The 125,820-nt window shown below is 41.1% G+C and overlaps 1 protein-coding gene and 1 pseudogene across 3 annotated transcripts; one reads left to right on the top strand and one right to left on the bottom strand.

Annotated features, from left to right (window-relative positions):
- The first annotated feature begins 5,418 nt into the window (after positions 1 to 5,418).
- Positions 5,419 to 100,045, top strand: Snx13 (sorting nexin 13). 3 transcript variants are annotated; one of them, XM_075948400.1, is made up of 26 exons: positions 5,419 to 5,876; positions 38,392 to 38,504; positions 42,381 to 42,483; positions 45,418 to 45,507; positions 46,439 to 46,560; positions 51,400 to 51,521; positions 51,604 to 51,705; positions 52,849 to 52,937; positions 59,490 to 59,573; positions 62,463 to 62,601; positions 62,950 to 63,038; positions 64,780 to 64,879; positions 66,997 to 67,190; positions 68,349 to 68,453; positions 69,017 to 69,149; positions 72,354 to 72,391; positions 76,937 to 77,006; positions 81,515 to 81,687; positions 85,255 to 85,362; positions 86,916 to 87,026; positions 89,190 to 89,351; positions 90,183 to 90,254; positions 93,134 to 93,279; positions 93,485 to 93,553; positions 95,098 to 95,210; positions 96,691 to 100,045. In XM_075948400.1, the coding sequence occupies exons 1-26, from the start codon at positions 5,457 to 5,459 to the stop codon at positions 96,936 to 96,938; spliced, it is 3,315 nt and encodes a 1,104-aa protein (XP_075804515.1). In that variant the 5' UTR covers positions 5,419 to 5,456; the 3' UTR covers positions 96,939 to 100,045. The 3 variants fall into 3 exon arrangements, with proteins under 3 accessions (XP_075804515.1, XP_075804516.1, XP_075804517.1); XM_075948401.1 differs by having other exon boundaries at positions 5,420 to 5,876; positions 81,548 to 81,687; XM_075948402.1 differs by having other exon boundaries at positions 5,738 to 5,876; positions 45,425 to 45,507.
- Positions 49,418 to 50,224, bottom strand: LOC142835202 (small ribosomal subunit protein eS26 pseudogene; annotated as a pseudogene).
- Positions 100,046 to 125,820: the final 25,775 nt, after the last annotated feature.

Raw genomic sequence — 125,820 nt, 5'->3', positions numbered from 1 at the left:
CAAAACAAACAAAAAACCAAAGAACCACAAAAACACCTCTTCCCACACTGATAGGAACATACACGCAAAGGGACAAAAGGCAACCAGATGCATTCCACTGGATAAAAAGCAGAGGATGAGAACAATAAACTAGTATTGGATTATAAGTAGCAGTATAAAAGAAGTATCTATGTACCCGAACCCATGTAAGTAATGTCGTGCTCCCTTTGCTCCTATAGGCGACGTCCCACCCATGATTGGGCAAGATGGATGCAAAGGCAGACATGGAGGTGAGTGAGGGTGAACTGCTGGAAGAGGGCTCTCAGCGGGAGAGGAGAGAGGACGAAAAGAAGGACTCAAGTGACTAAAACTCATGTGTGAGACTGTCGAACAAGCTAGTTTTTCCAAATAGAGAAGTGGCAAATCTCTCACAGGAAAGAATTCCACGCAATCTGTTATTGCGCTGTCCCCAGAGACGAGCAGTGGTCCACGTTGCCGTCTTCTAGGAATGGACTGCGCATTGTGACTTCCTCCTCAGGGGCAGAGCATGGAGGTGCAAGCCCCTCACCAACACACACATCCACTCCAGTGAGGTCTGTGTGCTCTTGGTAAGCGCCCCTGAAACCTGGATCTGCTAGGCCTCGTTCAGAAGCTCCGTGCCCGCTATAATGCCTGCACTAAAAGGCACCAAAGAAAAGTTTCTGTAAATAAGAACAAAATGTTGAAAAGTTGTCTCCATCTAACTTTTGTGGTTTTAATTCACAAAGCAAAATCTTGTGTTTGCATAATGTGTGTGGGGGCGGCATGCATGTGCTAGGGCACACGTGTGGGCAGAGGACCACATAATGTTTGCATAATGTGTGGGGGCGGCATGCATGTGCTAGGGCACACGTGTGGGCAGAGGACCACATAATGTTTGCATAATGTGTGGGGGCGGCATGCATGTGCTAGGGCACACGTGTGGGCAGAGGACCACATAATGTTTGCATAATGTGTGGGGGCGGCATGCATGTGCTAGGGCACACGTGTGGGCAGAGGACCACATAATGTTTGCATAATGTGTGTGGGGGCGGCATGCATGTGCTAGGGCACACGTGTGGGCAGAGGACCACATAATGTTTGCATAATGTGTGTGGGGCGGCATGCATGTGCTAGGGCACACGTGTGGGCAGAGGACCACATAATGTTTGCATAATGTGTGTGGGGCGGCATGCATGTGCTAGGGCACACGTGTGGGCAGAGGACCACATAATGTTTGCATAATGTGTGTGGGGCGGCATGCATGTGCTAGGGCACACGTGTGGGCAGAGGACCACATAATGTTTGCATAATGTGTGGGGGCGGCATGCATGTGCTAGGGCACACGTGTGGGCAGAGGACCACATAATGTTTGCATAATGTGTGTGGGGCGGCATGCATGTGCTAGGGCACACGTGTGGGCAGAGGACCACATAATGTTTGCATAATGTGTGTGGGGCGGCATGCATGTGCTAGGGCACACGTGTGGGCAGAGGACCACAGCTGGCAATCCTTGCCTTCTACTTTATTGGAGGCAGTCTCTGGTACTTTTCTGTTGCAGAGACCAGACAAGCTGGCCTTCAAACTTCTTCTCCCTGGAGGAGAGACAGGGTTATGGTGTTCTTGGTGGTCAGAACTCAGGGCCTAGGGGTCACATGACAAGCTTTTTATCCACTGAGACAACGCTCGGCCAAAGTATTTGTTTATAAAACTATCGATTGGAACACCATTATTATACTACTAAGGTATCAGCTTTTACATATTCAAAGTATGTGCTTCTATAAAGATCTTAGTGTAATTTTATTTTACAGCTATTATTGCAGAGATAAATGAATATTATCATTTTGGGGTTCTGTGTGCTGGTAGCAGAAGCCCCCATATTATTTCTGTCTTAATGAGCCGGGTCAGTATATCCTCAACAAGGAAAGGATATCCTGGGCTTTTCAAAGCTTGCCTGATTTGAATTATCCTCCTAACATCGAGCAGAATGCGGATGCCCTGTTGTCTGTTCTTAGAATGTGGCTGTGGCCAGTATGTTACTCCAGTTCTGCTTTCCTGGTTTTGTTTCTGGATTTTGTTAAAGTTTAAGACTCAGTGATCAGGACAGGACCATGTACACCATTAGTGTATAACTTGTTTCAAATTTGTTAAAAGTGAGGATATTGAAGGTTTCAACATGAAGATAATACAAGATACAATTTTGCTAATTTTATTTTTAAGTGAATACATGTATCATAGCACTACATTGTATACTGTGAGTCTGTATCATTGTGAGTTAGAAATAGAACTAAAATTGGCCTATGCTGCTAAAATGTAAATATGAAAATTGCTGGAGAGATGCAATTCATTTGGGAAGTAAATGACATATGCTTTTTCAGTTTCTCAAAATGAAATTAGATCCAATTTGTGGGGAGCTCAATATGTAGAGATAGTTTTTGTTTGAAAACCAAAGAAATTGGCAATGGACATTCAGTCTCTGAAGGCTTTGACATCAAGGTCGGGGGCCTGTTTTAAGTATCTAGGGCTTAACTCCCTTAGCCCCTCTTCTGTGATATCCTCTCCAAGGTTCACCAGGCAGATCCACACAGCTGTGGGACCAGCCTTTTCACAGGGTCATGTGCTTCTTAAGAAAGCTTGTTTTGTTTTAAATTTCTTATCACCAGTCCAGCATCCTCCAGCCTCAGGTTTCCTCCAAGCAGCTGATAGGAATAGGAATAGGATGTCCTTGAGGCCACGCGGAAAGAAGTTGTGACCCTTTCTAAACCGGGGCTTACTTTGTTTAGATTTTTAAGTTACTTGCTTCTGTAAGCATTTTCTTTTCCAGCTACATAACTCAATTTCCGTAACTTTCTGCAATAATGTATTTTATTTGATTGCTTTCCTTGCTAGTAAATTGACGCACATCCAACATATGTGTAAGACAGTCAAGAGAAACCAGGCTTTGTTGGACAGGCTAGTAATCCTGGCTGCTCAGGAGCTGAGGCAGGACTGAAAATTCAAGGTCATTCTGGCTAAGAGTGAGTTCATGGCCAGCTAGAGGAACACACTGAGACTCTATCAAAAAGTAACAAGACATCTAGAGATATAGTTCAGAATTGCAAAATAAGAATGTGCAACCTTACTTTTTAAGTAGTTTAATTTTCAACACAAAGGGATTGTTTCTGGTTTTCACTAGGGTGTTTTCCTGAGGTCTCTTGGGCAATGTCTCACTGTTCATTTAAGAATCATTGAGCATCTTCTCTGTGCCACATACTAACCCGTCCAGCACTTGGCCCACTAAGGAGAGATCACAGAACATAGGAGAAATTCCTGATTCCTCGAAGCTTGCATTCTACTAGGAGACAGAAAATAAGAAGAAACTCGCAAGCACAGCTACCATGAAAAAGAGACCAGAGCAAAGAGGAGAAGATGGTAGGGAAGGGGCAACATTTTAGATGGGAGGCAAACGTGTCTCTGCTGGTATTTGGTAAGATTCTTCCGGATAGAGTTCATTGTGCCAGGGTTTTGGGCACTAGGATGCCCAGTTATTATAGGAGCAGGGAATCGGCCTGTGTAGCTAGAACAAAGTGCCTAATAGAAACAGTTGTGTGGAAGGTGTTGGGGGGTAGGGGGTAGGTGGAGGCCGGGATGCCAATCAGCGTAGGAATTTTTAGGTCTTATTAAAAGATTCTGGCTGGGAAATTAGATTGGAAGGGCTGGGAATTGTGATTTGTTCCCAGACTTACAAAGTTCTGAATGCTAATGGCATGCCCACACTCAAATTTCCACTCCTCTCTTGTCACATGGGCTCTCATTTATCCTGGGATGGCCTTGAACTTGCTTTATTTGTTTTTAAATTAACATTAACCCTGAATTTCCAACTCTCCAGGCTCTACAGCCCAAGAGCTGGGATCACAGACAACTATTAAGACACCTGATTTCTGTGCTGCTGGGGAGTTAACCCCCGGCTTTGCGTGTGCTCATTGAGGGCTCCTAATTTACTACTTTTAAAAAAAGTGAATATATCCTGGCGATGGTGGAGCACACCTTTAATTCTAGCACTCAGGAGGCAGTGGCAGAGGCAGAGAGGTCTCTGTGTCCAAGGTCAACCTGGTCTTCAGAGCAAGTTCAAGCACAGCCAGGGTCCAGGGCTACACAGAGAACCTGTTTCAAACCAAACAAAAAAAAAAAAAGAAAAAGAAATGCTCCTTCCTACCAAGTGAAAGAATCTTGCTTCTAGGAAGGGAAAACGATGGAAAAACAGAACACACTACTCAGGCTAGACACCTGAATTAAAGTTTTAATTCACTAGTTGCTATTTTAAACATTAATGAACCTTCTGCATTCTTATTTACAGGTTGGAACAGTATCTTCTTCCAGGTTCCTTGTCGTCTCTTCTCTTGGTTTCTCTTAATATCAATGCAGTTTGTAGTTTTCAATCTTGCTTCCTATTTATAGATTAATCTGTCACCACCGGAAATATATTTTATTGTATTGCAGAAGTTAGAATGCCCTTGTTCCGGCAAAGGAGAAATTAGATATAAGTTGCGGAGTAAAACAAAAACTTCTTTGCTACTACTTTAAATGGAGCAGTTTTTTTTTAAGTACATGATTGCTTAAATCAATTTTTCTTCGGGTGGACACAAGCGAAGGGAGATAATACAGGGTTTGTAATGCAGTTGCTTTCCTCGCTGTTAGAATTTACGAGCACATCCTTAAATTACATTTAGCACAATAGTACCATTGTTAAGGGCAAAGATTCCAGTACACAGGAAGTAAGTGCTGGCTTTAGTTTTCCACAATCCCTTTTATAATAAACCTTTTGTGAGAACGCGATGCGTTCCCAAGTCCAAACACTTCTCAGTTTCCTTGCAAATTCGTTGGTAATGGCCGAGGTTCTTCAGGAAAACTCCTTCATGGCCAGTCAGGAAGAAGTGGGCGCTGTTTTACTAGAATTCACCTAACAGGTGGACTGAGAGAGGTGCCCTGGTCTCAGCAGCTCTCATTCACTTCGGGACTACTGACGGAGACATCTATTGACACCAGTTTCTTTGGGCAGATAAACACATTATATAAATTATATACAACTTTAAAAATAAACCCCAATAATGCTATGGAGACTGCAGCTGCCGGGCAAAAGCCGCTTGGTTTTTAAGAGTCTCCATGGGAGAAACCCTAAGCCTTCGAGCTTCGGCAGCTTCTGGCCAATCAGCGAGGCAGCAGCCCTAACTGTGCCAGGATCGGGGTGAAGAAGACGATCCGCCCGGGATCACACCGACAACCTGTCGCTCGCCCAGCGGACGACTCGATCCGGAGCGCTGGGGAGGTAGGGCGACAAGTTTCTGCCCAAGTTTCGGGGAGCAGCGCGGCGCGGGCGGGCGGGGGCGGCTGCAGTTTCAGGTCCCCGCGCCCGGAGGCGCCGTCCCGAGCGTGCCCCGAGCGCCCTCGGCTCTCCTCGGCGGCGTCGCGGGACATGCGCGATGGACGTCCCTCCGCCGCGACCCCCGCCGGCGTCCCTGCCTCCCCTGGGATCCCCGACCCCGCCGGCCGTCCAGCACTCCGGTCGCGTGCGGCCCAGCGCCCGCCGCCTCCGCCCCTGCGCGCGCCGGCGCCATGGAGACGGTCACAAGACGCCCGCGCCCGGCGCGCCGGCCAATAGGAGCGCACGTCGCGGGGAGACGCGGACGTCGCTCTTCCAAGATGGCGGCGCGTCCGTCGCGAGCGGCCCGTCCGGGGGGAAGCCAGCGGAGCCGAGTCCAGCCGCCGCCCGGGACGGGACTGAAGCAGCAGTTGCCGCCGTTGGCGGCTACCCGGGTCGTTTCCGCTGCTGCGACGGCTGCTGCCATGCGGCGAGGTTAGGGAGGACCTCACTCCCCCGGGGTGGAATGATGTTAACAGAGGTAAGCGGCGCCCCACTGTTTACCTGAGAGGCGGGCGGGCGGGCGGGCGGGCGGGCGAGCGGCACCGACGCCGGCCCTGGGCCCGACCCGCTCGGCGGCTCCACCGGACCCGGCTCGACCCGGCCCTCCTGGGCGGCCGCGGGCTCCCACAAGTGCCCCCGAGTGGGCGCGGTGCTGACTCGGCAGAGTTCCACCTCCTCCGGCCGCCGCTGCCTCCCGGCGTCCGCGCCCCGCTGCCCCGAGGCGGCCGCCGCTGTGTCCCCCCACGCCGCGTCCCGGTGCCCGAGGCCGGCCTCCGCCCGGTCCGCGTCCCCGGGCTACCGGGCCCGCTCGGCCTCCCCGGGCTGGGCCAGCATCCTGCCGGGGGCAGCCGGCCCGAGCCGCTCTGCCTGCCGCCGCCTCGACTCGCCGGCCTCGCGCCCTCCGCCTCGGCCCCCGCTTCCCGTCGCGTTCCCGCAGTCGGTGCCCCGGTCTCAAAGTTCAGTTGGCCGTGCGTCCACCTTCATGACCCCCTCGGAACAGTTTTTCTCCAGTGTCCCGAAATGGAAGTAGGGCAGCGGCGATGGACCAATCGGTTTCCCTTTTCTCAGTGCCCACTTTGAAGAAGTAGAGTTTGCCTGCACTGGCAAAACCTTACGGGGTAGGACTTACTCGGGGCTGCTCGGTTAGTGGCCGGAGGTGACATGGCTGTGCGAATGGTCCGTGCAGGTGTGGATGGCTGACGCTGTGGGTTTAGGGAAACCCTAGCACCGTGCGCACTTGATGTTCTGTGAGGATCCCGATGTCAGGGACAGGTGTGGGCATTCTTGTGAGCTGCTGTGAGGGTCATAAGCAGCATTAGTGATCATTGGGAAGCAGTCCTACACTGGCCTGAAAGGGAAATAAAATATTTGAGACAAGTGGCTTTTACTGTGCTCTGAGCGACGGTACAGTAAGACACACTTGAACTTTCCAAGCCTTTGGAACTTGGCTAACTAAGAAGCAGCAGCGTCGTTTGTCGTCTGTGTCCTGAGCCTGGCATATATGTCGCACCTGAGAAATCCTTACCGGTTGACTGTTAACTAAGGAACCACGCGTTTCTAGTTGTTAGAAGTTCACCTCACGTTTCCCAGTTCTACATTTTATTTTTAGTTTTCTGGCTACCTTCATTGTCACAGAATGTGGTCTACTGTAACTTTTCATTAGTTGTATATTTAAAAAAGCAAATAGCAGTTCAGTTTCTTTTATTCTCATATTTCGGCGAGAAGCTGCCTTATATTAGTGTTAGTAACTTTTCAGAGTTGCCTGTGTTTGTGTAGTATGGCATGTCCTTTTGATAGGACTTTTTAGAGTTTTCTTTTCACGATGAAAATAGTGAGCTAATGCCAGCGTAACTGTCTTGGTTTGGATAGGCCGAGCATTCATTCTAAGCTTCTGTATTTTTATACGGCTTAGTTTCAGTAAAGTGTTTTAAACAGGTCACAGTAGTAAACCTTCCCTTGTTGCAGCATGTGTCTGTGTGTGTACCTGTGTGTGGACAGCACATTGGCTTGGTAGTGTTCCACTGTTGGTAGTTCCTATGGAATTATTTTATCAAGCACTACTTTGGGCTGCCTCTCTAAAGTAAAACTCAGATTAAATTGTCCTTTGATCTCATCTGTGATTTTCCGTAGACATTTTGTAGACAAACTGACTGAAGTCCAGAGACATGTCCAAGGTCAGACAGTTGTTAGCTGACTCTGTTCAGGACCTACCACTTTGCTCAGCTGTCCTCAGTAGTGCTCAGCTTTCTCGACCAGTTTGAAAACATCTTACTTCCTTTTCTCAATAAGGTCAGCGTTTGAACAGAAGAGAATTCATTACTTGAAGCTTTTTTGCTGAGCTTTCTTCTCTGGCTTTTCTTTTTAAAGCCCAGTAAATAGTCCAATTTTGAAGTGTTTTAGATACAAATGACTTCGTGTGTGTGTGTGTGTGTGCGAACGCATAGGTATGTCTGTCTGCAAGTGGAAACACCAGTCACCAGGTCTTCGGGTTTAGGGGATGATTTAGTTAATGTTAGATCTCCGAATCTACAGGGATGCACTGCCTCCTGAAGGGTTTTCCTAATCTTTTTATTGGTCACGCTTAGCAGGTGTTTCCCTGGACAGAAACCAGACAGAGAGTTAAGGTCAGTGAGGCTGTCACTTTTGGCTTCCTGACAAAGCAGGTTGAGAGTTAAAAACGAGAGCAAGAGTCACACTTGAATGCTCTCATTCAAGTTCTGTGCTGTGTCTCTTCACAGTGTAGAGTCCTCCCTCTTCCCGTCTTCCTTTCCCTCCTTCCCTCCATTCCTGTCCTTTCACGTCCTTTCCATTTCTGATGTTGTCACTATGCTGGTCTTAATTAAAAACAGAAACAACGAAGTGGGCATACATAGATATGTGATCGTAATATCAATAATCAGCATTTACACGAAACTATCCAGTTCTGCATGTATCAAATTATAGATTTAATTGAAACGGCGGAAATGAGATAATGCATGAGTTATTCATTAAGAGCTGTTTTAAGTAAGGCAAAAGGGAACATTACTCAATTAAGCAAACTAATACGTACATCAAACTTTGAAGCCTGTGAAAAGACATTTGTGTGAATTGAAAGTGTAGGCCTAGTTAGGCAGCCCTTGTTTTTAACTTTTGGCTTCAGTTTTTGCTTTAAAAATTTTTAAATAAGCAGTTGACTTATTTGGAAGACTGTTCATTTTGTGTATTCGTGTGTCTTCATGTTTTCCAGCAGGAGTGAGGAAACTACTTTTTAATATGCAGTTAAGATTTCTTCCTCTGCTTTGGTCCCTATTAGGACTTAGTATTTTCAATGTTTCTCCCATAAGATTTGCAAAAATTTATCATGATATGGTTGAAAATTATTTGCTTAATAGGTTCTGGCCTTTTGCTTATTAATAGTTAACTTTACATCTCAATATTGGGACTTTTTAAACTTCAGAATGTGTTTTAATTAGTGTGAATTTTCTCAGTATTAAGATATTGTTAAATATCACTGAATTTCATTAGTAAACTTTTAAGGTTTTCTTTATTTTAGAAGCTGTTCTAGGGCTATGAGTCTGGGAGTTTGACAGCAAAGTAAAGGTATAGGCGGTGGAGGAAATGTGCCAGGTTGATTCTGGGAATAATGGCATACCATTGGTTTGTGTGATCAGTTGTCAGGTAGTTGTCATTTCTGTGAGTGCACAAATAGTGACTGGGCTGGATGGTTCAGACCTGCAGTTCCAGCACTTGAGAAGTGTAAACTTGAGGAGCAAGGCCGACATTTGGTTCTAAAGCCAGTCTGGGCTACGGGAGTCCCTTCCTCAAAAACAGACAACCCACAACCAGAAGAGAGAGACAGTGAGAGACAGAAGTGCCTGGGTTTGTGAGTGTGTGGCACTAAGTGAGTTTATGACAGTGTTTTCGATTTTTAGATATGAATACTGGTGTTTTACTTCAAGGTTAGCAGACACAAAACAGATGGAAAAGGCCTTAAGCAGGACTCCTAGAAGTCCCAGCTTGTTAAGGAATGAAAAGGCCTTGTGGTTCAGATAAATTAGGATGATACTTGCACAGAGAAAATGAAATCAGTTTCCTCTCTGGAGGACTGCTCATTGCTTTCCATGGGTGATTGACTCAGAAGGAAAGTGATACAGTTATGGCCTGTTGCAAAGTTATGTGGCCATGGAGACTTCCAGAAATGCTTGTGGATGATTGGGTATCAAGGAAAAAAGGTCTGAGCTGCTAGGGACCCTTTACGTACATGACTGACTATACACACACACTTGCCTGTAGTACTATGTAAAATACTATGGCTGGATTTATTGATTAGTATATTTATGGTGGAAATACTCTTGGGATCGATTAATCCTTAAACTATATGAGCTGCTTCTTTAATTATTAATTAATGGCATTGTAAAGGCTGCTAACCAGAGCAAGAACTCTGGAGGCTTATCAGTATTTGCGGCATGTGAAGAGGTGTGGAAAGGACTTTGCAAAGGGCGTAGAAGGTTTTCACTGGAATGACCCTGGTTGGTAGTGTACACTTTCCTTCTTTGGTGTGTTTAGAAGAGCTAAGCTGAATATTATTTTGTTTTGTTGAGACAGGGTCTCACTAAACCCTGGCTGTCCTGGAACTCACTATGTAGACCAGGCTGATCATGACCTCAAGAGATCTGTCTGCTTGCCTCTCCCTCTGGAGAGCTGGGATTAAGCCACTCACCTTGAAATATCTCCCTATTAGAAACTTTGTAGCCTTAGGCCAACCGGACATCTCTTCCCTGTGTGAGACTGAAGCACTTCTTCCCTGGCTTGGTGGACTGGGTTTCCTGTGCCTGCTTGCATGCCCACCCACCTTGGAGAAAACCCTCTCCTGTGCATTCATCCTGATGGACACTGAAGGTGATCACCTCTCTGGATGCTACGAGAAGTGTCATGAGCACAGTGCACATACCCCTTTGACATAGAGTTCTTTGTATTGCAGGAGCGAATAGTAGTTCTGCCTCAGTTTTTGAAGAATGGCCATGTATCCTATTCCTTGACAGCTATGCTAGTTTCCATGGGACTGTTGGTATCTTTGATCTTTTCGATAGTAGCTATTCTAACAAGCAGATATGAAGTAATATTTCATTGTAGCTTTAATTTGCATTTTCCTGATGGTGAACAGTTTTTCATCTTCATGTTGACCATAGTAGGTCTTTCATATCCTTTGCTTACTATTGGAATAGGTTGTTTTCTTAAATGGTTGGAATCCCTTGTGTTTTAAATTGTAACCCCTTATCAGAACTGTGTTTGCCAATATTTTCTATTGTTACATGAGTTTTCTGTCTTTAAAATTTATTTATCTTGTGTTTGTATGTGTGCATGCATGCATGAGCATTTGCACATACGTGTGTGCTCTTGCCTGTGCTTTGTGGAACCCAAGGGTTTTGGAAGGGTGTCATTTTCTGCTGCTCTCTGCCTTACATGTGAAACAGAATCTCTCTGAACCTGGACCCCACTTACTCTGCTAGCCTAGCTGGCCAGTGAGCCGCTTGTATCTCCTGTGCCCATTGCCCCAGCAGAGAAGTAACAGACTCCAGGTATGTGCTGCTAGAATCATCTATGGTGCAGGGGATCTGAAGTCCCCATCCCTGAACTTTCATATGGGGTCCTGTGAGATGGCTCAGCACATAAAAGCATTTGTCGTACAAGCTTGTCGACCTGAGTTGAATCTGCAGACCTCATGTGAAGGTGGATAAAGAGAACTGATTTTACAGCCTGTTCCTTGATCTCAGACTGTGGCAGGCATGTTTCCCTCCTCATGTGAAGGTGGATAAAGAGAACTGATTTTACAGCCTGTTCCTTGGATCTCCAGACTGAAAGGCATGTTTCCCTCCTCATGTGAAGGTGGATAAAGAGAACTGATTTTACAGCCTGTTCCTTGGATCTCCAGACTGAAAGGCATGTTTCCCTCCTCATGTGAAGGTGGATAAAGAGAACTGATTTTACAGCCTGTTCCTTGGATCTCAGACTGTGGCAGGCATGTTTCCCTCCTCATGTGAAGGTGGATAAAGAGAACTGATTTTACAGCCTGTTCCTTGGATCTCAGACTGTGGCAGGCATGTTTCCTCCATGTGAAGGATAAAGAGAACTGATTTTACAGCCTGTTCCTTGGATCTCAGACTGTGGCAGGCATGTTTCCCTCCTCATGTGAAGGTGGATAAAGAGAACTGATTTTACAGCCTGTTCCTTGGATCTCAGACTGTGGCAGGCATGTTTCCTCCATGTGAAGGATAAAGAGAACTGATTTTACAGCCTGTTCCTTGGATCTCAGACTGTGGCAGGCATGTTTCCCTCCTCATGTGAAGGTGGATAAAGAGAACTGATTTTACAGCCTGTTCCTTGGATCTCCAGACTGGCAGGCATGTTTCCTCCATGTGAAGGATAAAGAGAACTGATTTTACAGCCTGTTTCTTGGATCTCAGACTGTGGCAGGCATGTTTCCCTCCTCATGTGAAGGTGGATAAAGAGAACTGATTTTACAGCCTGTTCCTTGGATCTCAGACTGTGGCAGGCATGTTTCCCTCCATCATGTGCATGCTCCGCCCCCAACTTAAGATTTACTTTTACTTGGAAAATAATTACGGTATACCTATTTTCAAGAATTTTAAAGGACTTAACTTTTGCATTTTTTCCAAATTTTCAGAGATTGGATACTTAACATAAAGTGTTTATTTTTATTATTTTTAATTTGTCATGCCTATAGTCTCTCATTTTTAATTCCTCTGTTTTGCAGTGGGGCCTTAGCATGTAGCACCAGTTGGCCATAGATTTTTAGATCTTCCAGTCTTTTGAGCTGGGGTTCTGGGTATGTGTCACCATGACTCTTGTATATTCAGAGGTGATATGATTGCAAACAAAGCAAAACGAGGTGATATTTTAGTTAACACCACAACCAGAAACCTAAGGGCCTTTTGTGTGTTAGGTAAATCTCCATCTAGTTTGATGATCAATTCCCTCAGAAATTGATAAAGGGTTGTATAATTGGTATATTATTAGATTATGATGAGAAGCACTATGGCACTAATTGTTATGTATTTACAAACTTTTCTATAGTTTATCTGGGGAAATCAATGTCAGGAGGGAGCAGGAAATAAGCTTTAAGAGTTTTCAGACCTTGATACATCATATGATCATTGTAGAATGTTTTGCTGTACAACTCTGAATGTAAACACGACCTGCATGTCCATGCCCACTTGCAGATGATAAAGGTGCTGTGTTCTGATTTAATATTCCTGCTGTGTGTAGTCCTCATGCTTCCTGATGATTCTGTCAATTCTAGTTTACAGTAAAAGGCTTGAGGGCATATTGAGGTAGACTGTGATAGCGGGATCAACAGAGCGACTCAGCTAAGCAGCAGTGAACACTAGGGAACATGAGCTAGGAAGGGAAAACTAGGTCTGCCCTGCATTTCCCTGGGCTGCTCGCTGATGAGCCATTTGATGGGAAAGATGAAGGATTTCACAGATTTCTTTTCTTGAGCAAGTTTCTCAGGTTACAGCTTAAACAAACTGTGTCTTGAAATTCTGTGGTTTCACAAACTGGTATGTTTCGTCACTTGACACAACTCTAGAATTCAGTTTCAGAGTCAGGTTTTATTATGCAAATATTTTCTTAAATATTCAGGAAAGGGAACTTTGAATTGAAGCAAATGATAGCTTTTAAATCATTTTAAACTTTGAAAGGTGGTTATAGTTAAGCAAACACACATGTTGGAATAGTGGTGATGTGTCCTTAAGTCTGTACCAATCTCATTAGGGAGACAACATGCAAATAACCCGTATGCTGAGTGTTCAGAGGCTCGAGTTGCCGATCCCTGTGTAAGGTGGATCCTGAAGTAGTCCTGTGGACTTTGTAAGCATTGGTTTCCTTCTCAGTAAAACGGAGATAATAATAGCTTGGTAAATTCATAAAAAGAAAATTGAAACTTGTTGTAGATACTATTGCCAAGGCCTTAGTTAAAATTGTGTTAAAGGTAGACCTGTTTACCAAGTGAGAGTATGGCTACTTTGTGTTAGAAGACTTGGAAGACGATCTGGTAATGTGGGTCACACTGGAAACCTGTGCTCAGAAACCTCACTGTCATGGCTAAATTTAGTTCTGGGCCACTTCGGCTGTCAGAACTGAGGCCTTTCAGATTCTGTCGTCAGAGTGAAACAAGGCATTTTATTAAAGAGTGAAATTAAGAGGGAAAGAAGGTTGGAGACTGTGGTTTAGAGTTGAGTATCACTTGCCTTCACCCTCCAAGGCCAGGTGCAGCTGCTCGTGCATTGGGATGATGACTGGCAGCTCTGATTCAGCATCCCACAATTCCCGACAGGTGCTCTGAAGAGCAGTCAGGAGCTGGAGGAGGAGCCCTGTGAGCCCTGGTTTGTTCTTTCTCTATTCTGTGGTGTTGGGAGTCTGCTGTCTGCCACTAAACTAAGCCCGTAAGGCCTTTGAGTCTGTTTCTTCTTTTTCTAAAGACTCTTATGTATCCTTAGAGTGGTTTTATCACATTTTACAGACAGATGCCAAATCCCATTACCCTAGTGAAAATAGTGCATGTACTCTGGTCTGATCTCTGTTTATTTACTTTCCTGTAAGTGTGAGTACTTGAGACTGATCATTAAAGTTGTGTCCCCAAAGTCTAAATAGCACTTTAAATTGGGTACTTTACACTGAAGTATGTGTTGACAGAATAAATATTAAACATCTCCTCAAGAAAAATTAATACAGGTGGAAAATAACTTAGATAAGATTGTCTACAATGAATTTAAGGTATCACAATAATTATTTTTATATTTATGTTTTAGAAATTTTATATAGTTAAGTACATGGGCTGACCATTTTATTTCTAGATAGTTGAATTACTTCCACCTCCCCCTCCGTAAAAAATAGTGAGGAAAAGAAAAGAGGCAGTTGAGCAGGGAGGGCCTGAGTTAGGAATGTAAGTGTCTTTGTTTCTTCATCAGGGGAAAAATATAACAGGTTGTAATTTATCTGTAATGAACTATGAATTTGATGAAGTAAATTTTTATCTTGTTTCTCTGATTACATGGTATTCTGATTTCATGAGTCCCTAAAATTTTTATTCATCTACACATCTGTGAGTGTCCGGAGACAGTTTGTCTGTGCAACAGCCCTAGCTGTCCAGGGACTAGCTCTTATAGACCAGGTTTGCCTCAAAATCACGGAGATCCATCTGTCTCTGCTTCCTGAGTGCTGGGCTTAAAGACGTGCACCACCCCTGCCTGGGACATCTATACATCTTTAGACATGCACCTAAATTATCTCTAATGATTTTCATGGTGCTTTGTAGAATGTTTCAGCTTGATGGTTTTTAATGTTGCTGTTAATGTTTACAAATATATGTGTGTGAATAAAAATGTAGTCATTGATTTCAGAGATAGAAATTTGAGGGCAGGCACACTTCTAAAATGTGCAGGTGCTATCAGATTCTCTGGATTAATGTTGCAGGAGGCTGCTTGTTGGTTTCCAGCCCCCCCCCCCCCAGCTTAGACCCGAAATAATCACACAGAAACTGTATTAATTAAATCATTGCTTGGCCTATTAGCTCTAGCTTCTTATTGGCTAACTCATATTAATTTAACCCATTTCTTTTAATCTGTGTATCGCCATGTGACAGTGGCTTACTGGCAAAGTTTCGGCATGTCTGACTCTGGCAGCTCCATGGCTTCTCTCCAACTCTGCCTTCCTCCTCCCATGCTATAGGCCAAGCCAGTTTCTTTATTCATTAATCAATAAAAGCAACACAGACAGAAAGACCTCCCACACCATTTCCCCTTTTCTGTTTAAACAAAAAGGAAAGCTTTAACTTCAAAATAGTAAACTTACATATAACAAAACAGGTACCAAGCAAGAATTACAGTTACAGTATTTATATCTACTTTATCTTTTATCATAACTAAGGAAAACTGTAACTATAGCTATAAATTCTTCAACTCCATCAAAGACTCCAGAAGGATATAATATTATCCAACACTGTGACCCATTTAGAGGTCTTTTTTATCTGGATTTTTCTTTATTGCATATCTGTAATTATTTTCTGATCAGAAGGGTTTCTTAAAATGCTAAGCAGCTTGGTCTCAGTGGCCCTGGGTGCTGGGTCCGCTTCTCTCAGGTTTTAAATATGGTGGATGTAGTTCACCTCTCCCTCTAGGACTGCGGAGTGGGAGTCATCCTCACTACCTAAACTCTGGGTAGCACCATGCAGCATATAACTCCCCCCCCCCTTTTTTTTGAGTAAAAGCTATATTTGCCATACAGTGCACTGATCTATTCCCAAGTGAATGTTGAGCACCAAATACACTCAACTCAGAGTTTGTTTTCTTCTTGGCATGATTGACCTTTGGGCAAGGAACTGCCCATGCCTAAACCACTGACAAGGTACATGGTATCTGGAAATGGATAAGCAAGACACAAAGAAAAAGACTGTCAAATCTTGCCAAGACAGTGTAAAACGCTTCTAAAAAATTTCCTGCCTCTGAAAATGGTCTGTCAGTTACTCTAGGCCTTAGGCAAAGATTGTTGCTTCAAAGTTGCAAATGAGACTTTGGTGTGATTGTCCAGGTAGCCAGTTGTCTCTGTCATTTGTTGTACATTTTGGAAGTTGCTTGATGGCACTTCCTGCCTATTCAAATAATATTATCTCCCTTCTTAGGTCTTCGATGGGGTTGAAGACTAGATAGTTGTAGTTACTTTCCTCTCATGACTTGGCCAGGTTATTTATTATACAAGACTTAAACTCATTAGGATAGGATAATTATTGAATATATTTGTTCTTATTGTATATAATTTTGTATTAGGCTTAGAACTCTCTTATTTAAACAAAGGGGAGAGTGTTGGAATTCCTACTGCCAGTGGCCTTTCAATTACCTGCCCACTTACTTGTGCTCTCTTATACTATGCCGATGTAAAGCGCTCGTCCAGCCTCTTTTGCTGCGGGATTCGGTTGCTGTTCTCCATGCCAGCGGAGGATTGTGACTTGTGAGTCTACCCCTAAATAAATAACCGTCTGAGCTAGTGTGGGATTTCTTTTAAGCATCCTTCTTCAGATTAAAATGCTTCTTAGTTACACAGAGCACTGAGTGTCATTTTGTACATGTATTCACCCATTGTTTACAGAATAATATGTACCAGGAGAGTTGACTGTTAATAATCCATTTCTACTCTGTTCAGCTGTTGAAGCTGTGATGATCTGCATAGCATATTCAGTAGCATGAGAAGCTAGTGTGTGTCAACTGAGATAGTTCATCATTGTTGACTCTATAACACCATTTTCTCCAGTTTACTGACATAGTTAAGTCTCATGCACTTCTGAAAAACACAAAGGTGAATTATGACTCTTTGACCTTAACCTGGTATTCTGAAAAGTCCTTGGATGTTGCTTTGTATAATCTAGGATGGCTTTTGTTCCTGAAACATTGAGACTATTTTTAGCCTGCTTGTGGTTTGGAACAAAATAGATATGTAGTCCCTTGCATTGTGTGTTTTTAAGTTTTCTCATTGTTGTTTAACAATGAACATATGCAAAAAATGGCCTTTCAGGTCATCATCTCTTGAGGCTTGGAGGTTGTAAAATAGACTTCAATGGAAGAGCTAATTGTGAAACAAAATTTCAGGGTGTTTCAGTTATTACACAAATTTATCAGGTAATGATGTGACTTCAAGATATGATGATGTATGTTACCTAGTGTTTCTACAAGCCATAAGGTACTTTGTAGTTGGTTTCTGATTTCTGTTTCTGAACTTGAGATATACTTTAGAAAAAGAATTTATTTATTATGTATACAGTATTCTGCCAGCCTGTATGTCTGTAGACCAGAAAAGGGCGTGAGATCTTATTACAGATGGTTGTGAGCCACCATGTAGTTGCTGGGAATTGAACTCATGCCTGGAAGAGCAGCCAGTGCTCTTAACCACTGAGCCATCTCTCCAGCACCCTGCTTTTTTCTTACAACAAACAACACTGATGCTTAATCAGACTACAATAAGTGTAATGTGTTGCCCTTCCTTCCTTCCTTCCTTTCTTTCTTTCTTTCTTTCTTTCTTTCTTTCTTTCTTTCTTTCTTTCTTTCTTCACAAAATATGGCAGTGGCTTGATCCTAGGCTTTCACAATATTTCATGGTTTGTTAAATTTCACTTTACAGTCAAGAACCCTTGAATGAATGTCTAGTAACTTAAAAAGTTAAATAATTAACACTCATGTAAAACATGAATGTTTGTGAACTTAGATTGTGTTTGTATAGGTCCTCTAATGTTTTGTGGTGGTTTGAATGAGAATGGCTTGAAACAGTTTGGGAAGGACTAGGAAGTGTGGCCTTGTTGGAGGAGGTGTGTCACTGGGTGTGGGCTCCAGGGTTGTGCTCTCTGCCTCCCGCCCCCATTTGTTCCAGATACAAGCCTTGCCTTTGCTCTGCCATCATGGGCTCCAGCCCCCTGACACCATAGACACTGTGCTCTCTGAGCTGCTGTGGCCAGGGGTTTGGTCACAGCAGTAGAAGAGTAGCTGAGAGGCACTCTGCAGGTCACAGACCTTCTTAAGAGCTGGGTGCTTTTGGTTAGCAGAGGTGACTGGCCCCAGAGTACTTGAGTTTGAATGCAACTTTTGTCATTCTAAGCATCTTTTGACCTTGGTGAAGTGCCTAGCCTTTCTGAACTGCAGTTTTCTCCACTACTTGGTGTGCTTGCCCCGCAGGTTTTGGTGAGTACTAAGTGGTCCATGCTGAGTCCTGTTTAGAACTGACACTGAGTGAGTCCTTTGCTGCATGGTTATTTCTTTGGCTGTAAATAGCAAGAAGTTTCTTTTTCAGACTTAGAATTTATTGAGTTGTCTTCTGTTGTTTTTGTTTCATTGAAGAGGCTTTAAAATGCTAAACAGAATCATTCTCTTTGAGCCATATAATTTAATGTTTTCCTTTGAAAGTTTTTAGTAACTTTTTAATGTAGGCATTATATTTCTAGTGTAAATCTTAAGAATTAGATTCATACCTACTTTCAAGAGGAAAACAAGAAGGATGACACCCGTATAATGTAAATTGGTCATAATCAGAAAATTTGGTTAACAATTATGTGTCTTTGGCCCACAAAACCTTTAATATAGATGAAAGGAAAGAGGAAATTGTAGACTACTCATACTATATGTCTCCAGTGTCATTGTCATGCAGTGTTCTGATATGCAAAGCCTGGGACTCTTGTCAGCTTGATGAAGTTTCATGTAAAGTCATTCCCAGTAATTGAAATAAAAGTCTTAGAAAGTCAAGTCGATGTGTGTTTTATAATTCATTAAATCTTATTAACATTTGTTATAGGGAACCAGAAAGTGAGGAGCAGTAAAATTAATCCCTCCAATATGCACAGTATAAAGGGCCATGTTATTGCAAATAAAATTTTTGTTTACATAAATGAAAACTGAATATTTAGGCAGATAGATAATGTTCATCTCTTTATACAGCAGTCTTGCAGGCAGGCTCATGTAACAGTGAAGTGTTTTGTTCTCAGGGAGCCACTGTTTCTGTTACAGTAACTTTCTCCGCTGCCACAAGGCCCTTTGTGGTGAAGCCCGTCTTACTCCTTCCTTTCTGTACTTGACTTTCCCTTTCTTGTCTGTTACTGTGTGTGTTGTTGGCCCCTCCCCAACTCTCCTTTTCTGTCCATGATTTAAGGCCTACACTTTTACCTTTTAGGAATTTTCTCCCTAACCTTCATCCCTTTTATTACCTTCAGTAAATTAGGCTCCACAGAATATTTAACATTTATAATATTTATGTTTTGTGTTATATTTATTTGAGTATAAAGATATTTTTCATGTTTATTTGCAAGTTAAAAAAATAAAATAATTTATACATTTTTTCTTAAAGTTGCAGTTCAATGTAATTGCATGACTCTTCCCTAAATTTATCTTGATTAAAAAGGCTCATCTTTGAGTTATATGAAGCTCCTTGTACTTTCAGAGTTAGTTATTGACTTGATATCTTTCGCCTTGCCACCATACAGACCTTAGCCTTCTAAAGGAAGCTTATGTTGAACTCCGACAGCGCCAGAACACTGAAAGTTCCCTTAATACCTGCAGATTCCCAGTAACATTCGTAAAGAGTGGCCAGGAGTTTAAGGTGCTGGCTTATTTACTCCTGTTTTTTTCCTATAATTAATTGAAGTTTTCAGTCTTGCAAAATTACTTTGATTATGCAGATTTACTGTACAGAAATACCTGTCCCCTATTAAACAAACGAACTGCTTCGCAGTCTACAAAATAATAGTCTACATTGTACCTTGATTTTAAAATCAAGCTTAGTTCATTCTCTCATTCTATGGCTTTACCATTTCTGTGACCTTTTGTTTTGTTTTTATCTTTCTCTGTATCTTTAGAGTATAGTTGTTAATATAACTTACTCATGAAAGGGTTCTTAGAGTTAGCTGTATTAAAAGCTAGCAAAGGTCCTGAGCTAATACTGATAACTTAGTGAGTGGTAGCTCATATTGCTGTGTTAAACATACGCTACCTGTTATGTAGGAAAAGAATTAGGGTTACCAGTATTAGGTTTGCACAGTGCGAATCTTACTTTGTCCGCTTACCATTAAAGAAATGATTTCCATTTGAATAGGTATTACAGAAAAAAAACCCAAAACCAACAAACAAACAAACCCCAGAAACTAAGAATTGGAAATAACAGAAATATTCAGTATTTTTTGATTTTTCTAAAATTATTTTTAATTGTGTGTAAATATGTGCTGTCTAGTTTTATGGCAACATGACACAGTCTAGAATCAACAGAGAGAGGGAGCCTCAGATGAGAAAATGCCTCCATAAGATCGCGCTTTAGGCATGCCTGGAGGGCCTTTTCTTAATTGTTGGCAGTGCCATCCCAGGGCTGGTGGTTCTGGGTTCTATAATAAAGCAGGCTTAGCAAGCCATGGAGAGTAAGCCCATACATAAGCTGCGCTCCTCCATGACTTCAGCATCAGCTCTTGCCTCCAGGTTCTTGTTCTGCTTGAAACTTCCTTCAGGACAGTGATGAACAGTGATATACAGGAATAAACCAAATACACCCCTTTCTTCCCAAGTTGTGTTTTTGGTCATGGTGTTTAATCACAGTAACAGTAACCCCAACTAAGGCCATGCATGCATATGTGGGTATGTGCTGTGAGTATAGGGGCCTGTGAAGGCCAGAGTTGTCTGATTTCCCTGAAGGCTGGAGTTACAGGTATTTAAGCTGTCCAGAACAGTGCTGGGAACTGAACTAGAGTCCTCTGCAATAGCAATTCTTGCTGTTAACCACTGAGCCATCTCTGCAGCCCAGTGTTCTGCAGCACTATAGTCTATATGGATGAAGGAAAAACATAGGCCCTTTATGAATATGTTTGGTTTTGCTTTGTGCCCCCAAACTGCTGCTGTTATACAAGTTTTGTGTCCTTAGAGAGGAACCCTGGTGTCTTAGGGGTTTTAAAAAGGAAAACATTTAATTGGGGCTGTTTGACAGGTTCAGAGGTTTAGTTCATTATCATCATGGTAGGGAGCATGGTGGCATGCAGGCAGACACCGTGCAGGAGAAGGAGCTGAGAGTTCTACATCTGGATCCACAGGAAGAGAATGAGACTCTAGGCCTGGCTTGAGCTTCCACCCCCCAGTGACTTACTTCCTCCAGTAAAGCTACACCTACTCCAACAAGGCCGCATCTCTTAATAGTGCCATGCCCTGGTGACCAAGCATTCAAATCTATGTATGAATATATGGGGGCATTCTTATTCAAACCACCACAACTGGTGGATGAAGCTTTGTTGTTGTGTAAACTGAGTTTAGTCATGCTAAAGTGTGTGAGCTTAGTTCCCTAGGACTGGAGCTATTAGAGTCAGATGAGGGCAGAGGGTGACTGACTTCCAGTGTCTTTAGCTGCTGCAGTGTGGCCCCAGGTGAGCAGACCAGGCGACACGCTAACTAGGCATGCCAGACATAGTGCTGGGTCATGTCTGTTATGTATCTATTGTAGTTTCTGAACTACTCAGAAAAATCTGAAGAGAACAGTGTTAGAGAATAGGAACTGATTGAGAAACATGGCTTTCCAAGATTTTAACTTCGTTTTTGATGTTTCCTTTTTTGCTATGAAAAATAAAGTTGAACAGTCCTTTTCTCTATGAAACAATTTCTTGTTATGTCAAGGACATAAAGACTCAAAACCCTGCCTGTTGCTCAGAAGTAGTCTCTGGAGAAGACTGGGTGTAGTTCAAGCTGCTGCTGCTAGGTGTTTGTTTGTCCGAAGCGCATTTCAGTGTGCTGGGTCAATTTGTAGGGATGTATTTAAAATATGATATTTAACATTTTAATTTTTAAAAAGGTTTATTTTGTATCTGTGTTTTGCTTGCATGTATGTATGTGTGTGACATGTGTGCACACCTAGTACCCACAGAATCCAGAGGAGGGTTGTTAGACCCCCTGGAACAAATTATAGAGAATTATGATTTGCCCCATAGGTTCAGGGAATGGAACCCAGGTTTCTCTGTAAGAGTACATGAGCTTTTAACCTTTGAGCCACCTCTCCAAGCCCTATCCACATTTTAAAAATCTCACATAATATTCACGAAAATCCAGCTGTTTTTCCTTCTCTTTTTGACTTTAGGTGAGGAAGCATCATAACTTGCAGATTACATCATTTTAATTCCGCAACTTGCTTCTATTTAAAGTTCAAGTGTTACATAGAGGTTTCGTTTCTTCAGGCAGTCACAAATAATTATGTTTTATGATATGTTTATATTCTAAAAAGGGATTATACATATGCAAATTTATAACATCTTTTCACTTAATGTATCTAATATATCTCAGGTTTAGAGATTACTGCAACATTCATGTGGAATTACAAGTGAAATTGTTCTGATCTGACCTTAAAGGAAATCTACTCTGTACAATTAAATAGAATTCATTGAAGATATGAAAAAAAATGTCTAAGTACTGGATAGTAAACTCATACTTATAATTGTCTAGTAGAAAAAAATAGAATATTATAATAAATGTCCAGAAGACATTTGATAGAAACTTTTTTGTTCCAGATTAAGTATGTTTAATAGAAAAAAGGCATAGATAAATATTTAAAACAACTTATGTCTAAACAGATGTTGGCATGATATTTTAGAGTCATTTTAAAAAACAATTTCAATTTGAAAATTTTCATTTTTATCCTAGAAGTGAAGAAATTATATTCCTGCTCTAAAGTTTTGGGTTTCTTTGCATGCTAAAGGTTGGTAGTTAATTGAAGACACAGAACATGAGTTAAGAAGATGAAGTTTTTGTGGGAAAAGTGGCCTACCCCACTGTAAAACAATACAATGCTGATTACAGTATCTTGCTTTTTCAAAATTCCATGCTACTCAATGAATAAAGGTGGAAGAAATTTCATGTTTCTTGAATAAAGAGGTATTGAAAGTGTTTTTCTGGGATGTGCATGAGTATGTGTGTGTACGCTAGTGAGTGAACAACAGAGAGAGCACACGTGAGTGATGAATGCATGTGTGTGTGTGTGTGTGTGTGTGAGTGTGCACATCCACGCCAGAGTTCTGGCATATCAGATTGGCGTACATTGGATATTTTCCTCAATTATTCTCCACCTTAATTTTCATTGTTGTGGTGCTGGGGTTTCAGGTTCAGCTGAGGACTAATGCATGTAAGACGAGCACTCCACCACTGAACTGCCCCTTCTGCTTAGGTTTTGAGACCGTATCTCTCACTGCGTCCAGAGCACATCATGTGGCTGGGCTGGCTGGACTGATGGCCAGCAAGTCCCAAACATCTGCCTCCCTGATTTCTGTTACTGGGATCAGATTCATCCTGCCATGCCCAGCCTTTTCTCTGGGTACTGGGGATCTGAGTTCATCTCCATAGCCCCTAGTTTTCTATTTTATACATCACCTTTTTTTTTATTACTTTCTTGTATATATGCATATGAGAGAATTTTCATTAAATTTAGAAAAATGACTCAATATAATGCTCTGAATTGTCTTCTTTGATAATCTTCATCTACTTTCTTAGGTAGTTTTTATTTATTATTATACTCCTGCTCAGTAAAAAGTAGTTTCTTACGAAATTGATTTAACACAGAATTCAAGGACGAGTACCCAGATGTTAGTAAATTCTCAGGAAGGGAAGTAAGGTGATGAGGGTGTATCTTTGGGAGTTGGAGGAAGTGTCTTGATTTCAGCAGATCTGCCCTTGCTTATGCTTGTACTTACACAGCACGTAGTTTTAGGAGTCTTGTATGTGCCACATCAAGTATACAGCAGTGTACAGAGCAGACTCAGTTTTAGGTCTTTATAAATAAAACTCATTACAATGTGGTAACCATGGGAAAGTTATAGTTCCAGCTGCGGTGATAAATGACGACACTGGCAGGAGAGTCTTTGAAGTGGTGGGCCTTGGAGGCCAGCCGTGAAGCAGATGCTAAGTGGGCCAGAGAGGAAAAGTAGGATAATCAGCTATGGGAAACTCTTATGACGGTGGATGGTAGATGCAGTCGGCACAAGTAACCTTTAGCGCTAGAGGGCTTAGAGAATAAAATAGGAAGTGTTTGCATTTCCTCTTCAGAAGACAGTGTGAAAGGGGTGGCTAGTCTTACATGCTTAAAGTAGAGTTGCAGAGAGTGTTGGCTAATGTAGAAGCACTTATTAAAGACAGAGAATGAGGTGGGTTCTCCTGTGTATTTTGAGATGACTCAGGTTATCTAGTATATGGGGTAAAGGTGTGTTGGATTCCATGTATCCATGTGCAGTGAAAGGCGAGCTGTGCTTTGGGAACCAGTAGTTTGTATGTGACTGCAGATTGCAGTCACCTGGAGAATTTTCTAAACTGTCCTTAACTGTGCTGCACATTGGAAATTGTGAAACCGCGGTTCCCATTCTCTGTTCTTCTGGTGTAATTTGTAGGCAGCATAGCCTGGTAGTAGAATGTTAAAATTCCTCTTTACTTTCCTTTTCCTTAAGTATTTCCTAATGAACAAGAATTATCTGGGAGCAGAGGTATTACTAGTGTGTGTGTGTGTGTGTGTGTGTTTGTAGGAAACTTCTCATGTTCTCATGACCTGTGAATTAAAGTTGAGACGATAATGATAAATGCAAAATATGGTAATAATGATGAATGAAAGAATAGGCAGTCTTGGAGAAGATTTCAGAGGAAGCAGTTTTTCCTTATGGAAGTGTATGTTTGTACTGTCAAGCAGAGTGAGCCTAAAGGGAAGTGGGAAATTGGATGAAGAGCAAGGATGTGTTTAGTGTAGAGGGCAGGATTGACAACAGTAAACTTATCATCATGGTAACAGGTCTCCAGGTTCAGAAATAGTCTACAAACTATGTGTACCCGTGCTGTGGTGGATTATAATTGGATATTGGATGAATAGTCCTCAGGTGCCAGTGGAAACCTTTGAAGATCTTAGGAAGTTCCAACCTTGTGTCCTCTGGAAAGAGTGGATTGATTCTGTGGGATCCAAAGAGAGACCCACGGTCTGGACTATTGCCACACAGCTTCCCTAGTGAGTGTCATGGTTAGCGGCTGCTTCTTCTGACAAAGACTCAGCCTTTCCAAGCTTGAGTTTGGCCTAGCACACCAGTCTTCATCCATGATGCTGCCCTGGGTCTGCTCTGTCTGTGCCTGGCAATGAATGGCGAAGCCTAGAGTGTGGTTTGCTTTTGTATTTGCTGCTTTCCTGGACTCATTTAAGATTTTACTTTTTCTAATGTATAATAGTATAGATTTAAGACAGAGTGAGAAAAAAATCATATCTCGGCAAACTACTCTTATTTCTGCATTAGGATTTTCTGCATGGCGATTTGAAATAAGTTTTATAAAGAACCTTAGAGTAAAGGAAAAGCTATATGGGACTGGAAATTTGTGATTGATACTGATTCATATTGGTAAAAGAAAAGCAGCTATATGATGACTGAGAATTTGCTTTTCAATCAGGACTTTAGTCACAATATTTTCATACAGTTTCAGTATTTTTAGTCAGAATAAGATAAACTGTAAAACAGTAAATTTGGTAATAGCTTATAGGAGAAATAAGAAAATAGTACTCTGTGAAAACACAACTTGCACGTAATTAGAGTATCTCTGTGCTAACTAGTAATTAAAACCCATTTCCTAAGCAAAATGCTTGTCATGATTAAACATTTTATACTTAAGAACATTTAGTACATTTATTTTGTGTGTGTGCACATGCTATATAATGTGTTGGAGGAAAGAGGAACTTGATCGTCGGTTTTTCTTTTTCCACAGCGTGGGTCCAGGGAGTAAGCTCCAATTGGAGAATTTGGTGGCAAGTTCTTTAACTTGCCAAAACATTTCACTGGCCCTATTTTGTTTAACCAGATGATCTTGTATATAGTTAATTAATGTCAATTATGTATTTAAGTTACGAAACTCAGAATAGCTTGTTGAGGCTGTGATGCCAAGTAGATGAGGCTGTGATGGGTTATGGGCTGTGATGTTTTTATATGTAAGTTTTGTAGTCATAGTTTTAGATATGCTCACTTGCAAGATGAAAACCAAGCAGCAATATGTGGTTTTCTTTTAATTCTTGATTCCGTTCTTTTATCTGATGCTCAGGTGGATGTGGATTCTTCTCCCCTTCTGCAAACCCCATGGTTATTTGTTGGAGAGCTCTGTGGGGCGCACTGTGCAGGCTTAGCTGTAAAGCTCGGGTTCAGGGTTCTGCCGTGGCTGTGACGGGTGACATCGTTAGGTTACACTACGTGATGTGACTTGCTGGTGACATGTCTCCATCCATAGGAAGGCAGAGTGGTCAGGGCCTTAGTTCTTCAGGCTAGCTGAGCCTCGGTGCAGGTGTATCAGTGCTAATCAGACGAGTACTAAGTGTCGTACCACGTGTGGCTGTCAGTCATCAGAGTCCACACCTTCAGAGCCGGGGAAAGGTTGGTACTGGGTAAAGACCTGTGAGTATTTTAATCCAGCCATCTTCAATTCTCTGTTTTAAAATTACTTTGCATTTATTTTTAGTCATGGTTGTATTCTCTAATTTCTTTCTTTGTCCGTAGCTTTACTGATAGGAGACTAATTTTAGTATATTATTTGCATTATTTCTTGCTAAATGGATGGATTATTCATGGTTAAATATTTACTTTATACTGTATGACCCAACTAATAAAAATGTATAGAAATAAAGGGGAAATAGATTTATACTGTGTCATTTCTAAGTTGTGTATGAGAATTGGGGTTGGAATAATTTTTTTCTGAAAAAATACCTAAGAGGTATTGCAAATTATACCACTTAGGACCTTCTCACTGTGTTCATTGAAAACTGTGTATTTATAGAACATAGGAAAGGCTTGGAATAGTTTAGATAAGTACACACATGTTTCTGTAGTACTAGTAAAGATGTGGAGGTTTTTTTCCTTTTTGTTCTTAAAAAGTAGAGATCTATAGACAAGTTTGTTGGATGCATTTAGCTTTAAATTTTTTAAAAATTGTTTGAGATCATAATATAATTACATTATTCCCCTTTCCCTTTTTTCCCCCAAACCTTCCTACATACCCATCCTTGCTCATTTTCAAAGTCATGGCCCCTGGTTTCCATTCATTGTTGTTGTACATTCCTTACCTACCACTGACTGAGGTGGGGAGGGAATAAAGAAAAGTCAGGCACAGACATGGACAGGGAAGCTGGAATCAGGTTCAGGGTGGGGCAGGGCTGACTGGTCTCTCTCGGTGGTCTCTGTAGACTGTAGTCATCAGGAGGAGGACGCTGCAGCTGCTAGTCTTCTCTCATACTCATCAGTCACTCGCAGATGCTCGTACTTGGACCCCTGAGAGAAAATGGCCCTTGCATGAAGGGTTGCCCAGTTTCCCATGGGCCACTTGGTCTTGGAGTCCTCAACAGGTTATGCCCATGTCAAAATACACATAAACCCAGGGCTTCACTCAGGGAGTCCTCCTTACCTTACATTATGAAAAATATTAGGCTCTTTTTTTTTTTTAAAGGTAAGGCTGTAAGGAAGCACAGTGGGTGTCCTCGTTCGGGTCACTGTGGCATTAATGGATGGAGAGGAAATGTTTATTTGGCTTATACTTCTATCAGTGAAGGAAGTCAGGACAGGAACTCAAGCAGAGCTGGATCCCTGTGACATGCCCAGCCAGCTTTCTTAGAGATCCCAGGGCCACCAGCCCAGGGATGGCACCACCCACAGTGGGCTGGGCCCTCACACCTAGCAGCTAATGACTTACAGTGGGGTCTTGTGGGTGTGCTTTCTCAGCTTCCTCCTTTAGATAATTCTGCTTGTGTCAAGTTGCTTTAGACTATTCAGCACGGATGTTTGAAAGGAAAAGCGTTCTTTATGGAAAAAGCTGTTGGCTGTTGAAGAGAACTTGCTAGGGAGGAAATTTTGCTGGAGTGGAAACAGGAGCAAGAGAACGAGCTGGTCGTGCTCGTGGGAAAGCCAGGTTCACAATGGTTATCACAGACTGTTTGGCACTAAGGAGAATGTAGGAGTCTGCTTCTCTGAAGAGGCACTGGGGCCAAGGCAGCTTATAAAAGAAAACGTTTAACTGGGGACTTGCCTATAGTTTCAGAAGGCTAGTTCGTGATCACCATGGCAGAAGTGCAGTGCCTGGCAGGCAGACATAGCACTGGAGCAGTCAGTAGCTGAGAGCTTACCTCTGATCTGGAAGTTGGAGGCAGAGATGTCGAGACTGGGCCTGGTGTGGGTTTTTAAAGTTTACCTCCAATGACACACCTCCTCCAGCAAGGTCACATGTCCTAATCCTACCTACAGTCAACCAGTGTGAACCGAATTTTCCAATATATGAGCCTCTGGGCCGTTCTCATTCAAACCACCACAGTCCTACAGTCTGGTACCTACACTGAAGAATTTGCCTCAGGCTTTGGCAATAAAGAGAGGCGACTCCAGGGGATACTAAGGACAAAACATGTGGCAGACTTTGGATGGTTGGATGAGCAAGTTCCAAGAGGGTCATTTAACACAGCTCTGACATTTCCTTGTAGTAATTGGATCGGCATTACTCCCTTTTAAGGGAGGGAATGAAGGGGACATTTAGTGAAAGCAGTGAATTGAGTTTTGCCCACGATGATCTTTAGCTTAGGTACACATAAGTGTCTTGTTCTTTAGTCAAACAGGAGTAAAGTTATATCTTTGCAGCATGACTGCTCCTCCTGTGACTGATTCAGGAAGCTAACTTTTGAGGCTAGAAATTCAAGGCCAGAGTGCATAACCTATTGAAAGACCGTTTTTGTTTTTCAAACCAAATTTGCCTCAGCATCAAGTAAATCTTTAGAACACATGGAGGGGTCATGATTCTACTACAAACCATGCTCATTTTTCTGGTGGGCACCACTGCTGGGCTTCGTCTGTCACTGATCCCAGCCAGAGTTTTCTTTTGTCTTGTCTCTTCTCTTTGTTCTCTTTGCTTCTGCTTCTGCTTCTTCTTCTTCTTCTTCTTCTTCTTCTTCTTCTTCTTCTTCTTCTTCTTCTTCTTCTTCTTCTTCTTCTTCTTCTTCTTCTTCTTCTTCTTCTTCTTCTTCTTCTTCCTCCTCCTCCTCCTCCTCTTCCTCCTCCTCCTCCCCCCTTCCTCCTCCTCCCCCCTTCCTCCTCCTTCTCTTCCTCCCTCCCCTCTCCCCCTCCCCCTCCTCCCTCCCCTCTCCCTTTCCCCCTCCTCCCTCCCCTCTCCCTTTCCCCCTCCTCCCTCCCTCCCCCTCCCCCCTCCCCCTCCTCTTCTTCTCCAGAACCTCAATTTGTAAATGGCTTTAAATTATTTATTTAGAAATTGGACTATAAGGGAAGAAAAACATATATGTTGGAAAAATGAAATGGACCAACTTTCTGATCTCTTTCTCAGTTTTAAAATTCTTTGTAATAAACACAAGCCAGCATCATCTACTTTGATATTTTGAAATATTCTTGACAGTAGTGGAAAGGGGATGGGCTGAATTCCTGGAAAGAGATTGGCTTTTTCTTACCTTTTTTTTATTCTTTGATCTGCCTGAATCATACCACCCGCAGTTCCCTTTCCACTCCCTCCGACTCCCAGCACCTCCTCCTCTGCCCTTCACATTATATCTCCTCATCATCTTTTTCTCTGAGCCCCAGTGTTGTTCAGCATCAACACTTGGGAGTGTTTGGAGTGTTTGCATGCTGGGTCATGTCTAGCAGACAGCTCCACAGCTCTTCTCCCATCCTCTGGCTCTCACACTACTCTTGCCCCCTTCCGTGATGTTCTCTGAGCCTTGGTTGGGGAGACAGGGCATTAGAGATCCTGTTTAGTATTGAGCCCTGGACTTCACTTTCTGTCAGCTCCTGGGATAGAGAGAGGAACCACTCTGTAAGCACATGTTTAGAAGGCAGTTTGACAACATGTTCATTTAGCAAAACAAAGCTAGTTTGTTTGTTTTTATTGTTGTTGAACTGCAGGTGTCTTTTGTGTTGTGTTCAGCTTTATTTTTGGTACTAGAGACTGAGTCTGTGTCTTTTCTCCTGTATGCTGGGTATGCACTCTATTCTGAGACATATTCCCAGCCCATAGAACTGCTTTTCGAAGACAGTTTTTAAATTTATTTTCAGTTTTTTTAGTGTTGTAATCTTTTTTTGTCTTTTTTATTGTTTTTATTGAGCTATACATTTTTCTCTGCTCATCTCCCTTCATCTCCCCTCCCCTTCAACTCTCTCCCATGGTCCCCATGCTCCCAGTTTACCCAGGAGATCTTGTCTTTTTCTACTTCCCATGTAGATTAGATCCATGTATGTGTCTCTTAGGGTCCTCATTGTTATCTGGGTTCTCTGGGATTGTAAATTGTAGGTTGGTTTTCTTTGCTTTGTGTCCAAAAGCCACTTATTAGTAAGTACATATGATATTTGTCTTTCTGGGTCTGGGTTAACATTTGTGGCATACCATAGAGGTGAGGGCAGTGCTGTTTTTAATGTGTGTGTGTTTTGGTTTCTGGAGAGTGCTAAAAAAATTTATTCTTTTAAAAAGTTATTTATGGGGTTGGAGGGATGGAACAGCATTTCAGAGCACTGGCTGCTCTTCTAGAGGACCTGAGTTCAATTCCCAGCATTCACATGGCAGCTCACAACTGTCTGTGACTCCAGTTTGAGAGGATCTGACACCCTCACATAAGCAAACACGCAGACAAAACACTGTTGCACATTAAGTAAAAATAGATAAATTATTTTTAAAAATAAAAAAAAATGATGTAGGATTTTTTTCTTGGTTGGGGAAGAGAGTTTCTTTGGCTTATAGCAGGGCAAAATATAGCCAGGCTTGAAGGGCTATATAGAGAGTAGGCAGAGTCAAAGAGATGCCGTGTGACCTCTGAAGGAGAAAGATGGACCCTTACCAGTAAGCCACAGCCTTGTGCCGATACACAGATTAATAGAAATAGGTTAATTTAAGATGTAAGAGTTAGTAAGAAGCCTGAGCTAATAGGCCAAGCAGTGTTATAATTAATATAGTTTCTGTGTGATTATTACTCGGGCCTGAGCAATCTCTGCCTACAAGCATTTACTCTTTTGTTTATGTGTGTGTTTTGCCTGTTCATATGTCTGTGTACCATTTACATGTCTGGAGTTAGGTATAGATGGTTGTGGGTCACTGTGGGAGCTGGGAACCTTGGACACAGCTCCTCTAGAAGAGGTCCCTGTGCCTTAAACCCCTGAGCTATTTTGCCGGCCCTCAAGCCAATTTTTAACAAATTTTTGAACCTTAAAATTTATTTTAAAAAATCTTTACGTTTATTATTATGATAGAGAAATAGGTTTCTAGTAGTTTCTTGATCAGTCTGTTTCCTTCGCCTGTCTGCTAAGACTCTTGTCAGAAATCTAGAAAACTGTAGCAAACCGGGTTTGCATTTTTGAATCAGAGTATTTGTGGCAGGTCTGTCAGGATTGTTTATTTCTGTACAACCTCATAAGCGTTTTATATAGTTTTATTGTTCTTTCTGCATCAGAGAAAACATTCAGGAAATATGATTTTCTGATTTAATTTTAATACTGTAGTTGCTTCTGGTCCCTAAATCATTGATTCCACTGTTGGTGTTGTGGGAGCATGGAGGAGGAGTGCAGCCTAATAACATCGCTGTGGTTTTGCCTGCTGGAGCTGCACACTCTGTGTAGGCATTGTAGAATAGAAAGAGTGTGAGCAGACGATGGCTCAGTGGTAAAGGAGCTGCTGTACAACTGGGGTTTACCCAGGACCCACGCACAGGTGGGGCAAGTGCGTTCTTAAAACTCACTGAGGTCATAGCCGCTGTTTTTCTTATATTTTCTTTATTATTGGATTCTTAGAGTCCTGGTAGCTAGTGAGAGATCATTTATTGTCACTGCTTTGATAGAAATAATAAGGACATGGACGCTAGTACTCCTAGCACTTGGGAGGCAGAGGCAGGTGGATTTCTGTGAGTTCGAGGCCAACCTGGTCTACAGTGTGGGTGCCAGGAGAGACTCCAGAGCTACAGAGAAACCCTGACTCAAAAAGTAAAACAAACAAAACCCCCAAAATTAAGGACTTGGAAGTCATCTATATATATGCAAGTAATTGTCCTAGAAATGTGTAAGGGAAGCAGTTCTATTACCAAAGAACCAGAATGTATGTGTAAGGTATAACTTACTCATTGTGGCTATCCTCCCATTCGGAAAACCCAAGGGTATTCACACGGAAGTGCCTGACTGAAATTCTGTCCGCATGGTCCTTGTCCCTGCCTACTTCACAGAAGTATGGAAAACTTTGTACAAGTCACCATCGTCAGGCTTCCTTCCAGAGGTCCACTAGGTACCTTGAATGGAGAGAGTGAAAGAGCCTGTTTGTCCTTCTGTTACTGAACATGAAAGAGAAGGTTGGGCTGTTCACTCAGTATTGATACTTTAGATTCCTGCCTTGCTGCCCCCGGAAATCACCGGCGGTCGATAGGTTGACTGAGACATTGCTGCTATTTTTACGTGGTATTCCCTGGGGAGAAGGAGGAGGGCGCTGTTAGTTGGTTTTGTTGTGGAGGGTGGAGTGTTGGCAAGGATTGTACTGGCGGGACCATGTGATGCTGAAGCCATATGGCCAGGTGAAGAGGAGCGCTTGCATTTAGGATCTCTCCACAGGCTTTCCCCGTAGTCTGCCCTCTATTTTCTCTCCTCTAGTTTCTATTTTTGCTTTTTAGCTAGTAAATGGATGAATATTTGGTAAACTGACTTGGACATACCAGACCTAATCTTAAGAGAGGCTTCGGTCTCTTGTCAAGATAGCATTCAATTGAAATTCCTAGAGAATAGCTTTCAGCTTACTATAGATAGAGTAAGGCTGGAGGAATGAGAATGCCATTTTTAGGGCTGTTTTGGTTGTTGAATTATATATAATTTAAGGGTGGCATTGAATGTGTATAAACTTTTGAGATTCTTGGCCCTATCTGTTTGGTTACCCTCTGCCATGTAATGTATATAAATTGTATTTGGGGCTGGGGAGATGCCTCAGAGGCTGAGAGCACTGGCTGCTCTTTCAGAGGATGTGGATTTGATTTCTGGTACCCACACGACAGCTCACAACTGTCTGTAGCTTCAGTTCCAGGTGATCTGGCACCCTCTTCTTGTCTTTGTGGGCACCAGACACACATGTGGTGCACATGAAGGCAAAGCACCCATAAAAAGTAAATACATAGAACAATCAAAAATAGACTTGTTTTCTTATACCTCTAAGAGTAGTTTATCCTATCAAGAGTCATTCAAATCAGAGCCCAAGGCGCTTCATGTGGGCTTCTGACAGCTTGTTCACCTGCTGATTTGAACAGCTGTCTTCACTTGTCCCTACTTCCTACATGCCAGAATATTCTAGGACTGCTGTATAATGCAGTATGCTGTGCATTTATGAACAAAGCTGCTTAATTAATTGGCTGTGGTCAGACTAACTTGAGAGATGATCTATTCTGAGAATTCTGCATTAAAAGAGTCTTAGTGAGTTTCTAGAAATACATAAAGTTTCTAGTATTAGTTGTATGTGGTAAATTTTAAATTTTGAACATAAATTGGCTTTGATAGACATAAAATAATTTGTTTCTATTTGCTCTGTATTATCAAGAGGCATACATGATACTTTTTCTTTCTTGATTCTGAGACTTAGAAAGAATAATTTTTTTTGTCTTTTAAAAATCTTTGTACAGTTTCATGTACATAATAAGGACTTTGAGGTTTTTTTAAATTCCTATTTCCTTTTTCATTTCTTCCTCTCTCCCACTAACCCCTTACTAAGGTCCCACCCCTACCATCAAGCTTTCCTTTTTGTGTGGACCCCAATGAGTTAGTTAGAATTGTTTGCAGGTGTGTGGGTGAGTAGTGGTGTATGAGTAGCGTTATCAGGCTACCTCACTGAAGAAAAGGGCACCCCTCTTCTGGAGCCACTCTTGTCAATAGGTCTTGAGGGATGGGGCCTCATGGATCTCTCCCCCATTTCTGATAAAATGGTTAGGGGTTCAGTCTTGTGCACACACGACGGCTGTGCCGTGTCCAGAAGGCACCTTCTCACTGCACTGCTGCCATCCGCGTGCGCTCACGTTTTCCTGCTCCATCTTCCATTTATCATCAAACACTTGATTCTTGGCGTTTTAGCCAGTTAGGGATTTCTGTCTTAACTACTACCCATTACAGTATTAGGTGTGTGACCTTGTGAATTATAAAACGTCTTTATACCTTAATATCTTTAATATATGCGTGTTTATATGTATGTGTGTGTGACATTTTTTTTTTAAATGAGGTGTAGTCTCTTGTAGCCCAGTTTGCCCTTGAACTCAGTGTAGCTGAGGATGATTTTGAACTTGATTTATAGAGCCTTTTAGCGTTTAGAGGAGACTAGGAAGATTTATAACTAAAATTTTCTTGATTCAAAAGGCTAAATGATCTGACAGGTTAAGAAAAGCACTGGGTGCTACCTCAGCTTCGATGCTGTGAATGGAAGCTTAGGTACTTGAAACATGTGAAACTGTGGATGACCTTAAAGGTTACCAGCTTAGCGTTGTGTGTGTTTCATGGATAACCAGCAAAGACATTATAAAGTTTATGTGTGTTTAGCAAAAAAAAAAAAAGCCGGGGGGGGGGAGATATTAGGGATTATTTTAATGTTATGAGCCCTGTAGATTTTTTTCTGTTTTATCTTTAGGTAATGCTTGTCTAAATTTGTGAAGGTTTTTGACATAGTGCAAAATTAAATTATCCTTGATCATTTTAGGAAATAATTAGAATTAAATTTTTAACTGGCATTAGATAAAATATTCAATAAAAATCTTTTTTGGATAATGTTTCAATGAGGAATTTTTAATTTAAAATTGGCAGATAGTTGTAGAAGAGTAACACCAAAGCAAACGACCACTTGACTTACTTCTCTAGGGTTTTATGTTTCTCCCTGGTCTCAGGATACAGTTCTGCACTGTGCCTGCCTAGGGTAGAAGAAGTGCCAGGGCAGAGGGTGAGACCCTTGGCTTTGCAGAGTATGACCCAAGTGTACACACAAACACACAGTGAAATTGCAAAAGAATAAATAAAAACAAAACAAAAATTCTGTCCTTAGTTAAGCAAAGCACTGCTTTGTAGACTTTTTCTTATGTGTATGTAATGTCACATGGGATAATAGATTTGTAATTGTGAGTTACTGTTTTTAGACAAATATATTGGTATCGATTCTTGTATATTGATACAGTTAAATTACATTGACTATTGTATGCATGCATGTTTCTACCTCTGTTTAAAACATTTTTTTATGTATTGACATATATTGTATTGATATATATATATATTGTATATATTTACCATATTGCAGTGTACATTTCTACCTCTGATTAAGATACTTAAATATTGTTTGTGTATTGATAAATATTTACCATACTGCAATGTATATTTGTACATTGTTTATATTTGGAGGTCATTGTCCTCATTTGTTTCACAGTCGTTTATTGTCTTAGTCTTTAAGTTAGATAGGTATTGAGAATTATATAGATCAATAGTATTCTAAGTTTGTCATTTATAATTAGACTAATCAGGTTCTTTAGATACATAGAGATTATATTCAGTGTAGATAGAAAATCTTTAACCTCTTCAAAGAGCTGTATAAAATGGCCTTTAATCTAACTCAGAGTTTTGTGGTAGTGAGACACAATTGCTCCTGGCAACACCGCTCTATTCCCGAGAGAATGTTGAGCACCAAAGAAACTCCAGCTGGAGCCTTTCTTTTTGGCAGAACTGGCCTTTGGGCAAAGAAATGCCCATACCTCAACTACTGACAGAGGTACAGAGCATGCATCAATGGATAAAACAGGACTGTCATATCCTGCCAAGACAGGGTAAGATAGTTTTGAAAAGTTGCTTGCCTTTGAAAATGGTATGTCAGTTATGTTAGGCCTTAGCCGAAGTTGGTTGCTTCAACGCTGCAAAGGTGACTTTGGGTGATTGCCTAGGTAGCTAGTTGTCTCTGTTATTTGTTGCATGTTTTGGAAGTTGTTTGATTGCACTTCCTAATTACTCAGGTAACATTATTTCCCTACTCATATCTTCGGTGGGGTTGAAGACTATATAAATGTAGTTACTTTCCACTCATGACTTGGCCAAGCTATTTATTATACAAGACCCAAGCTAGTTAGAATAGGATATTTGTACTTATTGTATATAATTTTGTAGTAGGTTTAGAACTCTCTTACTTAAACAAAAGGGGGACCTCCCACAACAGTCATTAATTTCTGTTAGATTGCTGGAATCTTGTACATTATAGTGATTCTTAAATTTTGTTTGAGTGAATGAGAAGCCTAGTTTTTGGGGGTGCGGGTTGCTATCTTTCAAATGAGAACTTAGAGACTCGGAAGAATCTAAACTTGAGAGCATACACTTACCTTTGCAGCCCTCGGTAAATTAAACAGGAGGATTTCCCAGAGTTTTAGCCAGCCAGTCTCGAGTACAGTCCTATCGATTATTTGGGATCACTTCTTTGAAAATTTATTTATTTATTTATTTTTAAAAAACAGGTATTATGTTTTTTTTTCATCTATCCATTCCTTCTTTTATTTTGTGTGTGTTCAAGCATGCTACAGCACACACATGGAGAAGACAGCATGTGGAACTCAGGTCCTTAGGTGTGACAACATGAGACTAAATAGATTTCTATAATTAGAACCAAATAACCTGGTAGAGAGTATTTGTGAAGGCTCTCCTGTCTCCAGTTTCAGGCTCCTTTTTGTCCTGTGATAGGCATTTTACTGTTATAAAAGTGTATGAATGTCATTCCTCAACCAGTTACTTAGTTCTGAAACAAACAAGCATACACATATGTATACAGAAATGGCAGCAGTGCTAAGATGAAGTCAGACTGCGCTGGAGAAGGTGGGCTGGCTAGTGCCTGCACCATGTCTGCACTCACTTTCTGGAGAGTTTATCAGAGCTCGTGGGGAGGTTGGTAAACAGTTTGGGGGACCTTGGGAAACAATGTCTCTTGTTGCTAGGCACCGGGCAGTATTGCAGGGAGGTGTAGGTGTTGTATGCTGAGCTCAATGACAATCAGAGGGACCAGGCTGCTTTTTGCTTTATTTCTAATTACTGCCCTACTTTGAGTTCTTAGGAGGAAGGGCAGGTGACCACTTCTGTGGGTGAAATATTACTCCCACCTGATCCGAGAAAGAGAATGGGGAGGCAGAACAAAAAATTAATTAACAGCCATTCTGGCCTGGTTAAAGGTGTCAGTGGTCAGAATGCAGAGAAAAGACGATAAAGATAAAGAACGACGGACGCAGAGCATAGGAGAGGACAGGAGTAAATGAAAATACTGTTTCCAAGTAAGTTGTGGAGAAGCTTTCTGTTCCTGTGTTCTCTAACCAGTGGAGCTGCTGAGCCATCCCGTTGCTTTTTTTCTCTGTCTGGTGGACTGTGTGCTCCCTTGTCTGTGTGCTCCCCCTCACGACTGTACCCATGTGGAAGTATATAACATGAGCTCTGTGTCAGCACCTTGAGCTGAGCTTATTGCATAGGAAGCAGTCAGTGACTGGAGGGCACAGACCCTTTCATTCACAGTCCGTAATGTGGGTGTCTGTGCTATGGTCGTTGTCGGTAATTTTGTGTAGTGTAACATCTTGCCATGCTTTCTATCCCTTTTTCCTCTTGGTTTAGTGTCTAATTGTTTTGTTTTATAAGACATTTCTTCTCTGTGCTTCTTGATGACAGAAGACAAATGCCATCTTTGTATATATCACAGTACACAGCAAATTGATGGAGACACTTTTTGAATTGAATATCTTTATTTATTCATTATGACTTACATTGCTGAAATCCAGTTTGCCCTTAACAAAGGAATACGTTCACTGGATAAAACAGAGCGATTCTCTATGACAGCTTTTCTTTCTAGGGATGGAGACTGGGAATGCTTTGTGAAACGTGTGGCTAGCTTTGGTGGTGCATGTTGGGATTTTCTCAAGTCTATGTTCATAATTTTCTGTGTAGCATTTGGAGCAAACAAAAATGCCATAATTTTCAATGAGAGATTACATATATTAAAATTTTGATTAAAAATGTTTTTTTTGTGTTATAATTCTTGAGATTGAATTTTAAAGTATTATAAATAATAATGACTTTATAAACTAGTTAGTCATGCTACTCAAACTTTTCTGTATGCTTTTGCAACTATATATATTCAGTTATTATATAATTTATTTCTCATGCAAGGTTTTCATTCAGTAGTATTATCACGTTTTTTTTTCAATATTTGTTGATGATCTCTGTTAATCTCTGTGGATTGTTTCTTGGAAATAAATAAACATCCAAGGATATATTTCTAAAAGTAAATATTTTAATACTTTCTGAAATGATACCATACATGTATAAAAGGACAAACTTAAAATCATTAGTGTTTAAAAGAAGAAATTAAAAACTACTGAAATTGTTTTTGCTAATTCATATGAAGAATTCTTTCTTTGGTTTTTATTTACCTTTTCCTCCTCTTGTCTCTGCTTTGTTTCAGGCCAGTCTATCCATATGGGGATGGGGAAGCCTTGGCATTGTCCTTTTTCTAGTAACCTTTGGACCCTTTGTAATATTTTATTTGGCATTTTACATCCTCTGCTTTGTGGGAGGGTAAGTATGCACGACTATAATTTTATAACTTAGTGTTATTTGTGAAATAAATGACTTAGAACTCATAGTATAATTTATTTGTGAATGCTGTTTTCTCAAATTTTGTTTACTAAAGCTTAAAAAAAACAAGTAAAATTAAGATACCCATTTGGATGTGGTGGTTATCTTTACAAATGCAATTTCAATGATTAAAGATGAAAATGTTTTTCATAATATGAAAAATTTTGATGTAATTCCTGGCTAAGTTTAGAATTTTATTATCTGCTGTGATGCTTTGATCAGCTGAGATAACACATCTAGTTTTACTTTTTAGGAGATCCTATTTCATTAACCGGATGGTGGATACTAATTGTGCCTTCTGATGAATGTTTCTACTTTGATCCAGACAGTGCAGATAAATACTTGCCTTTACAGTTTTCTCTTTATGGTTACTTGGTTTGCAGTGTTTATGATTTTGTTTAAATTGACAAACATTTACAAAGAAGATTCCAGCCAAGTGTTATTAATGCTTTGTAACAGAACAGTTGGTATTAGACTGCACATGGGGCCCATGCCTGTGTAGTACTGTCCAGTGCAGCTCAGCCAGATGAGTATTTTGTTCTTGATGTGTGTTGAGAAAGTCCATTGTGATGTAATTAGTGTATGGTCTACACTTCCTAGTTCTTTTTGAAAATATTTTGAAACCTCCCAACATTTGGAGGAGTTTCTGAGCTTCCGGTTTCAGGTGATTTATTTGACTGTACATGTGAACAAACACATCAGAGCCTGTAGACACTGAGGGGTGACTTCTGAAGGCACCTACTACCCATCACCTCTTTCAGGCCATAGGTTTGAAAGTCATGTTCGTTTTCTAGGGAGCATACAGTGATGACTGAGCAGTTCTGTCTAGACCCCACAAAACTGTAGCTCTTGTTAGATTCAGTATTTTCTTAGTAATTGTGTAGACAGAGTATCTTGTTACTGAAAGAAAGAAAGAAATCTATTTTAGCCCCAGGAGTCAGGTGATGGAGAGTTCAGAGTATCCTTGGTACTGGATGTCTGAAACAGATGCAGGAGCGCAGCCAGAAGAGATCTCCAGCTGCACTGACTGTGGGGCTGCGCTTTCCCACGGGCCAAGGTGGCTTCTGCTGACTGAAAAGAAATGTTTCTCTAGATCTTAGAATCTAAAAGGTAGAGATTCTACTAACTTCATAAGTAGAATAAGCCTTTTGTCAATATTTCCCAACCCTTTGGAAAGAGGGGAAATTTTAGCTTTAGAGACAAAGCTCAGAGTTCTAAGATGGTAGAGCTCTTTCTCTGCCCCTCCCCCATCCCACAGGGTTTCTCTGTGAGCCCTGATGTCCTGGAGCTCACTCTGGTTGGCTTCAAATTTAGAGATATGCCTGTCTTTGAGTGCTGAGATTAAAGGTGTGAACCACCTCCACCAGACTTGAGAAGGACTTCTTAACAGTAAATACAGATTTGAGACACAGAGGGTGACCATCTATTCACTACAGAAGTACTAGAAGTTTTATTGACCCCTTTCTAAATTCGCTAATTTATCAGGGAATAATTTTCAAAAAATGGCTTGAATACTTAGAATTGTATAAAAACTTAGATAAAAATAGGTTATTGGAAGGCATGTTGAGGTTAGTAAAAACTCTTTAGATATTGCTTAGAGTCATAGGATGGAGTCTGAAACTCCAGGCTACTGCTGTGCCCTGAACTAGTGCGATTCTGTACTGGCCGCCGAGTACCCAGCTGAAGAGGATTAGCTCCTGAGACTGTCTCAGAGTATTCAGGGATGCTCAACAAGTTCATCACCTTCTGAGTTTCCCTTTTTGTGGCCTTGATTCTGAGGACTGATTGCCCCTGCAGGGAAACTTTGTGTCATTCAGTGGATTATAAATTTAAGCAACAAAATACATTTTTAAAGTCAAATGATGACACTTTTTACGTTCAGAGTTGTTTGCTAGTTTGGCTCTGCCGTTTTATTAATTAAATTATTAAGTTTTTAAAGATGTGTTTTTTGTTATTTACTTAATGGGTTTGGAAGGAATGTATTTTCCTGTGGGCAGCCCATCTTGCTCTGTGATAGAACAGGTTTTGAAGTGTTCTGTAGTTTATCCATCTAAGATGATGATGATGTAGGCATTTTTCTTAGTTTTTTTAAAGCTAATCCTTTATTTACAATTGTTAAGAAGACTTTTTGAGGAAAAAGCACAATGTATTTTTATAAAATCCTGGAATATTGTCAATACTGCATTATTTCAGGACTTTCTTTGTATGTATTGGGTAGATTATTAATTTATTTATTTTGGTTTTTCAAGACACGGTTTCTCTATGTAACAGCCCTGGCTATTCTGGAATTAGCTTTGTAGATTCAGAGATCTCCCTGCCTCTCGTGTGCTGAGATTAAAGGCAGGAACCACAATGCCCAACTGTTGGTGTTTTGTAAGTGCGCTTCATAATCAGATTAAATTGAATCAGGTCCAAACTGAATCTTAGTAAGAATGTCTGCCCTACCACAGGTAATAGGTATTACGAACTCTGGAGACAAGCGTACCCATGCACTAGCACACACGCACACATTCCTATGTGTTGAAATAGGAGCGGCGGGGCTGCGTCCCGGCACCCGGCCGCCCCCTCGGCTAGCTTTACCCGAAATAACAACACGGAAACTGTATTCATTTAAACACTGTTCAAGGCCCTTTAGCTCTAGCCCTTTACTGGCTAATTCTGATATCCTGATCAACCCATCTCTAATAATCTGTGAGCACCAGTCTTACCGGGAAGATTCTAGCCTACGTCCATCCTGGGTCGGAGCTTCATTGCGTGTATCTGCCCGGGAGCGGGGCCTGGCGTCTCTCTGAGGAGTCTGCTCCCGAGAGGAGAGCTGTCGAGTCTGAGCTTACTTCCTCTTCCTCCCAGCATTCTGTTCTGTTTACTCCACCCACCTATGTTCTAAGCTATGAGCCCAAGCAGTTTGTTTATTACTTAACCAATGAAATCAACAGATTGATATATGACACTCCCACATCACTTCCTTTTTTTCTGTTTAAACAAAAAAAGGAAGGCTTTAACTTTAACATTACATATAACAAAACAGTTATCAAGTAAAAATTACAATAATCTTTATCATAACTAAGGAAAACTATAACTATAACTAACTATTCTTAACTCCATCAAAGACTCTGCCGCTCCTATTACTACACCTATGCACACTATACATCTACACATTCACACACATACACCCTCATACACACCCACAGACACTTGCAAACACTCAGGCATACACTTACACATACATACACATACATACTCTCACAGAAGCACACTCATTCACACACACGTGATGCACATACATATATACTCATAAAATACACACCCACGCACATATACACACTCACACACACATACATAGAGGCTTGTATGTATTATATGTAACTTTAGGTAAATAAATAATAATGCAATTTCTCTTTTAGACATCATCTATGTTGTTTTACCCTCTTTCCTTCCTCTCCTTTGCCTTTTGTTTTGGTTTTTCAAGATAGTCTCTTTACATAGTCATGGCTGGCTTCAAACTCACAGAAAGCTGCCTGTTTCTGCCCTTTCAGTACTGGTATTAATGGTGTGCACCGACACTACCTGGCTGAAGGTTTTTTTAAATAAAAATTATTTGAGTAAAACTTCCAAAAATACAATATAATTCACTGAATATTTCTAGCTGTTCTAAATTTCAAAGCCTAACAAAATTTGTCAATCTTAATTTTCCAAATTTCCAGACTTAGTTTTTAAGAAATGGAAACTCATAAAGTCTGAGCAGTATATTCACTAACAAATTTGATAAAACATAGAAATACTTTGTCTTTTTAATCTACAATTATTTCCCCCCAGGGGTTTAGTGGTCACTCTCCTGTATGGGAAGACAAACTCAGAGAAGCACCTCGAGCTGTGCGAGCACTCTTTCCTTCCTCCAGCGCCGCCCGGGGTCCCCAAGGTGGGTCCTGGGTGGGGTGAGACACGGTATCCTGAGAATTTTGTTAGTATGATTTGTGAACAAATTGGAAGGCAGCTTTGAGGGAAATATAGAAATTGGTTAGTTTAGTTTGTTTTCCTGTCTTAATATCAAACTGTCAGTTATATAATTTATAAAAATTTATAAGAAGACCAATGAATATTTGGTTTATGAGAAAGAAATTGAATAAGAATCATAAAATGTACACTTTTTAATTACTTTGAAAAGCATATTTTGCAATTAATCTAAAGAATATCTAGTTTTAAGAACTCCGGTCTTATTTTTATCATTCTGAATTAAGCTATTTTTCTGTTAAAGTATCAGATTTTGTAAATGAAGTAGGTATTGCATCCTGTGGGTACGTAGAACTCATAGTTGTTATATGCTCAAGTTTTGTGTGATGGGGGGGTCTCATGTGGAGAGACAAATGATTTGAATTTAATGCTAGTAATTTAACTTTAAAGTCACTTATACTAAAATATAAAAGAAGCAAGTCATGTACAGTATTAGCTTATATTGTAGAAATGAAAGAATTCCACTTCATTCTGAGTGTTTTATTTTGATCACCTTGATGATCACATGTTATAACGTTTTCTTCATACTGTTTATTATAATTATTGTGCATATATATTATATACATTAGTGGGTCGCTGTGAAATTTCTGTATAGGTATGCTTTGATCCCGTCCACCCTTTGGACTCCTCCCTCTCCCAGTCCTGTCCTCATCCTCAGAGCCCCTCTACACTCTTGGAGAGAAACATGAGACCTTGCTTACGTGTCTTTCTAGGTTTGTCTTATTTTGATTAATACATTGTCTTCAAGATCTGTCCTTTTTTTCCTGCAGAGGGCCTGCTTTTCTTCTTCTTTATGTGCAGTAGAACTTCCTTTCATGTCCACACGAAGTTATCTACCTGTAGCCTGGCTCTATCCTGCACGTTGTGAGCAGCGCTGCAGTAACCGTCACTACACAGGCATCTCTGAATACAGACATAACTTCCTTACGATAGATACCATGGAGTGCTGCAGCTAGGTGGAATGCTTGCAACTTTTTTTTAAAAATTACCTATCCTTCATTTCTTTCTGTTTCTGTAGAACTTTCATTAGTACATATTCTTTGATTTTGCTTACAAAACTCTAAGGAATGAGACCTTCTCTTAATCCTTTGTAGTTTTTATTCATTTGGAAGCTACATAACAGAATAGAAAACATTTGAAGAATTAAGATTTTATATAGTAATAAAATCAAGACTAGTTAATTTTTTTATAATCCAGTTTTCATAAAGGATGCAAAAATAGTTTTGACTTGTTATTTAAAAATGTGGTTGGTAAATATAGTCTATGAAAAAGAACTTAATGGTTCATAGTACACCTAAAACATGCATTTTATATATACTTATGCCTTAACAATAAGTTTGCATTCTAAGCAGCACGTTACTCAGGCATTTTCTCAGTTGAGGATCATAGAATGTGTATAGCCTACGTAGATGGTGTAGCCTACTACATCCCTTGTGTGTGTGTGTCCTGTCTCTTGCTTTAGGCATTGAGCTGCTCGCTACGTTTCTGTACTGAGTACTCTGATCACCCTAGAGCAGTAGTATTTGCATTAGCTAGACCGTGAAGTGAAACAGTGAAAATGTGGTCTAACCGGTGGATCTCTGTGTTTGAGGCCCAGTGTGTTCTACATGGTGAGTTCTAGATTAGGCAGGAATATATAACAGGAAAAAAAATGTGGCTCAATAAAAAAATTTAATGTTTGGGTTCTTGCTTTCAAGGTTTTTAAGGGAGCTTGTTGAACTTAGGCTGTGAATCACCAGCTGTCTGTCCTGTCACCTGTAGTTTTCTTCTGCTTCTTCCCTGTTGTAATATGGGCGACGCGGCGGGGCTGCGTCCCCAACACCCCAGCCGCCGGCTTCGGCTAGCTTATGGCCCGAAATAATTACACAGACACTGTATTCATTTAAACACTGCTTTGGCCCATTCCTATCTAGCCTCTTCTAGGCTAATTCTCACATACTAATTTAGCCCATTTCTAATCATCTGTGTAGCGCCCCTAGGTGCGCTTACCGGGAAGATTCTAGCCTAAGTCCATCCTGGGTCGGAGCTACATAGCGTGCATCTTCCCTGGAGCAGGTAGCATGGCGTCTCTCTGAAGCATCTGCTCCGGAGAAGGGAGCTGTGGAGTCTGACCTCACTTCCTCTTCCTCCCGGCATTCTGTTCTGTTTACTCCACCTACCTATGTCCTAACCAATAACATGAGCCAAGGCAGTTCCTTTATTGCTTAGCCAATGAAATCAACAGATTGATATATGACACTCCCACATCACTTCCCTGTGCTAGGACTTTGTTAACGTCATTGTAATCTTAAATTCTGTTGTCTGCCTCGCATTTGTTATATAACTGCATGTTGATGCTTAGATTTATTCAAGAGGCTCCCACTTCTTTCCTTATTCCCTCGCTAATGGTTATTCTGATAACAACTGAAATGCAGTGAACTACATTTCCCTTGTTCCTAATTGTCTCTAATTAAAGTAACTTTAAAGTGAATTCATTTGATAGTTAATATGCTCTTGGTCCCCAGAAAAGGAGAAGGACCACAGAGAGTATCAGGAAAGACAGTAAGTTGACAGATCAGAAATGTTAGCTTCATAGTTGGAGGTTTGGTTGAACAATAGCAGTTATTATACCTGTCCATTTTAAATCACCTCTTGTCAAATTCATAGAAAATAGTAATAGCTTTTGTTTTCCTAGATGTCTAATTTTGTTACTCTGAGAAACGAAGTTTGACTTAAACTTATTTTAACAAATTATTTATTGCCTGGAAAATAAGGGAAAGTATAAAAAGAAATCAATTTGAAGCACACTGCAGATGTTTGAAATCAAGGAAACACTCAGTAACACATTATGGTTTTCCTTAAGTGCTTAGAAGAAATGAAACGAGAAGCCAGGACTATTAAGATCGATAGAAGACTGACAGGTGCCAATATAATTGATGAACCTCTCCAGCAAGTGAGTTTCAGTATGTGGTATTTGGATTTCATCTCTTGTATTTGAGTTATATTTCTTTTGGAAATACTAAGGTGCACCTCTTAGCTATTTAATTTCCTGAAATTTTATGATAATGCTATCTTTGAATTTTATACGTACTAATTATATTTATTAGGTGCCTATAATGAGACAGTTTATTTAACATGATAGCATTTATGGGTTAATGGCTATTAGAAAAAAAGTTTTGCTGACATCTGATATTCTAGTAATTTTATAATTTAAAATATTAATGTATCAATCTTGTTCAAGCTCGGTGTTTGATAAATTAGACTTTTGAGTTAGTTTTATTCCTCTAAAGATGTTTATCACCAGTTTGATTAAAAGTGTTAATTAGAATTGGGAGTAGATATCCCTCTCTCAAATATTTTTGATCATGTTTTTGATTATATGATCATTATGAATAATTTATACTTTGAACTTTAATATTTTATAAATTAGCCTGTAGTTAACTTATATGACTTGTAGAAATCATAATCTTGATGATATGGACTAATAGTACTGGCTGCATCAAAGATATTAATAGGATTCAGTTAGTTTTGTGATTAGATGACAGTGGATCTGATGGGATCTGTGAAGCACTTGAGCTCCTGGTGTCTGCTGGCATTATTTACCTCCCCTCGCAGGGAACTGAGTCGGACTCAGCGTAGTAGAGCACTGAGTGTGGGTAGTCATAGATAATGTTCTAGTTTTCTCAAAAATTGAAGGTGTATGAATTGGGGTATCAAACATTTTTTGAGACGGTTTTTAACATGAGATAATGAAGAGAGGAATTTACCATCACAATTTATGATGTGTAGAAGAATATAAGTTGGCCAATAATTGTCTCGTTTTTGGTTTTTGCTCCTGTTTTTAAAACCTAAAAAGTTGTTTTTCCCCTAATGTTTTGCTATAGGTTATCCAGTTTTCGTTGAGGGATTATGTCCAGTACTGGTATTACACACTGAGTGACGAGGAGTCGTTTCTTCTTGAGATTAGGCAGACTCTTCAGAATGCACTCATTCAGTTTGCTACCAGGTAAGATTGCTGCTTGGAGTTACACAGAACAATTCAGGTGTGTCGTGTATTACAGTAGGAAACAACTTCCAAATGAGGGGGTTTTTAGCTAAAAGGTAAGTTAAATAGTGGACTGTTATTATGGGATGTTATCACATTATCTACACAAACATACTTTTATTTCTCTTGGACAAATGTCCTTAATATTTTGTGGAAATGCAAATTTCTCTGAAGTGTTTGCATTGTGTTACATTCTAATTAGCAACTTCATATTTGTCTGTCTTTGTCCACAGTTGTCATTGTCCATCAGTTTTTATTATAGCACTTAGTAGATGTGAGATAGCTTATCTTTTTGGTTTTGTCTTGAGTTTCTCTGAAAGCTGTCATTGAGCACCCTCTTGTATACTTATCAGCCATTGTATATCACCATTAAGGAGTGCCTAGGCACACCCTCGCTCTGTTCTAAAAATGAGGTTGCTTGTATTTTATTGCTGTTCTACTTTGCCTTTGCCTTTTTAAATACTGAATCCAGCCGTGGTGGTGTACACCTATAATTCAGCACTCAGGGGACAGAGGCAGGGGATCTTTGTGAGTTCAAGGCCAGCCAGTATACGTAGCCAGTTCCAGGACAGCCAGGTAGACAGAGAGCCTCTCTCCATTGGGTCTGTACTTCTCTCATAGTGTTTGTAGTGAATTGGCATAGTTGACTGGCTGTGACAGAGATGAAGGGCGTCCAATATTATACTCTTTATTTGTCTTATTAAAAAAAGAAATTTACTTATCTAGGAGTAGACACTTTTGTCACCATTAGGACATTTAAAAGTTGTTTTAAAACTTTTTAAAAATAATTTATTCAAATTTATTTTATCTTCATTGGTGTGAAGGTATCAGAGCCCTTGGAGCTGCGAGTGCCGTGTGGGCGCTGGGAATTGAACCAGGTCCTCTGGAGGAGTAGCTGCTGGTCTCTACTGCTGAGCCATCGCTCCAGCCCCCTTAAAACTGAGTTATATACAATTGTGAGCTACTGTGTAGGTTTTGGGAACTGAACTCTGGTCATCGAGAAGAGCAGTCAGTGCTTTCAGCGGATGAGCCTTCTCTCCAACTTTGCCATTCAGACATTCAAGAAACACTAAGTATGTAGGAAATGTTATTAAAATGAAGGCTTTCAAAATAGTGTGCTGTATAATTTCAGCTGTTTTGTAAATATTATATATAATAATGACAAAAATGCCGGAAATACAGTAAATTTTGGGTTTTCAGTTTATGGGTAAATATAGCTAACTCAAGAAATTTAAAGGAGAAAATGACATTTTATAAATATGGCATTTTCCTTTATAGCCACAGATAGGCAATTAAACATATGATGAGCAGCAATGAAGATATGTAAGATGTCCTTTTATGTTCTCCTGCCCTCTTTTAAGATGGAAAACAGAATTGTGGCTGCCTTGATCTGTGCAGGTCCTGTGCGTACGTGCAGCCCTGCAGCTCCAGGTCTGTGTGTATTGCTGCCCTGTTGTTGCTGGTGGGTGCTGTTTTGCTGCTGATCTTCCCCTTGCTCTCGATCTTACAAGTGTTCTGCTCCCTCTCTGAGGGAAGAGGATATGATGCAGATGTGCCATTTAGATTACATTTTTATTTGGTGTGTGTGTGTGAGAGAGAGAGAGAGAGAGAGACCGAGAGACTGAGACAGACAGAGACAGAGAGACCGAGAGACAGAGACAGAGACTGAGAGACAGAGACAGGGGGTGAGGAAGGAGAGAGGGAGGGGGGATTAGATTCCTGGGTAGCAATGCACAGGTCTTTAGCACAGTAGTTAGGAGTATTGTAAACAAAGTGAACAAAGGGCCTAGACGGTAGTCATTACTTAGAGTGGTTGAGGTCATGAATGTGTAGCCGAGTGGCTTTTATTAACAATCATGTCTCATTCTTCTTCGTTTTTTTTGTGTTGTTTTTGGTTTTTTTTCCGAGACAAGGTTCTCTGTGTGTCTTTCCTGGCTGTCCTGGAACTCGCTCAGTAGGCCAGGCTGGCCTTGAACTCACAGAGATCTGCCTACTTCTGCCTCCCAAGTGCTGGGACTAAAGGTGTGCGCCTCCACCCCCAGGCTCATGGCCCATTTCTTGCATATTTATCATGTACCATTTTATAGAGCACACCATTGCTAAACTGTTGCCCGCCTTTGTCAAGACAGACATTAAACATTTTTAGTGTAGCCCTCCTGTTTGCAATAGAAAACGGTAGTACTGTCCTTCTTGTTCTCTGGGAGTTGCGATTTTGTCTAGACTACATGTAATTGTAAGAAAGTCAAATAGAGGTGGTGTGCTGTTTTTTTTTAACCCTCAACATATTTCCATTTTGAAAAATAGAGATCTAGATTTAAATGTTTGAATAGTCTATATTAAATATTTGTATTACATGATGGTCTTATTTTATATGTCAGATGTTCCGATGAATTGATATGAGTTTGAAATGCTTCTAATTTTTGGAGCAATTCAGTAAATTAATAAATGGCATTGTTCTATAAAGGAAAACAGATATGCAATTCTCTATATCATTTTTTCCAAACTAGTTACAAGAAACCTTTTGTGGAATAATTTATCCTGTAGTGAGTATGCTATATTTTACAAAACTGAAAGTTGCTCACGTTGATTGTGACTTAAATGGTTTTTAAGGTCACCATTTCACTGTATAGTCAAGACTGGTCTCTAGTTCACTGTGTAGCCCAGGCTGACCTCTGATTTGAGAGCCTTCAGCTTTTGCTTGCTTTGGGTACACGTGTGTCAACATGGCTGGGTTGAGGTTTTTTCTTTTTTTTAAAGTATAAGTCCCATTTTATTTTTCCAAGGTGTTTTCTTCCTCTGTCTTTATGAAGCCACCTCTTTACATGGGCTTTGGTGGAGACTGGGGTGCAGCAGCAGCAGGTCTGAATTGTGGTGGGGACGTTCAGTCCTTCCAAGTGTCATGACATCGATTTGTGACCACCTTGCTGTGAGTAGCACAGTGCACATAGTAATGCAGCTTGACATAGAGTTTGGGGAGCACATAGGAGTTGAAGACACTTGCTTTGGATATGTTCCTGACAGCAGCAGCCTCTACAATGTTCTGAATGACGAACTTCTTTAATGGCCTTGTTCTTGGGCACATAGCGGGCACAGTTAGTGCAGCGAATTGGCTGCACATGGCAGTGGTCCATTTTGGCGCAACTGTTGTTCCTTCTTTTTTTGGTTGTCTTGGAGCCAAGACCCGAAAGAAGCTGAGTTTATTTATTTATTTTTGAATAAGGGAATGGGGGTAGTAGGGATGGGACTCTGGTGACTTCTAGGCTTAAGTTTTTGTTTCAGATTTTATAGAGACTCATAATATTGCTACCAGGTTTGTTTGCATGCCTAAAAATGTGCTTATATTTTGAGAGTGCTGATCCTTTCTCAGCTCCTAAAGATTGAGGACACTGTCATTTTTTTGCTTCCTTGTACTTGATTTGGCCTTCTTGTGCCTGTCAAACTCTAGCAGTGCCTTGATGACGCATAGACGAGGTGTGTTTGGAAGGGGTCTGTACGGTCTCAGTGGATTGCTGCTGTCAGTTCCCTCACAACAACTGGGTTTGGATGCAGATTTTATGGAGATTTCCTTGTGAGCAGCAGACCGCTTGGTGGAAGGCTGGCCGCACAGCAGAGGCAGAGCGTGCATGCTGCCTGTCACTTGTCCACTGTGCTCCTCAGTCACTGTCCTTCCTTCCTTCCTTCCGTCCTTCCTTCCTTCCTTCCTTCCTTCCTTCCTTCCTTCCTTCCTTCCGTCCTTCCGTCCTTCCGTCCGTCCGTCCGTCCGTCCGTCCGTCCGTCCGTCCGTCCTTCCGTCCTTCCTTCCTTCCTTCCTTCCTTCCTTCCTTCCTTCCTTCCTTCCTTCCTTCCTTCCTTCCTTCCTTCTTTCTTTCTTTCTTTCTTTCTTTCTTTCTTTCTTTCTTGTTAAAACTGGTTTATTCACTACAATGCAAAGCCTCTGATAGAAAATAAATAAAGAGGGCCAGCCATGAAATGAACATCTCCACAAGTTGTTCATTGTATATGTATCGCCAGGGGTCAATGCATGTGTTCTATCTACTCCCATTGCCCTGGGTTCTCTTGTGGCCCAGAATCTTACTTTGCTTGTCCTAGGTATACTCCTGAAAGTGTTAACAGAATTATGTGCTGTTCTTACTTGTTTGACTAGTTACTAAAATGTTTTTTGAAGTTTGTTGCTGTTGAGATAGAGCACTAAATGATTTCATAAGATTCATATTCAACATTTTGTATTCTGAAGAGTTTTATACATGTTATACTTGTCATGACCTTTTAGCCCAGTGGTTCTATATGTCTTGTTATTTAGTGGTGATAGTTTTAAATGTTAGTATATGTAAGAAAAAAGAGTGGACAATTTAGAATGGATTCAGAAGAAACCAAGAAGTGTTTGAAATACTCCTAAGCAGATAGAAACATTCTGAATCTCTCAGGTATTTTTGTATCTGGGGTAAGAAATTATAAGATGTACCCATGGGCAGCTTTTTTTTTACTATTTTTTTTTTTACTATTTTTACCAGTTTTTAAGAATTTAAATTGTATTTTTATGCCTTTTGATACTAATTAAAATATATTGTCAGAAGACTAAGTGAAATAAGAGCTGATATACTCAGAGTCTTAAGTAGGAACATCTAAGGTATAAACATTAAAATATGAAAGGAACAAAATCTGAGCCTGAGGAGCTGGAGGATCTCGCAGAGGACCTTTGCTTCTTACCACTATGACAGCTTGCAGCTGCCTGTAACTCCAGGGAGTCTGACTCCTGTCTGCAAAGCATTTATATAATGATTTAATGTTTTTTTCTATAAGGTCAAAAGAAATAGACTGGCAGCCTTATTTTACTACACGCATTGTTGATGACTTTGGCACTCACCTGCGAGTATTCAGAAAGGCTCAGCAGAGAGCAACAGAGAAAGATGATCAAGTCAAAGGTACTGACTTCATTTCATTTGAATGTTAGGATTTAACAGTCGTTCTTCTCTGCCCATTCTCAGCTGTTCCCTGTTGTTCTAGGTACAGCAGAGGATCTGGTGGAGACCTTTTTTGAAGTTGAAGTTGAAATGGAGAAGGATGTTTGCCGGGACCTAGTGTGCACTTCTCCCAAAGATGAAGAAGGTTTAATTTTTAATATAAGCTCTTTTGTGAACAGTCTCAGGTTAGAGGCAAGTTAGCAGGACAAATCTTAGGTGGCGTTGTTCTTGCACAAGACAGCTTGCAGAGAGAAGACACGACTTTATTGTAACTCTTACATGTAGCCTCCATGTACGTTTCTCATCTTGAAGCTTACCTTTTAAACAGCAGAACGCTTAACATTTTAAGAATTAGAGTAATTTCTGGTTCTTCAATTTATTATCTATACCCTAAGAGTATACCTGTTTCCCTAAACTCTTTTCTAATTAATTTCAAATAAAATATTTAGATTATTATGTGCTATTTTATGTTACTAGTTACTGGAATAAGTGTTTCTTGTTGTTTCAATAAAATTTCACTTGGTGGGAAGTTAGATAATTTTTGCTCTTTCTTGATTTTTTTTTGTTTTAATTTTAGTTTAGTCCACAATTAGATCTTTACTATTTGGAATGTAATTTTACCAATGGGATTAGCTATTAAATTGTTTCCCAGGAAGTGTTTGTGTGGGAATAACCATAAGGAAGCATTGCTTTTCTTCAGGTTTGGAACGTGCTAAACTATTTTCTTGCCTTTTCTATTATTTTCTTTCCCCTTTTTTCTTCTTTATAGTTTCCTGTTTATAGTTATTAAGTTTAATTTTCACCACCAGTTGATTAGTGGTGTGTGAAGTCATAGTTAAAGAACAAGTACCTACAGTGCTGTGAAGAACTTGCATGGGAGAGCTTTCTTAAATGAGTAGACTGGAGGAGCTCATCCTGCAGTGTTCACACATCTGCGACTGTAGAAGTGGTTCTTTTTCCTGAATGTGCATAGGAACCTTCTAAGTATGCAAAAGTAATACATAATAGAAATGAAAAGTATATTGTATATTTAAAGCTGCCTTAGAGAAAACCAATTTTGTGTTTAAAGTTTCTCATGATTAATCAGCCTGGCTCAGACGGATGTGAGTTTGATTAGTGAGTAGTAACTATTTGGAGAGTAGTGGCAGCGACTTAGTGAATGCTGATGTGTAAGTGCTGAAGCAGGAAGCTGTGATGAACACGAGCCTTTTAAAACTGTGTCTTACATAAGAGTAGGTAGAGACTTTAGATTTTCTAATGTTATTATGGCTACTTTTTCTGTTTTTAGGATTCCTAAGGGATTTGTGTGAGGTTTTATTATATTTATTGCTACCTCCTGGAGATTTCCAGAACAAGATCATGCGATACTTTGTCAGGGTAAGCGTAAACTCATACCCAATAATGATGTAAGGGAACTGAGAGCAGTAGTTCTCAAAATCTTTGGCCTTGAGACCCAGTTAAACTTCAGAATTATGGAAACACTGAGGAGCTTTTTAAAATGTGATTCTTCATCTTTAATAAGTATGTGTCATAAAATACAAAAACAAATTTTAAAGCAGAAGATCATTAGCTGGTAGGTCAGTGACATCATTGAATGCCTTCTTGTCCCATGAGCGTGCCAATGTAAATAAGGGCTTGGTATCATTATGAAAGTGGACTTTGGCTCAGCTCATTCTTTGAGAAAGGATTTTGGGTCTATGGCCATACCACCTTGAACACACCCAATCTTGTCTGATGGCATAAGCTAATCAGGGTTGGGCCTGGTTAGTATTTGAATGGGAGAAATTAACTTGGGGATCTTTTCTGAATCCTCCAGAAGTCACTGGCCAATACTTTGAGAGCTGCCTTAGAGCCTGGAACTTTAATATTTGGTTATCATACAGACAGACTTTTCTTTTTAATTGAAAAATGATTCATGCAATATATTTTCATCGTTTCCTCTCTGAGTTCCACCCTACCTCCCTATCCACCCAACTTTATGTTCCTCTTTACGTCTCTCGTCTCTCTCAAAACAAAAGAAAACCAAGGAACACAAAAAAATCCCACAAAAGGGAAAATCACACAAAAGTCCATCATGACAAAACATGCTGAACAAAACAAAATGGAACAAAAAGTCCGCAACATCCTGCTGAGTTTGTTCTTTGTGGTTCAACTCTTCCCAGGCGTGGGGCCCTCCCCGAAGTGTGGCTGATAGATCAGTGACATTCCACTGGAGAAAAGTGGTTTTCTCTTTGCAGTGGCATCAGTTACAGACAGTTCCTTGGTTAGAGGTGGGATGCTGTGTCTGCTTCTCCCTCTCAGTGCTGGAACCCCGTCTGTCTGGAACCTGTGCAGGTTTCATGTACGCTGTCTCGTCTCTGAGTTCAAATGTGAGTCCTGTTGTGGCTGGAAGATGTTTCCTTGGAGTCATCTATCACCTCTGGCTCTTAGAATCCTTTGGTTCCTCCTTTGCATAGCTCCCTGAGCTCTGAGGGGAAGGGATTGGTGAAAACACCACTTTTACAGATGAGTGATCCAAAGACTCAGTCTCTGCACACTATCCAGTCGTGGGTCTCTGTTAATTCCACTCCACCGCAACAACTTCTCTGGTCAGGGCATCACAGTATGCCACCAGCAGTCACTTTACCGCTACATTCCTTTAGCAGGACAGTAGTAGGTTTCCCTTTAAGCCGTGATCTGTCTACTCTCAGGTTCTTGCCCCTTATACCAGTGTCAGGTGTGGGTTCCAGTCTCACACAGACAGTCTTGAATCCAGTTAGAAAGTGATTGGCTATACCTGGAATATTTGCACCATTATCGATCGCACCAGCTCATCATGCAGGCAAGTCACCTTTGTAAGTCTCAGGGTTTGTAGTAGACACCTCATTAGGATTCTTGTTGGAGGTGGGCCAGGATGATGAGACACCAAGAGTGCGGAAGAGAACGTTATGGCTAAACTCCTTTGGGTGGATTCTTGTTAAAATGTAAGGTAGAAAGATGAAGGAAGGTTGAGGTTTAATTTGGAAGATGGTTCAAGTAAGCAGCTAGAGTTTAGTTGAGGATAAAAGTTCCGTCACCAGTCAGCTCTAGTTACACAAATTTTCTCTCCAAGAAGTACCATTTTTTGTTTCACTCATCGATAGTTGTGTCATGCCTTTGCTGGTCTTACTCAGAATGATGTTGTTACTCTCTTAGCCTTACTGTCTTCAGTTTTGTGTCTCAGTATCCCTCATTAGAGATTCCTTTGTGACCACTGAATTTCAAGTTCCTTCGTATTTCCCTGTACTGAAGACAGTTTTTTCCTTCTTAGTATTTATCCCCTTTAAGTGATAATGTTTTTTTATTGTTTATTAACTTGGTGTTTTTCTTCATAATGAACTGTAAACTGAGGCCATGCCTACTATTTATCTACACTGTTGTGAGTCTAGTGGTTAACACAGTGTGTGGTACATAGCAGTTACCAAACCAGCAGCTCCCCTGCTGGTTGTGTTGCGTGCTCCTGTGCGGTCAAGAATGGAGGTGCGGTGTCGTGAAGTGAAGCTGCTGTTTAAAAATATATAGGAAGGCAGTCAGCCATTGTCTCACTATAGATTGCTTTTTGGTCAAATCTAGTGTACTACAACACTGCATTCAACCAGGCAGTTTTGTTCATTGCTCTTTTCGTCCTTTGTCAGTTTTCTTTCTCAGTATTTAAATTCAAACTTTTACAGCAGATATTTTGCTTAGGTTCAATAATAGGTTAAAATCTCTTTCTGGTGTATTGATTTTTGTTGTTGTTGCATAGATTGTATCAATGCAGTATTTGTCTGAGGTAATTGCTGTTTAAATGGATATCCATTGTCTCCATTCTGTGTTTTATTCACTGAAGGAATCATGGCTTCAGTAACTTTATGTGAGGTTTTCATATTGGCATTTGGGCAGTCCTTTAGAAATTTGAGGTCTTAGGCCAGCAAGAAGGCTCACTGGGTAAAGGGAAATGCCACTAAGCTTGAAGATCTGAGTTTAGTCTTCAGAGCCCACACAGTGGGAGGAGACCATTCAGGTTTTCCTCTGCCCTCTACAAGTGCTGAGTTGTGTGCTTCTGTGTGTGCACTCCTACATATGGAATAAAAAAGTGAGAGGTATGTGGGGTCTTAAACTCAGAACTGCAAGCCAGAGGCTACCTGCTGTGGCGCTGCATGGATTGCAGGGTACAGTAGAGTCCTGTAACAAGCTTTGACTAGCCAGATTGTATAAGGAGAGTTTCAAAGACCATAGTAATTTTCTAAGACTGCTGCACTGATTTTTTTAAAATAATAAGCCTAAAATCACAGTTATTTTCAATTTATTATTTTGAAAAGAAACTCTGAAAAATGATTTTGGGGATTGAATTTTCTGCTTAGAAAGTACATTTTAAAATTTGAACATGTGGGTCAGAAACAACAGGCTCCAAAGCCACAGAGAAACCCTGTCTCAAAAAAACCAAAAAAAGAAACAGAATTTGAAGAAAGAAATTTGAAATATATTTTTAAAAAAGAGTATTGTGGCTCATGCCTGTAGTATCGAACATTAGGAGGCTTGGGCAGGAGGATTAGTCATTGAGGGTCATCCTCAGCTACATAGAGTAGATGGAGACTGCTCTTTCATTTCCCAGCCGCTCAGATCTGAATAATAACACAGAAACTATAATTACAACACTGTTTGGCCTATTAGTTCAGGCTTCTTATTATCTAAGTCTCACATCTTCAGTTAACCCATTTTCATATTTTCATTAATGTGTGTATTACCATGAGGCAGTGGCCAGCCAGTAAGGTTATGGCTGTTAGCTGGCGTCTTTCTCCTTGATTTCACCTACTCTATCTCTATCTCTCTTCCAGTCTGGCTACATTCTGACCTGCTATAGGCCAAAGCAGATTCTTTATTAACCAATGCTAATAAGCATATTCATAGCATGCAGAGGGGAATACAACATCAACATAGAATGTTTGAGGTAGCCTCTGTTTCTTGAGATCCTGTCTTAGAAGTAAAATAAAGAAACAAAAAGTTAGAAATTGACTATATTCCTTACAATCTAGAACTCTAAAAAATCTCAATTTCTAGAAATTACTGCTGCCTGGATTACTGCTTGTTAAAATTATTAATTTATCATGGGGTAATAGCTGTTGGCAAAACTGTTTATTCATGCAGGATTATACAAAATATTTCTTTAAAGAAAAAGACAGACGTCTTTGTATGTGTGTGTATATAAACATATATATGACTATATTTCATGTGTATATGAAAACAAATGGTACTGATAAACTAGAGATCTGCCAAGAGAATCAATTGGGCTTTTAGTTAGGAAAGTGAATATTAAGTTAACATCACCAGTATTCTCAAAAAATGAATTTTGATAACTTAACATATCACATGCATCAAGAAATGGTTATGCCACTAAAAATTTGTGTGTTAGTAGCATCAGTCCTAAGTTCTTAAGCCTTCATTGCCATTCATGTAAATAAATGCCCATCTTGGACTTAAATATCGCAGAGGACTGGTAAATATAAAGTAAGTAGCTAGGTCAGTCAAGGAATTCCATTTACACACCAGTTCCTAGGTAGTGCTGCGGTGTCAGAGATGTAAGGCATGACGAGAAAGTGCTGACACAAACACAAGAAATGCAGGCACCGCTGTGTTGGAGGGAGCTGCTGTTCATCCCGGCCACCCAGAACCGAAATAATCACACAGAAACTGCAATAGTTAGATTACTGCTTGGCCCATTGGCTCTAACTTCTTATTGGCTAACACTTATATCTTAATTTAACCCATTTCTTTCTTAACAGTAAGTTCATTGTAAGCAATTTCCAAAACTCTAGAGTTGACAGAGACATCTTGCTGCCTGGACAGTCATCCAAAGTTCTTTTGTACCATTAGGACATCCATCTTCAGCCTACAGGCCCATAGTATCCAGCAGTCTTTTCCATGAAGCAGGAAATTTCAAAGATAGTTCTGTCTATATTGGCAGTTTGTCAGTCACTTGCAGACTCTTTCATGAAGCAGGAACCCCAAAGTATTGTCTCACCTTTAGGCAAGTTCAGCAGTCTTTTCTCTGTGGGTCCTGCATGTTCAGTTCACATAGCATGCCAACTAGCAGTCCAGGCAAGAGCAGTTTCTTGTCCAAATGGCTAACAAACTCCATAAGGAGCCTCTTCAATGCCCATCTTCCTCTTGGTGCTGCCAAGAGCAGATGTGTCTCACTATCATGAAACATCCTAAATTCTTAAAACACTTTAAATGCCATATTCTGAAGGTCTCTGAAAGATTTGCAGAATCCCTATACATCTCTGTACATCTCAAAAATCTAACTAACATGACTACAAGCTTGACTATTATAGATGGCTCTCTGTTAACCTATACAGATGTGTTTGAAACTTGGACATGGAAAACCTTTTAGCTAAAAGGATCAGGGCAGACTTAGTGGGATAATTGAGTCTTTTTTTTAAAAGCATAATTTCTTTATTGATTCTTTGGGAATTTCATATCATGCACACTAATTCTGTTCACCTTCCAATGTCCCCATATCCTCCCCTCACCCCTGCATCAAACCAAAGCAAGCAGGCAAACAAGATAAAACCCAAAAAGTTCTCTTTGCTTCTCCATCTTTCCCACCTCTCCAACACCTCTCCATTCGTCCTTCTGGCATTGGGAGCCTGAGTGTGTCACACAGTATATCATTTTGTCCATCAGTGAGTCCTGGGTCTGGTGTATACCATCATCATTGGATCCTCCCTGACACTCCTCTGGGATATCCCGCAGCTGCCCAGAGTATTTTTTTAATATGCAAATTTTATGTTTTTATTTATTGTTTGCAGTGAACACTTGCATGTACAGGTATATGGATAAAAGAATTTACTGTGTGACTCACTATTTGTTCTTTCTTTTCCTTTTTTCCTCTGAAGTTTTATTTTATTTGGTGGGGGCGTGTTACAAAGGCAGAGTAGATACAAAGGGCCGGGGAAATGAATGGGATGGAAATGCATGGTGTGAAAGACACAAAGCATAATTGATTCTTTAGTAAGACATTAGGAGGAAGACAGAGTTTTAATAGACAATGTCTTAAAAACTGCTAAAAATGGGACTGTATGTAGAGTATGTGAGTAGATTTTATCATTTACTTTTCACGTTTTTTATTGGGAAAATAGTCAGGTAGAGAAGACACTGTATACCAGCTGCCCGGATGTAGCCAGTGCTGACCCCACCTGGTGCTTGTCTGTCTCATCACTTGAGGTGGACAGTTGTGAAAGTGATGAGTGACTTCCCTTTTATAAAATACATTTGTATAGATGCTTGGATCCATACAGACCTTTATATAATACTTTGTCTTTTAAAAATTCACACAAATACTAATATTCCAGAGGTGTTCTTTTATTGTTTTTTATTCCCTTCTGGTTTTCATAGTGTTGTGGCTTGTTCTGTCTGTCTGTCTGTCTGTCTATTATCCATTCTTCTCTCATATATTACACCCTGACTTCAGTTTCCCCCTCCACTCCTGTCAGTCTCTCTCTCCCACCTCCATCTAATGTTGGTCTCTGCATCTACTCCCATCATTTGCTGGATGAAGCCTCTCTGATGACAGTTATTCTGGGCTTTGGTCTACAAGTATAGCAGAGTATCCTTAGGACTTATTTCATTATTTTGTTAATTTTTTTAGCCAGTCGTGTTTCCTTTTATCCTTGGTCTTTGGGCCGTGTACCCTCTGGCTCCTGGCCCTCCAGGTAGTATCAGGCATGGGCTCCCTCTTGTGTGTGGGCCTCCTAGGATGTGTTTCAGTTGGTATTGACACTTTTATCTCGCTGATTAGCGTGGGCGTGGTAGCACACCTTTGATAATGCAGTGATTCCATGTTCCATAAATTACTGTAGTTTCACAAAATTTATGCTGGTTAGATTTGAGAAGACAATTGAGCTGTCTGTTTTTTAATTTTATTTTTAGGAAATCCTTGCACGAGGAATTCTTCTTCCATTAATAAATCAACTCAGTGATCCTGATTATATTAATCAATATGTCATATGGATGGTAAGTACCTCTTAAAATTGTGACTTGTCTTTGAAACAGGTTTTTAGCAGTAAAAATGTAGTTTGGAGATCAGAGTGATCAATCAACAGAATATTAAAGAAATGAAGCTATCTAGTCTCTACATTTCTAGTATCTTCTTTAGTATTATGGCATTACTATTGCTATTTTAGTGGCCACTGTAAAAATTGTAATGAATCACATCAACGAATGCATCCAGCAGTGTCTCACCCTCTCATATCCAGTGTGAGCCTGGCCAGCAGGAGGATCTCAGCTGTGAACTCTAGTCCTGTGTGTTTATTTATCTGGACATAGATAATTCACCCTGTAGTGCAAATTAGACTTTTTATGTCATAATTTCTTTAAAAAAAAACCTAAGGAAAAATAAAACTCGAGTACCCACCACAAATGTAGCATTTTTAATGATCTTTAGTTTTTATAATTCTAAATATCACTTTGTCTTTATTTTATTCTGAACAGTTTCCTATAGTATTTGTATGATTTTCAAGATTTATGGACATAATTGACATCAAGCTCACTGAACCTTTGCTTATCATAAAATAGGTTTTACTGTACGATTCCAGGATATTTCCATTTCCTCTAAAGTGTTCGACAGTTTTTAGTAGTTTTAAAGATGAGTGGTTGGAAAAATAAGTTTGTCTTTTTGCTCTGCTTGTTTCTGATGAGAAGCAAGCGTCAGGGTACGACTGTGTCTGCTGTTGTGGTTCTGGTGAGAAGCAAGCGTCAGGGTACGGCTGTGTCTGCTGTTGTGGTTCTGGACTTTCTGATGAGAAGCAAGCGTCAGGGTACGGCTGTGTCTGCTGTTGTGGTTCTGGACTTTCTGATGAGAAGCAAGCGTCAGGGTACGGCTGTGTCTGCTGTTGTGGTTCTGGACTTTCTGATGAGAAGCAAGCGTCAGGGTACGGCTGTGTCTGCTGTTGTGGTTCTGGACTTTCTGATGAGAAGCAAGCGTCAGGGTACGGCTGTGTCTGCTGTTGTGGTTCTGGACTTTCTGATGAGAAGCAAGCATCAGGGTACGAGTGTGTCTGCTGTTGTGGTTCTGGACTTTCTGATGAGAAGCAAGCGTCAGGGTACGGCTGTGTCTGCTGTTGTGGTTCTGGACTTTCTGATGAGAAGCAAGCGTCAGGGTACGGCTGTGTCTGCTGTTGTGGTTCTGGACTTTCTGATGAGAAGCAAGCGTCAGGGTACGGCTGTGTCTGTTGTTGTGGTTCTGGACTTCCTGATGAGAAGCAAGCGTCAGGGTACGGCTGTGTCTGCTGTTGTGGTTCTGGACTTTCTGATGAGAACGACAGGCGGCACAGGTGCTCTGCTGCTTTCGTGTGGCTGTGCCTAGTCGGGACTATTGCTTAGTCTGTAAATGCCCCGTCGTTCACCGACTGATAGCATAGCCTGATTATGTCTAATATAGTTTTATTCTCCCTTCCTCTCCAGTAGCTGCTGAGTGTGCTGTGGTGAGAGCGTCTGCCCTCATCACAAGGTCATGGTGCTCATTTTGTCTCTGCGCTTACTCTGCCTTGTAGTCTTTGTGGCTTTCCCATCGCTTGCACTCCACACAACACTGTCTTGGTGTTGTGTGGGACACTTTTCCTGGGAGCCGCAGCGCGCACTCGTCTACTGCAGAATTACACCAAAGGAGCCAGTGAGTCTCTATGGGACTGCTAGTAGGGGAGTGGGCAAAAGGTTACTGTTACAGGGAACGGGACGTTTAAAAGCCAGTGCAGAACAGAATAGGCCACCCCAACATGGTTGATGGCTTAAAAAAAACTGCAGATCTTAGAGGCAGCTCAGCAAGTCTATGAGAAACCTCTTGGTCTGGGCTAGTCTGTGTTTTTCTTCCTCATCCAGCAGTCAGTGCCTGCTCCATAGAGCTGGAGAGAGGGTTTAGAGAACCGTCCAAGACACAGCCTTCCCAGGCATGAGACTGACTTACCTTCTCAGGAGGAAATGCCATACCACACTTAGTTATCACACTGCGTCTTTTGCTGTTGTGAGTTTGCCAGCTCTGTGACAGCTTCCCTTTTCAGTTCATACTCGTTCTCTGCCCTTCCCATGCAGCCTCGTGGTCGTGACTCTCATCTCTCTGTCAGTGACTTGTAAATCACATATTTGCCTTGATTTTCCTGAATAATGCCTTAAAGCATACTCAGTGTTAACACTGGGACACTTAATGGCTCCCTGACCCTCTCTTGTGGTCTGTCTCTTGTCTTGCTTTGCAGTAGCTTGAGCGTCACTGTCCTTCAGGCCATAGCTTACAGCAGCCCTTGTGGCTTCTTCCCCACTCTCCTCTGATTTGTCAGCCTTCGGTACTCTTCGTGACAAACACATTTTAACCTTAAGACTCTGCACAAAGAACATTATCATACCTTTCTTACCAGAGCCCCCACTACTCCTGCTGCATGTGTTACCTGCGCCTTCTCCTTTTCTTCTCTACTTATTGCCTGCGTTTGGTGTTTATACAGCAGCGTAGTATATTGTCTCTAGTCCTATTCTGTTTAAGCCTAGTGACTTAATTTCCTTCAGAGCCAGAACTGGAACCCTTGTAACACTATGGAATTCCTACCCCATCCCTGCTGCTCACCCTCTGCTCTTGAGGCCTTCCCTTTTCACCTCCACCCACCTTGATTTCCTTGCTGTCAGCACTCTTTCTGAGCACGACTCTGTGCTCTTCAGTTTGTAGTATGTTTAGCTTAATCATTTTTGTTAATGGTATGTGACCCATTTTAATGTAAGTGCTTGAATGTACTGCTTTTCCTTTTGGTACAGTCCTTTTTTTTTTTTTTTGTGGTGCCTGACCTATGGTTTCATTCAGTGCTGAACTTTTCTCCTAAGAAGTAATCCTCTCCTACCTGTCCTTTAAAACTCTATTTTCAGATCCGTGATTCAAATTGCAACTATGAGGCCTTTATGAACATTATTAAATTAAGTGACAATATTGGAGAGTTAGAAGCAGTCAGAGATAAGGCGGCAGAGGAACTACAGTACCTTAGATCTTTAGATACAGCTGGTGATGGTAAGTGATTCACTCTGAACAGGGTTCTCTTCAAGGACTATCAGATCCTTAATAACAATTTTAATTTATGTAATGGAATCGTCAACTTCTAGTTTTAAAGCTCAAATTCAGTCTTCCTTCCTGTACTAACATGTTCTTAGAGTGAACGTGAAGATGATGTTATTGCAGTTGTCCCTAAAGATAATAGGTATGGTTTATTTGAAAGAAAATGATTTTATGAAAAGTTTCACATTGTTTTTTTATTGAAGCAAAATTGCTTTATTGATTATTTTGTAAATAATAAGTGTGTGTTAAGTACTTTTGAAATATCACAACCATTTTTAGCTCCTAATGATTTTTTTCTTTCAGATATTAACACTATTAAAAATCAAATAAATAGCTTATTATTTGTAAAGAAAGTATGTGACTCAAGAATACAGCGGTTACAGTCAGGCAAAGTAAGTATAAAATACTTTTGAAATAATGCCTAGTTGTAAATAAAACCCCAGTCTGTGGCAAAAAGTCACAGTAGGACTTAAAACGTGTGGGTATGTGCATACACATGCTCAAGGCCATGTACAGACTAGAGGTGCCTTCCGTGGTTGCTTTCTACATTACTGTGAACCTGGAGCTCACCTGCCGCTGAGCTCTGAGAAACCCTTGTATGTATGCTCCCACCCAGTGTTTGGGTTGCAGATACAAGTCTGTGTCCAGCCTTGTCATGTGAGTCCTGGGGATCTGAACTAAGGTCCTGGAGCTTGCCCCCCAAAGAAATAGCTTCATATGCTAGAGCACAGTTGATACTTTGTAAAGCAGTTCAGGAAGGTTGATTACAGCACTGCCTGAAAGTGCTCCTGGCCTGGGGATGGATATCTGTGGAGCCATGGACCTGGAGGTCTGTCCTAAGTGATAGAAAGTGAAGTTTAGATGATGAGAAGGTGACGCTGATAACTGTCCTAAAAGCACCAGATATTGACCATGACTGTTAGAAGCAACAGAGGTTTAATTTGTGGGACTGCTGATGAGCTTATCGAGAGTGATGTGGTAGTATGTGTAGCATCAGCACCGCACTGCCAACATGTAATGTGAACATCGTCCTGCCAGGTATGGTGCAGCATGCTATGTTGCTCTGCTGCTAGCCACGGTGTCGCTGGAGGGGGCTGGAGACGAGCGCGGAAGGCATGTGTCTTCTATCCTCTGCTGCTCTGATAAACACTCATCAGGAACAGTTTGAGGAAGGAAAGACTCTGACTTTCACTTCCAGGTCGCAGTCCACAATGAAGAGAAGGCAGGGCAGGGACTGGAGCAGAAGTCACAAACGAATACTGCCCCCTGACTTGCTCCTTGGCTCGCTCTGCTAGTTCCTTACACAGCGCAGACTCAACTCCCTAGTGATGGTGCTGCCTACAGTGGGCCGGGCCCTGCCACGTGCATCATCAGTTATGACAGTTGCCAGCCTTTCTGGTGTTTGTTTTCTTCGTCTGTACAAGCAGGTGTGATAGTACCCAGCAGGATTGCTGTATGCAACACAGTGCCTGATGCCAGATGTTACTGACATTTTTAACCTTTTCTCTAAAGTTCTCTTTGTAGGTAGCCATCTTGTTCTATTGCTTTGACTATGTACTTCACTATTTATATAATTTGAAAAGAAAATTTCTTTATCAGTAGCAGAGGTTTTATTCTGTTAAAAGCAGCATTGCTCTTTGGAAATGGTTTTTCTATGGGATAAATGCTAATGGAAGTTAAAGTAACGAGTAGTGACGAGTAGTGACTAGTGCTACTGTAGGTGGCGGTGAGCTCAGGGTCAGCGTGGGTCCTTTCTCAAGCTAGGTAGAGAGCAGCCACGGAAGTAACCTCTCACCTCCACATGGAAATGAAAAGCCTTCAAACATACTCTTGGCTTTATCTCCTGAGGTGCTTGTTGTACACTGAATGTGTGGAAATAGAGAATACATGAAAATACAGTGATAAAGGATATTTTATATTGGGGACAATTAACGCTTATTACATTTTAAGTGATTATTTGATAACTATTTCTTAAAATGAGTGGTGATTTAGACTCTCTCAACAGAGTATTTTATTGGGAACCAACATACATGCAAAGGGGAGTGTTTGTCACATTTAGATAGACTGTTCCATTGCCCTTATATTTCTATAAACATCCGACCCTAATGACTGAAGATCCGTTTGTGTCTGTAGGAAATAAATACTGTGAAGCTGGCAGCAAATTTTGGCAAACTTTGTACAGTCCCTCTGGACAGCATTCTTGTAGACAATGTTGCACTACAATTTTTTATGGGTAGGTAAAACTTTATTTAAATAATATAGACATTAATTCTTTTGGTTTTAAATTTGTGGTATAATACAAGTAACCCAAAAACTCTAAAATATGATACTTTTAAGTGTATATAGTCCAGTGATATTTAATATCCTGCCATCTCTCTAAAGTGATTCTTCTGTTATCAATTTTGAAAGAGATCAGCTTCCATTCTTAGCACATCCCCAGGTGTCTTCCATGTTACAGCATATGTCAGAATTTTCCTCCTTTCTCAGGGTGTCACATACATACACACACGTGAGCTCACCTCCCCTGCCCCTCAGTACCTTTTGTATATCCATTTATCCTCATGGGAATGTTGGGTTGCTTTCATTGTTCTTCTAGTGAGTGTGAGTTTGTAATGTATGTATGCAGAAGCAGCCTTTTGAGATTCTTCTTTACGTTCTTTCACGTATGTAACAGTATGTGGAAGTAGTCAGTCATAATTGTCTTGTTCGTTCATTGACGAGCCACTATACTTATTTTTCAGAGATTGTACCATTTTACATTTTAGCCAGTTTATCCTTCCCAGATCTTTATCCTGGCTTTCAGAATTTTCTTTTTTTTTTATTATCAAAACGAACTATTTTTTTTTCATTTTACATACCAATCCCACTTCCCGCTCCTTCCCCTCCTCCCATTCATTCCCTTCACCTTTCTCCCCCTCCCCACCCCATCCACTCCTCAGAGAAGGTAAAGCACATTGCCATCCCTACTATATCTAGGCAGAGCAAGGTATCTATCCAAAGAGAATGGGTTTCCAAAAAGCCAGTAAAGTAGTAGGGATAAATCCTGGTGCCATTGCCAGTGGCCCTCAGTCTGCCTCAGCCATCAGCTTTCACCCCAGAATTTTCCTTTCAGAGTTCCATCAGACAGACCCTGCCAGTTCTTCATGGTGGAGTTGTCTCTTTATTCCGCTATCTTGCTTGAAGTTTAACAATTTAGAATATTAATGAATTTGAATGGTTATTATTACTCTTTCTTTCGAGCCTGGGTTTCTCTGTGTAACAGTCCTGGCTGTTCTGGAACTAGCTCCGTAGAACAGGCCGGCCCTGAATTCATACATATTATTTTGTTAATATGACATTAAAATTATTATTATTATTATTATTATTATTATTATTTAAATTTTCGAGACAGGGTTTCTTCGTAGCTTTTTGGTTCCTGTCCTGGAACTAGCTCTTGTAGACCAGGCTGGCCTCGAACTCACAGAGATCCGCCTGCCTCTGCCTCCCGAGTGCTGGGATTAAAAGCATGCGCCACCACTGCCCGGCCATTAAAATTATTTTTATCTGGTAAACATAACCAGCATATGTGAACCTTTGAATCATTATTTGTGTGATCAAAGTCTATGTGGTTTCATACAACGTTAATTTTAATATACCTAGAAAATTACATGTTATTACTAATCTTTATTCAGAATAAATAAATGTTGATGAAGTAGTTACTTATATAAAATCTTAACATAGCAAGTTCAGTAGGAATTTTATCCTCAAAACATCCCATTTATGCCCATATTCAGAAGGATTAGGTGGGAAAAGACCTTAAGTTGCAGGCCAGCCTGAACGGCTAGCAAGATTCTATCTCAAAAACAAATACAAAAAGCTTTCCTGTTTCCTGTGTAATTGTTATTTAGCTTAACCAATTTATAGTTACTTTTTGACATTAGAGATTTTCTAAACTTTTTGTTTTTACTTGTTTCTTCTCTTTTGAGATTAATATAATTCCATCATTTTCTCCTTCTAAATCCTCTCATATATCCCACCTTGCTCTCTTTCAAATTAGTGATCTCTGTTTGCATTAATTATTGTTCTGCACGATCTGCATATACATATATATTCCTTGACACATGCATGCACGCTGTTCGTCCTGTGTGGTTACTCAGGTTTGTTTTCAGGGCTGACCGTTTAGCATTAGACGACCCCGGAGAGACTGTCTCCCGACCTCAGCTTTCCTCAGTAGGGTTCACTGGGTGCTCGTGGACTTTTTCTGGTCCACTTAGAGTTTGGATATTTGAAACTACAACCCTTCTTATTTTCAAACAGTAATATGAACCTAAAGTATGACGTTAATAACTGTTGCTATGCTTTGTTTGGTAGATTACATGCAGCAAACTGGAGGTCAGGCACATCTCTTCTTCTGGATGACAGTAGAAGGCTACCGGGTTACAGCTCAGCAGCAGCTAGAGGTTTTATCAAGTCATCAGAGAGATGGGAAACAGCAGACCAACCAAACCAAAGGTCTGCTAAGAGCAGCTGCTGTTGGAATCTATGAACAGTATTTGTCTGAGAAGGTAAGCGTTTATTGTGGTCACTGTTTCTGTCTTAGGCAGTATCATTCATAATACTCAGTGTGGTCCTTACTGTGTTGGGCATGATGGCTTCAGTGACCCCACCTTGGTTAACCCTAAGGATAGCCTTCCTGTGCATTTGGATTCTCATTGTTTAGGAGAGGAATCCAGTTTTATAAAATCAAATTAGGATGTCCAAGTTCATGGAAGTCGAGACTGGTAGTTCCTTCAGATTCAGGGCCATGCTAGACAGAAGTCAGCAGGACAGAGGAGACTGCAGACAAGTTGTCTGGCTTGCACAGGCCTTCAGCTCAGTCCCAGCACCATTTGAAAAGAAAGGTCAGGTTTTGTATTTCTGCAGCTGTCGCATATGTTTTGAAATGAACAGTCTAGTAAAAGGTTTATCTTTAAGATTTATTTTCTTCCCATATCACATTGGGACTTTGCCTCCAACATTGGTCACTAAAGTAGATTTAGGATAATGGTAGTCTTTTAGTAGACATTCGGAAGGGTTATCTGGTGTCAAATTAGTCATGTCATACCTACCTAACTACTGATGGCTTGACTGATTTAACTCCTGTGCATAGTGTATCCTGTGTGCCCAACACTGTATAACTATGTCTTAAGTAAATCTTTGTTAATCCTTAATAGTGATTTTGAATAACCTTCGGTAGAATTATCTCCATTTTTTCCAGTTCTGGAGTAATGTATAGAACAAATTTGCTCAATAAAAATCAAGAACAAATCTGTCTGCCAATGCTAGCAAGATGACTCAGCGGGTGAGAGCACTCACTGGCTGTTCTTCAGAAGGTTTGGGCCGATCCCCAGCACCCACAGGGCAGCTCACAATTGTCTGGAACTCCCATTCCAGGTGTACAGCACCCTCTCCTGAACTCTGTGGGCACTAGGAGTACATATAATACACAAAAGAAATACTTAGACACATAATTAAGCAAGTCTTAAAAAGTTCTTTGTTAGTCTTTTGCAACATACAGGATGAACAAAGCACTGCAGCTCTATTTTAGCTTTCTCAAATACTCAGTGCCATTGTAAAGCTTCTTGTCTGCTGACTACTTTAAGCGATGCGATCCTGTTATTAACTCCTCTTATCTCCTGTGTATATTTAAGAATTACAAAGATCATTATATTTTTCTCTGTTAGGCATCTCCAAGAGTTATTGTTGATGACTATTTAGTAGCAAAATTAGCAGATACTTTGAATCATGAAGATCCAACTCCAGAAATCTTTGATGACATTCAAAGAAAGGTATTCATATCTCACGTTTCTTGAAAAAGTATTTCTGTGTACATACAAGTTGTTTGTTTTTTTTTTTTGTTTTTTTTTTTTAGGTAGAATAGTTACTAGAAAGGTACTAGAGTTGTAAAAACTCTTAGCTACAGCAATATAAATGACTATTTTATTTCTTTGAATGACCATTTAGAAAAATCCTTATTTTGGGTTGCTTTGTTTAATATGAAGTAAGAGCCAGATACTTGTCTAAGAATTCAGTAAATAGATACCTGTATATAAAAAAGCATGCCTCAAAAATTCATCTTAATATGTCTTCATATATGTATTTGTTTGTTTCTTAGAAAGCACTACTTTCCATAGCATAAAAATGTCATAATATCACATAACTTTTATTAAGGTAGGAACCTTTTAGTCGCTGGAGGGTTCAGAATATCATAGTAGTTATTAAACTATCTTATTGTTGACACCTTTTAAGTTATGATATATTATAGAAAAATAGTGTAGCCGTGTGATACTTTATGTAGCAAAATCGTTAATTAATATGTATTAAGTTTTGAATACCTCAATTATTTCAACAGGTATATGAATTGATGCTGCGGGATGAAAGATTTTATCCTTCCTTCAGGCAGAATGCACTCTATGTGCGGATGTTAGCTGAGCTTGACATGTTAAAAGATCCTAGTTTCAGAGGATCAGACGATGGGGATGGAGGTAAGGTGGTAGCAAGTGAGTGTGTGTGAGTGTGTGTGTGTGTTTGTGTGTCTCAGTATGCATTCTAATTACCAAAAGAGTGACCTTTTAAACATGATAAAAAGTTGTTTTTAAACCCAAATGTAAACTGTACTATATTTTAAAGCTTATAAGGGAATATGAGAATAAGAATTTTTTTTTTAACATGGATCATCCAAAATATTTTTCTGATGATTTCCCTTTTGTACTCAGTAACCGTGAGGACCAAGTGAGGAGAGCGGGCGCTCTGAAGCTGCCCACTGTAAAGCCATGTGCAATGTGAGCTGTTTGCTTCCTCTCCGTGTCTAGAGCTCACACATTGTGGGTGCCTTCTTTCAACCTAGAAAACCCCCATCCATTTCTCCAGCTGCTTACTTCTTTTCAAACGCTGATCCTGAGAGTTGCCAGCGTGTTGTAGTGATGTGCATGTGTAAGCGCAGGGTGTGCTTAGGTCGGTACGTGGTTCTATGGCTTACTCCTTATGTCAGATAGTTTGTTCACTGTAAGCCTCATTTCCTCAGTTGTACTATCCTATCATCATACAGTAGTTAAGTCATCATTTTTAAACAAACTTCTCTGTGTGAAAATGTTTTATGAGTTAAAGCACACACATAAAGGCTGTAAATCCTTGTTTTGGTGGACCATGAGGCCTTTGGACATGAGTTCCTAGGTCCAGTGGTTGTTTTACTGTGATTACATTTGGAAACTTTGTTAAGGAGCAATTAGCTATCTAAGATTTGAATGGCTTTCTACTATGTTCTGAATAAATAAGCAATGTAAAGATAAAGGAAATTGGAAAATGTAGAACTGATTACATCTTTTGATTATGACCACTTACTTGTGCATAGACTTTTGGACACGACGATTCCGTGCATTAGTCCACTGGAGTGCTCAAGCTATGAGTGTGTAGCTAAGGGAGGGAGAGGAGGAGTGGAGCTGTACAGTTTATCTGTCTTTCTTTGCTGCTGGAAAATGGTAGCTCTTCTGTGAAGTTTGAGAAAGCAGTCTGTCAGCTCACCGTGCTAAAATAACTATTGTAAAGTCTTTACTATTAATTTCATCCATTTGAAAATTATCTTAGTAATTTTAAAGTGGGTTTGTTGTGTAACTCGGAATGGAACAAGATAAATTGAGTTATGATCAAGTTACCTTAGGTGCTATATGACTGAAGATACTAATAGAGCTTATATGTTCTATGTGGGTAGAATTGGCATGTTGTTTTAACTCACTTTCTACCCAGTCAGTCCAAACCGTGTACTTATTGTCAACATAAATTATAGGTGAGAGGCTGGAGAGATGGCTCAGTGGTTAAGAGCATTGCCTACTCTTCCAAAGGTCCTGAGTTCAATTCCCAGCAACCACATGGTGGCTCACAACCATCTGTAAAGAGGTTTGGCGCCCTCTTCTGGCCTTCAGGCATACAGACAGAATATTGTATACATAATAAATAAATAAATATTAAAAAAAATTAGGTTAAGACTGTGAACACATTTCTCTCATGCATCAGTTGTTGATTGACTCCAGATTAAATCACTAATTGTAGTTTGTAATTATATAGTGTGTGTGTTTGTGTGTGCACACACATGTGTGTGTGTCATACATATGTGCATATGTCACACCTGTGGATGTCAGGAGTATTGCTTGCAGGTCAGTTCTCTCCTTTCAGCTGTTGTTCTGGGTTTCTAATTTAGCCGTGGCAGCCATCACTCTTCATCTTCTAAGCCATCTGCTTGCCCATGTTTATGTGTGTGTCTTTTTAGGATAATGCTTCAGTGCTTTCTGATACCTTCATATCTTAACTGATAGATTTTTATACTCAGATATAATTTTGAAAGCCAGTTTTAAAATTATAAAATTTTTAAATTATAAAATTGTGTAATCTGCACCATGATTTTAAATGGCTGTCAGCTTTATTGTCTTCTAGCCATGGATTTCAGCTCCTTGGCCTCACATTCTCAGTTGAGCTCCTACCTCTTACATCTCTGTATACTGTTCCATAGTTTGGAAACCTTTCTTTAGTGACAAGACAGAAGAGATTGCCACGCCACAGAAGGGACAGGAAACAGTCGGTATATTTATTTACTTTAGGAATCATCTGATTATAAACCAAGAATATTTCTAGATGAAATTTCCCATTTTTATTTTTTGTGATCAGAGTTCTGGGGAGCTAAGAAATGTTCTTTGTTTAACAAGTTATTGAGGGTAGAAGGCGATAGCAGCTACTCCTCTTAGAACTGCACAAGTAGTGTTGTCTATTTGAAGATTCATCTAACTAATCAAATTTATACATTTACTAAGACCTGGAAAAGGTATATTAACTTTAAATTGTATATGAGTAATGTTTTACCATAGCAGAGACACCATAACTGAAAGTTTAATTTGCTTAGATACATAGTAAAACCCAAAGGGAAAGAAAACATCATTGTTCGTCATTAGTGTTAATAGTTGCTACTTAATTGCCAATGTTTACTTACATTTTTTTGTTTTTATTCTAACACTTGCATTTTCCCCCAAATAGGCATACAAAGTTGTGAGTCTTGGCATTTTTGTGATCACTTTTCTCCTGTTTGTTTCCGTCTCTGTCTCTGTCTCTATAAGCACACATCATCAAGCCTAGCTATATACTTCCAACATTCATTACAAAATTATTTTCTCATCATGATTGCTTAACTAAATGGCATTATATGCAATGATTTCATCAACTAGACTACAATGTTTTTTGCTGAATTTATGATGAAACAATGGACAATTAGATATTTTAAAAACCTGTGTGTTTGTATCTCACACTGAAGACTGATACTATTGATATATTTTTAATCCCCAGAGTCAGAAGTCAGAAATAATTCTGCAGTTACCTAATGTGCTTCGCTCTAGGTTCTTGCCTGGAAACGGAGTCACTCGCATTGCATTAAACAGCACGTGACACATGAGAGACGGAGTGAAAACAGTTAGTGTTGTGACCTAGTGCTCACCTGGGAGTGTGTGTGTGCCGTCGGGTGTGCAGATTCTCATTTCAGTGTTAAATTGGCATGGTAGTTGGAGAGTTAAGGGTCAGGTATTTAGCAGTGTAAAACAGCTCTGTTTTGTCTCTGCTCTTATTGAGCTGTATTACTGACCTTTAGACCTACATAAAGTAACAACTTTGAACTTTTTTGCTGTGTGTTAATCTTTATTTTTCTTTTGTAGAATCTTTTAATGGATCTCCTACAGGAAGTATAAATTTGGTAAGTACTACTTATAGGTACTGTAATGAAAATACTGTGGCAGGCTTTTGGTGCGCGTGAGAAACGTCAAGCTGCCCCACAGAGGGGAAAGACATTGTGCTTTTAAAAGAAATGCTGAGTTTGTAAGACATCCATCTGTAACTTCGAGTTTCATCTTTAAGAAATGGTGAATAGATCAAACCTGCATAGCTGCAGTTGAATTTTATAAAGGAACTGATTTCTTTATCCCAAATTGGAGGCAGGGGTATCTCTGTGATCTCAGGGCCAGCCTGGTCTACATAGTTTCATGCCAGCCAGGGCTATATAGTGAGGCCATGTCTTAAAAGAAAAGAGAAAAGGAATTATTTTTATCATTTTTAAACGGTATATTCATATATTTATTACCCTTAAAGCTTTAAATCACTTTTCTCTCACTTTCAAAAGCAATAGTGAATTGTTGAATGACTTTCAGCTTAGCTACTGTTGTGTTGCTGTAAAGGACACTGATCAAGGCAGCTCTTAGGAGAAAACGGAATTGAGGGCTTGCTTACAGCTTCAGACGGTCAATTCATATGACCATGCAGGGAAATTGTGGCATCAGACAGGCAGACACGGTACTGGAGAAGTGGCTGAGAGCATCCTCTTGATGTGCAGGCGGAGACAGACACTGTACCAGGTCGTTTTTTTTTTTTTGGGCCATCAACCAGCTCCCAAATCTATGACATTGAAACTAATTAGTTTTGAAATCTCAGCCTAGAGTTTCTGGCTAACTCTTTAAACATAATTTAACCTGTTTGTCTTTATCTACCTTTTCCCTCGAGACTTACTGCCTTCTCTTCCCTCCTGTCTACCTTACTTTCACTGTTTTTCTCATGGCTGGCTGGCAGCAGCTGCCTGGCTGACTTCCCCTGGGCGTGTTCCTCTCTTTCCCTAATTCTCTTCTCTCTGGAGCCTAGATTTCTCTTCCTATTTATGCTGCCTGCCAGCCCTGCTTATACCTCTCCTGCCTAGCTATTGGCCATTCAACTTTTTATTAGACCAATAGGTGGCTTAGGCTGGCTAGATGAAACAAATGCAACACATCTTTACATAGTTAAACACACATCCTTACATTGTTAAACAAATGCACTGTAAACAAATGTAACACACCTTTACACAGGTAAAGTAATATTCTGCAGCATGAACAAATGTCATCTTTACACAGTAAAGTATTCCAAAACAAGAGACTGGGCCTGGGGTGGTCTTGGGAAACCTCAAAGCTCACCCAGGTGACAGACTTTCTCCAATAAGACTACACTTGCTACTCCTTCCCAAACAGCTCACCAACTGGGAGCTAAGCATGTAAACACGTGTACCCATGGAGGACATTCTCATTCAGGCTGCCACATATGTATAGAGTGTGCATCAAAACAATTCAAATTCTTACAAAAAGGGTTTTGTAGTCAGAATTTTCTATCAATTATACCTTATTTAAGAGAATTAAGAATGATAGTTTTTAGCATATAAATTCCCTGGCCATAACTGGTTGTATCTTCCATAGGGAATATAGTCTTTCTCCTGTATATCTGCTCTTGCCATTGGATGACGTGTGTCCTGGAGCACTGTTAGCACTGTTAGGAAGAGAGTCTAGTGCTCTGTGAAATGCTCAGCTCATAGTGTAGAGGTGAAGGATGACTTTTACTCCTGCATTTCTTTCTTTTTTTTCTTTTAAATTTTCTAATAAGTTCAGAGGTTTATTGTGACTTGTTTAGAGATCTATTGGAACTATACTGTTCCTTATTTGGAAATAACTTCATTGAGTAAATGTTTTTTTCAACATAGAGTATAACTTGCAAAACAGCTGAATCAAAGCAGCCATAGGCATGCCAGATTCTTTATAACTTCTAAAATGCTTTATAAATGTTTCACTTGTTATATTTCAGAGTGTCATAACGAAAAAGAATTGTTTTTAGAGCATTCAGTGTTAGCAATAATTTACATCATATACCTATAAACTTTGCAAACCTTGGAAACTTTTCTCAGTTTGAAATTTTCTAATATTCATATTTATATTGTTTATACAAATGTTTAAGCAGTAATAAAATGTGATATTCTTTTTCTTCATGTCTGAAGTAAGTGCTTTTAGGTTTCTCTCTGTGGTTTTGGAGCCTGTCCTGGAACTCACTCTGTAGATCAGGCTGGCCTTGAACTAACAGAGATCCACCTGCCTCTGCCTCCCAAGTGCTGGGATTAAAGGCGTGTACCACCACCACTCAACCAAAAATTTTTAGATTTATTTATTTATCATGTATACAGTGTTCTGCTGTTATACATGCCTGCAGGCCAGAAGAGGGCACCAGACCTCATTATAGATGATTGTGAACCACCCTGTGGTTACTGTGAATTAAACTCAGGACCTCTAGAAGAGCAGCCAGTGCTCTTAACCTCTGAGCCATCTTTAGCTCATACATCTTTTAAATTTAGGCTTTTCTGTAGCTGGAGTCACTCATATTTGCTTTATGATATGAATCAAATTTTAGTGTCTAGCTAAATTTAAAAAATAGAATTATGAACTAAACGTAGTTGTTGATTGTAATATACTGAGCAGCGAAAGCACTTAATGCTTTGACTGTTGACATATGACCGTTGAGATCAGCAGGTGCATGACTGCTGCCACCTCCACCAGAGACGGTGGTGCGCTTGTGTTTGCTGAGCTAACAAAGTTTGTAGTTCTAGCTGGGCACAGTGGCATCTGCAGACTGTGTCAGCCTGGACAGCAGTCCGTAAAAGCAGTGAAGAGGGAGTAAAAATATTCAAGTCTAAATTTTTGTTTTTTGTTTTTTGGTTTTCTTTTTTGGTTTGTTTTTTTTTTTCGAGACGGTTTCTCTGTGGTTTTTGGAGCCTGTCCTGGAACTAGCTCTTGTAGACCAGGCTGGTCTCGAACTCACAGAGATCCGCCTGCCTCTGCCTCCCAAGTGCTGGCATTTTAAAGGCGTGCGCCACCACCGCCCGGCTCGAAGTCTAAATTTTGCCATAACATAAAATTAGAAAACAAACGAACAAGTGAGCCATTTTCTTTTCCGTGCAAGATGTTTAAGAATGTTAGCTCAGGGATTACTATATAAACTGATGATCTTAGGGTGATATTAATGCGCTTGTTTTAAAATCACAATTTTCTTTTCCCAAACAGTACTTTTTCCAAATTAGATGTGACTCTGGAGTTAATACTGTTTTACCATTTAGAATTTCATAGTCTAGTTGTTATTTACTTATGTATGATAATTGCAACAACATTTAGGAGGGTTTATCATTTTGTCATATATGTAATATAAAAGAGGATTGTTATGCTTTATTTTTGAAAAATTATTTTGTGAATTTCTGTGCTGTTACTGAAAGAATGTATAGTTTATAAATTACAGGTAGATATTGAATATGTAAAATAATTTATTGATTGTGCAATTTCTGTTTAGAAAACATTGTAGTGTGAGCCACAGGAACACTTAAAGCATATGTGTTTCACGTCTTTCCTAAATATTTTCACTTTTTCTGTGCCCTAACAAAGGTGGAACTGTTACTAATGCATAAATCTTATTAGAGAGTAGCTGCAGAGGGGTTTTTGTTGGAGCCAGATGGCAAAGTGCATGCTCCACTGCTAAGTACCAAGTCCTGTGCCCCAAAGGAAAGACAGTGTTGGGATAAGCCCCTGTGCAGAAGCAGGTGGAGAACAGCGGTGTCCGAGCAGTGGGGGCATCAAGGGAGGACCTTGCAGGCAGGGTCTTCAGAGAGCAGCTTCAGGTTGCCTGGTTTTGTTGTCTCTGTGTGTCCTGTCTGCCTTGGATATGTTTGTGTGGGGATGCATATGTATGTGACCAAGTGATTTAAAATATGAGCTTCCTAGTTTAATAGTTAAATTAATTGTTGATCAATCAGTAATGATTTTGTTTGTAGCATTATAAACTTTACTAACAAAAGTCTTAGTCTGGGTCTACATCCATTTGCTAAGTAGTCACAATGGCTAATTATTATAATAGTTTTCTAAATACTTTACATATGTTCTCAATCTCACATACCCTGTGAGGCAGGTGTCTTTACCCTCCTTTTGTGTGAGGTAAAATAAGTTAACTGATTATTTCTCAGTTAATGAAAATGCTAAGGAATGTATCTGTCTGAAGTGTATTTCACCATTAAGAATTCTTATTATAAAGAGTTCTAATTTTTAATTTTCTTCCTTTATATTGTCTATAATTGAAACTAAGTTACTGTATGTAGATAAGTAATGAAGAGACTATTGTGATATGTTAAGTTGTTTTTTTTTAGTTTCTTTTTTATTTTGTTTAATACTGGGTCTTGGGTGTGGCTCTGGCAGGCCTCAGATTCAAGGCTGCAGCCTTAGTCTCCCCATTGCAGGAGCACAGGAGCTTAGCTAGCTCCTGTCTAGCTCACTCAGAGAAAGGCAGAGTCTGCTAGTCTTGGTGTGTGGCCGTGCACATGGTGTGAAGCACACGCGAGGAGGTAGCGATGGTAGACCTTTGATACAGAATGCCTCATACTTCTCCTGTAAAGCTTATTCCCTGATTTTTTTTCCAGTCTTTGGATGACCTTTCAAACATGCCCTCTGACGATTCTGGCCAGCTTCATGCCTACATTTCCGACACTGGTAAGAGGCCTTGTGCTGCTCCCACTAAAGACGGGTGATTGTACAGCCCTGTTACCTGCACATTTAGGATTGCGTTCAGCTTGTTTTGAGATCTTGTTTTCTGATTTTTTTTTTTAAGACAAATTGATTAAGTCCTGTGATGTTTGGTTGCTTGTGTATTTGGATGTTTTTCTTCTCTCAGGTTGCCACATTTGAAAATGCTTACTTTCTAAGCATTTTATCGTTTAAAGTAAATTCCAGAGCCAGTCTTTTCCTCTTTGTACTTGAGTCTTGCTGACAGTCCCTTTCCTAATTCCCACTTCTTTCTCACAGAGCTCTTGGGTCTGTATTTGCTTTCATGCACTCAGGAGTTGGCAGAGATAGTTGGGACAGGTGGATTTTGTGCACGTTTCTCATGGAACCTCGCAGATGCTCTCGTGGGTTGAGCAGCCTAAGACCTTGCGATAGGTAGTCTTACATGGTGCTGATGGTGTTTTCATGGCGGTTTCTCCCCAGCCTCTCACTGTCCTAGAGTGTAGGAGTGAGTGATTTTCTATACTTGATGAATTATACAGAGATTCATGTCTCAATTAAATTTCATTTAATTTACATTTGAGATTTTGAAAAGAGATTTTGACATGTAATTATAGTTTGAGACATAATGATCTGCATTTTAAAAAAATGGCTCTGTTTTCTTATACTAATGAAGCGAAGGACTCACTTCTCTTTTCTGCTAGATTTCTGGAACAAGTTATCAGTCAGTGGATCCTTCACTTTTTACGTGTAGTGAATACACACTTTACTTTCTTTGGGGATATCACTAGAGAACACATTGTCAATTAAAGTGAAGGTCTGGTTATTTTTCCTTTTAACTTTTAAAGCACTTGTCCCACCTTTTTCTTCCATAAATTTTTAAAGAATTAGAGAAAGTCTTCATGTTCTCGCTTGGCTTGTCTTCTAATTTATGGATGTCTTTTCGTGTAATAGGCATTTTTATTTCTTAGAAATACTAAATTTTATGTCTAGAAGAGAACATTTGTGCCCATGTCTTTAGTGTTAATATTTTTCTTTTTAGGCAGTTCTAAGTTTCTTGTTGTTTTATCAGTTGCTTATTTTTAACAATATATCCTTTAAATGCATGAAAGCATAAAGCAAAACGTTTTTAGTAAATTGCTTTTTCCCTCATTCAAACATACAGAACTTCTGGGGAAGTAGTATCATATTGTGGGATTAAGAGCACAGCTCTTGACCAGTTGCCGGGCTCAGACTTCATTCTGTAGCTCCAGTTAGAGGAGCTCCTCTGAGGTCTCTGCTAGAATTTCTTGTCCTGTCAAGTGGAACCTTGGTAGAAATGCCTGTCTCATAGGATAGCTATGTGGGTGTATCTAACTACTGGTAATGGCTTATGTGTGACAGGCATCATTTTTGGGTGCTTATTTATCTATTTTTCCAACTGGACACTGATCTATGATCTCATGACCTTAGCATAAAACTACAGTTCAGCGCCTTGCTGCTCTAGTGTCTTGCTACATGTTCACTGTCTCTTCTGATCTTTGGTGTCTCCTTGTTCTCACTAATTCATAGTTGGTTGTAGTGAGCTGCCTGATTGGCTTCTACGCTATCTTTTTCAAATAGCCCTTGAGCACAATTGATAAAGCCAATCCTTGATTGTTCTGGCCACTGTGTTTTAAAAAGCCAAATCTTTAGCTTGATGAAAAAGTCATTTATTATCTGATATGCCTAAGTCTGTAAGAGCAAGTTGACGGTATAATGTGAGCATTGTATATTGCTAAAATGTGTATGTAGAATGTGATGACCAGAGTATTTCTGTTACTAATATTATCATCAGTATAATTATCATTGGCCAAATAAAATATATTGATAATATATGTAAAGGTAAGGAAAGACAATTTTAAGTAGGAAGCGCACATTTTAGCATGAGGCTTTATGTATATTTTGCAATATAGATACCTACTTCTATGTTTTTAAAATAATTAAGAAATAATTAAGAAGGTATATAGAACTCCTTTGTGAGATGATTTGAAAGACAGCAAAACATTTAGTCAGCTCTAAAACCTCTCTTTCATTTTTTTCACAATGGATCATTGTAATCTATCCTTATATCAGTCTTAGAGTTTTGGTTAGTATGATAGCCTAAACTGCCACAATGCCTTCCACATATGTCAATGTTGTAAAACTAGTTGAAGAAGTGTACAGGTACCATGGCCACGAGGAGAAACAAGCCCTTGGGAGTGAAGAAGCAGTGGTGCCCAGCCAGACTCCCAGTAGCATAAAGACCATGGTCCTGATTTGGATGACCTTTCTATGCCCTCAGTTTAGGACAGCAGAACTGTGTCCTTCACTCAGTGGCGTAGAGGACAGATTGATGAGATACAAGAACTAGGAGGACTTAGTTTAGATTCATGTATGAAAACTGAGAAATGGAAAGTCGTAGTCGGGAATGCTATCTGATAGTCCTCCAAAGCAGAGCGCCAGTTATGTGCCACCACGAGTGTCTGCATCTCATTGTCCTTGTCATCACATACCCCAGCATCTCAGTCCAGAGAGAGTCAGTGTAGCTGGCCTTCAGAAGTCTCCAGATAGCACAGTACCCACAGATGCTCTGTTCTCCTACATGAAATCATAGAGTGTTCACGTGTGACCCCATATATTTTGACCATCTCTAGATTGGAAACCCAGTACAATGAAGTGCTATATAAACAACTGATGTACCGTAGTGGCTAGAGAATAAGAACAAAGATAAAAAAGTCTGTATGTACCAGTACAAGCACGTTTAAATTGAAGTATACAGAAGGCCAGCTGTAAAAATCACTTAGAGTGGCAACAGCTTTCCTTATGCCTTCTTTCATAAGTGGATTTCAGAAAGCAGCTCCAAGCCAGGCAATGGTGGCGCACGCCTTTAATCCCAGCACTCGGGAGGCAGAGGCAGGCGGATCTCTGTGAGTTCGAGACCAGCCTGGTCTACAGAGCTAATTCCAGGACAGGCTCCAAAGCCACAGAGAAACCCTGTCTCGAAAACAGCAAAAAAAAAAAAAAAAAAAAAAAAAAAAAAAAAAAAACCAAAACCAGAAGGCAGCTCCAGGAGGAAACAGGAGCCACAGTAAGGAAAGTCATGTTCTTGGAAAATCAGAAATGACAATCTTAGTAGTGTGTAGATATGTTGAAAATATTCAGGAGAATAAATCCTAAGGTAAGCATGAAAAGAAGAACCAAGGAGAGAACGTAAAATAAGAAATACAGTGGCTAAAACTGAGATGGATGTCCAGTTAAGAACTTGAGTAGAGGGACCAAACTTCCATGTTGGCTGCCACATGTGGCAATGTTATGAAAACGGTGGAAAGAAGTGTGCAGGTGCCATGGGCCATGAGGAAAAAGGATGGCTCAGTCGGTAAAGTGTTTTCCACAGAAGCATGAGGGCGGTCACTTAGAGCCCCAGCATCCTGTCAAACCGTAGCAGTACAGCGTGCTCTTGGAAACCTTGCAGAGCTGCTGGAGAAAGGAGTATCCGTGGGGCCTGCTGGTCAGCTAGGTTAGTCAGTTCTGTGAACAGCTCCAGTGAGAGACTGAGGTTGGTCATTAGCTTCTCCATGAATGCACACACATGCTTGCACTACTGCAGGTATGTACACACTAGATACACACGAGAGGCACTGAAGCTTTGGAGACTCAGAGCAGTGGTTCTCAACCCGTGAGTCAGGACTCTTTTGGGTGTTGCATATCAGACATCCTGTATATCATATGTTTACAGTATGATTCATAATAGCATCAAAATTAGTTATGAAGTAGCAACGAAGCAGTGTTGTGGTTGGGGGTCAGCACATGATGAGGAACTGTATTAAAGGGTTGCAGCATAGGAAGTGGAGAACCTTACTGAGCTAGAGTCAAACAGTAAGTTTAGAAAGAGAAGAGCTTGATTTAGTACAAAGTAGAACAGGCTCACTGACTTATATGGTATATGGAAAGTCAGTGGGATGAGGGCTTATTTATTTATTGCTTGCTGCTGTTGCCAACTTTCTAGAACAAACTCATTTGTGAGTTGGTGAATGTAATTGGTAGTTCTAAAGAAAGAACTACCAGGAGATGAGCCTTACCCTTTGGCTTTTTTGTTGTTCTTTAGTTGGACAGGTTTTAGTTAACTGCAAATGAACGGTAAAGGCTATTGTTATGTTTCCAGGGTTCCTGGTGTATGAAGTTTAGGAGACCCCACTGCTTCAACTCTGAGTAGTACAGTGGACAGTGGCAACATTCTTAATAATGACTAAAAGCTCTCGGGAAGAGCTGCAGTGGCCGCTGGCATCACTAGACTTTACCTTGTCTTATGTTGTAGTTGTTAGAAGACCGTGAACTTGTGAGCACAGAGCACTGGAATCTGTTTTATCCTCTGATGGCATTCTTTCATCTGTCATTTCAAATTCTTCATTTCATGGTGTCTTTTTTGTTTGTTTTTGTTCTTCATCTTCCTCCTTTTTGTGTCTTTTGTTTCTCTTCATTTTGTTTGAAATGACTAGTATATGCTGACTATGACCCATATGCTGTGGCAGGCGTTTGTAATGATCATGGCAAGACATACGCGCTGTACGCCATCACTGTACACCGGCGCAACCTAAACACCGAGGAGATGTGGAAAACCTACCGGCGTTACAGTGACTTCCATGACTTCCACATGAGAATCACTGAGCAGGTAATGAGGTTTGTAAAGCCTGTGGCCTTTATACTGTTTGTTGGTTCAGCTTTGGATCTACATTTCTCTAAGAATGTTCACATTGTATAAAGTTAATGAGAGAAAATAAGGTACTGATATTTTATATAATTGGTATAATTGGTGGCATGGTTTTAAGCAGTGAACCACTAAATCAGATGTAGAAACTTGAACCGGACTCACTCATTGCGAAGTAACAACAAAGCACCATGGTCTTGAAACTGGAAGAGTTTGGACATGGATGGAGGCAAGGGGGATCTCTGCAGATGTGGTGGTTTGCAGAGGGGAAGAAGACTGCTAAGACCATCTGAACACCGTGGTGGGTTTCAGAGGCATAACTTAAAGCTACAGTTACTTTGAATAGTACTTGCACCCAACAATGTTGCTGAAACCTGGGCACTTTGCTTAAGTTACTTTGAACCACACTCTAAAATGAACCTGACATTAACCAAATACTGTTTTAAGTTCTTACTAAATTTAATCTTGTTTTGTGGAAGTAACTATAAAGACTTAATGTTGAATGAAAAGAAACTGTTTCTCTTGATTATTTTTGAAAAGCTATTTTTTCTTCTTAGAACAATACCAAATGAGAGATGGAATAAGTAATGTGTGGAGCTATTTTCCCTGTTGAAAGTCTTTGATTGATCTAAATATTAGTTATATAAGTAGTATCAAGTCAATAAAATTAAGATAATGCCTAATTGAATTTTGATAACATTGTACTGTAGAAATAAGAAATAAGAAATATATTTGAAAAAATATGGTTGGTACCATGATAGTCTCATTACAATATTTAGTAGATAGAGTAGGATAAACTAAGAGCTTTGACATTAAAAACAAGAGGTTGTTGATCAACTTCTCTATTGGTAATAGGACTGTTTTTAATGCAATAAGTAATTATCTTTGTGCATGTCTTTTCATTTATATTTTTCTGTGTTAATAGATCTTTTATAAAGGACTCTCCAACTCCTGTTGGAGAAAAGCTGTTTACTTCTTATGTATCAGATCATTGTCTAGAAGCAGGCAGCTCACATAGCTCTTCATGCACTTGAACTACTTAGCAGTGCATAAAAACTTAATGACCGAAAGCAGTTTCACTTAGTGTGCATTGGTGGGAGTTTGGTTTATAGGACATTTTTTCTGTGGACAGATAGTTGTAATTTTTCTCTTAGCACAAGTAAGTAGTCCTTAAAAGTGAAATGATTTTAAAATTGGTTTCATTTTGTTTAATTTAATGAATAATATTTTTTTCTCAGTATAAGTAAATGAACTATCATTTTCTTTAAAGACCTTAATAAATAGTCTTTATGAACAGGTCGATAAAAATTAAAAATTTAATGTTATATGCATTTTAAAATGACTAGAACTGTCCATTCATTTATTTTTGAAAGATTTATTAAGATTGTTTTATATGCCCGACTCTTCCCAATTCCAGGGAAGCAGTGAAGCCGACAGGCAGCGTCGTTGCTCCAGGAGTATACAGTGCTGTAGACAGCGTCATGTCTGCATGGGTGCACAAACACTGCTGCCAGTGATGTTATTAAAGATTTGTTTTACAACTGAATAAGGGAGTTATGTGTTTGAGAATTAACACGTTTTGACTTTTTAAAATATAACTTCAAACCTGCTTCAACAAATTTTTAGTGGTGTATTAAGAATCTAGACCCAATGTGTTTAATGTTCAAAGATGAAGTCTTTGAGCTTAGAGTGTCTATGATTTATATTTAGTATAGCAGTTCTTTATAGAAGACATTCTAATTTAATATGTGTCAGTTTTTACTTGTTTGGACATTTTTCTACTTTTCAAAATAATCCTGTATGTGTTTATAGCTTATATAAAATTTATTGCCTTTTCTCATGACAGTAATATAGAATGCTGATGTCCAGGCAGATAACTTAGAAAGGACTGTGTCCTTAAAACATAGACTTTCTGTTTTGTGATGTTAAGTACTGCTGTTGTTTGTTACCATTTTAAAGTTTATGGAAAAATTGTTATTTTAATGACTGCTGGCATTTCTGTTCATAAATCACATGCTGGAAATCATTCTACAAGCTGGATGCCTGAGGTCCAGGGTTGACAGGTTTGTTTTCTGAGGTTTCCAGGTTGTCTCAGACAAGGCCATGGCCTCTCCCAGTGTGTGTGCTGTCCTCCCCTGAGGATGGCAGAGTCAGCTTTACTTACCACTTAGTGATTAACTTAGTGACCTCACGAAAGGCCTGGTCTTGAACGTATGATTATGTGCGGGGTCCAGAGCCAAGGCCTTCAGCATGTGAACTTGGGGGAACGGTTCAGACCCTTGCACTTTGGTAAGAAAGGAAGCCAAGTGGGTAATTTAGAGTCATATACATAAGTAATATTTAGGAGGTTGTCTATCTTTTAAAATAGCATAGGATGTTCACTTCCACAATGTAATTTAAAAAAAGGGGAGGGGTATTGATGCACCAGACAGCCTGTTTCACATGTTATTTTTTATGAAGACTTATTCTTCTGACTTATTTATAACCAGATTTGTGAGTTATCATTACTGCACTGTACTTTTAACTTATTGTCCCTATCCGTTTGTTTCTTCTTGATAATGACGGAGGCAAAGGAATTATTTTGCATATATAGTGTGCAGTGAACAGCTCATGTTCTCTCTCCAAACAGCCATTAAATATTTCGCTGTCAGTTTGTCAGAATCTTCCAGCTTGAGATGCAAATGATTCTGAACCTCATTCTCTCTCCCTTTCTCTGATCTGCAGTAGGAATCAGTTTTCTTTATTGAAATAATGTAGTTTTTAAAAAGGATGGTTTTAAAAACTTTGCTTACTTCAGTGTATTTAATATGGAAAGAGGGAAGGGACTGCCTGAAGCTTCAGGTCCTGCTCTTAGACCATGTTAACAAGCACTGTACTAAGAGCTTGTGCTTGAGAAGGTGCAGCAGATTGCTGTCATGGACCACGAAGATGCACCCAAATGTTAAGTCTGTAGCAGCTAGGCTGCTGGATTGCTTTTTCATAGTGTAATCCGTGGTGAGGAAAATTTATTAATGCTTATTATAGTTGTATACAAAACTGTAATATGGTTGCTGCCTGTACTTAATAATTTGTCTTTTCTGCTTTTTAAAGAAATATATTACAGTGATTATTTTATTATCATTAATATTAGATTAGTTTTTATGAGATTAACAAGCCATAATGTCATAACTTTGGTTTTAAATTTTAAATCTTTAATACTCTGTTCATGAGTCAAATAGTTGCTAAGAAAAGTACTAGCTTTACTATGAAATTGTGAATAATCTGAAAATTAGAATGCCAAACTGAGACTTCATATGGCATATGCCCATTTTTATTTTTACCTGCCTTTGTTATTCTTTGTTTGATATTCTTTATTATTAATAAAAGGTTACTATCTTTTTGGCTTTGGGGACACGATTTTTGTGATTTTTTGTTTAATGTAAGAAAATATAACCTCAAATTATCTGAAGATACATTTGACATGTAGAGAAATTGTTATGTGGAAATCATTTCTCTTAAAAATAGAACTTCCGAATGTATTTTGTCTTGTAGTTTGAAAATCTGTCGAGCATATTGAAACTCCCTGGTAAAAAGACTTTTAACAACATGGACAGAGACTTTTTAGAAAAGAGGAAAAAAGATTTAAATGCCTATTTGCAGGTAAGGCCATTTTCCTATTTCCCATAGATTTCATTCACGATGATACAAACGTGGAGTGGATTTCCTCATTGAGTTAGTTTGATATAGCGTGTGCTTGGCCTGCAGTGACCCGGGGCTCTGCCTCTCTTAGCAGTAAAAACGAAAACACTGCTGAGCATTTTGGCTGTAATAGTGGACTAATAATCGATTTTGAGGAGTGTATCAAATTGACATGTAGTCTTTTAAATAGTTTATTAACTATTTCTATATTTAGTGGTAAACATTTTCTTTTAAGCACCAAGACTTGTTTTTTTATGTTTAGATGAGTATTTGTAGCATGTTTTTCAGATTATTGTATGTAAATACATCTATGCCATACCCAACAGTTAAATGCTCCCAGTTCAATACATAGTAACTTTTCACATGACCACAAAAACCAGTCCAATTTTTTGTTCTCCAAATAGTTCGAGAAGTTGACCTGAATATGCTTCTTGGATCCATCATCTTGGTCATAAAATTTCCTCATAGGAAACAGCAAAACATATTTTACATGTTACATATTGCACGGGCTGGTAGGATGCCCAGAGATGCATTTTACGCCTGTATACGCCGCGGCCCAGGTGGAGTTTATCCTAGTTCGTGTCTCAGAAGGACATCCCAGTGCACAGGGTCCATTGCTCAGCTCCTCCTCCTCTGCAGCCAACAGATAAGCTCTTGTTTGGGAGCAAGAATTTTTATCTGTTGCCTGTAGCTGTTTTCTTTCTTTTCTTTTCCTTCCTTTCTCTCCTTCTTTCTTCTCCGTCTTTCCCTCCCTTCTTCCTTCTTTTCTTCCTCCTTCTTCCTTCCATATTCTTCATAAGCAGGAGACTTGAATAGTTACGGTAGGGACTCATTGGTCACAACCTACGTAATTATTATATGGCTCTTTTAGAAAAAAAATCTTTTAGAAAAAGATTTAGGAAACTCCCCTTAGAATTGAGTGAAATTTAAAAGATAATATACTGAATATTTTGTTTAGCAGCGTTTCCTTTCATGTCTTCTCTTAAATATTCACTCACCCCTGTGACTAGCTTTGCTATGACTGTAATTGTTTTTACCTGTTGTCTGTACTGAAAGGACAGGAAGAGAACTCGAAACTGAATGCATGAACGCTGCGTTTCTAAAACTCTTCTTAAACATTTTGCCTGAAAAATATTCAGTTTTGGTTCTAGTTTTGTTTGTACCGTTGATGGCTTTTCCCAAATGAAGTACTAAAAGTCTGTTTTCAATGGTGGCTCTACTGTATACTTTTAACTGATGTATCACTCCTTGTGGTATAGAACGAACTAAGCTAGACTATATTAAGTTCATTAGCATTTGTGGAAGCAGTATTTTGTTTTGTACTTTTTAAATAACACCTGAAAGTTTTTATTTATGTATATCAAAATTTTGGTTTTATTAATGTTAAACTTTAGCATAATTATATGAAACAGTTTTCTACTGTGTTTGAATTGTGGAGTCAGAAAATAAAGTATTTTATATTCTTAAATTATAAGATATCTTACCCTCCTGAACTACCTTCATTTCCCTGTTAGCTACTCTTGACTCCTGAGATGATGAAAGCATCCCCAGCCTTGGCGCACTGTGTGTTTGATTTCCTTGAGAACAAAGCCTACAGTAAAGGGAAAGGAGATTTTGCTCGCAAGGTAAGCATAGTGTTAAATTTCCTTTTAAGATATTCTTTCGTGGCTCCTTTTTAATAAAAGAAAAATACAGATTTACACGTTTTAAAATGATATGCTAAGTGCATCTAGGCATGTTGGCTTCAGTCCGTGCACTGTTGCCTGGGATATCTGTTAATCCTAAAGATGGAGGAGAAAGACCACCAATCCAAATCATCATAACCACATTAATCAAGCAGTTAATAAAGACAAGTTTGTGTGTATGTGTGTATGGGCGCTCTCTCGCTCTCTCTCTCTCTAAAAGTGGGGTTCAGGATATCAGCATTGGATGGGAGGAAAACAAGGTTTTTATTGCTTAGGGCTAGAATCTTTCCAAGTGGGAGATTTGGTGGGCAAAATCGGGGGCGGGGGGGGTACACAGGGAGAGCATTAACTTGAAATGAAGACCTGACTACCAGATGGTCATAAGATGGTGATAACAATCCTTGGAAACAGAGATGTGGTTGCTGTTTCCCAGAACAGGCAGTTTTCAATGTGAGACTTGATAGATATTCTCCTAAGGTCCTGTTTTCAATGTGAATCTTGATAGATATTCTCCAGGTCCTGTTTTTAGGATTCTACATGTCAAACTGGACATGGTGGCACAGACCTTAAATACCCAGGACTCAGGAGGCAGAAGCAAGCAGATCACTGAGTTCAGGTCATCGTGGTCTACAGAAAGAGTTCCAGGACAGCCAGTGCTACACAGTGAAACCCTGTCTTGGAGAAACAAAAGAGAAAAGGAATTCTGCCTGTGTGTTCTTGATTAAGAAGGAATACTCCATAAAGCGTGCACATCAGCCTCACTGGTGGCTGTCCTACTTTTCTGTGGCTGTGGTCAAAGACCAGGACGACTCTCTGGAGCATATGGTGTCAGAGCAGAGGCATGGCATCAGGGACAGCTGGCTGCTTGTATCTGGATCTGCAAATAGAAGACAGAACACTGCAGATAGCTTGACCCTGTAGACCTCGGCACCCTACCCCAGTGAAACACCTCCTTCCAAGCCCGTGTTTCTAATCCTTGTCCAGCAGTTCACCACCTGTGGGGCAGTATTCAGATATATGGGTCGCGCTCACTCAGAACCTCACACTCCGTCTCTGGCCCCCATAGGCTCGTGGCCATACACAGTGCAGAATGCATTCAGTCTTCATAGCTTTCAGTTTCAACTCCATGTCCAAAGTCTCTTCTGAGTCTCAAGGCATTCTTTTAACTGTAAACCCCTGTAAGAGTTAAAAGCCAACATCAAACTTCCAGCATGTGATTTCACAGAATACACCTTACTATTCCAGAAGGAGGGTCGGAGGGGATGTTGGATCCCAGCTGTAGCTGGAGGTTTCTCCCCACCCGCCAGTTCCCGAATAACTGCTCTGAGGCTTAATATTAATTACAAACTGGCCTGTAAGCTCAGGCTTCTTATTAACTAGCTTTTACAACTTAAATTAACCCATTTATATTAGTCTGTATTTTACCATGAGGCTCAGGGCTTGTTACCTCACATCTTGCTTCTTTGGTGGCTGCTGGTGTCTCCCTGATTCTGCCTACTTTCTCCCTGTATTCAGTTTGAGTTTCCCGCCTAGCTATATTCTGCCCTGCTGTAGGCCAAAATAGCTTCTTTATTAACCAATGATAATAAAACATATTCACAGCATACAAAGAGTGTGCCACATCCCAAAGCAAGACCGAAATCCAGGAGGGAAACTATGAGTCTGTAACTCTAGTTCCGTGTCTGACATCAAAAGGCCCAGGTGGCTGCCCCCTTCCGACTTTGCCCACTGCAGTGGCGTCTGTCTCGACTCGTCTCACTCTCTCTGTAGCCCTTTGGCAGATGTCTTATGCTATGGCTCATATTTCACTATTGCTTTGGATTATGGGAAGGTATTCAGAATTTCAATAATTAAACAGTGAAGGCTTATATTCCTTTCCTAACAGTATCCTCAGTGAGATTTTCAAACACATATATGAATTATGAAGATACATTCTAAAGTACAACAGGTGTGTGTGTGTGCGTGCATGTATGTGTGTAATGTTTAGTGCAATGGCATACTATTGACAAGAAAATTATTTTGTCTTCCCATGGTATATTTCTATATTTTCTTAGGCTCCTGAGTTGTGTAACTGATCTGAATATAATTTCTTTTTTGCTTTAGATGGACACTTTTGTAAATCCGCTTCGCAACTCTATGAGGAATGTTTCAAATGCAGTCAAATCCCTTCCTGATAGCTTGGCAGAAGGAGTGACAAAAATGTCTGACAACGTAGGCAGAATGTCTGAGAGGTTAGGGCAGGACATAAAGCAGTCCTTCTTTAAGGTAAGCAGCTTCCCCAAACTGCCAGACATACGTCTCTAGGAGAGAAAAGCTAAAGGGACACTAAGAATTCTCTCATCAGTCTGTCGTAAAATTTTAAAAATTCATTTACAGTAAATTTAGCAAAGTTAATATTTTACATCAACTTACTACACTGGACTGTATTGATTCTCTAATGGTGTAGATTTCTTTTCAAATAAATAAGTTGTATTTGCGGATGAGTTACACTTAATATTCACTCAGATATATAGTTTAATTATCCTGATTCAGACAGTGGAGGCCCATCAGGTCAGTCAGGAGAGGTCCTCCCTGGCCAGTGTGGTGTGTACACCCCGGGCCATACATCCCGAGACCTTTATTGCGTTTTTCACTTAGGCTCGTAAAATCATTTTGATGTAGTTGTTTGTTAAGTATGTTATCAGAGCTGTAAAAGACAACCCATAAACCTAACACTTGAATTACAAACTAATTCCATGTGAGTCTGAATGACACAGACACATAATTGTTGAATGAAGATTTTTTTTCTTACTGGTAGAGACATTTCCTTTTTCATTAAACATTGTACTTTGAGTGGGCTTTGTCCTCATGGTGGTTGTGGACACCTGGACCGTGGGCTTGAGTGGCACAGAGCACCCGCAGATTCCCAGGGTCTTCAGGAAAGAGCAGCCTGGAGCTCTGTTCCTGGCCATCCCCAGTGCAAAGTCGAGAATGCTCAGCTTTGTTGATATTTGCACCAAAAGTCAAATCCAGTGCTTGCCTTTGCTTTGAGTTATGATGCTGTTTGGGTTACTTCACTGGATACCGTGTTAACTTTTTATCATTTTAAATGTATAGGTGCCTCCTTTAATTACGAAGACTGATTCAGATCCTGAGCATTGTCGAGTCTCAGCTCAGCTCGATGATAATGTGAGTTCATCTTTACTTTGTGGTTCTGTTTTAGCATAGGGTGGCAGAGCTTCTAAAATAAATGTGCGCGTATCATTCATTCAGATTCCCATGTTGGGTTAAACATGGTGAATCCTTAGGGACTGAACATGTTTCTGATATCAGCACTCTTCATTTAAAAACAAACAAATCCCAGAAATTACCTGTGCTAGTATAGCCTTGGAGGTTTTCATACTTTATACTTGTGAATAGACGACAAAGGGGGTGCTCCGTGGCCAGCGTCGCTGCTCAGCTCTGTGAGGTCTTCTGTGCTGTGTCCTTCAGTTGTTCTTTCTCAGAGTTTGTGTCTTTGTAGGATGTGGGCTTAATCTTATAAGTTTGTATATGGGACTATGCATAGAACTCTATGGACATTTTAGTTCATATCTTAAAATTGAAAAAGTTAAATACACATTCTTCTACTTAGAAATTCAATTTCTGAGTCCGAAAATGTATATAAATTATATAAATTAAAATTTAATATGTGCTACTAAATACTTTTCCAAAACTAATTGTACCACTATCATTCTCACCAGCGGTACATGAGAGTTTTAATATTCTGCATTCTGCAGAGAGCCAGCATTTGTATCTGTCATTCAACCTTCCCATGGTCATACTGACGTAGACGCATGTATATTGTCACCCATTCAGTGGCCTGTTTGTGGGTGTCTGAATCTTTCACTCCTTTTCCTATTGGCACAGTTATCTTTGTTTTTGTGTGTTTCATTAGTATGGATACAATCTGAGTACGAGTTCTTTGCTGTGTGCGTGAGTGTGTGTGCGTGCTCATGTGTGTGCATGTGCACGTGTGAGCCCTATATGTAAATTTACCAACATTAGGGTCACAGTGATGCTGTCCTGTGGTTTTACAAACCCTCTTGCTTTACCATGGCAACATTTAAATTTGCACTTCATCTCTGATTATTGTATGTGTGGATTGGATAAGCATTCAGCTGGCCTACGCACCATTTACTGGAAGCTCATCTTACCCATTGTTTTGTTTATGTGTGATTCAGCTTTTGTGTTTTTTGATTTGTTTATGGGCTCTGGTCTTTTAGGCAGATTTATTTTAAAGTTACAGTTTCACTTTTCAGTTTCCAGTTCGATTAGTTTATAATAAACTGTCTTTATTATTATTTTTGCTTCAAGATTCTTTTGGAATACTTCATGAGTTTAATGTGTATTATCTGTAACATCTTTTACTATGTGGGTGGATTTTATAGTTTATAAAAAACATATAGTTTATATGTTTTTTATAATGTCTTTTCAGATTTATGTTGTTATTTCTTCAGATAATTTAGCAGTATTTATTGTACCACGGTAATGAAGTGTGTCGTTCTTCCCTCAGCTGTATTTAAGTTATAATCTGTCCATTTGTGGCATAGGAACTACACTAATCAGTGCTTGTAACACAGTAGTGAAAGTGTAAAATCCTTGCCTTTCCTCATTATTCAAGGTACGTAATTGATCAGGAAAGTGGTATCAAACTGTTGGAATTTTAAGATGGCCAGCAGTTACCTAAGTTCTTAGTCAGGAACTGCTTTCTGCTGGCACGCATATTCCCACGTGAAAGCATTCCAGCTGGTTTTTATTATTATTTTGCACTGTTGACTGGAGATTTTCGTGATTAAAGTATTTCTTTTTAATTGATAAAAACTTTCCAGATAGCATATTCTGATCCTGCATTTTCCTCCTCCATCTTGTCCCAGCCTTTCCCACAATCCACCTACCCAGTTCTACCACCTGTGTTCCCTTTCTTTCTGTAGAAGACAAGCAGGCACTCCTTTTGGTGGTGCACACCAGTAGGATTTGCTGAAGGAGATGGAGGCAGGAAGATCACGAGTTCAAAGCCAGCCTGGGCCACACATAAAAAAAAAAAAACAACAAGCAAACAAACAAAAACACCCAGAATTTTTAAGAAGAAAAAATACAAGAAGTTCACACATGCACAAAACCATAAAAACATAAAATTGGAAATCATAATGTATAAGAAAAAGACCAGTAAGATAAAAATTGCCTAAAGAGAGCAATGTGAGACTAAAAGTCTTCTAAAAATTATATTAACTTGTAGGTGTACTAATTACATTCTTTTATGTTTGCTAATTTCATTTACTAATTAATTATTCCAATTATATAAAGTATTAATAGCATAGTATTAATTATGCCAGTTAAGGCATAAAATTTCCAAAAAATTATGTTTTATAATGATAGTTTAATTATTTACTAGATTGTACTTTAACTTTTTTCTTTCTGAAGCTCACCAGTTGTTGTGGGTTTATATGTTTGTAAAAACTGTATATAAAGCATTAATTAAGCAAAAACATACTCTTTTTCTGTTTCAGCTGTTAAATATAGATGATAAGAATACTTTTCTTCCTTTTTTTTTTTTGTTTTGTTTTAGAAGCAGGTTTTCTCTGTGTAGCCCTGGCTATCTTTAGAACTTGCTCTGTAGACCAGGCTGGCCTCAAAGTTAGAGATCCGCCTGCCTCTGCCTCCCAAGTGCTGGGATTAAAGGTGTGCGCTACCATTGCCCAGCCAAAATTTTTTTATTTTATGAAAAAAATATTTTCAGAAAATTATTATCTATTTTAATATTATGTTACCAGATTGCTAAAAGCTAGAACTAATTTATATTTCTATAAGATTATCATGAATCTTAGAAATTACTTAACATTGCAGGGTTATAAAATTCTAGTATGTAGAACTGTCATGTGTAGGCACATTTTCCCTGAGTTAAGATGTTGTGTCAGCTTTTCCTCTGGCATCTCCAGTGGTGATGTTTGCTCAGTACAACAGTCATTTACAGTCTGAAGCTCACCAGTTGTTGTGGGTTTTCTTCTCTTTTTTTTTTTTCCTTCCAGGTAGATGACAATATTCCACTTCGGGTAATGCTTCTTCTAATGGATGAAGTGTTTGATTTAAAAGAGAGAAACCAGTGGTTACGAAGGAATATCAAAAACTTACTGCAGCAGCTGATTAGAGCTACGTATGGGGACACCATTAACAGGTAGCCACTCCCTGCTTCCTTATGGAGAGCCTGGTGACTAGCCTTAAACTTGACCTCCATAAGGGAATGGGTCGGTTGTGATGAGGGACTCTTTCCTCAGAACTTTTTAAGACCATTACCCCACTCAGAGTGCTGCTCTGAGACTTGTGGTTCTACTCGCCTGCTGAGACTTGAAGATTGCTCATTCAGATTTCTTTCCTTCCAGGAAAATAGTCGACCATGTTGACTGGATGACCTCGCCCGAACAGGTAGCTGACTCGGTGAAGCGATTCAGGTATGTCTTAAGACACTTCTTCCATATAGAAGAGTGTAATTGCTATATGTATTGTCTTTTAACTTAATGCCTTCCTTTCTTTCCTGGTCTTGACACTGGTTTTGAGGAGCAAAGACAGAATTATAAGCATATTTGAGACTGCTGAGATACTTAGAACAGGTGTCCTCTGTGTCTGCACTGTGGCCCATGTCCCACCCCACCCTGCACATACACATATGCATATGCACACGTGATAACTGACAAACATTTGTCCTGTGGAGCTATGGACTTTTCTAAACTTTGCAAAGGTGCAAAGAAAACATTTTTCAAATGATTAAAGTGATAGCTGAGATTTTATCCCATAGATAGTTTTAAGATTGTTGAAATAGTATTAGAAACCTGGGTCTGGTGGGATTTGGAGGAGGGGTAAGGGGATCAGAGGTTAACCATCAGCCTTGGCACTTGAAAACCCTGTTTCAAAAGTGTAACATTTCTTATCATAGAAATCACTCAGTGAAGATTTTGGAAAATTGTATCTGACACTGGTTTAATCTTTAAATGAGGACAGTACAAATTAAACAACATTGAGACAGTAATTTTTACGTTTATACTCCAGAATTTGTTGACCACTCTGCCTGTCAGGCACTGAGAAGGGAGAGATAAGATGCAGTTTCTTCAGAGTAAGGCAGAAAGCAAATAAAGAAGTGAGCCCCTCTGTAACTATGAAGACAGGCATACATAGGAGCTCCTGTTCATTTTAGTTAGGGCAGGTGAATTTTCAGATTGTACTTAACTGGGGAAGTTTAGCTATGGGTGGACCCTTTCTCCAGAGATGAATGGATTGATTGTCTTAGCATGTAGAACATTCACACAGCAAAGAAGGTTTTATCTCCTTATAGCCAAGGTGTTTCTAGTTTTCACTAAGATGATTTCTCTGAAGGCATGTCCAGTGGTGATGGTGGGTCTTAGTTAGTGTATTTGTACATGGCAGTATTGAGAGGACGCCTCAGGGTCAAAAGGTAGACTCTGACTGTCTAGGGAGTCTCGTTCCTCCAGACCTTTTCAGTTCAGGTCCCCTTGGAACTAACATCAAGAAACAGGATTGAAATCCACTAGAAGATGGAGAACAAGTTGTTTGTGGCATATACACAGTAGACATTAACTTGAGATTCCCGCTGTCTGAGTTAGCTGGGGATTGGGATGGCATAGCCGAGACAGACTGGCTGTTAAGCTGCTGGGCTTTCCAAGTTCATGGTGCTGTGGGTGCATTTGTATAAGATGCTTGCTTAGTAGGTGCTTGCTTTGTCATGTGCTGATCCACACTTTCCATTTTATTAGTGTTTGCAAAGTACTAGGGGCCCAGAATTTTTCTGCTACTTTGTGTGTATATTCTTTTATACTTCAACTGAATCCTGCTCTTGGATTATGCTTGTTATTTGTCTATATAAAATTCTAATGCTGTCTTGCTTTGAATCTTTCATTTCTTAGCAGTTTGTAATGATGTTATCAACTATTGTCATTACAAAATGAAATCTTTACAAATAATATTTAATTTTCTTAAATAGAGATGCATTTTGGCCCAATGGCATTTTAGCAGAAACTGTTCCATGCAGAGATAAAGCAATCCGAATGAGAACAAGAATTGCAGGAAAAACAAAATTGTTTGCAATTATGCCAGGTGAGTGAACACTTTTAATTAAAATTCGATGTATTTGTATTTTTTCTGACATTACTTTTTGATATTGACATCATTTTTGTTATTCTGTTAACTGCCAGACAGTGACTTCCTATCTGCTGGGCACTGCGCTTGGCATTGTGTGTCCACCCTAGCCAGTCCTCCGAGCCGTCCTCTGCAACAGCCCTGCCCACCCAGAGCTGTGGTCAGCAGCAGGACTCTGACTGCTGCTTTGAAACCTTTAGAGAGCTGTGTAAAGAGAACATGACGGATGGATGGACTGTCGGTCACGGCGTAGGGACAGCCTCGTGTTTGTTGTTATTTTAAGGATAGACTTGAGTATAGTTGGCAGACTGCTCGCCTGGCATGCACAAAGCAGTGGATATAGTGGGCATCACAGATGTGCTTTTTATCCCTGACCCTTGACCAGCCTGGCTGACATGAGACCCCCCCCGCCCCCACCCCGCCGCCCACACACACACACACACACACACACACACACACACACACACACGAATGACTAGATTCCACGTATGAGGGATAACATGGGGGGGGGGGTTCTTGCTTATTTAGTATTATGCCTTTTAAGTCTGCAAACTGCTAAATTTTTCTGTTCATTTCTAATAGCAAAATAATAAATTTTTCTGTTCATTTCTAATAGCAAAATAATGGTTTTGTTTTGGGGTCGCTTATGAATAATTCCAGGACGCTCATAGACAGCTCTCCAGCGTTCTGTCTGTGGTAATTTGTTGTTGTCCGGGTAAGCTCCAGCAAACCTGCCTCATAGTCGTGACAATGTTTCATTATTTTTGCTTTTGTTTTTCGAGGCAGGGTTTCTCTGTGTAACCGCTTTGGCTGTCCTGGAGCTCACTCTGTAGACCAGGCTGGCCTCAAGCTCACAGATCCACCTGCCTCTGTCTCCTCATGCTGGGATTAAAAGTGAAGGGCACCACCTCCTGGCAACTTTTTTATTCTTAACTTTCTCTTGCTGGAACTCTAAACCCCAGTCCCGTTTGTCTACCCTCATTTCTCACCACTTTTTATTTACTTCTTTCTCATTTGTTCTTTGAAGTTCTGTTTGCCCAGGATAATCCTTAATTTCCTTGTCCCTATCCTTGTCCTGCCCAAGGAACAAAATCAGCTGCAGTCATTGTTGTCCAAAGGACGTTTTCTTTGTTTCACTGTAAGCATCTCCACACCGTGAGCATCTTAACTAAAATTGTACACATCTGTATGTCTATAAGGATATGGATTGTTAGAAATCTTCATTCGTGGGGTTGAGGGAAGAGCATTAGGATCGTGACTCTAATCTGGAACCTGTGAGCTCGGCTCTGACGCTCCTGTGCATGCTGTCTCTAGTGTGGGAAGGCGGTGCTGGATGCAGGTGCTGTTCACATCTCACTCTGCTCTGGCTCTTTCCATTCTGGGTTCATGATCATGATGTCTGCGGAATGAAGGTGTATGTTTCCTCTGCTCCCTACAGATGAACTGAAGCACATCATTGGAGCGGAGACCACACGGAAAGGCATTCTTCGTGTCTTTGAAATGTTTCAGCACAACCAGCTAAACAGAAGAATGGTGTATGTCTTCTTAGAAGGCTTTTTAGAAACCCTATTTCCACAGTATAAATTCCGGGAACTTTTCAACAAACTTCATTCAAGGTCAAAGCAGATGCAGAAATATAAACAGAAACTTCAAAGTACTCAAGCGCCTTCTTTACAGAAAAGGTGACACTCCAACCTGTAAACCTGGTGTGCTTTTCTCCAGGACTAATGGTGTGACTCACATACTGTTGCATCTACACCAGTAAAGACCGTGTCTCCAACCAGACCCTAGTCCATCCATAAGACTGGGCCTTCTCATCTCACCTGTAATCCAGCCACTACCAAGAGAGAATCCTGTGTCTTAAATGATTTGGTGCATACTTTGCAACATTGAGAGGATACTGCCCCGTCTCATTCAAGACTGGAGTTCCAAATGAATCAACATTGTCCACCAGTGGTGAAGTGCCGGAGTGTTCTTAGGAGCTAGGGAGCGCACAGCAGTGGGTCCTCGGTCACGAGCCTGTTAACTGTGCACACTGCGGTGTGGCTGGGGGAGAGAGGGCTGTGTCCCTCGGTGACCTGCTGTCACGTGGGTCAGCAGGTGAGCATCTCTATAACAAATGTTTCAAGGTCTGGGAAAAGTGACAGGACGCCCTTAGTGTAGGAATAACCCTTCCCCAGAATTACAGTTTGGTTGTGTAAAGTAAAGCGCTATAAAATAGAACCAATCAAAACTAGAATTTGATTGGATTTATTACTCATTGGTATAAATCCCCATTGATTTTTATGTGCTCTAAGGGCTCAGCTCGCTCTTATGGTACTCCACTCTCTCCTTTTCCTTTGGCATTCTGTGCAGAAGAAGCATGTGGTAGCTCTCTTATAAGTTCAAATTTTTTAAAAATCTTTTAACAGATTACTGATTATATAGAAGGGGAATTATTTATTGTAAGAACTGCCAAATACGTTCTGTTCTTCAAAAAATTGGAAATTTAAACAGTACTCTATTAAAAGGTACCATATGATAACTTTAATCATATGATCTAGACATGCCTTAGGTAACTACCGACATAGCAAATCAAAGGATTAATGAGCTTATAGTCCTATGTAAACATACAAATGCCTAATTCTACTATATGTACATATATGAAAATAATGAAAACAGAACTGTACTATTTTTTAAAATATGCTTTTATTTATATTTCGCATAATGTAAAATTCTAAATAAAGCTAGTACACAAAACCCTTTGGTGTATACATTTAACTCCCTAATATAATTTTATATATCAGTGAAGCAAAATACCTTCTCCAGTTTTGAAGCCTTTACATTTCCTGGTGTTCCCCATTTGTCCTTTAAGAAGTCTTCATATCCCATGTATGCAGGATTTCTGTACTTTTAAATACTTCCCATGACTAGGGGTTTGGGATATATCAGCTCTTTTTGTTTTACAAATATTTAACACTAAAACCTTAAAATAGTGAAGCTACTTTTCAGACCACGAGCCAGTATCCTGGAGTTAGAACGTTTGGGTGCTTACAGTAAAGGTCAGACAGAGTATTGATGTCCCTGTCATTGGGAGCTTTGAGATTGGGACAGTATACCCATGTCTTGCTTTCACGTAGATCCTTCTCACCCAGGAAAGCCTGCGAACAGAGAGGAGCCTTCCCGCAAAGCTCTGTGATGTTCATCAGTGCTGTTGTGCATATCTCTTATGCATATATTCAGAACGTGTTGCATGTCTTTCAGAATTGCATAAGAATCCTTTCCTTGCAACTTTCAAGAAGGAGAAGCCCCTGTTTCTCTGGTGGGAGAACTGTTTCTTATACTCACCATACATCCTGCCCTTGCCCTGCCAGCCCCTTCCCCTACCCCAGGCTTAATGGATGTGTCAGACAGACCTGTAGGGAGCCAGCGTGGCCACCAGCGTAGTGATCTTCATACATGTCCCTGCCCGTTCCAATTATATTTTTACATGAATAAATCTTAGTATATACAGAAGGATTCATGCAAGAGCTAGTGTGTACATGTGAAATGCATTTTTATGTAAAATGAGAAAACTGACCGTTAACCAGGGGAAAAAGGTCATATAAAATGCACGTGCTCCTAATAGCCCTGCAAGACAACTGCAACCATACCAAAACGGAACAGTGAAAACACAACCATTTGAGCAAGTGTTTTTAAAATGAGTTTTTGAGAAGAGTTTATATTTCAGGAGCAGAAATGTCAAATGGTCATGTGTCTGCTTGCCTGTGCTTTCCCGTGGAGAGTGTGGCCGTGCTACGGCTGCGGATTACCTATTGAGTGACTTGGTCCAGCTGTGTGTTTAACCCAGACGCCAAGTACATTGTGCCACATGTAATAAAGTTGTTATATCTCGGGCATTTATTGCACATATGAGCATACACGAAGAAGCTTTATGTCTTCTCATGTTGAGTTTCTGAATGCTTTCAAGTCAGTAGTGCCTTTAGGCAAGGACCTTCAGAATTAATCATTCTTTTGGATTTTCTGATTTTTTTTCAAGTAATATATAACTACATAGAAACCAACACAGCTCATTCACCTAGAATCTGATTGTATGACATTAAATGTAGCACTCAGATGAGTATTTCTTATAATTAGGGTCTTCTATGTAGTTCCTGGAAACAGTCGTGCCATTGACCAATGGATGCACTTCGTTAGCCTTAATTTAAAACAAAAAATTCTTGAATATTTCAGTTTGATCACTATAAGTTTTTGCTGCAGATTCTTGGGGAAAAATAAACAGTTAAATGTAACCTAAAAGTGTACCGATTTAAAAAAAAATTAAGAACACCCTAAATTTCACAATCCACAGTTTTAATTTTGTGCAATATTTTTATTTGATGCATGTCTATTTGAGTAATTGTAAAATAAGTACATTTTTAATGTTTTGAAATCTATAGTTCTGTCTTCTTAATCCAACAACTTCACTCTGTTGTTGCTGCACCTTAATTGAGGACTTGTTTTATAAGTCTTGTCACTCCTTGTGAAGTTCTTTTATCAGTAGAAAATTTTGCTTATGGGGGCGTGGCTCCTGTATTCTAAGGGAAAACTAAAGAGCACATTCTCGGGTTTGTTAGAAAATGTCCTTGTGCATATCACTGTCCATACATGTCGGTCGTGCCTACCTGCTCTGTCACTGCTCCCCTCTCACCAGGGGGATCGTCAGAATGTCAGTTATTTTTATTAACTAAAAAGATGAAAATTTTTATTTGGTTTGTGTTATGTTCTGTCCATTAGAAAATACTAATAAAGTATTAACAAACACTTTCATTGAGTTTACTTGGTAATATGTGTTATTTTTAAATGCCTGCTCTTGTTTCTACAATCTCTGTGTTCTTTAATTTCAATTTGAAGTTGAACAGTCATGTTTGAAGAATATAAATGAGCTACTGTGAATAGTGAAAATTAGCTGAATTTGATTTTTTTCCTTTTATGGCTACACAGTCTTAAAGAAACTTTATATTGTCCTTTCACCTAAAATTATATAGCGATTTTCCAAAACACAAAGATTGAGAAATTGTAATTCATTAGCAAGTTGTATTTTATGTCATTTGAGATTCAAATTTTGGATGGTATTTTAGACATGTTCTTGCTTTGTTTTGTTTTGTTTCTTCAAGACAGGGTTTCTCTGTGTAGCTCTGGCCGCCCTGGAATTCGCTCTGTACACCAGACTGGCCTCGAACTCACAGAAATCTGCCTGCCTCTGCATCCTGCGTGCTGGGATTAAAGGCGTGCACCATCACTGCCCAGCATGTTCTATTCTCAAAGACAGTTGATGTGGCATGTAATAATGTGCTTGGTTAAGATGTGTTTAGCATTCTTGGCCTAGATCACAGACTGCTCAGACATCAAATCCCTAATACCTCACTAGGAATTGGCATAATATTTCTTAGATGCTCTGATTATCAGTCCCTCTAGGATGTGTTGTGACAGGGAGTCTAGTGTTGCACAGAACACTACAGTGGTTACATCCGGAACCTTGTTCAGGGCGCCTTGTGACAGGGAGTCTAGTGTTGCACAGAACACTACAGTGGTTACATCCGGAACCTTGTTCAGGGCGCCTTGTGACAGGGAGTCTAGTGTTGACAGAATACTACAGTGGTAACATCCGGAACCTTGTTCAGGGCGCCTTGTGACAGGGAGTCTAGTGTTGCACAGAACCTTGTTCAGGGCGCCTTGTGACAGGGAGTCTAGTGTTGCACAGAATACTACAGTGGTAACATCCGGAACCTTGTTCAGGGCGCCTTGCCGGGCCTACCCATTTCCTAAGCTTCACTGCTCGGAGAATTCCTTGGTGTCCCTGAAATGGGGAAGATGTTTCTAATGATGACTCGGGAATCCAAGAGACATAAAATGAGGGTTAATTAAAATGCACTCTTCAGCTCAGGAAGGGAGCCTCATGCTTTTCATAATGCGCTTCCTGCGGAGAATGAGTTCTTTAACCAGCCAACTTTTGATAAAAACACTTCCCCCACCTTTCAGCGTCATCGTTTTTCCCAGAAGGAAGTATTGGAGCGTTTAAGAGTGCAGACTGGAGTTAACTGCCCAGGGTTCTAATTTTGGCTCTACTGATTTCAGTCTACATGGCCTTGGCAGCTCTTATCTCGAATGAAGTAGGAGGTAGTTTCTTCCGGAGCTGAAAATGCCTGGCCGTGGCCTGAAGTACACATTTAGTGTACTCAAAATACCATGTTCTCATGTAAGTTTCGTGAAGGTTTTATAAATCAAGACATATTTCAGTTTTATTGGTGGGACTATCAGGTGGGTTATGCCAAAGACTGCTAAAGATTCAGACAGTGCAGTGAATCCTTAGCCTTTGGATTAGCGGAAGCTGATAATGTGTACACTTCATAAATAGTTTTCTAGTAATCAGAAGGCTGGCTGTTAGCTCACACTCAGAAGTGGACTATGAATATAAATAGTTTCCTAATAATCAGAAGGCTGGCTGTTAGCTCACACTCAGAAGTGGACTATGAATATAAATAGTTTTCTCATAATCAGAAGGCTGGCTGTTAGCTCACACTCAGAAGTGGACTATGAATGGCTAGGACAGGAGCTGAGACCCAGCCCAACATAGTTTGACTTTGACCTATGTGATAGGTGTTTCGACAATTGCAGAGGTTCTCTTATCAGCGAGTTTGCCTTGCAGAGAATTAAACCCAGATGTGGCTTCTAATTTGGGGAGCATCAGTTCACAGCCTTGTATCTGCAAAGGGTTTGACCTTCATAGTGTCAACAGGACAGTCTTGTGATTATCCAGCATGTTGATATATAGATAAAGGACTCAGAATAACATCTGGCCTCAGATAAATATTATGGGAACGTCAGGGTCGTGGCTATGTTCTAAACAATGAATGTTTTGCTGATTTCATACACTTCTGCCTTGTTATGGAACTCTTTCTCCGAGCACAATATGACCATTCTCAGATGTCATAGGCTGCGGGGGACAAAGGTTGGACCTACTAACACTGCTCAAGAGGCAGTGTGCGTTCCCTGTCCCTCTCTGCAAACACTAAGGACCTAATGATGTCCTTGAGGGGGAGACTGCCCTTGCTTGGTGTTACTGCCCTGGAGTTGCCCACACCACTGGAAGTTCAACTCATTTTGGTTGACTTCAGTGCAGTAATTTCTTTGCTCTTATCTTGGTGTCTTATCTGGACTGAACAGAATGTGTTTACATGACAAAGCCATGCAACAGTCTGCCTTTATAATGTTGAGGCACCACCTACCCTGACAGAAGTTTAAGTATATTTTGCTTTGTGTGTGTGTTTGTGTGCATGTGTGTGTACATGTGCATGTGACTTCTCTGTGTGTCCATGTGTGTGTGCTGTGTGTGTGCATGTACATGTGTGTGTGTGCTGTGTGTGCACACGTGTGTGTGCGTGCGAGTACGTGTGTGGTGTTATTTCCTTACTGGGCAATGTAGGTCCCAATGGTGAAGCCAAACCCTTATAGCCTTTTCCTTTTCGGTGAACATTCCGTGCGAGGCCAGGCTCTGGAGCTGCATCTTAATAAAGCTGCTTGGGTTGCACTGTGGTTAGTCGGCAGCATTTTAAGGTCCCCTTGGTGGATGACTCTGATTTTAAAGTATGAAGCTTTAGGGAAATCGACCAGATTCCGGGTCTTTGAAAAGTAAACCATGGGTTTTCTGTAACACCGTCAGCCGGTCCAGAGGAGACACGGGCTGCAAGCTTTCAGAGTTAGTGCAGGTGATTCTGCTGAGCTGCAATCCCCTCCCAGCTGCCTTCCGCACAGTGCTCCTTTGTGCTTCTCATCCTCATTCTGTGGAGGTCAGGGGGCTGGCATTTCTAACCCTCAGCCCTGTGGCTGTTTTCTTGACACAATCATGTTAGCATCATAAGGCTGCTTCAAGATCCCACAGAAAAGGGAGAGTTTGAAGGTTTGACTTCCTGTTGAGCTATAGAACGGAAGCTGGTGGTGTGTGAGAAAGTGACATGCATTGTAATTGATCAAACCCCCTTGTCAATTCCTGGGCTGGAAATGTGGAGAAAGTGTCTTATGTTCTCTGAAAACCCCCTGGCTTTTAACACTTAGCGTCAACAGGGGAGTGTGTTCACAGGGAACGATGGGTTCTGCCTGGCCAAGGGAGTCTTTGCTGGCTGACTGTTGCCCTCTTCTGTTTTTCTTTTTCTTTTTCTTTTTTTTTTTTTTTTTTTTTTTTTTTGGTTTTTCGAGACAGGGTTTCTCTGTGGTTTTGGAGCCTGCCCTGGAACTAGCTCTTGTAGATCAGGCTGGTCTCGAACTCACAGAGATCTGCCTGCCTCTGCCTCCCGAGTGCTGGGATTAAAGGCATGCACCACCACCGCCCGGCTGTTGCCCTCCTCTGGACAGTCCAGAACCAGTGTAAGCAAGGAGAGGGGCCCACTGCTTTCACTAAAGATCTGGTGGTGACCAGAGACAGCCGGTTAAGAACAGTCTGAAATCAAAGACACGGCCTGTACGACTAAGGGAGAAGCTGGCAGAGCACAGTGGCATGGAACCCGGGCCACCCAGATAAAGGTGGAAGGCAGAGCTGGAGGAATTCCCGAATGACTGTGTCATTGCTATGCTTGCTCGCTTTCTGCCGACATTTACATGGTCAGATTTTATGGACACTCCTCCCACCACTTGTCACCAGACCTGCAGTACACGGGGCCTTTCTTAACCTGACTAAGCAGTGTTTTCTGAGATATGGCCCTAAAAGCACTAAGGGGAAAAAAGTAAAGTGGGCTTCATGAGAATGAAAATGCTGTGGCTCAAAGAACACGATTAAGGAAAAAGGGCAGCCCCCAGCGTGCTCTCCATCCTATCTGTTGTAGGAGGCTTCTTGTCCGTTTCCCAGCTGCCCAGACTCCCGAAATAACCATACAGAATCCATATTATCTAAATCACTGCTTGGTCCATTAGCTCTAGCTTCTTATTTTCTAGCGCTTACATCTTAATTTAACCCATCTCCGTTAATCTGTGCATCACCACGAGGTTGTGGCCTACCAGCAAAGTTTTACCACATCTGTCTCCTGTGGCAGCTCCATGGCTTCTCTCTGACTCCGCCTTCCTTCTCCCAGCATTCAGCTTGGTTTTCCCTGCCTAGCTCTGTTCTTCCCTGCTCTGCTATGGGCTCAAAGCAGTTCTTGATTAATCAATGGTACTCATAGCATACAGAGGGGAATCCCACATCATCTAACGCTGTGACCTTTAAACACAGTTCCTCATGTTGTGGGGACCCCTCCCTATCATACAATTACTTCATTGTTACTTCATAACTGTACTTTCGCTACTGTTATGAATTGTAATGTAAATATCCTTGGACATAGAGTTTACCAAAGGGGTAATGACCCACAGGTTGAGAACCACTAGCCTACAGGGAGGAACTATTTGCAGCTCCTGTGTATATTAAGAAACGTGTGTCCAGAATCACGAAGAACTGCAGCTCAGTGATGAAAACGACAAACTGCCCAGCACAATTATGGTAAGGGATATAGACTGATGTCCCTCAAGGTGGAGCACAAGAGGGAGCGAACATGGAAACCGTCAGGATGAAGCCAACGTGCAAGCGGCTCCATATTCAGCAGTGTGTCTTCAGTAAGAAACATTAGCAAGAAGGGAGAGAGAGAGAGAGAGAGAGAGAGGCTGCCGACGGGCTCATGAAATGCTCCTCTGGGAATCCCTTTGCCCGTTTCTTCAAAATGTTTTGTGAGGATTATCTCAAGAGCTAACAATTCTCTCCCTAAGTTGGTACTCATGATAAATGAAAATTGCTTCCACATAAAACCTCACGATCAAATCTTTCCCCCAGCACTGTGTTTTTAATAAGAACACCAGATGGAAACAGCACAGAGGTCAGCAGAGGAGTGGGTATGTTCACGTGATGCAGGGCTATACAGCTCTGTCGAAGTGGAGTACTGTGATAGTCTCGACATGAGTCGATCCTGAGAACACTCTAAGGGAAAGAAAGCAGCGTCAAAAACACCTAAGGCACGGTTCTGTCTCAGTGAGCTCTAGAGAAGGAACCCCACAGAGCTGAGAGGTGGGTCGCCTTGTCCAGGGTCTGAGCAAGAAAATAACAGGATGTAACTTTTAATTGATATGGAAGTTCCTTTTTGGAGTGAGGAAAATAGTCTAAAATTAGGTAAGGGTGAGAGTTGAGTAATTCTATAAATTTGCTGTTAAACTGAATTTTTACTCATTTTATTCATTGTGTGTGGGAGAGAGAGGCGTGCGAGGGGCGTGAAATCGAGCAGTGGAGTAGATGGACATATATGTCAAAGTGCACATTTGAAGGTCAGAGGCCAGCTGGCAGGAGTTGGTTCTCCCCTGCCCACATGTGGGACCTGGTAATAGAGATCAGGTTGTCATGCCAGCATGCAAATGCTTCTGTGCACTGAGCCATTCTGCAAGCCCTGAAATGTAGCATATGTAGCTAAATCACAGTGAGACTATTAAGATAAAAATTAATACTATGAAGTAGATAACGTGGTAGTTTAATAACTGAAGCTCCTGTATTTAATGATGGCCACACCGTGCTGATGACAAAGCCAATGCTCTAAAGCAGTGGTCAGCTCCAAAGCCTGGATTCTGACCACAGTGTGATCTTCCAAGGCTTTGTTTGCACAGAGAGGTAGCTAGAAGGGGCTTTAATGTAGGACCTATGTTCTTAGACTGGGGGCGGATCCATAATTCTAAAATAAATCACCCTGGCTCACCATTTTATTGAGGAGTGGTCTGAGGATGTGGAAACGGCCTGATGGATGGTCAGAGCACAGAAGTTTTGGTGCATCACAGAGGACATGTCCTGGGATCGGTCCAGGTGCCCTGACAGATGTGTTTCAGCATCATCTGATGACCCTGTTGAAACAGTGGACACCTTGCCTGCATTCCAGGTACACTGGTTCAGACACACAGCACCATGGGACTTTTGTCATCTGGGTGAATGAAGCCAGAGGTCCTGGTAATGGCTGATAGGTCTCTGGACACAGGGCCTTGCTGACTGACGGGCTTCAGAGAGTGCTAGTCTCTTCCTGGCCTTTGAACTCTTGGGGAATGACAGGCTGATGTGTGCACGGTGTGGTGATCCCAGAGCAGGGCTCCAGAGGACCCATTGTGGGACATTGTCTCACTGTACTACCCAAGCTGTCCTTAAACTCACGATCCTTGTGTCTCAGCCTCCTGAGTACTGGGATTACTGGTATGTACCACATCTGACTTAATTCTCCTTCAAAGTTAAATCAGCTATGATAATATCAAGTTTTAAACAAATTCTCAATATTCACCTAATATTTGAATACTTCAGTGTGCCTGATGCTAATGTGCCATGATTCTAGACCTGTAGATAGAGAAATACTTGGACAGTTTTACATAAACTGCAGACGGGGCTACTACTAATGCCTGGTGTTCTATAGACCTGTCATTGGCTTTGCGGTTCCTGCCAGTCACCTTTGTACCCGAGCGTCAAACCACTCACGTCTCTCTTGAAGACTGTAAACCAAGTCAACACATTATGGGGTTATCACTGATGTTCAGTCTGTTGCCCATGTCTCCACCCCCTCTCCCCTGTGTCCTACAAGACTAATTATTACAAAATATTTAAGAGAAACTGGGGAGAAGGGTGGCAAGCTTAAGGCCTGCCTGGACGATTTACTGTCTCAAAATTAAAAATACAAAGAAGGCTGGGCTTTGTACCCGCCCCCCCACTCCATCTAACTGCTGTCTCCCATTGCTTGTGTGAATCTGTATTCTATTTTCAGATGATTTCCTCCCTGTAGACAGTACTGAGATCCTTTTGGGGTATCCATAAATAGGCAAACCTCATTTGCAGTTTCAGTACTTTGCCCATGGGTGACCCATCTGCCCATTTTCATATTTGCCCTTGTGGTTGGAGAGCTTGACAAAAATGGGAATTGCACTTCCTTTAAGAAGCACAAACATGCAAATTACTTTAAACCCGCTTCTCTTCACACGCCCCAGGGGACTGTCTTCATGCACAAGGCCTGTAGCATGTGGGATTTGGGATTTGTGATGAGCCTGTGGGCCATGCCTGGGGTTAGGGAGAAGAGGCAAGGGGTCCCTAAACTTGAAGGTTAGTGTTAGGAATTCGGCTATCCTCTTGTGTACTTCTAGCAATTTTAACCAGTGGAGAGAGAATAAAACACTTAGCAATAGGAGTGTATAGTGACATTAAAAGCGTTGGGTGTGCTCTGCTTTCCAGCTGGAGGCCTTTGCCAAATGAATCACCAGCCATAGCTGTGGCACTGATCTGGAAGAGCACCCCCTGCTTGAGGGCTTCCTTCCAGCATTGCACCTCTGTGCTACCAGTCTTGGGATGAGAATTCTTCACTTGGCCATCATTCGCAAGGTGTGAATACTGAGATACAGGATTAGAAGCCTAACTGCTAATTTAGAGTGATATCTTTGTTTTCCAGGAAGAGATCAGATTGATTTAATGATTCCTAAAAATAGCAAAGGCCACTGAAGTGTCAAGAGACGAAACGAGGGGCCTTTAGGGTCTGGCTGGGGTCGAGGGTTCATCGCCATCCTGCACATGACTTAAGGCAGTGAAACCCTTGCTCACAGAACTGTGCCCTGAGAGGACCCCTTGTTTGAAAAGGCTGAGACAAAAGGGATGGTCCGCTTTCAATTCCACGTCGGGACGTTGGCAACATGAGGGCCACAGAAGCACTGTGGCCATGCAGGGGGACAAAGGTGCCTGAGGACCCCTGGACAGACCACGATGCCTTCTGAAGTGACCGTTGCTAAGGAATATCCAACCGTGGTCTTTTGCATAGGTTTCTTGAAGTGGAAAATGTCTCAGGACCATCTATTGATTCTATTTTGAGCTTTGAAAGTATGGTGTATCTTGCAGGATGGCTCAGCATATATGGAGTTTGCTGCCAAGCTGACTACGTGAGTTCCTTCCCTTGAACACACATGGTGGAAGGAGAAAACTGATTCCTGCATGCTGTTCTTTGACCTTCACATGTGCCCTGGAGCATGCAAGTACCATACATACATACATACCTGCACACATACAGACAGACAGACAGACACAAAGTATTTCAAATGTATGTCATGGCTAGCTGTTATGGAAAACATACCTACGTATTTGGATGAATTTTTTTTAATGTTAAAGTAAAATTCTAAAATGAATGTATTACCCTGGCTGTTGTAATTTCCCTTCTGATGGGAAATTTGATCTCCATGATCTACTTTCTCTGCTAGGAATTAGTATAAAAAGAAATGACAGTTTAATTGCAAGTTACAAACTGTGATGCAAAGTCATTATCCTGAAAGGTTTGTGAGTCTAAGAGAGAGAAATCTCCGGCAGCTTCCAAACTGTCAGATCTAATGCACAGTGAGCTGTGGAATTAAGACCGGCATGGAAAGGCCTCTGCACCCTCAGCACGGAATCTTTCCATTCTGAGCACCAATGTCAAGGACAGGAGTCAGAGCCCCCGGGAGCCCTGATGCGGCAGAGGCACCCTTGGGAGCCTCAGCTAGGCTGTACCATCTCGACCTGGTAGCTGTTAAGATACTGAGTGCTCTCATTCCTGTTGGTACACACCTTCTGCAGTCTCTGAGTTTTCAAAGAAGCATGTTGATGTGCACTGTCTATAAAGCAAAGAGCGATAGATCCAAATCTGAGTGTTTAGAGACAGTTGCAATAATATAGGGTATTTTTGCTTATTAATGGAAGTGGATCAATATTTGAACCTTCTGAGGAACGTGGGATGCATTTTTGTGTAGGTGGAGTTTCTCTGTGTCCCAGCAGCCGCTCCTGAATGTTCGGCTGGTAGCTCAGGTGTGTTACTAGCTAACTCTTCTGTTTTGAATTAACCCATATTTCTTATCTACCCTCTGCCACATGGCAGTACATTCTTGCTTCCCTCGGCATCTGCTCCTGACTCCTGAGACTCTGCCCTTCTTCCCAGTATTCTCTCTGACCTGAAAAACCCTGCCTAGCTATCAGCCAATCAGCCTTTTATTAACAGTGATATCAACACATTCTCACAGTGTACAGAAGGATGATTCCCTAGAGTTTTTCTATTGTCAGCTTGCCTGAGTCCCTATTCTCCTTGAATATCATCCGTACAGCTCCCTCATTACTGAGACAACCAAAAAGATGCACCATTTGTAAACTAATCCACAAACAGCACTGTCCCTACTGAAGAGAGTGGGATTTGTATACATTATTATCAGGAGCTAGTGTCTCCCTGCCTTTTGCCCACTAAGACAATGTAAAACAAAATAGTGGGTTTCTGTTGCTGAAAAACCAGGATATGAAACTGAAACTGTCTTATTGCCGGATTAAACAGAGAATGAAGGCCATGGCAGGGATGCAGATATTCTGAAGCAAACTTCGTGAGTCTGTATGTGACTTTCCCATACCTATCATGTCACAAGTTAATTTGTGAGGAATTGCTTTGGATCATCTCTGACTTTATTTTACATTTAACTTTTTGCTTTTCTCTCTTCGGCAGTCTTATCTGGAGTAGGCATTGCTTTCCGTCGGAGAGGACTGGTATGTTCTTGATTTACCGGCAGTGTGCCCTTAGCTTGATGAAAACCTCTCAAGAGGGCAAGCACTTGTGGGTGGGGTTCACTGGCTGTGGATGTGAGCACAGTTGAGCAAATGCAAGAAATACCCAGTATGAATGGCTGGTAGACCAGTCCGCCTTCCCTCTGCTCTTCTCTGTCCTACCACTCCTTGAGTTCAAATATCTGCCATATAAGGAAGGTGTGTTATCTGGACCTCAGTCCATTGCACCCTGATTACTTCATGGCCTTAAGTAACTTCAGGATCATGGGACAGCCTCAGACTTGAGAAGCCGGGCAAGTTTATGTGTGCTCATGTGACTTGGGGCAACTTATGGCACAGAAAACTTAAAGCGTAAGGACGTTGTTGTTGCTATTTTTCAGTGCCGGGGAGCAAGCCCAGAGCTTTGTGCAGGGCAGGTAAGTGAACTAATACTGAGATACATGCTCAGACCTTGGATTTTTGAGAAAGAATTCCATATATAGCCCAGTATGGCTTTAAGCAGGGTATTCTGTAATGGCCCGGTGCTGGCTAGTTTTTATGTCAACTTGACACAAACTAGAGTCATCAGAGAGAAAAAAGCCTCAATTAAGAAAATGTTGCTATAAGATTGGGCTGTAGGCCATTTTCTTAATTAGTGATCTGTGGGGAAGAGCTCAGTCCACTGTGGGTGTTGCCACTCTTGGGCTGGTGGTTCCGGGTTCTGTACTAAAGCAGGTTTAGCAAACCATACAGAACAAGCTAGTAAGCAGCTCCCCTCCATGGCCTCTGCATCAGCTCCTGTCTCCAGGTTCTTCCCTGCTCGAGTTCCTGTACTATGTGGAAGCATAAGCCAAATAAACCTTGTCTCTGCAAGTGACATTTTGTTGTGGTGTTCCAACACAGCAGTAGAAACCATAACAAGACCTCAGTGCTATATTGTGGCCACGTGATTAGTTTTTAATTTAACTATCTCCCCTATGACAAAAAGTGCATGTATAATAAAACAGCCAATTAGCAAGGATTCTGTTAGCGTTATTTCCCATCAATAATTTTGGAAGATGGGAAATGTTGCTGATGGTCAGAGGACATGGTGGTTAATACATTCACAGACATCTTGTCTGAATCATTGGACAGAGTCAGCACAATCTAGGTGCATAGTGCCTTAAGGGGACAAATCTCCTGTGGTCAACCACCTTAGTTAATATTCAGTGAATAAAGAGAAGCGAGATTTCCAGAGGACGAGTTCCGTAGACAGCTGTGATGTCAAAGTGTGCAGGCTTTGCGTGGTTTGAGAGTTGGAAGCCATTACCAACCCTTGTAGGGAGTGGAGGTGGAAGCTCCCAAGTAAGCAAAGTCCAGAGTGGATGTGCATTTTGACCATGGGCACAGCACCCTGAAGGCCTCAGACCCATGGGACGATAGGCAAAGCCAGTACTAGTATCTGTCAGACTGAAGAGAGATGAGGAAATGCCCCTCAGCGGTCCCAGGATGAGCGTTTGTGGATGACTGTCCAGTGTGTGCAGTAGCAACCGCAGCTCTTCCCTCAGATGCTCACAGCCTGAGAATGCTCACCTGAGAGTCCTCCTTCCCAGACCACCAAACCTGTCTCCTCTGCTGTGCCTGCCGAGCTTCCCCATGGTGGTGGTAGTGGCCAAAGAATCCCAACTAACCCCAGCTTCACACATGTGTCCGTGTGTCTGTCCATTTTCATTTTCTCACTACTCCATCCACGGTCCTGGGAACCAAGCTGCCTGGGTCATGGCAAACCTGAGTGAAATCAGTCAACGTGTGCACAAGGACCGGACTGAAAAGGCAGGTTTACAAACACGGGAGGGCTTCCAGGAGCTAGAAACGGATCAGGACACAGACGAACACCATGTAATTGCAGTGTGGACGGACTGAGCAAACAGCCTGTCCCCATGGTGGCCTGTCAGACCTCATGGTGAACTGAGAGACAGGCAACTCTGCAAAGGACAAGGCAGAGAGAGACAGAATCGAAGCACCAACTGGCAATCCTTCAACATAAATACCAAACAGGCAGACACACCTAAAGTGTAGGGCACCTTTAACTCGGGGGGAAATGAAGGGGTAAGGCTGAGCTCTAAGATGAAGATTGCGCATGCTACAGTTTAAAATATTAGGGATGGTTTTGATCAGTTTCTAGAGAAAATACAGCAGGCAAACTTGTGTCTGAGTACACCATTTGGGAGACACTCCAGAGAAGAAGAGACGAGGGAATGGGACCGACTCTGCAGAGAAAGGGCCTCAAGGCAGGGCACCTCGAGCGAGCTCCCATTTGACACCAGTGCTGCTGACTGCCTTGTCTCAAAGACTGGTTTCTGAGAGCATGCGTGAGCTAGCAACTGTAGAAAATTATCTTGCTTGGCCCTAACATTTTCGGGGGCACACCCTTGGCCGTTAAAGAAACGTAGCTTCTCTTGCTTCAACAACACAGAGAAGGCTGCGGAGGAAAAGAGGTGAGCTGGAGCCGGAGGCATCGTGGGCTTGTGCACTGCAAGCTGATGTACGGGAAGATGGACGCCGAGAGGCTGTGATATCAACTCTGATGGTGCCCACTGGAGTGAGGGCTCTGGTGCTTATGCCTAGACTCTTGAACGCCAGGCTTGTGATTTGAATCAAGAAAACCCAGTTCCTCTGAGGAGGGAGCCAAGGACGGAAGCTCCCTGCATGCTCCCATTAGGAACAAGATGCATATTCAGTACTCAGGTAAGTGATGTGGGATGCCCTTCTGTATGCTGTGAAAATGTGCTGTTTTTATTAGTTGATAAATAAAGCTGCTTCAACCTATGGCAGGGCAGAATATAGCTAGTCAGGAATGCCAAACTGAATACAGGGAGAAAGAAGGTAGGGTCGAGGGAAATGCCAGCAGCCGCTGGAGAAGCGAGATGTGATGTAACAAGCCATGAGCCTTGTGATAAAATATAAACTTATATAAATGGGCTAATTTAAATGTAAGAGCTAGCCAGCAATAAGCCTGAGCCATTGGCCAAACAGTTATAATTAATATTAAGCCTCTGAGTGGTGATTTTGAAAGCAGCTGTAGGACCAGGTAGAAGACAGAAAAACTTCTGGCTACAGATAAGGAATCAGTTTTCCTAGTGGTCTGTTGAAATGGATTGGAAGGAAAGTTGCTGGTGATTCAAAAGGATGTCATGTGAAGGATAAGATAATCAAGCAGACTCGATTATCCTGTGATTGGAGTTTCCCTGTGGGGTTTCATGACTCAGGACTGGTGTTTCCCCCTCATCGGTTACATTTCAGCTTTAATCCCACGCAATCAGATCACGGAAATTCTCTCTCAGCCGTCCTGCCACATTTTCTGGCGGCAGAATGGATATGTTTATTGGGCAGGCACAGCTTGGATTTTTTCTGGTGGTAGCATTTTATTGATTTGCTCTTTTGTAATCAAATCAAATAAGCAAAACTGACTAGGGGCCGGAGCAGCGAGAACAGGGCTTAACTGCTGGACTTGGACTGGATTTGTTATTTTGTAAAATTTTGCTGATGGACACACTGAACCATGCAACATGAGATAGGAAGTGTGATAAACTGCACACATTAGCCACAGAACGAAGTCTGTTTTTATTCTAGCGCATCCAGATAGCGTAGCACTGGCCGCGGAGGAGAAGGCCTGTGTGATGGCGTTTCTATTACTCACGCAAGTGTGATTCCAGTTCAAAGACAAGACTTCTTGTCAGCCTGAAGGGCCTTTCCTTCAAGGGGCCTCAAACTGTGACTACATTTTACATATGTTTTCAATGTTAGTAGTTAAAGAAAAGCAGTAGAAGTCAATCAAAAATTTAATTTTGGAAATGGGATCTATTAAGACACACGTGAACAAAACGCTGACTGATTTTTTTAATCCTTGAGCCACCTATTTAAGATGTTATGTTGACCTAGCAAACATTGTTCATTTGCACCATGGGGAGTATAAGTTTTTAGCCAGGGAGAAACAGAGGGCAGAGTAGCCTATGAATTGCTTGTATTCACAAAGGTAATCAGAGGAATCAGTGAGTCGGCTATTTTGCCTTTCATAAGGTGCAAGGAAATTGTTCCCACCAGGCCCTTTGCCGTGTCTCAGTGGCCGTTCACTCCTTGATTCTGCTAACACTGCATGTGGGAAATTAAATCTAAATCAACCTAAAAAGTACCTTCCCCCTTTGTCTGCCTCCCCCACCATGTCTGGGAAGAGACCAGGGGCTTAGCAAGTAAGGTGCCAGAACTGGATCCCATTATACACGAAAGATTTATAAATGTTTCTGCTGTGTGTGTGTGTTTGTGTGTATGTATGTGTGTGTAGACTATGCTTAGGGCAAAAGGGCACAAGGCTGTTCTCGTTCAAACTGGGCATTCACAAACTAGTTGGGAGAAACTTCCAGTCCTGTTGGTGAGCGGACTAAAGACCCTTTGCTTAGGGAGATGCACAGACAGGCACAGAAGCCAGTAGATGCAAGTTACCTCTGCGAATCTGAAGCCCTTGGAGCTGGGTTCTCCAGCCGCCATGTACGCTGTCCCTGACAGCACTGGATCCATTACAGACGCGCTCGAGTCCCGGCTCCTGACCTTGAAAGAATTGGAAGGGGTCAGGTGCTGGCGTTCAGTTGCCTGGAGCTGTAATCCTAGTCGAGAGGGACAGACTGGGATGACCTGTGATTTTCAGGTTTCCTTTTGATCTTCTGAACCCTAATTTGCCTGCCTGGCCACGTGTGCATTCCAACACAGCCACTGTCCCTCACCTTCCCTACAGGGCAGCGCACCTGTTTCCCAGCACCCCCTTTGAAGTGAACTGCAGTGAAGGCTTCCCTTCCCAGGGCACCATCACTCACCCGCTTCTCCCGACCTTCCCTGACCCACTCAAAAATACTAACTGTAGAGTTCAGACTGGTTCAGACTGGGGAACTTGATGTGGTCTCTTTGCATTTTGATTTCCAAAAGAAAAGTATATGCCCTGGCTTTTTAAAGGCATTTGAAACCAGAAACTATCAAATAAACATTAAATTGGGTCTCTGTTTCACAGCACCCCAGGGTCATTTGTAGGTTCTAATGGCTTCTTCATGAAGACCTGAAGGAGACCCAAAGGAGACTCTTTCTTGCATTGTTTCCCCTGAGCTACACGAACACTGTTGTGGCATTCATGTGGACTCACCTCATTTTCAAGCGATTTTTTTTAACTTACCAAATAATTTAACCATTTATCTGCCAGCCCCATCTAGATCCTGTGTGCTTCTGTTTAGATATTGCTTGATAGCAATTATTTAAAAGCAGACTTCTTGGTTTCCCTTGCTGCTTCTGGTAAACAAAAGCAACAGGTTGGTTTCCCCAATCTAACGAATGTCTTTCGTTACAGAAGGCAAAATCTAGATGAAAACTGGAGACCTTCAAACCTCCTGGCCTCCAACATTAGGTGTTAAAGCAGATTCCTTAAGGATGGGGGTGGGGGCTTTGCTTCCTTTACTTCTTAAGCAATAGGACTTTCAGGCTTATCAATCAATCAAACATCGCAGTCCAGCCTCTTGTCTTTGACGTGGGTGGTGACGGAGGCCCCTCTGCTGGTCGAGGATGGAGTGGTGAGACCAGAATCCTCTGGTTTGCACCAGCCCAGTCTAGCTGTGGGCGAACAGTCAGCCTTGTGCACACGAGTAGCCCATGTTGGTGCCCCTGGCGGAGCAGTGTGGCCTCTCACCTGCCGGGGTTGCTCTAAACCTGGAGATGCCGTTCTTTGGTTGCGAGGACAATTGCTGTCTCTACAGACGACAGTTGGCTCGGCCCAGTGTTGAACGTTCCTGGTGAGGGTGGGCCTGTGTACAAAAGTGAGCAGCCAGGCCAAGTTCCTTTTCTCTGTTGCTTCCGCAGAGACCATGGCACACTAGTTTTTTAGCCCTTTCGTCCACGCCTCCTTGAGCAACACTTGGTTGTCTGTAAATGAAGGCAATGATAGGCAACCGGTTCCCTGCCAAGGGCTGCCGAGAACGTCTGAATAAAATTGTCTCTGAAGACCCATGTAAACAGACCCAGAGAGCTTTGACTTAGCTGTCTCGGTATAGCATCTCACCACAGAGTGCACTTATTTTATTCAGGTCTGGTTTGGCGGGCATGGAGCTGGGCAGATGGTCGTGCCTGGGGAGTGGCTGTAGGCCTTGGAGTCTGATGCAGTGTAATTCCATGGCTTCATTAAAGGCAGAAAGTGTCTGAGTACTAAGCTATGCTGGCAGTAGGCTCTAGTTCTTGATAAAGGGACTGTTGGGAGCGCACAGCGGAGGAGAGAGTGAAAGATGCCTGGCCTATGCAGGGAAGTATGTGGAGCTTCCTGGTGGAGCCTGTGCTGTCTGCCACTGCAGTAACATTCGGGTAATAAAGGAACTTCCTCATTCTGTGATACAGCAGGAAGTTCTGCCTCTAGAGGGGAAAGTGTGATGGAGGTTCCCATGACAACTGTCCAGGCTTCCCCTGGGCTTAGAAGTTGTTTTCTTGAGAAGAAATTTGAATAAAACAGAGAAGGTGGCTCAGAACATCTCCCCGAGACCTCGCAGACACAAAACTGCTGGGAAGCCTGAGACAAGGAAAGAAGCTTGTTCTTGGAGGACTGGGGATTCCGAGCTATAAGCTCTCATGACACAGACAGAACACAAACCAAACAGAGTCCACAGCATCTGAGTGTACCGTGGGATCCAAGTGCCATGTGTGCATGTGTGTGTGTGTGTGTGTGTGTGTGTGTGTCTGTCTGCCTGCCTGTCATTCAGTGTGTGTGTGTGTGTGTCTGTCTGTCTTTCAGTATTTATGTGTGTGTCAGTGTGTATAGGCATGAGTGTCTGTCTTTTAGTGTGTATGTGTGTGTACATTTGTGTGTCTGTTTCTCAGTGCATGTGTGTGCACGTGTGTGTATATCTTTCAGTGTGTGTACGTGTGTATATCTCTCTTTCAGTGTGTGTGTATATGTGTTCATGTGTGTATGTGTGTATGAATGTGCATATTGACTTAGCCTTGCTCTTTCATGCTGTCTGGTCATCATCCTAAGATACAAATGAAAACAGAGCTAGAGACCTTGTCTTTTGTGTTTGCTTTTCTCTGTTGGGGTGTTTGGTCGAGGGCTGCGCCTCAGCTTGATGTTAAAGAGTGAAATGATTATTCCATTCTTAACAGCCCGAGGCAGCAGCACAGTGCGGAGCTGAGCTGAGCTGAGCATTGCCGTTGGAGGTGGTTAAGACAGTGAAGCTTAGGTTGTGCGATTTACAATTAAAACTTAAAAAGGGATGAGGAGAGGTGGGAAACACAATGGCTTTTAATGGGAAAAGACTAACTTAACAGAGTGATAGGGGCCGAAGGGACGGCCTGAGTCTGACATGATTTCCACCAGCCAGGCTGAGCCACATGAGCGTGACCAGGTCACCAGCCCTCCTGCCTGCACAGCTGGCCCACATCACCTGCAGTCTGGCAGCCCCATCCACAGCAGGATGAGTGACATTCACCCCTGATCCTGCCCAGGCCAGATGTTTGGAGACAGCGCAGTCTTGTGGATGAAACTGTCTTTTATCTCTGTGATTTGTGACAGCGCTCCATTTGATGATCAAAAGAGCCACCAATAACTCTGTCGCAGGCATCCGTTCTGCCTCACCGTGCTAACACGAAGCCCTCCTCCACACGGGGAATCTTACTCACACCCTCCCCCACCCCATCCTTTCCAGTTTAGGTCTCTGCAGGGTGAGCTGCTGCAGGTGCTGGCTAAGTTACACCTGCTCTGGCCCTCCCAGGATTCCTCTGCTCTCACTGGCTGTGGTGGGAGACAAGGTGGCCTGGGTTGCTTTGCTCCCTCCTTTCCAGAGAGAGGTTGGAGAGCTGTATTTCTTATGTGATAAGAAATGTGATGGCCATATGTTATTTTTTCTCATTCACATATGCTTATTATTTATTTATTTGTTTATTTATTTATTTTTTTGAGACAAGGTTTCTCTGTAGCTTTGGAACCTCTCCTGGCACTAGCTCTTGTAAGTGAGGCTGGCGTCAAACTCACAGAGATCCGCCTGCCTCTGCCTCCCAAGTGCTGGGATTAAAGGCATGAGCACCCCCACCAGGCTATTTATTTATTTTTAAATGTATTTGTCTCTTATATATTGCATCCCAACTGAAATCCCCCCTTCATATCCCCTCTCCCCATCCTTTTATCCTTTCCCTTCAGGAAGGGGTAGGCCTACCAGGGTTATCAATCAAACATGGCATATCAAGTTATCACAAGACCAGGCACACCCCTCATATCAAAGCTGGACGAGACAACCCGTAGGAAGAAATTGACCCCAAAATCAATCAGAAGCGTCAGAGACACCCCTGCTCCCACTGATAGAAGTCCCACAGGAACACCAAGCTACAGAACCGTAACTTATGTGCAGAAGATAAGGTCAGATCCACGCATGCTCCCTGGTTGTTCATTCAGTCTCTGCGTGCCCCAGGGAACGTTGTGGGTTCTTGTGGTGTCTTGACCCCTCTGGTTCCTACAATCCTCCCGTGACCTCTCGCTCAGGATTCCCTGAGCTCTTCTGAGGGTTGGCTGTGGTTCTCTGCATCTGCTCGCATCAGTTACTGAATGAAGTCCCTCTGATGACGATTATGCCAGGCTCTGGTCCACAAGTATAGCAGAGCATCAGTAGGAATCATTTCATGACTTGTTTTATTGCTGTTTGGTCCTATTCTAGGTTGCTGGGCTAGCCAGACTCTGGTTCCTGGTCTTCCAGGCAATGTCTGGCATGGGATCCCTCTTGTGGCTTAGGTCACAAGTTGGCCCAGTCATTGGTTGGCTGCTTCCACGAGTTACGTGCCCCCTTCACAAGCATGTCTTGTAGAAATGACTAATTGCAGGTTGAAGGTGTTGTGAATCGGTTGGTATTCTAATCCCTGCACTGGAAGTCTTGTCTGGCTATAAGAGATGTCCAGTCACTTGTATTTGGTCTCAACCGTTCTGACAAAACTGAGATGGAATCTTAGAGTCATTTTTATTTCTGTTTCCCTGACGGCAAAGGATGTTGAACATTTAAGTGCTTCTCGGTCATTTGAGATGCCTCTGTTGAGAATTATGTTTAGATCTGTACATAATTGTTTCAATATTTTTAATTAATATATTAATTTTGCATACCAGCCACAGTTTACCTAGGAGATCTCATCAATTTCCCCTTCCCAGGGGGATCCATGTCTCTTTGTTACCTGGCTTCTCTGGGGCTGAGGATTGTGGGCTGGTATCCTTTGTGTTACATCGAATAACTCATTAAGAGTGAGTACATACTGTGTTTGTCTTTCTGGGTCAGGGGTACTTCACTCAGGATATTTTTTCTAGTTTCATCCATTTAAATGCAAATTCCATACTGTCATTGATTTTATAGCTGAGTAATATTTCATTGTGTAAATGTACCACATTTTCTTTATCCATTCTTTGGTTGAGGGGCATCTAGGCTGTTTCCAGGTTCTGGCTATTACATGTAATGCTGCTATGAGTATAGTTGAACAAATGTCCTTGTGGTGTGACTGAGTCCTTTGGGTATATGCCCCAGAATGGTACCACTGGGTCTTGAGGTAGATTGATTCCCAATTTCCTAAGAAACTGTCACACTGATTTCCAAAGTGGCTGCACAAGTTTGCACTCCCACCAGCAGTGGAGGAGTGACCTTCTGACTCCACATCTTCTCTAACATAGGCTGTCATTAGCGTTTTTGATCTCGGCCATTCTCAGAGGTATAAGATGATACCTCTCAGAGTCGTTTTGATTTGAATTTCACTAATGGCTAAGACTGTTGAGCAGTTCTTTAAGCATATCTCGGCCATTTGGGGTGGCTGGCTTACAGTTTGGCTGCCAGCGCTGTCAACAAAGGAGTTGGGCAAAACTTCTGCTTCAAAATACGAGCCGGCTGGAATTTTTATAAATCCCTTTAGCTTTAGACAGGGCAGAAAGATGCTATTGGTCTCAGCATGTCTCAGAAGCCCATTCCTCTGAGGCAGATTTTTCCAGGCTGCTGCTAACAAGTATATCCCCATCAAGAGTGCCATGGTTTGACCCTGGTCTTCTGGCTGCTCCGTTGGAGTTTTCCTATCTAACTTTCTCACAGCAACTTCCCTCCGAGTGTCACTATATATACCGACAGCTTCAATGGACTGGGTTTTAAAAGCACACATTATAGTGGATAAGAACACTAAAATAAAGCAAAAAAGTAAATAAACCCAGTTATATTCATAGTATACAGAAACACACACACATTAACACTCCATTATGTGAAGACAAAAATCAATAGGGGTAGTTACGTTATGTAAGTAAATTAGTTTACAAAGAAGCCAAAAAGCTTGACCCTGAATTCTTTCCTGGCTCTGTGGGTTGGTTTCATGGGGACATTAGTTCATCAGTGTCCTCTGTGTCCATTGAGGACACTGGGATTAGTTAAACATGCTGGGGACCATGCAAATGCCACCATGGGCACTGGTGTGCACATTCATGTGCAGGACATTGTGTGACCTTCTGCTTCTGGAGTATCCTGCGTTCACTTTGCATTATCCGTCACCCTCAGTTGTCCCAGGCCTGGGATTGTTGGGCGCATCCCTCTGGCCCCCTTCGGTGCTGGCAAACAGCTTGGTTATGGAGTGGCGGCCCATGCCATCCTCAGCAGCAGCATTGGCTCTGACTTCTCTGCCCTTTGCCAAGTGTGTATGCTTAGCCCACTGTCCTTGCGGGGAGCACGTGGCCCCTCCCTGTGCTGTCATTTATATTTCCTGATGTCTAAGGATGACAATGTCTTCTCATGCTCATTGGTCAGTTTTGCCTCGTTTTGGGGGAAATATATTTCAAACTTGGACCCATTAAAAACAGACTTGCCTTCTTACTACCCGCCTCTAGTTCCTTATGGGTTCCAATAATAGACCTTTATCAGATGTGTAACGTTTAAATATTTCCAAGTCTGCGAGTATTCTTTTAAATTTTTTCCTAGTAATTCACTTTGTAGTACAAAATATTTTAATTTTGGTTAAAAGCAATTTTGTATTTGTTTTTCTTGTTTCCTCTGTCACATCTGAGAAACTATTGCTTCATTTGAAGTTGGAATGTTTACAAGCTACATCTCTCGCCCGGGGTTCTGTCCTCTACCTCACTTTCAGCTCTTGCTTTGAGTTATATTTTTATGATGTGGGAAAAGGTCTAAACTAATTCTTTTGCAGATGGCTAGGAGTTGTCTTAGCACCATTTATTGAAAGTCCTCTCCGATTACATTATCTTGGGATTCTAGTCACAAACCGGTTGATCATAAACACACGGCTTTGTTTCTGGCCTCTCGGGTCTGGTTGTCTATGTGCGTGTCTGTTCTTATGCTGACACCACATACATGAAGCACGTGTGACCTGCAATATTGGGGAGTGTGTGACCATCAACATGGTTCTCCTTTTCAGAGACTCTAGCTGTGAGATGCAGCAAGCTTTCCTGAAACACCAGCCCCCAAATCATGACCCAGACACTTAGTAGTTATGAATGCCCAGCCTTATCTCATGCTTGCCCCACAAGGTCTTAAAACGTAATTCAACCTGTTTCTCTTCATTTATGTTTTGCCTTGGGGTTTTTTCCTTTCCTTCATTCTGTATGTCCCACTTTCCTGATTCCCGTCCCCCCCCCCCCCAACTGTCTGGCGGCTGCCTGGCTTGCTGGCCCTTGGGGTTTCCCTCTTCTTCTTCCTTGTTCTCTGCTGAGCCTAGATTTTTCCTCCTACTTACTCTTTCTGCCTGTCAGCGCCCCCCCCATCCCTCTACTACCTAGCTATTGGCCATTTATCTTTTTATTAGACCAACCAGGTTTCTTACCCAGGCAAGGAGAAACAAATGTAACACACCTTTGCATAGCTAGAGTAACATTCCACAGCATAAACAAATGTAACAAATCTTTACATACTTAAAGTAATATTCCACAATGTTTGTCACAGTGGCTGGGGAGAATTGTGTTTCCTTGGAAAACGCTCTGTTACTACCACTAAAGGTAGCTTTAACTAAATCCCCGTTGTTCTAATTAAACTAGAGACTCAAAGGCTCGGGTAAAAACCTGTGAGCTCTGCCTAACATCTCTTTGCCAGTGTCCCAGGAAACCTGTCTCCTTCTACAGGGCCCCAATTTAAAGCCCCTCCCTATTTTCCTCCCTCTACTTCCTGTCAGCTAGTTGCTAACCCCGCCTCTCTGAGCGCAGGTTAATTTTATTTCATTAGTGCAAATGCACCCCATCTTCACATAGTCAGAGAAGAATTCTGCAACTTGACAAAATGTAATGCATTTTACATAGTTAAAGGAATATTTCACAACAGCTAAGAATTCTTTGAATGTCCATGGAACGCTCAGGATTAATTTGTTAATCTCTGAAAACAAGCAGCTGACAGTTTGGTAGGAGCGGGGTTGAATCTGGAGGTCAATTTAGATGCCCACCTTTCCTAACCAGTATGAAAGGTTTTAAAGAATGTCTTTAAGCGTGTGAACTTGGGATTCCTTCCTACTTATTTAGGTTTCTTTCAAGGGGTTAATGGTTTTCAATGTGCACATCTAGGTGGGTGTTGGGGGTCAAACCCGAACTCTGATACTTATGTGTCCAGCACGTGACTGTCTCCCTAGCTCCTAGCATCTTTCTTCCTACTAAAAAGTTTTTCCTAGTTACTTTGACACTTTTGTAAATGAAGTTTTAAAACTTTAGTGAAGATAGTATATTTTGTCCAAGAATTAACTTTCATTTTGATTGAAGAATTCCTCAAGGATTTGTTAGCAATTTACTTTGTGTTAGAGAAAACATCAAGTTCATAAGCGTCCTTCTTATGGCTCCATGTTTGAGTTGTATACGTCTGGAACTGATGACATCTCTTTAGAGGAGGGACAAGCTCTACAGACCTCTGTGCAGCAATGGAGCAAGGAGCCCTCTGCACCCTTACATGGTAGGGAAGATGCACAGAATCATTTCTTCTCAAAAATAACCATTCTGGGATAATTGTATTCTTCATATTTTAGTCATTGTAATTCTGAAGTTCAATTAAGGACCTTCCTTTTGTCTAAAGAGACTATTTTAAGATACAACTTTTTTTTTCTATAAAAACCACCATAGGAGTCTACAGGGCCGGGAAATGCTTTGGGAACGCTGTCCCAAGTGTCTCGTGTCTCCTAGGAAGTAGTGCAGTTGTTAGGTTTCCTATCACAGGTATTAGGTCAGCAACGAGCATCTCCCAGATCCGCTTCTTCCGGTTACTAAGGTCCTGGCACTCTTGCTTAACTTCTCGTCCTTTCTCAAACTGGGGTTGCGGGAGAATTCTTTTTTTCACTCTACTGGGTTCAAAGAAGACAAAGGGCACCGTTTGATCAGATTTTTCTTTACAACACGCCAGGGCCTCAGCACAACTGAAAACTGAAATTCTTAGTTTGATGGACAGCTGGGGGAGCCAAGCGACTTGCAAACCGACGGCTCCAACTGTTAGGCAGCATCTCCCTCTAGTGGCCAGATCAAAGAAAGACGACTCAGGGTAACAGCCATTGGTCTGTTTACAACTTCAAGTTTGGGGACCTCCCCAGCCTTCCACGGGTGCAGCACAGGTTCGCGGTGCCTCCAATACTCGGCTCCCGTTCCCAAAGAACCAGGACGTTCCTAGTCTCTGCCAGTCAGGATCGCTTTCCCTTTTCTGTCCCCAGTGACAGGGTTGTTAGATCCAGAAAACTCCAATGTGTTTTACCAAACGTGGCTGGAGAGCGGCAGCTATGGCTTTGTCCTCAGCGAGAGTGCTCCAACAGCAGACAACGAGAAAATGGAAGACACTGGGAGCAAGGCACAGACCGCCAGCTTCCTTTAGGGACTGAGAAAGCATCAAAGCACGTGATTGGGAAACGTGGTCCTTGCATCCAGGTCGGCCTTGTTCTCCAGGTAGAACGCGATAAACTGAAGTATTGGCTGTAAGAAGGTGGCTTAAGGAACACGTCTGTCCTTCTCATACTGGGGCCTTGTCTCCACCATTAGAGAGAGGTTTGTAGTTGATGTTTATTTCTGTGTGTGTAAGGGGAGGCACACAGGCCACGCCCACCGGCGGAGGACCAGGACCCCTTTCCAAAGCTGGTTCTCTCTTCCACCATTCCCTGGGATGGACTTTATGCCAGGCCTTGTGGCAAGCCTTGCTTTTACTGCTTTCCTTATTCTCAGCTGATTGAGATAGCCCATGATTAGAACTCTAGCGCTCAAAAAGTCTGAGACAGGAGGCTCGGGCTTTGGAGACGGGGAAGCCAGCCTTGGCTAAGTAGCAAAATAGTATCTTAATTTTTTTCTTTTTACATTTTAAAGAGTCATGAAATGAGTAAATTGATCAACTATCAAGAACAAACATCAGGCATTATTCCTCATAAATTTATAAAGCAGCATTGTCAACACCCTTGGAATCCATGGCCTGGTGCCCCGTCCCTTGGGCAGGGTTCCATGCAGTAAGCATTTACTCTAAGGTCTCCCGCATGTGGCGTGCCGACCTTGCGAACATCGCACACACCTGCTTCTTTTCCACCTTCATCTCCAGCTAATTCATCAAGCCGGAAAGCAAGGTGCTTTTGTTTACACAAGGAGTTGGTGCAGTGCGCGCTGCAGCGGCAGTCTGCACGATGGCAGAAGGAAGGCTGGATGCTGCGAGGCCAGCAGAGGTGACCAGCTAACCTGGCTTTGTGGCCGCATATGCAGGCAACGGCCTGAGTGTCAGAGGGAAGAGGCTGGCTGTGGTCAGCTCCTCTAGGCCACCGATTCTGTTGACCTTTTTGAGTTTACTTTGTTTTGGATATCTTGATCCAGGGTAAGTGCAGGGACAGAGCTTTCAAGAATGTCTTAGAGCCTCAGAAAGAGACCTCAGGTTCCTTTCTGTGTGTCACAACCTCCAAGGCGTAAGGGAGACGTTCAAGTTGATAAGGACGTCTCCCTAAAAGAGGGAGAGGTAGTACGTTCAGCAGTTCCAGGCGAAGCTTGGAAGCAGGACTCCTGGGAGCAGGAATAAGTGATTCATAAAACAGTTTCCATCAATCCAATATCCCCAAATTTTACAAATATTAAGTCTTTCCAGTATGCAACAGGAGGAGATGGAGACCAAAGGTGGCATGGCAGGCGTCTTGTGCTCAGTTTTACTGGATCTTTGTCGAGCGTCTGTGCTGACTTTATGACTTTTGTGTTCCTATCAGATACGGCAGCTGTTCCAGTTGGAGGGGTGTTTTGTCTTTCGTTTATTATATATTTTCATTTTGGCATTTCTCGACCGTGTGAGTCACGTTATAAGTTTGTGTCTGTGCTCTGTGTGCAGGAGTTGAATCTGTTGGCAGGAGAGCAAACAGGTGTGACAGAGAAGGGAGGGGGCACCATGGCTGATGTCACTCCACCCTTGTGCCGTAGCTGTTGTGTGTGGCTCTTACTCCTCTTCACACAGGAGACATCCTCCAGAAGGCTCATGTGTGGAAAACGTGGTCCCCAGCTGGTGGTGCTGTTGAGCGCTGTTTAGATCCCACAGCTGAGCTGCTGGAAGATGCGTCCCAGTGGAAGAAAGTGTGTTCCTGGGGCAGCTACTCTCTCTGCCTCTCTCTCCATCTCTCATCCTGTCTCTTTGTCTTTCTCTTTCAGATCTATAGAGAGTTCATTTAATTTACCTATCACCCATCGATAGGTACCTAGATAGATTCCCTGTCTTCTTCTCTACACTTTTTACATACAACATATATTGTATGTTTGGTAAATGCCCTCCTCCCAATCCTTTCGTCCTCCCTTGCAGTTAGCACCCTCTTATATATGGACCCTTTGGCACCATACCCATGTCTGCCAGTCACTCACTCCGACAGCCACTACTCTACCCTGTTTCCTTGAGACTGATGTCTTCCGGGTAGCCATGTAGCTGAGATCACACTGCCTGTTCATTTCCCTTAGCATCCTGTTGTCCTGGATGCAGGATTCCTTTCCTGTCCAAGGCTTCGTGACATTCTTTTGTGTAGATATGAATGTTTTCTTGATTTCTTCATATGCTGAAAAACATT

The sequence above is a fragment of the Microtus pennsylvanicus genome, chromosome 14 (assembly GCF_037038515.1).
Source record: "Microtus pennsylvanicus isolate mMicPen1 chromosome 14, mMicPen1.hap1, whole genome shotgun sequence".
Taxonomy (NCBI): Eukaryota; Metazoa; Chordata; class Mammalia; order Rodentia; family Cricetidae; genus Microtus; species Microtus pennsylvanicus.
Note: the sequence above shows the minus strand (reverse complement) of the source record. Positions and strands in the feature narration are given on the sequence as shown.

What these genes read in the sequence shown, in the direction of transcription:
- Snx13 (XM_075948400.1), top strand. Translation starts at nt 5,457, where the DNA reads ATGGACGTCCCTCCGCCGCGACCCCCGCCGGCGTCCCTGCCTCCCCTG. An exon ending in CGCCGCCCGGGGTCCCCAAG is followed by an intron (nt 42,484 to 45,417) that starts GTGGGTCCTGGG and finishes GTTTTCCTTAAG; the next exon opens with TGCTTAGAAGAAATGAAACG. An exon ending in TTGATGACATTCAAAGAAAG is followed by an intron (nt 68,454 to 69,016) that starts GTATTCATATCT and finishes TTATTTCAACAG; the next exon opens with GTATATGAATTGATGCTGCG.